The sequence below is a fragment of the Bactrocera tryoni genome, chromosome 4 (assembly GCF_016617805.1).
Source record: "Bactrocera tryoni isolate S06 chromosome 4, CSIRO_BtryS06_freeze2, whole genome shotgun sequence".
NCBI lineage: Eukaryota > Metazoa > Arthropoda > Insecta > Diptera > Tephritidae > Bactrocera > Bactrocera tryoni.
Genome location: NC_052502.1, coordinates 56,720,515 through 56,864,693, shown reverse-complemented (window position 1 = coordinate 56,864,693; position 144,179 = coordinate 56,720,515). Strand labels below are relative to the sequence as shown.

Here is a 144,179-nt window from a genome sequence, read left to right as displayed (position 1 = left end):
ATCTTGTGTATTTTTCGGTTAACGTAAATTTGTGTAATAATCTTGCAAACGTTACGAGATAAAATGGCAAACTTTACTGAGCACACTGACAAACTTTAACAACATGGTCGCCACCGGCTGACAAAATAACGTGATATTGTACTTTAGGTTTTATTTTGAATATGTTAATGCAAATAAATTTTATTGGAAAAAATAACGTATTTAAGGCTGCTTTCTCAATGTCTGGTTACCAGCCTTTCTGTCCAGTTAGCAGAGTTGTCCGCTTAATAGATTGAACTTAATAAACATCAACAAATTGTGGGACCGGCCAATGTGCATGGTTAATGGAAATGTCCGCTTAATAGAGTGTCCATTTAATAAAGTTTTCACAGTATTTTATATTCATGAATTATTTTTACTACCCTATGTATATCCTAAGTTGTTTCGAACAGTAGTTTAGAAGTGCATCGCGGACAAACAACGTTTTATATATAAAGATTACCAGCGTGACGAGCTTTATTGGTTTAGCCATGTCTGATAGAGATCAATAATTAAGACATGTTAGTTTAAAGTAGGGGCTCTCGAAATCGAAGAATGCTTATATCAAACAACTACAACTCTTACAGAGTATGTCGGTAAATTATTGGCTTACTGTCAAATATTACTTACCTTGTGCTCCGGCATGGTTAAAAATTTTCTGTTAATTATTAAAGAGTATATATTTGTTAAAAATAAAATTTTTGTAAGTTGGCAACACCTTTTCGAAGGACTTTCTTCTGAATTTCTATTCTTTCGGACACCTTCGTAGTGCCGACATTATCTTTAAATGATTTGCTTACTTGCACCAAATAACGTACACAAATGCGGCCGACAGACGTTGTAAGCTTTCGGAAAACGCTAGACCGTGGCAAAAAAATAAAGAGTAAACAAGTGCAAAGGAGAAGCGGCGTGCAAAATTATCGCAAATCAATTGCACGTACTGGCAAGTAGTTGGAATGTACAACGATTGGGGGAGAGTGCGGGGTAGAGTTATGAGTTCGAAGCAGTTAGGCAAACGAGCCTTTACAACAATAAGTGTAGCATCTGTTTTCATTTTTACGACGAGCCCAACTTTTTCTTTTATTTTACTATTTTTGTTGTACGCCGTTTTTATCGCTTGCCAAAGCGAAAACACAACAAAAGTGGCAACAAGCAATGTTGCGCCGCGTGAGTAGATGGCTGTGTGCAATGCAAAAATTTTCTTGAGGCTTGTTGTTCATATCGATGGCAAGTGTAGGCACACACCTACAAACGTTTGTTGAATTGAAATCGTGTGGCTGTAGCAAGGCCTTGCCATTTACTGCCACGTTTCATCTTAATTTTTTCGCAATTTAAGTTTCTTATTGCTGTTGTTTTTATTGTTGTTGTAATTTGTTGCTATTGTTGTCGCTCAAGTTACATTGTTTTGCTTTCCCCTGCGCCCATAAAGCAAATTTTATTGAGTTGTCGAATATGGGTTGCAAGCCCATACATACACAAAGACCCACAAGTTGCAGACACAAATGTTGCACGAGTGAGGCAAGTTTTCTGGAAAAACAACGGGTTTATGTACGCGCCTCAACATTTATGTGCGTGTGTGTATGGGGGGCAAGTAAAATTAGCTAGAATGCCAACCTACAGTCAGCAAGGTGCTGTTGCCACTGCCTCAATGTTGCCGCAGTTGTCACTGCTGCCAATGCCTTTGCTCTTGATGATAAAACATTTTACCGTATTTCCCCCGACTCGCCTACCAGCTTGCATACAAGCTAGAGCAAACAAAACTCATCGTTGTTATTGCAAATTCTATTTGCCTCTGCATTTCACTAGCGTACACATGACACCCCTTGCTGCCTCGGCCTTAGATGCCGCGTCTCGCTGCCTTTTTTGCACCCTTACCCCGCTTGCTCCCGCCCTAGTATTTTAGGGTATTGAGTAATCGTTTACAGCTGCTCGAATGCGCAAATAATTTGGGGCAAAACGAGTGTTGTTGCCACAGTTGCAACTACGCTGTAGCTGGCGCCAACAACAACTATGCTAGTGCAATAACAATATTATGGCTATGAAAAAACACTAAAATTTCATTTAGCAGCGGTTATATGTTTGTATGTATTTTAACCCATCTATGTGTGAGTGTGTGTGTGAGACTTTGTGTACTAGCCGTTGCTGTGGCTGGTCACCGTTGTGTTGGCAGCTAGCACAAGAAATCACTACTGACGTAATTGTGAGGAATCAGGAAAACTTTTACAGAGACAGAATCCTCATAAGCAATTTGAGTCACTGCTAACAGAGAAACAAACACAAGAATGCTAGTTAAAGCGAAAGAACGTTTACTACAGGAGCGTTTTAAGTAACTCTGTAACACTTGGATCTATGCATAAAACCTATTTTTTTTATTTTCGGAGACTATGAACGGAGGGCGCCCTGTTGTCTCCTCATGTGGCTTGAACTGTACGCTTGCTAAGTCGCTCTGGCTGTAAGAAAATTGCAAGAGCTTTATAAAACATTTTACTCTCAGAAGAGATCAGCTTACGTTAGCTATTTACAGGATTTCTCCGGAAAGTAATAAGACTGATTTTCTTCCGCCGCGTACTTCGGAGGGTGTGCGCACCGACTGGATTATTAGAGGGCATTCCTAGTTGTCTCCGATCACCTGGAGAATCAAGAAAAAAATTTTCGCGCGACGTGTTTCTGTGAGTGGCGCAAATCGGAAGTGCTCACTGACGGCCAGAAATTGCGGTGAGTTGAAGTGTGTCAAGAAAATTTGAACATGTGTGAAAGTGACTCCCAAATTTTGAATAACGTAATTACAAGTGGCGAGTCATGGACCTTTGAGTATGATTCTGAGACAAGGCCGATGAAAAGCAATAATTTTGGGCCGACAGAGGGAATCCAAACAGCATGCACCTCGGCTCTCAAGGCGATTCCAGGAAATGACTTTCGTGACGCCTTCAATGCTTGGAAATCGCGCTAGCAACGCTGCATCGAAGCAGAAGGAGCCTACATTGTCTTAATTTTGTTATTATTAAAACTGGCGCAGTTCTAGATTTCTCAGGAGACTGATACATGAGTGTCATCAAATTTTCGACCGTAAAACTGCATACTATTCGGTATATGTTAAGAGTCTTCAATATACTCTATTCACATCGGACTTTGTGAAATATGTAGAGGTAGCTTTTAAATCATCCACGTCCATTAAGTACTTGGGTCAGATTGAAATCCATATCCCCATGTCTTCGCCTATCCATTATTAGGCATCCGGTACAAGTCTGTGAGTCCAGCATCTTTTGGATGAGGATAGCCAGCGCTGCTGACACATTTTGTTGCTCTTGCTAAAAAGCTGATGTATGCTCCTTTTCAGTTCTTCGCCGTCGTATTTGAATAGGTCGGCCGGCAATCCATCGATAGGTCGGCCGGCATCATTGTTCTTCAAACGAATAATTGCTATTCAAACTTCTTCATGGTCTGGCAAGGGAACTTCATCGATTGGGGAATCGGGCTTGCCATTTCCTGGTGTTATACTTTTACTGCCGCCATTCAGCAGGCTGGAGAAGTGTTCCATCCATAATTTCAGTATGCTTTGGACATTAGTCAATAGACCATACAGCATGTGCTGTGGTCGATCGTAATGTTGCAAGGTAGGCAGTCTGTTTTCTCTCCACTGCGACATGACACTCCTCTTTCTACCAGGTACTCTTTTGCCTTTTCCAAAAACCAATGGTTTCGTTTGCCGTTGTACGTTCGTTGGTGCTGTCCTACAGTTCCCTTATACCAAGTTGAGTGCTCTCAGAAAGCAGGAGTATAAGTCGGGCAGGGAATCATTCGGCTGTCTGTTGTGGTTTCAGCTTATCGACATTGAACCTTCCTTGTGTTTGTTGACGTGCGTTTTTTGCTGCACAGAGGCGGGTGCGTATCTTCGCTGCAACAAGATAGTGATCCGAGTCAATGCTAGGACGCATTTCTATAGCATTGGATACATATCTTACGTCTATTACAACATGATCGATCTAGTTGATGGCGTTCAAATCGCCAAACACGATCTTGGTATCGTGACGGGGCAGCTCTCAACATTGGTCAAAGCTTCCATCTCTTTCGTCGGGGCGTGGCCGCGAATCAGCGATATGCTGAAGAACTTCGCTTTTATGCAGGTTGTTGCTAGACGTTCATCCATTGGTGGTGGATGCCAGTACTTGGCGATGGAGTCTCGTTCTCACCACGAGGTTCGCTCCTTTATTTGACCACCGTCTGTCGGATTTCTTGGACAAGGGTGATGTCTTACGAGGACATCAACCAGCTGTGCAGAGGGAGCTTCCCAACTAAGACATTCTGGATGTATGTCCTTAAATTGTAAAACGTTAAATCCTTAATATGTTTGCAGGTGTCTTCATCAAAAGGGGGTCTCTCCTCCCATGCTACCCATGGGATACTTGGTCTAGGCCCGGAAGGCGTGAGCTGCTTGGCACTCAGAGTATATAAAGCACTTTTGTCTCTTGGGAAACGAAATATTTTTATAAAATTTTTGTATGCGCTTTGATTTTAGCATTTTTATAACGAGCAATCTGAATATATTTTTTGTTCAGGTTAGAATTTCACTCAGCACGTTCTTCGCCAAGAATTAGCCTTTTTCGTATCCTGAACACAGAAGTCGCCCTTCGTCGTCCGAAATTGGCAGCAATACCCCTGAATACACCCCTGTCTTCGTAATTGCACCACTCCAATCATATTCACTTACGCCGAAATCAAACCCCTGCTGCTTGTCCCAATTTAGACTCATTAGAGTGAAACATTATGAGCTTCCTTACCCACCGCATCCAAGCACTGCTGGCAGTGAAGTAACAAATGTAATAAACGCGAATGCGTCGACTTCAATACAAACAAAGGACGGAGAAGAGATTGCTCCACTCGAAGGTGGCAGCAGCTTGTGTGGGTGTATATGTGTATGTGTGTATGTTTATTGCACACTTGTCTGCTTGCCTGTCGATGAGTTTGTAATGTTTAAAAAGGGATTTATTTTTTGTTGCCGCTCGTAAGCTTCTAATAATTTACTCGTATTTATTGCTTATGCCGTTATGAGGTACGCAGGCTCCACCATGGCCCGACAACCCAGCACAGCTGCCAATTGCCAACTGCTAACATTAGCCAGGATTGGTATTGTTGCTGTTGCTTGCGCTGAGCGAGCTTTATTTTCCTGCTGCTGTTATTGAGGCGGCCCGTTACTACATTACCGTTATATGCCATATGTGCTGTGCGCGTTTTCTTTTGTGCTCTCATACGCACCCATTTGTCTTACGCGGCAATAAGTCGTGTTTCCGCGTTCTCATTATTCCCGCCCCAACCCTCACTCGCTATCATTTTGCTGTCTTTTTAGCTCGCCCTAATGAAATAATTTCACCCACGCAAAGTCCATTGCTCTCGTTGGCTTTAATTTGTAAATAATTACGCACGCATTTTGAACTTCGCCCGGTGATTTGTGAGGGAGTGCAAATGCGCGAAGAAGAATCACCAATTCGCCAAACTCCGGCAAACTTGAATATAGTTTTTGGCAGTTGCTCGCAATATTCTCATAGCTTACGGTGCTGCAACTTTTAAGTGGCAAGGTTGTGTCCTGTCAAAGTTTGCCTTTGGCAGCTGTTTGCTCTTTTTTCGCTAGAATCTAACACCTTTTCTATTTTCCACTCTCCTTTCTTGTTTTTGCAACGAAATTTGTGCGTTTCCTACGTGACAAAAATGTGTCAGTTTTCGCATTACGACTGCAATCGTTGCTGATAAAAAGCACTTCGAAGGTGTTATTTGTGGCACTAAGCACTAGCATAAGTCTCGTGTAAGCTAAGACTGTTATGAAAGCAAATTCATAGTTAAGTTTCTAGCGAATTAAAGTTTAAATCAAATCAAAGTGGTGCTAAAATGGTTTCTGACGTTCATGCAAAATTAAGTTAACAAATATTGTGTAAATTGTCAAACATTTCCATCAGCTGTAGTTTCAGCACACTGGTCTATATAAAGACATAAAATAAAATTCTTTTTCAAATCGAGTACAGTTGGCACTATCAAATCTATTATGAAATTTTCAGCCCCGTGAAACTGAGTCAGAAAAAATGGAGTACCTTTATAAATCTGTTCTAATCAAGCAATTGTGAGCTTCTGGAAGCTAAAAATATGAGAACCCACATTAGTTCTCTTCTTCTCCTTCCAGCTTTAAACAATTGGACGAAAATACCCTCTAGGGGTTACATGGGTTTAGGGGTTTTAAAATCGAATTTTTTTATTGTCTTATTAAACTCAACAACAACTCTATAATATTGTCCTAAATTTTCAAGTTGATTCAAGTAATAGTTTCGGAGATACAGCCTTGAGAACTTTTGCGTTTGAGGCTAGCTAGGCTAAGTGCGCCGTCTTAAACGCGTTTTTCTCGAAACTGAGTTTTTGAAGTCGGTTGGCAAGTTTTCTCGAGAATTACTCAACCGATCATCATGAAATTTTACACAGGTCTTTGAGAAACATTTCTTAAAGACTTGGACGAAGGAATTTTTTTGTTTTCGATTACAACTATTTGAAAATATATTGTGGCGAAATTTTCACTAAAATTTTATTTTTTTTTGTAAAAATGTCTGCCAAAAATCCAATTTTCAGTTGTATTTCCTTCGTCCAAGTTCAAAGTTAAGATTTTAACTTAAGGAATCACCGGAATTTGCGCCGCTAAGGCCGAGTTTAAATTAAATTTTTCCAAAAATTACAAAATTTCATTGTCAATAGTGTATGTTTGTAACAATAAAAAATTCTACAGGGTCCGGCACTCGAATTGTAGCCAACTTCAGGCCGTTCGCGCAGCTGTCGCACTGGAATCAGCTGTTTATAAATTTGCTGAATGACAGTTCGGAGTATTGTTCATAAGTGTACAAAAGCGAACGCAAAAAAACTGATCAGCGATGGAATTCAAACGTAATAGTGTGATTGCTTTATATTTAGCTGGAAAATCACAGCCAGCAATTGTTCGTGAGCTCAAACACCTTAATGTGACTAAAGTTCTTGTTTATCGCATCGGGAAAGTGTTCTGGAGGCTGCTTTGAAGCCGTGGGCAAACAAACATTTCGGTCGCAAACCATGGACGTTTCAACAAGACTCAGTGCCGTCTCACAAAGCGTGAGTGAACCAAGAATGGCTGAAAAACAACGTTCCGAACTTCATTACGACCACACAATGGCTCTCGAAATCACCAGATACGAATCCAATGGATTATTCTCTCTGAGCCGTTTTGGAGAGCAAAGTCTGAAGTAAAAAATACACCAGTCTCGAGATGCTGAAGAAAGCCATGGTCCGTGAGTGTGCCGGCAAGTCACATTCGGGCATCTTGCGATTCGTTTTCTGACCGTCTCAAGGCCATAGTTAAGGCAAAAGGTGGTCATATCGAGCAAAGTGAATTGGTCCTGAATTCATGATTATATTCACACATTTTGTACTTTAAAATAAATAAAAATAATTTTGCAAACCGAATGAATGGCTTTTTAATTGGTTATACTTTGAGTGCCGGACCCTGTAATAAAATATTTCATTTTTTATATGAGAAAAAATTGTTGAAAAAAGGCTGTTTTTACCCGAGGAAAGCCATGTAACCCCTTAATAAAACCGATATCTCGTTAGCATTATTCTCGTTATTCTCGTTATTCGATTTTCCGTTTGACCATAAAATAATGTTTCATATAATAAAAAGAAGTCAACACGAGTATTTAAAATGCATTTTTTTACATTAAACTAGAGGGAATAAAAGCGTTGCACTAAACTTTCGTTCCTTCGCCAACAATTATATTACATTTCTTATCTTCTTATCCTAAAGAGAGGGCTTTTATTCGGAACAGAAAAGCTGAACATCACATTTAATCCACCTAGGTAGAGAACTGATCCATCTGACATAGCACCGAAGCCGGTAACCACTCTAATCCAGCACTGCCGTTGGACCTAAACTAGACTTATCATAATGCTTAGATGTTCCCCTGGACTGCAGAGCCCTTTATATTTATTGCTTTCTAAATTTATCTTTGAGAGCTTATCCTCAGAATACTATATTCATGTAGGTTCTAAAATATAAATATTCGTAGTTTCCCATCGAACATGATACAAAAGAATTGTCATTCAGGCATTTTTGGCGTGAATCTTGTTAAAAACCAGCAAGGTATTAGCACTTATAGTAAACAGATTTGGCACGCATTTCGCTTTCATCTAAATTTGATTGCAATTAGACTTAATATTCAGCCTCCAAACATAGGAGGGTCTCAGTGAGAAACATTGATTATATACCGAAAATACCTACCATAATATTTTTAATTACCTAAATGGTCGCATATATCGTCAGTATTTGAGTTATATTAATAAATTTTTCAAACCTTCGTTTTCTTAACATAAATATTTCTGGTAGACTTAATTCTTATTATGTATTAAATATTTTGTGTATTTCCTATCTACCATTTTGCACATGATGTTTTCAGTTTCGCACGCAGGTAGCTCTTTCCATCAGGTTTTGATTGTCTTTACCATGTTTCAGTCCAGATTGTCGTATAGCCAATGCATGTGATCACGTTTTCGGGTGTTTGCCGTACACCATTCTTGGCAATCTCGTCCACTATTTCAATGCCCTCGATGCCTTTGTTGCTTGGCACCCAGTAGAAGTGAAGGTGCTTGCTTCTGGCAACAATTTCCACTGCTGCCCTGCTTGCGAAGACACTTCTGGCCGATATGCGATACGAGGTTACTGCCTTGATTACTGCTGGCTATCTACGTAGATGTTGATTCTGGATTTGGCTGCAGGTGCATTAGAGGTCAGCTCCGCGGCTTCCCCAAAGCAAAGTCCTCAGCTTGAACTATACTGCAGTGGTCCGACAACTTGAAAGGCTGCCTTATGAATCTTCTTTTCCAGTTCAAAAGTGGGATCATGTAGTTGGTTTTTGCCCAACCGCCATTACCCACCGAGCTATGCCCGAAGGTTCTTTATGTAAATTCTCCTGCAGCCAGTAGTAATCTCGTCGATTTTGCTGCACAGTTTTAAGCTAAGAGGTCTATATATGGCAGGAATAATAACAGTTCAAAAGCCGCCTTTGGAGTTGCTCTTAAAGCTCCCATTATGCTCAGCGCAACGAACTTCTGAACCTTTTCCATTAGTTTTTGGTAGGTGGATTTCCGTACGCATGTCCGCCATACTACTGCACCGTAGAGCAGAATTAGTCTGTGTAGCACCAGTGCATGAGAGAGCGCCAGGTTGTACCGTGGGCATCTGCCTACACGCATATAAAGTATTGCCAGCTTTTCTCACTATTTCTTCAAAGTTGTGCTTCCACAGCAGTTTACTATCAAAGACTACCCCAAGGTACTGGCCGACAGTTATGTCCCATTTACCAAAGTAAACCTTCATAGAGGAATTTTGCGTTTTCTTGTGAACCCAAGCGGTTTTCTCCGGGTTCAGTACCAGATCCGCTTGGGATGCCCAATTCTGAACTGTATTGAGAGTGGTGGTCATAATATTGTTAATGGTCTGTAGACACCTTACCGTTATTTAGAAAGCAATGTCGTCCGAATATGCCACTATCTTAGGGGCCTTGCCGTCCAAGTTCATTAGCAGTTTATTCACCACTAATGTCCATAGAAGCGGAGTACCTCTAAAGACTTTCTTGATCATTTGAGTGTGCTTCCGTACTGGTCTTCTCTTTCTAGAGGCCAAATGGCTTCTGATCCAGCGTTGTATAGCCGGATCGAGAAGTTGTTGAATACTCTAGAAATGTCCAGGAATGCTCCAAGAGCTTATTCCTTATATTCAAGAGCCCTTTAAATATCAGTGTGTGCAGTCTCTACTAATCTGTACTTCGTATATGCGTGTTGCGCCTTGGAATATATATACAATAAGACAGAGTATTGCAATTAGTCATCTACTGCAAGAGCTATACACCGATCTGGCAACTTTTTGATATAATTTTTGTGAAAATATTTGCCTCTCTGCAAAAAAGAGTTCAGTAACAACGAATATATTCACGTCACTAAATTTCTATTCGGCCAGCATTATCTTCAACTCTGAGGATGAGGGATTAGATTCGGAAAATACAAGGTTTTTCTGGAAAGTAATATGACTGAGTCGATTAAAAAAAATTTATTGAACCAATCGTTACAATTCTTTAAAAACTTTCAAAATAGACTCCTTCTGCGTCGATGCAGCGCTGCCAGTGCTATTTCCAAGCATTGAAAGCGTCATGGAAGACATTCTCCGGAATAGCCTTGAGATCCGAGGTGCATGCTGCTTGGACCCCTCTCAAAAAAGAAGGAAGATTTCCTCTTTGTCTCGGGATCATACTAAAAGATCCATGACTCGTCACATGCGTCTGCGTTATTGAAAAATTGGGGTCAATTTCACACATGTTCCAACTTTCTTGGCACACTTTCACTCGCCGCAATTTTTGGTCGTCAGTGAGCACTTTTGGGACCATCTTTGCGAACACCTTGCTCATGTTCAAGTGCTCCGTCACAATGCCATGAACTACAGATTTTGATAAATTTAACATCTGTGCAATTAAACGAATACTTAGTCGATGGTCTGAGTTCAAAACTGTGCGCACACAAGTCACATTGTCGGTGTTTGTCGAAGTCTCAGGTCTCCCAGCACGTTCTTCATCGGCGACCTCTTCCCGGCCCTCCAAAAAGCCTGATGCCCCCGAAACACACCCTTTTTGTTAAAGCAGCATCTGGGTAAGTCGGCTTGATCATATCAAAGGTCTTTGTCGCAGATTTACCGTTTCGTACAGAATTCAATCGCGTACCTTTGCTCTAACAAACGCTGCATTTTCGGTTTGCACCACTCACAGAAACACGTTGCGCGAAATGTTTGTCCTGACTCTCCAGGTGCTCGGAGACAACCGACCAGCCGAGCGTTCGAAACCTCTACCAAATCCACTCGGTGCCCGCACGCTGCGAAGTACAGTCGTGGCGGAAGAAAATCAGTCCTATTACTCTCCGGACAAACCCATTATAGTCATCTTCAGCGAACTCTTTTTGTGTTTTAGATCACATCCAAAGGCTTTTAACGTCATTTAACTACGTTTTGCTTATCCGAGGATGTTTCCACTTCACTTGATTCCGGTTAATAATATTTATTTTCATTTGGCTTGAATTCCATTTCATGCTTTAAACTGAAATTTAATCCACTCAAGCCTAGAGATGCATCTCCTAGGTCAAAAATATCAACATTTGCGCCAATATTGACAAGCGAAAGCCGAATGCAATTCTGAGCTCTAATAGACATGTAAACACGAATGCTGCACTTACACTGCATGCTACACCGCAACGGTCAATGTTGCAACAACATGGCGCGTCATGTTGTTATTACAATACGCTGCGCACATACAACGCTGCTGCCGGCGCAATTTTGCATTGCTATATACCTAAGTGTGCAGCACACATTTGTGGCATGCAACGCGCATTTGGAAAATGCACGAATGGTGACCCAGAGAAGCTAGTATTTAGCTGGAGTGCCACCAAAATATTAAACAGCAGTGAAAGCAATGGCAGCAGCATCAACAGCACCGGCAACAAAACAACAGCGACGGCAATAAAAATACATGACCAGAAACAACAGTTGTGGCGCTGTCCTTAAACACATACAAGTGCATATACCGTACAAACTTACGTTGCGGGTATGTGCCTAGGAAAGTGTAAATGTTGCAAGGCCATGAACGCGAGGCGGTAGGCAGCTTGTTTACGCCAAAGTGCTGTGCGGGTTGCTGAAGACGGCGGGAGTGCGAGTGCAGTGTTGCACCAACAGATTGAGCTGTTCGCCTTGCCACAATGCCGTTACATATACTTTGTGTATGTTCGTGTGTGTGGCGCAGTGAACAATTAAATAACAGCTGCTACCTGTGCACGTTGTTGATAAATATCCCGCAAGTGTGTGTATGTGTAGTTGTTAACATGCCACAGCGGCAATGTGGGCAACCAGTGTGCCGTGACGATAATTCACCCATTTTGCCGGTGGCAACGCTGCCGTTGGCGCAGCTCTCCTGGCGCTGAGCCCACCAAACTTATATTATGTGCGCCGTGGTGTTGCCGTTGCTGCCACACCGAATGGCGCTGATAAAGTAAATTAAATGCAACACACTGCTGAGTGACCCAGGCTCCCTTAACCGCTGCTATTGTTTTAATTTTTTCTTCTTTGCTCATTGGCCATTTGAGTTTTTTGCTTTGGTATACCCGATTTTCTCACTTCTTCCTTCCATGGGCTTTGTACCCAATTCAAAAACAGTTTCGGGTATTCTTGCGTTATGAACGGATTTTATTAAGTTTGCACTGTGTTTTTATATTATTTTAACTTTTTTTTGATGGATTGGTTAAAGGATGATTGTAAAGTAGTTGGGTCTTTGAATTAGTTTTTGCCAATCTGTCCTAATATTATACGTTACCTCTCCTTCATCGGCATGGTCGAGTAAAAGGAATAAGAATTCCTAGATTCAAATTGGATTTCGATTCACCATCTTTTCTGGACCAAAGATGGTTGAACTCGTGGACTGCATATTGCAATTTCAACTTCCGAAGATTGGCTATTGATAAGTTTTTGCGATCAATACTTAGAGAATGTCAGTATAGTTATACGTCGATAGCAATTAAAACAATAATTTCACATCACGTTGCCTCAAAGGACGTCCTTAGCGGCAGGGAGGCTGTATATATAGTGGCTGCTGGAAAGTGGTTGCATATGTACGGGACCACAAGGGCGATCCGGGAAATGAAATAGTAAGTCAAAAGCACCATCCGCTAGACTAGCGAACCAGTTCAGAAAAAATACAAGTCGTTAGAAACGCTACATATTAAATTTCCGAAATGCTGACAGACGAATCAGGGTGAGATAGACTCCCTCAGGGAGCGGAAGGAAAACGCAAGTTTTCTACTCACATGGTTTCGAAAAGACTGCAGGGCGATTGTTGACATAGTCACAGGTCATAACTTCCTGGCAGCTCCTCTGCTTCGGTCTGGCCTTATCTAGGAGCTTCGCTGGATGAAGTACCAGAATTCGATAAGAACACAAAAGGCGTTGAAGTCCATCTGGCTTCACAAAGGACCTGTAGGTCCATTGTATTTCTTCCGTTATGGTGATGTCAGCATTTGCTTTCTCGTGAACATTAAGGAAACGTACACATTTACAAATCGACCGCTCGCCGTTTCAACCATTAGAAAAAATGTTGGCAATTCTCACCTCCATAAACATAGTATCATTCATGAGATTCGTATACCATTGAGTAGGTGTGTTGGTTATAAAAAGTTCGATTTCACTCGAACTTGATATTTTACATCTTTCCTGTTAACACGTTCAGCTTTCGCCGATTACCGGCATTCCGAGGGCACGGCACTTTGCTGTAGATTCCATAGCACTACAAGGTTCGAGCAAATCAAAGGATACAAACCGGAGTGTCGGATGAAGTCTATTAAATAATCGAGTAAACCGACGCAGCGTTCTCCCTGCAGTTGTTGTTGTTCTCGGTAGTACTATTTCTGTGCCTTGTGTACGTTGTCGTTGTTTTTGTTGTATAAATTAAATGATTCCGCAAAACAGGCATTTTCAGCAGGTTTCTCACCTCACCTCGGCCCGCACAGCCGTGACAGTCCTCCGTTCGCTTTGAAATATGCTCGTGTTATTGTTTACTACTCGTTCCATTCACTTTACTCCTCGGTTTTGTTTATTCACACCATGTAATTCGGCTGTTTGTTTTGTTTGTGTTTTCGTTCTTACACCTTATTTGTACAATGGCACTGCCGTGTGCGGCGTTCGGCGCTGCGGTCATGTCTCAACGGTAATTCGTGGTGGCTATTTGTTTGCTCTTTTTCCGCCGCGAACTTCATCGCCCACACTTTCGTCTTTCGCTTTTAAAATGAAAATTTTCCGCATTCATTTAATGCGTGCGGATTTTCCGACACTAAGTGGCCACATTAGGGTAAAGTGTGAAAAAATCTCATTGAGCTTTGCCACACTTTGGCGCTTACACTTGAGGGTTTAATAAATAATTTTGGTTAATCCAGTTCAGCAAACCGCTGGGTGCGGAAGTGTGGATTTAAGACCAGCTCTTACTGTGTTTGCTATTCCCTCTTACTTGCTTGCTTTTGTTTACTGTTTTTGTTGTTTAAAATGCTATGCTCACGAGGGAGCTTACAGCTTTTCAGTTAGCTTTCACCGCTAAGTAGCACTAAATAGGCGAAAGTTGAAGCTAATGAAATTGTTCGGGCGTATTTGATGTGATTTTCGCGCTTACAGTTAATTATCACGTTTACACTTACAAACGTACGAACGAATTCGCTTTTAATTATGCCATTACTGTTATTAGAACGTCCAGTTAGGTTAGGTTAGGGATTCACCTTTATGCAGTTGTAGACCGATCTTTTCTAAAACCGTAAGATTTCTAAAGATTTATGAAAATGTTCACTTTTCGATGAAGATCGATCATTTAAAGTCGATAGAATATTTCGTTTAACCAAAGGAATTTCGCACCTATCTTCTTTGGCACTACAACGTGGGTCGGTCTGGGCTTTGTACACCCAAAGTGCACTAGGAGAATGGAGTCATGTGTAGAAGTTCACGCAAGTCAGGAAAGTTCTCTGATCGCCATTCACTTGGGAGTGGCCAGAAACGATTCTTTTAAATATGACTCAAGCAGCTCACGACTTGCGGTCTTTGACCAAGTTTCCTCTGGGTAGCCTAAGAACATCCGTTCGAAGGCGAGCTAAAGTGAGAAGGCGAAACATCTCCTACATAGGGTTGTGCGCTGGGTTTGGGACCCGCCACATAAAAAGCCCACCCAATGAAAAACTACCAACAGCCTCGGATGAGAAACCCCCCTTTGATGACGACCATGGCAAACGAAATAAGGACAACGATATAAGGGCATGCACCTGGAATATCCGGTCCCTTGATTGGGAAGGTGCCGCTGCCCAGCTGGTTGATGGCCTCGTTACAGTGAAGGCTGACAACACCGTAGTCCAAGAAATGCGATGGACGGGACAAGGACAGAGACGAGTAGGTCCTTGTGACATTTACTACAGTGGCCATATAAAGGAGCGCACGTTTGGTGGTGGATTCGTGGTGGGAGAGAGACTCTGTCGCTGAGTACTATCATTCACTCCGGTGAATGAACGTCTAGCCACAACCCGCATCAAAGCGAGGTTATTCAACATATCGCTGATTTGCTTTCTATGAGCGCTTGGAGCGCGCCTATGAGAGCAGCCCGCCGCGATGTTAAAATCGTGCTTGGTGACTTTAATGCCAGGGTGGGCACTACGGTCGGTAAATTCAGCCCAAACGAAGCATCCTCAAATGGGTTGAGGCTGATTGACTTCGCCGGGGTCCGAAATATGGTTATCTGTAGTACTAGTTCCAACATAAGAAGATTCATCAAGCTACCTGGCTGTCTCCGGATCGAAAAACGGCTAACCAGATCGATCATGTCGTGATAGACGGAAGACACGTCTCCAGTGTTCTAGACGTGCGTACGCTCCGAGACCCTAACATCGACTCGGACCACTATCTTGTTGCAGCCAAGATTCGCACCTGCCTCAGTGCAGCAAAAAACGCACGCCAACATACACAAGGAAGGTTCGACGTCAAGAAGCTGCATTTGCAAACAGAAAAAGAAAGAGGCCGGAATGCGTGAGTACGAAAAGCTTGATAAGCTGGTCGACAGGAATAATGCTCGAAAATTCTGCAAAAAAATGCGGTGGCTTACAGAAGGTTTCAAAACCGGAGAATACTCTTGTAGAACCCCCAAAGGTGGTCTAGTCACCGATGCGTATTGTGTGAAAGATTAAAGCCCACCATCAACAAACTGATTGGACCTTATCAGTGTGGTTTCAGACCTGAAAAATCAACAACCGACCAGATATTCACCATGCGCCAAATCTTGGAAAAGACCTGTGAAAGGAGAATCGACACACACCACCTCTTCATCGATTTCAAAGCTGCTTTCGACAGCACGAAGAGGAGCTGCCTTTATGCCGCGATGTCTGAATTTGGTATCCCCGCAAAACTAATACGGTTGTGTAAACTGACGGTGAGCAACACCAAAAGCCCCGGGAAAGGCCTCTCCGAGTCGTCCGATATCAAACGAGGTTTAAGACAAGGCGACTCCCTATCGTGCGACTTCTTCAACCTGCTTCTGGAGAAAATAGTTCGAGCTGCAGAACTTAATACAACACAAGGTACAATCTTTTATAAGAGTGTACACCTGCTGGCGTATGCCGATGATTTTGATATCATCGGCCTCAACACCCGTGCCGTTAGTTCTGATTTCTCCAGACTGGACAAGGAAGCAAAACAAATGGGTCTGGTAGTGAACGAGGGCAAGACAAAATATTTCCTTTCATCAAACAAACAGTCGTCGCACTCGCGACTTGGCGCTCACGTCACTGTTGACAATCATAACTTTGAAGTTGTATATAGTTTCGTCTATCTTGGAACCAGCGTAAACACCACCAACAATGTCAGCCTAGAAATCCAACGCAGGATAACTCTTGCCAACAGATGCTACTTCGGACTGAATAGGCAATTGAGAAGTAAAGTCCTCTCTCGACGAACAAAAACCAAACTCTATAAGTTACTCATAATTCCCGTCCTGCTATATGGTGCAGAGGCTTGGACGATGACAACACCTGATGAGTCGACGTTTCGAGTTTTCGAGAAAGTTCTGCAAAAGATTTATGGTCCTTTGCGCGTTGGCCACGGCGAATATCGCATTCGATGGAACGACGAGCTGTATGAGATATATGACGACATTGACATAGTTCAGCGAATTAAAAGACAGCGGCTACGGTTGCTAGGTCATGTTGTCCGTATGGACGAAAACACTATCCTAGTTTTTTCCCAATAGTGACGAGGATTTCTATGAAAGTACCATTGCGATATACCTACTAACTAATGAGTATTTTTTAGACATCAAGAAAAAATGAACCAGTAATTGCAGTTTCTAATTCGAGTAAATTCCAAACCAGAGTTTCAATTTTCGATCATTTCTTGCAGCAAATGGAGTCATATGAGGGCAAAAATCGAGTTTTCTTTTCCAAGGCGTCAATCAGCTTCCTTGGCCGTAGGGGATATTGCGGCTTCTTGTTGGAACCGAAGGTCGTCCACATCAACAACTTCCAGTTCAGGCACGAAAAGGTAATTAATCATGGCTCCATAGCGCTCCGACATTACGGCCGGCTTTATTTTTAAAGAAGCAAGAACCAGTGATTCACTTTACCTATAGAACACAGCAAACACTTACTTCTAGAGGATACAATGGCGTCCCAAGAATGGCTTGTGGATTATCATCTCTGCCAATAGGTCAATTTTGTTTTTTAAGAGTACGTTAAGTTAGCCAAAAATAAGCTTCACCACAGCATTACATTTTTTTTTCTAAAATCGGAATCATTGGCCATTTCGTTTTGGGCCCACTCATCGTACTTACGACGCGCTTGATGATCGTTTGATTTCAATTCTTGCATGAGTTGGATTTACAAGCCCGCATACCAGGATTCTTCAGCAAAATATTCTATAAAGTAGTTGGGTACAACTCCAATTGCTGTATTGCGGTAGGACTAATTTGGGTATTCTTGAATACTATGTTCTACAGCAGCAGCTCTGAGAATGCGCATTATCCTTTAGAGTAAACGTGAGACGATACCGATTCTTGGTTGCTCGAATTACCGACTCTGCTGGGCGATTATGCCTGATACCATTGTTTTGAAATAAGACTGTTTGTTATGAAATGGCAAACCAAATTGTGTATAACGCAGGAAACAGCTGTCGAAGACCAACTCAGAAAAAGTTTTGCCTCATTGGAAGCCACACGTCGAGAAAGAACACCCTTATATTCTATAGCGGTCCGATTTCGACGATTACGACAATTGAGCAGCTTCTTATGTATAAAAAAACGTGTTTACATTCTAGTATAAGAAAAATTGATTAACTGAACTGAAGTGTTATCTTTTAGTATACTAAAAATCAAAATTTATACCATATTTAAGTTTTATACGGGAAATTACAAACTGTCATGCGTATTCTGCCATCAACGCATCACTTATGTTTAATCGCCGCTATTTCACCAGCTCAAACTGCAATCCGTCATAAGCACAACTGCATACATTTGAAGCAACAAATTGTTGAAGCAAAGCACACAGCAAAAGTTGCGACAACATGCAAGCGTACATGCAGCCTGAATATCTGTTCGAGTATTCATAAAAACTTTAAAATTACTGTGGCATGCTACGAATATGCGAAACTCCCTCAAGGGTAACCAACCGAACACATTGTTGTGTGTGGCAGGCACGGCAGCACAGTCAAGAGACTGATGTAAAGGCAAGCAGGTACAAACGCACAGAAAAGTGGGAGCATTAAAAATATTTGCAACAAAAATTAGTTGTGTGGCAAGGTGTCAACCACCTGCCATTTGGCATACTGTGTAGCCACTTGACGCGCAGCAACAACAACAAAGCACAGCAAGGCTACACAATAACTAAGCGGCTGCTGAAAAAGCTGAGGAAGCCATGCGGTGAAACGAGGGAGGAGTGGAAGAAGGAGGAAGTGTCGTTTGTTGACAATAAAGGCAATAACAAAAACTAACAATAAAAGTAGTGAATGGCAATAGGGATGCCAAGATGAATGAATAAAACGACGTGCGCGTCCGTAGCGGTGACTTGAAAGGATAACGGTGCAAACTAAAAAATGCGACAATGACAAAAAACACAACACTTTACTAAGCGGGCGGCACAGCAGGGAGTGGTGGGGCGTTGGTTGAGTCAGTGATGTGGTCTTATCAGCATTTCCTGTTGAAAGTTTTCATATTTTCACACTAAGCGCACTAACATACATATCTACACATATCCAAGCCACAGCCACTTCCGTTTCGTTTTTCTGTTCTCGTTTTTTTGCCAAATAACGGCGTACGACGTGGCGTATGCGCAACAATGGCTGCTGCTACAACAGGTTGTCGGGTGAAAGTGTTGTGATTTTTCTTGCCGTTTTGCCGTTTTTGCTGTCACAATTTTTTCGAAATCAACTGGGTGTATGTGAAAAATATTGTTGCTTCTTGTTGCCGCTGGTGTGTGGCGTTGGTATGTGTGATGGCAGCACAATAATAGAGCGGAAATATTTAAACATTTTTCTTGTTGATCTGAATGGCGCAGCGAATGACTCTATCTGTGTTTTTAACGTGCGCTTTCGTGTTATTGCCAGTGATTTTCTGCTGAAGATATTTCGCGAAGTTAAAGACAGTTTTTTGTTGACACAGAAAAAGGTCTGTAAACACAAACTGGTAGAGCGTTTATCAATATTATTTTATAAAATATATTCTTAAACATCAATATAAAGAAAAAGGGTTGCACTGCAATCGTAAAAGTAAAGAAAAACGGGATCGCTCATACATAAAAAATATTAAACTTGAAAGAAAAATTTTGGAGATTTTTTATTTATAACGAAATGATGGATATGTGGAATAAAACATAGAATTACGGTCGTTAGGTCATAATAAAGTTTCTCTTGTCGATTTCTCAACCACCTTTGTTAATTTGGAACTACTGTGTTCTAAATTTATCAAGATAGTCACGGCCAGTGACTTTTTGATGTTTGAAACTACTGCCTCTCGATGGTTTCTATGAGCGTGCTTCGATAATGTTTTATGGGACCATTGTTTGGTGAAGGATACTAGGAAAAACTAGCTTAGCAGCTGGAGCGTGTTCAAAGAACGGTCCTCATCGCCATTGGTTGTGTACTAAGAAAAACCCCAGCAATGATGCTCAATATTATTTTACATGTTTTATTTGTGGACATAACTGGAAGTTTGTTGTTGTTGTAACGGATACTTAATTCCCGTTAGTATGGTAAGGATTAGATAAGTTGTCATCGAGGTCATTCAACGGTAGGCCCAGGAAACGTGCCGTTTCGACGGGGTCGGACCAAAGGGAGAAGGGTGTCAGATGTTCAGGGTTTGCAGAGCATGCAAAGAGATTACTAGGGTCTATAAGTAGGAGTTTAACCTGCTACTACAGTATTCAGAACGAAGCTGCTCTTCTTCTGCAATGGGTGGTGGTTTGAGTACGCCATTTACTGAGAGGGAGTCGGTGAAGGTGTTAATGGCTCCACTGAGAATGGCGGCCAGTGCACGTCTAAAGTTTATTGCGTCCGAAGTATGGTCGGCATTTCTTTGTCTTTTCTCCATGTGCTACCGGCTAGCGACTTGAGGATTTCGTTGAGGTTCTGTCCTTTGGAAATAATCGACTGCAATATTAAGTTCAAGTCTATACTCCTTCGTTCAGTTTGTGAATATGGTAGCTGTGGATTTAGTGGGGGAGAGTGTTAAGTTCCCTATAGCGAGGAAGCGGGAAAGGTCGGAGAGATAGCTATTTACGATCATTTTAAGCCAATCGCGCTGAAAGCTGCTGACCCGCAGAAACATCTTCTGACCATTTCGTGTCGGTATACATATCTGCGCGAGATTTGTTGTCCCGGCGAAGTCGTTAGAAAAAGGGTGGAGCATTTTGATGAATGTTTGGAAGTTAATAGGGAGAGTAGGAAGTGGATTCTTCTGTCGCGTGCACTCTATAAACTTTAATGTCAGGCTGTAACGTCTTCCAAGCGGAAACTTCAAAGCAGCAGTAGATATACTGTTTAATAGTGCAGCTTCCTTCGGAGAAAAAAACACTGCGATAACCAAGCGGCTATACTCGCTTTGATTACGCTGACTGTGCGCTCAAAACTAATCAAGGAGTACATGTCTCCAGCTTGTTAGGGGACACCATTTCCGCATTTTCATCCGATTTGAGGCGAATAAGTTTTCCTCAACACTGTTCATTCAGTAAGCTCAATAACCAAATGTGCTACTGTGAGATCTATCTGCCACACAGTGAATCGTAAGATGTTCTCCGACTGAATTGCTCTTAGAAAAGTCAATCCCATTTTTGCGGATAAATAATTTTTCCAGCAGTATGGCGGCACTTTCTCCTCTATTACCTATAGTTTTTCAAACTGAAATGGAAATATAGCTCGGTAGACATGCTTTTGGCAAACTTAGCGAATTGACGAACCTAAGGTAAACTGTGGGAAACTGGCCATGTCGATCTATGAGGATATGTTAAATTTTAAGAGTTTATGGGTAACACAATGGTTTATGTGAAAGAAATGTCGCGAGCTGATTTGAATAATTTTAGAACACTAAACAATGTAAACTTCGGCTGCTTTGAAGTTAACATAGCTCCTTTCACAAATACACAAGATCCTCTGCAAGCACTAAGTTCCGATCGTATGACAGCTATATGCAATGCTGATTCGATCTAAACAGTTTCTTCAGAGATTGCATTACTTGCTTTAGATAAGAATCCATACCAATTTTCGTTCAATGAAAAAGTTTCCCAACTTTCCCATCGTTCAGTTTATATGGCAAATATAAGATACAGCGGTCCGATTTCGGCGATTACTACTAATTACTTCGCTTCCTTATCCACTCTGGAAAAAGCAGGACTAACGACGCGGTTATTAAGGTCAATGATATCAATGCCTTCGACGTACACCAGCATTTGTGTTCTCTTGTAGAAGAGTGTACCTTCTCTATTCAACTCTTCGACTTAAATTATTTTCTCCAACTGTAGAATGAATAAGTCGCACGATAAGGAGTCGCCTTGTCTGAAACCTCGTTTGGTATCGAACGACTCAGAGAGGTCCTTCCCGATCCTGCCAGACCTTTTGGTATTGCTCAGTTTACACAGCCGTGTTAGTTTTGCGGGATACCAAATTCAGTCATCGCGGCATGAAATTGTGGGGTCTCCCTTTTTGTGGGTTGGAAAGAGTACACTTAAATTCCAATAATTTTACATGCTTTCGTCCGATCATATTCTACAAAGAAGCTTATGCATGCTCCCTTTTAGTTCTTCGCCACAGCTCGGCAGGTAATCGCTAGCTCCATGCTTTCACTGCCATTCAGTAGACTGGAGAAGAGTTCCCTCCATAATTTAAGAATGCTCTAGACATCGGTCACTAGATCATCTCTGGGGGTTCTACAAGAGTATGATCCGGTCTTGAAACTTTCTGTTGGTCATCGCATCTTTTCGTAGAATTTTTGAGCATTACGCTTGTCGGCCAGCTTTTCCAGCTCTTCGTACTGACGCATTTCGGCCTCTTTCTTTTTTTGTCTGCAAATGCGTCTCGCTTCCCTCTTCAACTTTCGGTATGTTACTGATCCTTCCACTTTACAAAATATAAATCAAGCATATGTAAATGATGAAATTAGAATTACAACCTTACGCAAAGAGTGCTTTAAAGATATGTCATTACATTTCCAAAAGTGGACTCGAAACCGAACCATAACTTTTCAAAACCGCTGCTACTGAATATGTGAACCTCAGTGCCTAAAACTGTTTTGGTTTTTACCCAAAATAACGGCGATATCTCTTTATATTACTGAAAATCAGAGAGCGTCTTCCCCTCATAGAAGTGTGGCATTGTATCCAAAATGGACGAAATCGCGCCAATACTGGGGTATTATACCATAATATACCTAACTTCCGGTAAAATTTGTAGCATATCAATCATTAATATACTAAAGCTGAATTCCGAAATTTTGACAAAAGTTAATACAATCAGTTCAAAGCTTTCTCTAGCTTCAATATACGCATTACAGTAACTTCTATCGAACATACGCAACGTATTTTAAGAGTTTCTGAGTTGCCAAAATTAACAGTAATTTAAAAATACCGCATAAAACTAATTAAATTAAAAGTTTTCCCTAACAAAATTAGAAACAATCGCAAAATGGAAACACAATTGATTGAACACCAAAATTGTCCTCGAAATGGCATGTCACATGTGGCACCGTTTTAAACGTAGACGTGCAATAAAACATTTGCTAATGGCTGGACAACAATAACAAGTTTTGCATTTGCGGTTCATGTTCCACCGCGGCCTCTAACCATAATTCGTTGTATTTGAAAGTTTGTTGCACGCTTGAAATTAAAATCACCCCACAATGTAAGTTCACAACGGCAGCGTTTTGAAACTATAACCAGCACAAATGTTGTAACAACAACAACGACTCTCTCTAAAATTGTTACCAAACTCATGCATAGCCGAAATCAGTGGTATGAGCGAGGAATTAGAGCTCAATGTCCTTGGAAAACATACCGCCAGGTTTCATTAATTGAAACGTTCACATGCTTGTGTATATATGTGTGTGTGTGTGGTTACATATTTATTTGACAACTCAAAGTTGCCCATATCACCTCGTGTGAATATGCATTGTTGTTGTTTTCGTTTTGTGCATGTGACAAGATGTGTAAGCGCTTCTCTTTGGCGGATGTAAATCAAATCGTCCGTACCCGTGGAAAATACGCGAAGCAGAGTTGTTTTGGTGGGTACTGGTGATACCCTATGCCGCGACGGGGCTTTGGTGTCACTGCGAACACAAATTGCATTGTCACTGCTAATTAAACATGAAAGCGAATATGACTTTTTGGTGGGCTTCAGGTAAAAGTGAGTTTTTAAAGCAAAGCTTTTGGAGATTTGAAAAGTCCCAAGTAAGTTTAAGTTTCAAAAACAGATTAAGACTCAGCAATCATTATTGTATAATATTTGACAGAATAGACCATGTCCAGCACGCGGTAAAAAAATATAGCAGCCGTAGACGAGGGTGTACACTGAGACTGTGGAGAGTCGATTTGGCGCATTTTACGTCCAGATCTTAAATTGAAAGCGTACAAAACACAGTTTGTGCAAGGATTAAAGCCGTTCGACCTTCCCAAGCGACATCACTTTGCTCCATGAGCAATCCGACGATTTTGAGCAAAATTATTCAGCAATGAGGCTCATTTCTGGCTCAATGGGTATAAAAAGCAGGCAACATTGCTTCATTTGGGACGAAGGGCAACCTGAAGATCTTTGAGAGGCTCCATTTCATCCAGTAAAAACAATGTTTTGATCGATTCATATTTCTTCAAAAATTATGCCGGTGAGAACGTAACTGTCAATGGCGACCGTTATCGCGCCATGAAAATCGAATAATTGATGCCTGAAATTGAAGCTCATGATCTCGGATCTTTTGGATTCAACAAGTCGGCGTCACTGCCCAGTGGATTTGTAAGACTGAATAAAGCGATCGTTGTGCCAAAGATACTTTCTTTGCCCTCCCTGGCGTTAAAGTCGCCAAACACGGTTTTGACATATTGGCGGGGCAACTGCGCTCCAAGCGCTTATAGAATTCATCTTTGGTCATATCTCCTCCTCCCTCCTCCGTCAGAGCGTTGGAGCAAATCAGTAATATGTCGAAGAACTTCGCTTTGATGCGGATTGTGGCTAGACGTTCATCCACCAGGATTAATGCCAATACCTAGCGACGGAGTCTCTCTCCCATCACGAACCCCACACCGAATTTGGACTCCGTTATATGGCGATTGTAGTAAATGCAACAAGGACCTACTCCCCTCAATTCTTGTCCCGTCCATCGCGTTTCTTAGACGGCGGAGATTTCCGCCTTTACTGTAACGAGGACATCAACCAGCTGGGCAGCTGCACCTTCCCAATTAAGGACCGGATATTGCAAGTGCATGCCCTCAAATCATAATCATTAATGCGTTTGCAGGGGTTATCAAAAGGGGGGTCACTTATCCGAGGCTGTTTTTTCCTTTTCATTAGGGCGTTTATTTACGTGGCGGGTCCCAAACCCAGTCTCGGGAGGTTCTCACTTTAGCTCGCATTCAAACGAATGTTCTTGATCTTAGACCGAAAGTCGTGGGCTGCTTGAGCCATATTTAAAAGAATCGTTTCTGGTCACTCCCAAATGAATGGCGATCAGAGAACTTTCCTCACTTACGCGAACTTCTAGACATGGCTCCATCCTCCAGGGGGTTGCCACCTACTAGAAAACTTAAGTCCAATAATTTAATAAAATTAAATATTAAAGTATCGTTTAAAAGCCAAAACCAAGATATTAAAGATTTGAAAGTATTTCTAGAGGATTGCCACATTAAAAGAAAAAAAAAATACTTTCAATAAAAATAAAAAAAAATATGTGAAATCTTAGGATGTACTCTAACTTAAATGGTTTGAGAACGATTTTTGTCAGATATAATTTTGAGAAAGGTTGCCACCTGTCAAAACTTTAACTCAACCAAATTGATTACATAAACAAATTATTAAAAAACTTACGGATTTCATGCCAAAATGAATAAAGAAAACTACTTTACAAATATTTCTGGGTAGGGTTACCACCTCTTCAGTTTTTATTTATTTAATGTACTAAATAAGTAATTGATTAATAGCATACAGCTATGTGAGTGTCAAACTAAACCGGTTTAAGCATAATTTGCGTCGAAGTCAATTTTCAGAAGGATTGCCAAAATTCAAAAAAAATTTATAAAATTAATCTCTCGTTACAAGCTTTGATGGTTGAAAGATATTTAGGAAACTTTTGACAAGCAATCATAAGATCTGATGGGATCATAAATAAGCTTCAACAATTCAAGGTTATTAGCTATATAACTTAAGCTGGAAAAATATATACTTAATATATATAACTCGAGATTTTTCTGAGATCTTGGTATTTTTATTTGCTTACTGCAACACGTAGTACAGTATATCGAGTTGCAACAAATGAGTTATGTACATGTGACCCTATTTTGAGTATATTCGAGTGTGTTGTAAGCAACAAATTTTTCACTTCCCTCCTCTGCCTTTTTCCATAGCATGAAATGCATGAAAGCGCATACGTTTGCTTACTAGAGGACAAATTGCTAGGGCGTATGTGTTCACATGTAAATTGAACATGAGTTTAGAAACAAACTTCATCGTTAGCGCTCAACACCTTCATTCACACCCTTGTGCCACACCTAAAGTTTTACTCCTACAATGCTTACTTCCTTTCCATTGTTTGTCTGTGCCTTTGCCGACTGCTCGGTTTGTTCTCTAACTTTCGCGATATTCTTGAGCAGCTGCGGTAACACTTTTCTCCTGCAAAGACAAATTTAAATGTGAGCAACCGTCCGCGGTGAATGCAGTGCAAAATCCTATAAAGGGATTGGTGGTAAAGGAATTATTAGTAGGAGTATTACTACTTCCTTTGAGTATAAGGAAGCTCAGCAAGTTCCTCGGGTGTGAAAATTCAAATAGTTCTGCAGTTTTTGCGGTGTCGATCTGAAATTTCCAACACATAGTTTTTTGCCAAAAAAACTGCACATTTGTAGCAATGGCCGATATTGGACCACTATAGTATAAAGCTGCCAAACTGAACGATTCGAATTAACTAGAAAACTTTCTCATTGGACAGTATATCTTCAAGACGTAATATCAGATCGGACCACTGCACCAATGACCAAATCAAGTTCTTGTATGGAATATTTTTAAACTGTGAAGCATTTTACTAGAGGGTTAAGTGAGCCAGCTCATATCCTTATATCCACACTCACATATTAAGCTGAAAAGGTGCAACTTCACTTCGCTAGAAGCCCTTCTTCAGTCGTCGTATGCTAATTGCCTCGTTGAGTTTGCCAAACTTTTACTTAACACCAATTTTATTCTTGATGATACCTTCCGGTTACACTCTCCTGCCGCTTCTTCGTTCTCTACTGTTACTACAGGTACATTTCTCAAATATCTAGCTGTTAATCAGTTTAACACTTTCTATTTAAAACGCACATAAATTACATCTCACCGCTTAGTGCTTTTCGATTTTATTTAACTGTCTAAGATATTCTTATTTACATATGTCAACTATTCACCAGCTATACATATGATAGCGCCTAAGCTTAATTAATATTCAATTAAAAACTAGATACTTAGTTAATTTACTTCTTACAGTTTGAAAGTGAGTGATGTCTGAAGGATTTATAACATACCAGGTTGTTCGATAAGTTTTATCGGTTGATATAAAAAACACAATTTTATGATTCAACATACATTTTATTATTCAGTATAATCTCCCTGAGCATTAATGCACTTTCTACAACGATCATCCAATCCGTGGATCCCATCCATGAAGTGAGAATCCGGAAGGTATGCAAAATATGCTTCAACAGCTCTTATGACTTCTTCATTTGATGAAAAACGATTGCCACGCATACATTTTTTGCGTTCTGGAAACAAATGGAAGTTGTTGGGAGCCAAATCTGGTGAATACGGTGGATGCTCCAACAATTCGATATTTTAATTCATGGATTTTAGCCATTGTCAAAATGTTCTTGTGACACGGTGCATTGTCCTGATTGAAAAGGATTTTTTTCTTTTGCAAGCCGGGTCTTTTTTCACGAATTTTTTCCTTCAACTGGTCCAAAAGGTTGTAATAATATTCAGAATTAACTGTTTTACTAAGTAATCCACAAACAAAATTCCTCTCGCATCCCAAAAAACTGTTGCCATAACCTTCTTGGCCGATTTCAAGACACAAACTCGTTTTGAAACCGAACAACAAGGTTCACACCACTCTTTAACCTCTTGTTTTGATTTAGGATCATGCTGCCTCATCCATTGTGATGAATCGACACACAAAATCCACTTTATCATTTCTCAAGTGTGATCCGCATCTCGTCAAGGATTATTTATATAGTTTAAGTTATAAAATCACATCTTACTAATCGGGATTAAGCATGGCTATTATATAACCGTAGGAATACTTATATAAACTCAAAATTGTAACCTTTTCATTTAGAAAATTTTACACACTTTCATTCGTACTCTCATTGCGGGAACCAGAGATAAAGAGATGTTTAACTCCTCTCTCACTGGAAGTGAGAGAGCAATTGCTAAACGTCAAAACCACCTAAACTTTGACAGTTGATCGAGTTCAGGAGGTTTTGACGTTTAGCAATTGGAAACGAGCGATGGCCAGATTGAAATCTTACCAAAAAATATATATACAGAGGGATTTGTTGCATCGTTCAAGACCTCTTATCAAAAATGCAAAACAATGAAAATTAAATAAATTTGTGAAATTTAAAGGTATTTGATGAAATGTTTTGTAATTTGAAACATCATAGTATTATTTTCAATTGAAAATTATTAAAAACTTTTAATGATTGAGAGCTAACAACCTTAAATCCTATTATTGGGTATTGAATAGACAAAAGTCAGTTGTTATAATATTCTTTAAAAAAATTTAAATAGTTTCTCCATATAATAAATAACCACTATTTAGTAATTTATATTCGTACTAAATGTTGGGTATTGGGTTAAAATGCCCAAAAATTGTTATTTTGTTCGATCTGGCCTTAAAGGAAAATGTCATAAAAAACGCTAATTTTGAGGCGCTCTCACACTGGAATAAGTTTAACATCCCCTTGTTCCTGGCGGGAACTGTGCCCTATATGTGCCAATCTGTACTTTATCGCGTTCGTCGTGCAATTGGCCAAATGTTCCAGTTATCCGGGTAGCCATACATATGCTTCAAATATCGCGGACCATGTGACTATTTTCTACTTTTCAACATAAAACAAGTAACTCAAGTAGCTGAAGCAGCTGAAGTGCATTACAAAAAATTATATAAAATATCTATGCATGCACTAGTTGACCATTCGAAACATTGTGTTGGGTCTAATGGAACCTACTTTGAATAAATAATAACATCAAAGTTAGTATAATTGTATTTTATTTCATACCCAAAAAGATAGGTTTTATTTACACACACTTGTATGTAGAAATTCTGAAGAGGAGTCGATTCGTGCAAGTTTTCATAATAAATAAATAAAATATATTTCAATAAAAAGGACATGAAGAAAAAAAACAAGAAAATTTGCATTTCAGAAATATAAATGCCAAATAAATCCCAAATTATTAACAATCCAACCAAAAACTAAATTGCAAAAACCAGATTTTATGAGGAATCGCTATTTTCTTCATTTCTTTCAATTTTCGAAAACTCCTCTTCAATCCCCTCAATTTGACACCAAAGTCATCAAAATCGGTTAAGAATTGCCGAAATTCCGAAAAAATTCCAATCTGATCACCCCAGTCACACGGCGGCGCAAACAAAATTTTTCATTTCACCAAATCGCCGATTTGCACCAGGCGCACAGAATCGCCCAGTAGGTAGCTGCCGCGAAAAATATTTTTTTCCGTAGCCTATCTCAAAGGCGCATTATGAACTGCGTTACCGGCACATGTTTAAGCGAATAACTTCCATAATTCTGCACCAATGTCGACCATTCAAGCACGAAATGAAAGGGCAAGCGTGCAGCGATACAATCAGCTGAAAATAAACATTAACAAATCACATATAGAAGAAATTTTTTGATAAAATACACGCTATTTCAGCATTTATAAAACAAGATGAAACAATCTTTGTGCTACTAATGGATAGAGATACTTTCATATGTGTAGTCTGCAAAATAACCACTGTTGTGTAAGGTTTTATAAGTGCTTCTTTCGCACTGAATTGCAATGTTTACTACAAGGTGAAACAAAGTGCTCTATAAAATCATATTCTCGATGCGATTGCCTTTCGTTTGCCTCCAAAATCATTGAAATCGGTTGCGTTTTACCAAAGTTATAGCGAATCTGCCGACTTGACTGTATTAGTACTGCATCATCCACCATTTCCTGTAGCTCCGTCCGCGCCTTTAAGGTATGCTACAAAAAAGTAACATTTTTTTCCCGCAGCTACCTATTGGCTGGTTATGGTCGCCTGGTAGAATGTGATGTTTGTGAATTTGACGAAAAATGAGGAAACGTGCCCAAAGTAACCAGAAGTGGACCAGAAGTGGTTTTTTCGTAGTTCCGGCAAATCTTAACCGATTTTCATGATTTCGGTGTCAGCCAAATTGACGAGATTGAAGAGGAGTTTTGGAAAATTGTAATAAACGGAGAAAATATCGGTTCTTCGTGATTTCGGCAAATCTTAGCCGATTTTGATGATTATTGTGTCAAATTGGCGGGTTTTGAGAGGAGTTTCGGAAAGTTGGAAGAAATGAAGAAAATGATGATTCTTCGTAATTTCGACAATTCGTAACCGATTTTGTTGATTTTGGTGTCAAATTGACGGGTTTTGAGAGGAGTCTTGGAAACTTGGAAAAAATGAAGAAAATGATGATTCTTTGATGTCAAATTAAAGGGATTTTACAGGAGTTTTGAAAAATTGAATAAATAAAGAAGCATTGTAAAAATAAAATTTTGTGCTTAGAAACATTTAAATAAAATTGACAAACCATATACTACAATAATAGTTCATTTGTGTTATTTTAGGTTATGTTTAGTAACATGTATATGTTTTTCAACTGTTTTAAAGTATTAATTGCAACTAAATATTGAGATGTATATAAGCAATGAATAGTGAAGTGCAGCTTCTCCACATGCGTCTGGATTCGCGTGTAATACTTTTCGGAAATCAGCGTGCTGCATTACTTCTGTATATAAGCGAGTGTGAAGATTTGTGGCCCCGGGCACGTGCACTTTCAAACTGTCAGCGTCAAAGCCTGCGAAGCAACCTAGAATATGTGAAAAAAGTTATCAGTTGTAAAAAAGATATTACATATGCATATACATAAATAAAGCATGTTTGAAATATACTATAATAACTACTGTTTATGAATTAAAAAAATCGTAATCGTCTAGAAGGGTATTATCGATAATTTGGGGGTTCTACCGAAGGGAACACGTTTAGTGCAGGGAACCTGTAATGTGTGCCTGGTGTAATATGTACCTGTTTCTTACGAATTTCACAGCAATTCTTAAGCCCATGAAGTGTGGAATATCGACTTCTGGTGACTGCTAGCAGGTCACCACTTTAGTCTTTCAATTTTAAGAGGTAATCTCGAATTTTCGATTTTTTTATATTATCAAAAAGCAATTATCCAAAAATATTCTTGTAGACATGTCGACTTTTCAATACTCAAATTATTTTCAGAAGATTTGTTGAACCGGCATCCAAAATAGTTAGGATTTTCTCAAAACCTTAAACGCGTTTATCTCGAAACTATCTTTTTCAAAACATTTCTCCCTATTTCACTGGTTTTACTATACCGATTTACCTGAAAATTTTAGAGACATTTTTATAAACTTTCTATCAATATCCCGAAATTTCAATTTCCAAATTTTCTCAGGCTTCTCTTGAAGCCAATTTTACTCCATTAAGGGAGTTCTGCATTGACCGATACAAAAAGTAGTCCGATGGTCAGGTCAAGGCTATATGGTGGATGCATCGAAACATCCCAGCCAAGCTCCCCCATGTTTTTCCGAGTCATCAAAGCTGTTTGTGGTCTAGCGAAGTCCTGAAGGAAGAGGAAGCCCTTTCTGTTGATAAGTTCTTGCCATTTTTTTCGATTGCTTGCCTCAATATCATCAGTAGTGGATGATTCCTTTCCAATCCCATCAAACACTCAGCATAACCTTTCCGGGCTTTGTAACCATTTATTGAGCTTCACCACGCTTGGACCATGATCTTTTTCGCTCATTTTTGTCGTATTTGATCCACTTTTCGTCTCCTGTTTCCATTCGCTTCAGAAATGGTTCGATTTCATTTCGTTTCAGCAAAGAATCGCAGATGTTAATTCGGTCCATTCAATTTTTCACAAACAGTTTATGTGGTACCCAAAGATTGAGCTTCTTTTTGTAGCCAGCCCTTTCTAAATGGTTCAAAACCGTTTGGTAATGAATGTTAAGTTCCTTTGCGATGTCATGGCTGCTTATGTGACGGTCCTGGTCAATCTTTCATCGTCTTTTTCAACGATAGGTAGACCAGAGCGAGGTGCATCCATTGTTGTGCTACACGAACTGTAACAGCATCGTCTCGTTAGTCTCACAAATTTCATTGTTGGCTTCCAGGGCATTCTTCCCTTTTTATACAAAAATTTCAAAATATTTATTCGTTATATATATAATATATAATATTATTTAAATACTTCTTATTTATTTTTCAACTTCCTCGAATTTTATTTTTTTTTTTGTTAAATAACCTTCCCTGACATACTGAAATTATCGAGTGAACACTTCTCCCGCCTGCTGAATGTCAGTGAAAGCATACATAACACCAGGAGATGGTGAACCCGATTCCCAATCGATGAAGATGGCGCAGACGTTCAATTGCCCGACCATGAAGAAGTTTGAATAGCAATTACCCGTTTGAAGTACAACAAAGTGGGGGAGGGCCGATGGATTGCCGGCTGAGCTATTCAATTGCGGCGACGAATAACTGATGAGGAGCATGCATCAACTTCTTTGTACAATATGTTCGGACGAGGATTGGAATTTAAGTGTGCTCTGCCCAATCCATAAAAAGGGAGTCTCCAAAATATGCGCCCTGTGAAAAGAAGATCGACACACACCACTTGTTCGTCGATTTGAAAGTTTCTTTTGACGGCCTTTATGCCGTTATTTCAGAATTTGATATCCTCGCAAAACTAATGCGGCTGTGTGAGCTGACGCTTAGCAATATCAAAAGCTCCATCAGGATCGGGAAGGACCTCTTCGAGCCGTTCGCTACCAAAAGAGGTTTCAGATGAGATTTATCCCTTTATTCAATATATTGATTTTCGTACTTTTGGTTCACCATATTCCGCATATGTTTTCTATTAAAATCTAACGTATCATAAAACAAGTAAGGAAGGTCTAAGTTCGGGTGTCGAACATTTATACTCTTGATATATATAATTGATAATCGAAATTTCATTATCCGTCATTTACATATTTTTTTATTTTGCTGTAAAATTAATTAGATTAGTAGTTCCTGAGATATGGTTTTGGTCCATAAGTGGGCGACGCCACGCCCATATTCAATTTTTAAAAAAAGCCTGGGTACAGCTTCCTTCCGCCATTTCTTCCGTAAAATTTAGTGTTTCTGACGTTTTTTGTTAGTCGGTTAACGCACTTTTAGTGATTTTCCACAAAACCTTTGTGTGGGAGGTGGGCGTGGTTATTATCCGATTTCTTCCATTTTTGAACTGTATATGGAAATGCCTGAAGAAAACGACTATATAGAGTTTGGTTGGCATAGCTATAGTAGTTTCCGAGATACGTACAAAAAACATAGTAGGGGGCGGGGCCACGCCCACTTTTCCAAAGAAATTGCGTCCAAATATGCCCCTCCCTAATGCGATCTTTTGTGCCAAATTTCACTTTAATATCTTTATTTATGGCTTAGCTATGACACTTTAAAGTTTTTCGGTTTTCGCCATTTTGTGGGCGTGGCAGTTGGCCGATTTTACCTAACTTCGAAATTAACCTTCTTATGCAGCCAAGAAATACGTGTACCAAGTTTCATCATGATATCTCAATTTTTACTAAAGTTACAGCTTGCACGGACGGACGGAAGGACAGACGGACGGACGGACAGACGGACGGACAGACGGACAGACAGACATCCGGATTTCAACTCTACTCGTCGCCCTGATCACTTTGGTATATATAACCCTATATCTGACTCTTTTAGTGTTAGGACTTACAAACAACCGTTATGTGAACAAAACTATAATACTCTCCTTAGCAACTTCGTTGCGAGAGTATAAAAATGGCGAAGTTCATTCAAACGTCAAGCAAGGTAACCGCCATTTCAACGTTCACATGCAGAAATTCACCCGCAAACTGCCAATTGCAATACTTTGGCCAATTAATAGAGCTAATAATTAGTAGATAGCTCGCAGACCACATCCGCCTAACAGCATCCACACTGTTATTTGGCACTTTGTGGACAGTTGTAATCAGCGATGAGACGAAGAGTTAGAGTCAGACGATGAAAATTTGTCGAGTAGCCGGAATACGTTGAACAACGTTGTCACACTTATGAAAAATGGTCAGAGTTTTATAAATTTTACTTAGTTTTGGAAGTGTGTGTGAACGGTTATATAAGGTCGGATTGTAAAATCAATCAAATCACATTGCAAATTGCAAAATATTTTTGATGCTGATTACTTGAAAGAAGCAGCTGATTTCACTCATATCGTCACCTAAATGCAAAATAACGTAACATCATTTTTCATAAGTTTACAGGCGAAGGAAAAAAAATACAATAAAAACCAGTCATATTGAAACAAAATTTGAGTTTTGGTTATAAAATGGTTCTTCATTGGTTATGCATTGATTATATATTGGTTATTCATTGGTTATATATTGGTTACATCTCACAGAGAAAGCTCAAAATTTTATGTTACATATAATGTAATATGGTGTAGTGAATTGTAATCAATAAAAAGTTCAATTTATTTTAGGTGACGATATGCAGTATGGTGTGCTATATAGAAAATTGATTTTTCAGTTCTGGCGAACTCTGCGTTTTTGCAAATTTATGTGGTTGCGTATACGCACCGTGTGCCCCAAGCAATTTCATACAAGTATACATATAATACTTACTTTCGTGCATGTATTAAAACTTTTCTTACAACTCTTTTGTAGTGAAATAGATATCACTGGAATCGACCACCGCTTTAGCATTGGGACCTACTTTCGCAGCCATTTTTCAACCACTAAAGCCATCATCAAGCATTTGATGTGAGCAGACCCATCAGCAAGCTAGCATATTTTCCGCACACAAATTTACACACACTCAACCGCGAACGCATATCTACACCAACACATATAAATATTGAAGGTATGATATGTTGCCACCCACTCTTGCCACAACAGCAGCATTACAGCCACAACCACAGCATGAATATACCCAACATACATTCACCTCGAACACCGTATAAGTCCCCCTGCCAAAGGCACACCGTCATTGTCGGCATTCAAACGCATAAGCCACCAAATGCCACCACAGCTTGTAGCAGTTGTCATACCATTTGTCAAAACAGCCGCTTATACTCCTCCTTCATGGCGGCACTGCGCATGTGCTGCTTTGCTGTTCACATTTAAAATTACATTTTTGCTGCCCTATTGCAAATTAGCAGAAAAAATAAAGCCCACCACGTGCTAAGTAAGCTTCTTGCCACGCAACACGTGGTGGAATGTATGAAGCCGCCAAAATCGTCGTCTCCCAAAATATGTTCCACAAATTTCGAACTTCGAAGCGTGTTAGATGCAGCAACGGGGTTTGCGGTACGCAGTACATTCGGCGCTCCAAGTCGAGTATTTTCACTCTCCTCGGGAGCTGTGTACGAGCCGAATGTCCCGCCGAAGTGCTAACCAACACGTCGTGCGGCATTCGAATTGGTCCAGTCATTGCTGCTGGGCCAATGCGAATCGGATTAGGAAGCTGTGACTTTAGTTTCTGTGCAACGCTGCTGTAAATTGGACGCGTGGAAAGACCAATGCGGGCGCGTGTGTCAAGGCTTAGTGGCACTTTGTGAGATTTCATTTAACAATCGTTATGAAAAAATTAAAAAAAGTGATTAACACTGGTGTGCAAAATATTATTATTAAGTAACAACACATTAAATAAATAAATAATTATAAAGCACACACAGATTTGAAAGCGAATACCTAAAATGCTCGTAAGATCGCGAAGTTACTTGCCACATTTTGTCACGCGTGGTTTTGAAAACAAATCTCAAACAGTTTTGGGAAAGCGCAGTGTTCAAAAATTATACACAATGTTGTTGAAATAAATATCGCAAAACAAAATAAATAACACAATTTGATGAAAGTGTTCAACGACGTCAGTGAAAGCAATGAAATAAATTAAAAAAAAAAAACAAAAGTAATAAAATGAAACTTGTTTTGAAAGCTCATGCATTTTACTCCCTTGCGCGGTTGATCTGCTACAATGAAAAGATGACCATCGTTCTGCTGTTGATCATTTCGCTAATCCGAGGTAAATACTGAGTGCTGTAGCTCCCCAAATGAATGAAGATATTTTCCAACTTCAGTTTACGAATAAATATGAGGCAAATAAAATTTTAGTTCAGAACAGGTGATGATGACACTGATGGCTTTTGTCAAGCACAGTCTAGCCTATTACAAATTCAAAACATGCCAATGATACAAATGATTTCATCCTACAAAAGTGACAATAAAATAAAAATAAGTTGAATCCGAACTAACTTTCTTTTAATAACGAATAAAAAAAGTTTGAAAAACATTCTTGTTAATCATAAAATTCATAAAATTTTAGTACTTGTAAACTAAGCTCATTTTAAAAATAGTTGCCGTTATGTTCTTAAACTATAAAGATTAAATCCAACAATAGCTCGTTCAGCAATCGTAGCACTTTTTAAGTATTATAAGTTTTTTTTATATACTAAGTAGTCTTCATGAAGTTTATAACGGGTTCATTTAGAAGTTTCATAGAGCCTCACAAAGTTATAAGTTATTACAAACTCAAAATATAGCGTTTAGGATTGTAGTTGTGTAAACTCATTTTAATATCCAACAACAATGTTTTTAAACAAGTGTAAAAATTTATGATTTTATGATGCGTTATGACAAGTTGCGAATCCCCTAATTAGTTTATTGGTTCTTAAAGTAATAAATAAAGTTATTATGTTGTTTCCAAATACCCTTAAGTACTTAAGTGTTTGATTTTCTTTTCAATTCTGGATTTCAATAAGGTACCTCACATACACTCACACAATCGGTCAAAAGTATAGGCGTCCCAACATTCGGTACCTAGGGACTTGAACATAAGGTGGCATATTTTAAGGGAGTTTTTCGGGCAAAGTTGTGTCCCGTAATATTAATTTCTTCTTGATTTGTGTACTAGAAAGTGAACGAATCAAATGGAATTAAAAATTGGTTATGTGAGAAAAGGCGTGGTTGTAGTCTATTTTTGAACTGTGACGTAGGAGTATGTTAAGTACTAAATGAATTCGAAATCGGTCGGTCGGATACCGAGATATGTCATCTCCCCAGAGGAGAGCAATGCAACGCGCATCTTCCAATTTGCACACGGGTTCCCATAAAACCGCTCCATCTCGAAGGTACAATTTAATGTCTCTGGCGTATTTAGTTAATTTGTTGCGCTTTTAGTAGTTTTGAACAGTACCGTTATATGGGGAGTGAGCGGGGATATATTCCGATTTCATCCATTTTCTGACTGTGTGTAGAAACTACAATAAGATTCGTACTCAGCAATTTTGGTTGTTATAGCTTAAGTGGTTTAAGAGATACTTATGTTCATTAAACTTAATAGAGTGCGGGGCCACGCCCACTTTTAAACATTTTTGGTTAATAGGTACCACTTGCTGCTGCGATACCCTGTGCCAAATTAAAGTTTTATATCTTATTTTAGCGCTTAATTATGGCACCTTTATAAGTTTTCGATTAATGACGTTTTATGGGCGTGTCAGTGGTCCGATTACTTTCCCCTACTAACTGGTAATTTTTTTCCAAGGTACCAAGTTTAATCAAGACATAACAAGTTTCTTCGATCAATTTTTACCGTAATTATTGTGTAAGATATACTATATAATTGAAATTCAGACAGAATCCTTTGCTGATAATAGATTATCTGTGTGTCAAAAAATTGCTTGAATCGGCTAAATACTTTTCTGAATAAAATCAGGTGAAAACTCACCCTAGACCCCATATAACTAACTAGCTTCATGTACAAGAAAGTACTTTTCTGACTTTGAACCTTGCAAGTTGCAGGAGTATGAATATGTCCTTTCCCACTACGACCTTTCCCTTAAAACCGTATGTTTCATTTTAGTGCAAAATGATTCTGCAATATGAAATATCTTCAAGCGAAAGTTAGAGTAAAAATTTGGATAAAATTGAAAAATGTTAAAACAGTGAAGATCTATAATAGGGAATGTGTTAATGTGTGTATTAGAGAAAAGCTAAATTTTTATACTGAAAATATTAAAAAATATTTATAAAATACTTTGGGAACCAGGATCTCAGTACACATGTTCTATTAAATAGAAAGCAATTGTGCGCCACAAGCTTTGAAAGTTGGCCACACAATTTTAAATCCCTAACAGATGATAAACTTATTTGTGATTTGAAAGTTTAGAAGAGTGTCGTGTAAAACGCTTTCTGTAAGCACTAGCTATAAATAAAAACAATGTAAACACTACAGTTTTCGTGTTTAACAAAATTTCATAACTGAATTGGATACCTAACTAAAGTAGAGTAACTGTGCGCCTTCCATCTCTGTTTGAATATACCGATCTATTTGATTTATACTAGTTGGTCGTTCGACTCGCCACTTTCTAAATACTGGTAACTCTACTTAACCATAAAAACTTATAAGCTATGTGAACGGCACATTTTAGTCCTGAATAACAGAATATCATCACAAATTATAATAGTCTTCAAAAGGCCCTCTAAATTATAAACAGAAGTACAATAATATGTATAATTAAAACTTAAATAAGACGTAGTATATTTATTGGCTGAAATTAAACAGATATGTTTACTTGTTTTTCTTTCGATAACTCGATGAAATTGAAACTATTTTTGTAGACTGAAAGTAACTAAATGAACTCAATTAAGCGGAATTCAAAGTAAAACGGGGCTTAAGATGTGGGAAGCCCACTTTTGTCATATGGAAAACGTATATAATTTCGTATATATTGCGTAACTTATTAGAGAGTCATCAAAATTTTAGAGAACCAATATAATTTGCTAGATATTGGTACAATTTTTCGATGACAATAGACTCCTCTGGTTTAGAAACTGCCATCATATTAGTTAAGAAAAATGGATTTCACAGACTAAACCGAAATTGTCTTTGGAACTATAGCTATTAAGTTATACATATGTATAAACGTAAGTAATATATTAACATCTACCATATATACTTATATAGATAGAAAGTCGACTTTTCTTCGAAGCGCATGGACCCGGTTTGGTTAAGATATCTCAAATTATTCTTAAATATCGAATGCAAAAATTAACTGAAATTGTTGAAAACCTATGATAATATTTCTCGTTTTCATTACTTCAATTTGCTTTATTAGAAAAATTGTTATGTAAACAAATTTGTAAGCGCATAACTAATGTTATTGACATTTTTTATACCCCCTTCAGTGTAACTTCAAAGTGATATATATGATTTTCATATATATTTCAATTAATAGTTGGAAGTACTGCATTGATTAATTACAATTACAAGCAAGAAGATACACTGTTGTGAAAAAAGTTTTGGTTTGAATTTAATTAAAATTTCTTACTTATTGACCGATAGATGCGGTTTGAGATCAACCGGAAGTTCGAAAATTTATTAGGGGTTAAGGCAGATATTAGCACAACTCTCCAAATGTTAGTACTAGAGCTCCGAGACTGATGGACATGTTAGGTTAAAAATAAACCGAAGTCACTGGGGTAAAGGCAATTGGTGCTTTAAGGACACTATTTGTGTACAGTTTTATTTATTCATTAATATTTGTTTTGTATACTAGTTAGAAGTGAAAATCTGATAGAATTTAAAGTTGTGTTAAATGGGAAGCAGGCGAGGTTATTGTTTCGCTCAGTGTGTGAATGGTTGGGCAACCTCAAAAACTAAAATTGGTAAGGTAATTAATTAGATATAGGACTTAACCTAAAGACCCATTATCTAAATTTCACACCTGCTCATATAAAGCTGTTCCCATCATTTGGTTTTGAAATTATTTCTTGTGGCGAATTTATTCCGTGAATTATCGCACTTATTGTAGTTTTCAACTTAAATGTTAGACTGAAAGTGGGCGTGGTTATAATCTGCTTTTAGCCATTTTCGCAGTATATGAAGAAGTGCTAAGAAACCTTCTTCTCAGCAATTTTGATTGAGTTAGTCAAGCACAAAGACATGTACCTTGAACACTTAACTTGCGGGTTATGACCACTTAAAAAAATGTAGGCAAAAGGTTTCCCATGTTAGGTACCTTAATTTAGTGCTTATTTATGGATTTTTATAGGTTACTTACATGCATAACTACACATATATATTAACCATATGTCGATTAGTTTTACTTAAAGTGGGATAAATCCACAAATAAAGCTGCCAGAGACATAAAATTTCACCCTCGAAAACGTACGAAAGGATTTTATAAGAAACAGTGTCAAAACGGAACTAAAAGTGCAATTCATATTGCAAACTGTTTATCGAAAATATCGTTCAAAATGTAAGATATATTATAGAGATTCGCAGAGAATCCTCCAAAGTAAGTTAAATCGGATCAAGAATATATATAAAAAGTGTATATGTATATGTATGAATGATCAGCATGTTAAACTGAATCGATTTAGCCATGAAGCCAAGAAAGGACAACTGGAATCCGGAATTAAAATTTCTGAGAAAGCAATCATTTTTCGAATTTTTCGTTGTTAAAAAAAAACTCTAAAAAGTCAAGCTTATTTTGCTGTTTTCCCACATTTTCCTGAAAAATTTGGTTTAAAAAAATGTTTGTATACAAATATTGACTAAACTTCTGAAGCATACCAACTGTCTTTATTCAACCGAAACACGCCTGTACTTCAAATAATTAAACTTAAAAAAATATATATATATAAATATTTTATTTTTATAAAACTTTAATTATTGAATATAAATTCATGGAAAGCGCTCTTATAAATATTTGCATCAAATTCCATAAAAATATTTTCTACAAGGTGGTTCAAATAAAATAAACATCATTAAAGTGTTTACCCAAAATAACTTATTAAAGCAGTTAAAGCAGCAGATTATTGTTGTTGTTATTGTAAAATAGTTAAAATTTGTGAAATTGATACGCAAACACTTGAGCATATTTCACATGCATTGCCAATAAATAAATTCTCGATTATCTGCTTGTGGATTTGCACTTGCGCACGTGTAGGTATGTGCGTGCCTATGTATGAAAGCGTGGGTATGTGAGTGTACGTTGATTATCGCCGATCGGCTGCGCGATGGCGGCTGCGGTTTGACGGCTGCACACGCTGTGGCGACGCCGCAGTTTGCACGTGGCAAGTGGCAAATTGGCGTGCACTTGAAATACACACGCACACACACTCACACCGTAGCATATGTTTGTGTACGCGCGGGTGTGAGACAAATAAACAATGTGCATGCTTATGAAAGCAATGGCACGCACACGCACATATTAATGACGCAGATTATTTTATTGCGGCTTAATTGACTGCCATTTAAAATTTTAATACTTTTGTTTATTTATGGAAGTCAAGCGCTTACAAGCGCACACAAACATACATACACACAAACAAACTTGTAAATGTATTTCTGTGGCTTTGCGGTCGGCGGCAAAACAATTGGCCTGCCCACTGTTCACACATTGTTTTAATTGTTTATAAAAACCGAGTATTTGATTATACTGATTTTTCATAGCAATAAATTTGATATTTAATTATGCCGATTATTTATTTATTTTTTTCGAATTTTTTTATAAATTATGGAAATTTCACAAGCCATTTGTACTGAGGCGTGTATTTTTTCATGGTTAACGCTGTTTACATTGGCGACTATTTATTGCTTTTATATGTTGTTGTTGTCGTTTTGAAACGCAATATGCGGTAACTTAAACAGCGATTAAATATTTAAACTTTCAACAAATAATTGCCAATTTGTTATCGTTAATTACTCCGTTTGAAATTTCTGCATTTAAATTCACGCACCAGATAAACTTTATTTAATACTATATAAATATTGTTGTTGCTATTAATATGCGCTTAAATAATCCTACTTTTGCGATTCAAAGGCGGCAAATACATACTTATGTTGTTGGTGCACTTATATTCATTACTGTTAATTGTTGCAATTCAGAAACTATTACTTTGGGTACTATGTGTATATGTACATATGTACAAAATATCCTCAACTTCTAACTAAGGTTGAACTGTTTCGACCGTTTATAAATCAGATTACACTTCGACCTTGTCAAACCTGAACTTTATGATAACTATTGGGTAGTCGAATCTTCGTATTTCTAATCAAACTTGAACTAATTATACCCTGAACAGGGTATATTAAGTTTGTCACGACGTTTGTAACACCCAGAAAGAAGCGTCGGAGACCCTGTAAAGTATATATATAAATGATCAGTATGTTGAGCTGAGTCGATTTAACCATGTCCGTCTGTCTGTCTGTCCGTCCGTCCGTCTGTAAATATACGAACTAGTCCCTCAGATTTTAAGATATCGTTTTGAAATTTTGCAAACGTCATTGTCTCTTCAAGAAGCTGCTCATTTGTCAGAGCGGCCCATATCCAACCACTATAACATATAGCTGCCATATAAACTGAACGATCGGAATCAAGTTCTTGTATGGAAAACTTTCACATTTGACAATTTAAGTATATTCACCAAATTTGGTATAGATTATTTTCTAAGGCAATAATGTAATCTCCCAAAAAATTGTTCAGATCGGATTACTATAGCATATAGCTTCCATACAAACTGAACACATAGTTACTAAAAGAAATGCACCTGTGAAGGGTATATTAGCTTCGGTGCAGCCGAAGTTAACGTTTTTTCTTGTTTTTTTTTTTTATATTTTTAATTAATTTTCATGAACCAAATAGTACTATTTTGGTCGACCATTCTTTGCCATTTTCCGCTTGAAATATTATTCCATCAATGTAAAACTTGTCTGGTTTCTCGGCGAAAAACTGCGACAAGTAATTTTTTCAAGCTCCTCTTGAAGCTAGCTTTACTCTATTAAGGGAGTTCTGCATTGACCGAAATAAATGATACTCCGATGGTGCAAGGTCAGGGCTATATGGTGGCTGCATCAAAACTTCTCAGCCAAGCTCTCCCAGTTTTTGTCGAGTCATCAAAGATGTGTGTGGTCTAGCGTTGTCCTAATGGAAGACGAAGCCTTTACTATTGATCGGTTGTGGCCGTTTTTTTCGATTGCTTGCTTCAATCTCATCAGTTGTTGATAGCAAAATACAGAATGTATCGTTCGATCAGGCTGGAGCAGCTCATAGTAGATGATACCTTTCCAATCCCACCAAACACTCAGCATAACCTTTCGTGGCGTCAATCCTGGCTTGGCTTGTTGAGCTGCGCCATGCTTGGACCATGGTCTTTTTCACACATTATTGTCGTATTTAATCCACTTTTCGTCTCCTGTTACCATTCGCTTCATTAATGGTTCAATTTCACTTCGTTTCAGCAAAGAATCGCACATGTTAATTCGGTTCATTAAATTTTTCACAGACAATTCGTGGTGTACCCAAACATCGACCTTCGTTTTGTAGCCAGCCTTTTTTAAATGGTTCAAAACCATTTGATGATGAATGTTAAGTTCCTTATGTGTCAGTATTTTCCATAATTTCGTCGACTTTTTCAACGATATGTAGACCAGAGCGAGGTGCATCTTTCACATAGGAATTTCCAGAACTGATACTGATCTCCATACACTACACAAATTTCATTGTTGGCTTGTGTGGCATTCTTACTTTTTTATACAAAAATGTAAAAATACTTTTTTTTTATTATTTCATTTTACTTACAATCTGTCGTGTGGCAATAAACAAATGCTATTATTGTCCCTTAAATACATAAAGGCATTTCAAGTATAAGATTTGTACTATATATCACAATTCACTTAATTTAGTATTATACTATATACTTTACAATTTAATTAATTCAATTAAACTAAAGATCTAAATGTTAAGTCTAAGGGATGTAGCCTTTTCAGTCGGCGAGTATCTTCACTGTTGTCCAGTAGGTTAAAGGCGTGTATGTTGGGGTGGCAGCTTAGGCGATTAAGATATCTTGAACTGAGTTTCTGAATCTCGCTCTTCACCATATTTATATCAAGATCTTTGTGTAAGTTAATATTTTTGATGTACCATGGAGCGTTTGCAATCAACCTGAGTGTTTTCGACTGATATCTTTGAATTAGTTCTACGTCCGATTTACTTGCAGTTCCCCAGATTTGTATTCCATATGCCCAAATCAGTTTTAAAATGCTTTTATATAGAATCACCTTATTTTTGAGACTAAGTTTCGATTTGGGACCCAGTAGCCAGTACATTTTTCTCGTCATGATTTTTAACTGATCTCGTTTAATTTTTATATGTTGCTGCCATGTTAGTCTTCTGTCTAAGTGCATCCCAAGGTACTTAGTGCTAGTGCATTCTGGAATAATTGTTTGATTGGGATTGATGCTGGGGCAATCTCCTGCTTTTATGGTGAAGGTAACATGCGCAGATTTTCTTTCATTTACCATAATGTTCCAATTTCGAAGCCAGGATTCAACTGCGTTCAGTTGCTTTTGAATAGTTTCAGACGCTTCGTTTGCAGAGTAAGCAGATGCAAGAATGGCGGTGTTGTCCGTATATGTGACAACAGTTATATTTTCGTCGTTTATTATTGACACATTGGCAGTGAAGATCGTGTACAGCGTTGGGCCAAGCACGCTGCTTTGCGGAACACCTGCTTTGACTTCGAATATGTCGGAAGTGTCATCATTAATTCTAACGTAAAAATGTCTGCAATGTAGGTATGACCGAAGAAATAGGTAGAATGGAGCTGGTAGTTTCATTTTTATTTTAAATAGCAACCCCTCATGCCAGACTCTATCGAAGGCTTGTTGAATGTCTAAGAAAACTGCCGAACAATACTGCTTCTCTTCGAGACATTTTAGTATGGTTTTGACGATTCTGTGGCACTGTTCAGGGGTTCCATGTAGTTGCCTGAATCCAAATTAATGGTCTGGGATAACGGATAAGGAATCCAAAACTGGCGAATATTTTATTTTAGAGAATATTGTCAGCAAACTTATTGGTCTATAAGAGGTTATTTCGGAATCATTTTAATTTCGGCACACTTCCATTGCGTAGGAAAGTGACTTAGCCTAAAACTACAATTAAAGATTAAAACTAAGAATAGCAGGCATTTCCTTGGTAATTGTTTGATTGTCCATGCATCAATATTATCTGGGCCAGGCGATTTAGAAATTTTCAACTGTGACACTTCTGATTGTACTTCAGTCAGTTTAACCTAATGTATTGGTTCATCCATTTGACATGGATTCTCGTGGCGCTGATGGTCAGTATTGAGAGCAAATGGCTTGAAAGTATTAGCTAGTTGTTTGCCAAAAGCGTCGGCTTTTCTTTTGTCAGATCTACACCAAGAGTTTTTTTCATCTTTTATCGGTACCTGTCGCTTCGAGGGACGTTTCAGGTATTTAGTAGCTTTCCGCAGATTGTATTCATCGTTTTTATTTGGATCAGCATTCTTAAGAAATTCTGCAATAGATTCTTCTTTCAGCTTTGCCAACTTGGATTTTAATTCTTTAATTGCTTTGTTATGCCTGGTTTTGTCAACCGGATTCTGCTATTCTGCCGTATCCTTCTTTTATTCTGTGCCATCTGCGCTACTTCATCTCAATGTGGCACATTGTTGGTAAAGTATGGCTTAGAAGAATTAAGAGGAGAAGCTAACGAAGCGACTTGATGTATTTTTTGGGTGAAGTTTCCCACAGCGTCTAAGTCTCGTTTTGTTGTTATTTCCATGTTTAGGTTACTTGGGACTCCAGCCATGTTTGGAAAAATCGTAGGTTCGACCTTTTAGTTAAAGAACGCTGCTTTCGGGATGTGAGAACAACAGGCATATTCATATTGATAATAAGAGCGGAATGATCTGAGCTCATATCTTCATTATTCGAAATTTCTAGGTGATGTGGGTTTATGCCGGTATAAATTGCGAAGTCAATTAGATCCGGAATTTTGTTGGGATCAGTTGGCCAGTATATGGGTCTGATTTTTTGAGAAACACACTTGTACAGTTCGCGGCCTTTGGGATTCGTAAGGCGTGAACCCCACCATGGATGTTTGGCATTGAAATAGCCTCCGGCTACAAATCTGGGACCCATTTTGTCGAAAAACGATTTAAAAGTTTCTTTGCTTATATTGAATCGAGATCAGATATATAAAGAAGTTATAACAATCGCTCCACTGCCGGTCTGGATTTTTAAAGAAGCTGCTTGAATTGATGGTACTGAAACTGGCTCTAAAACAATGTGTTTTAGTGATGATTTTATAAAAATTGCCGAACCACCGTGTGCTTTACCGCCGGGGTGGTTTGAAGTAATGGGATCGAATCTATTAATTTTAAAATAGGACTTAGCAATAAAGAGGGTTTCTGAAACCAGTAATATATCTACACTGTTAGTTTTTATAAAATATTCAACTCCCAGTCTATGGCTTCTTAGTCCATTGGCATTCCAAACCGCTATTTTTAGACTTAATTGCATAGCTTAGTTAAGAGATTGGTTGTAGTAGAACTAAGTTGTCCTCTTGTTACATCAGCATAGCTAACGTTTTTATGGTGAACTTGTTGTTCGGCATTTGTAAGTTTGACCAAGGAAGGCCTTGCCATATTATTAAGCGAGTCTTTTTTTGACATTAACTCCTGATTAATTATACAATCTTTTTAATTGGCGGTACGATTTTGAAGGCAATGGAAGCATTTCGGTGGAGTTTCTCTATCTTTTGAACAGAAAGACGAGGAATGGTCTAGTGCATACTTGGTATGGCCGAAGTCTTGACAGCGGTGGCATTGTAGCAAATCGTTAAATTTTCTAGATGGCTCAATCCCTACTTCGGCATTGCATAAGCGATTTACGTCAAATTCTTTTTTATTGTTTACTGAAGGTTAAAGATCAACAAAGAATATTGACATTGGCAATTTTGAAATTTTGCTTTTTGCATTCACAATATTTCGTACAGTATGCCCGTTTTTTGCTAAGTCATCGATAGGAGTTAAAAAGTGAATATTTTTTATAACTATTCGATATGGCTTATCTTCTTTCAATTGATATGTATGAAAAGTAATATTATTGGTATTTAAATAGCTAACAAGTTTTCTGTAGCAATCACTCTTTGAAGTCATCACTCTCGCTTGTCCGTCCCTGCCTGCCTTGTAGGTGAAATTTTCTTTACCAATAACAGTGGAAAAACTTTTCGACATTTTATTTATATCACTCTCTTGAGGTAAAAAAATTGGTGGTGGTTTGTGAGAAACTACAGCACTTAACATTGAGTCCTCTTTTTCCTTAGAATTGTGTTTATTACTTTGCACGTCAAAATCTAGCACAGAAAACCGGTTTGAGTTGTTTGACCCTTCACTCATCCTTTGTTGTTTTTTGGTTACTTTGGGAGAGTCAATGCTCACACGCTTTCTTGCTTTAGGTAGGTACGTGGTTTGCCAGACTTCACTGTCCACACACGTCCCGTCGCTGTCAGTGTCATCGATCATTAAATCAATGTGTTCTTTTTGTTTTGTTGTTTTTTTTTCTTCGACTTTAGTTCACACGCGTTCGGATTATTAATATTTACTTGTTTTAGTTAATAAATCCAGAGCTTAGTACGTACGACTGCACTCACTAAGCACCCATTAAGAACTGTATTTCAAAATATAACGAGTTTTTTCATTATTTTCAGTCATTTTTGAACAGCTGTAACTTTTTTCAACTTCCCCGGATTTATTTTTTTTGGTTAAAAAAAGAAATTGTTGGGTAGGTTGTTTAGAACCATTGTACGACATAGAATACTTTAAAAATACAACTATAATTTGAGATGAGTACAGAACAATATAAAGATTTAAACGGGAACGATGAAGTTTTCGATTCTTCACTTATCCTGAGGCAACCATATACTACATATATACACGAACGATTGCAAACTGATCCAGCCTCAGATGTAATACAATTTCTATATATTGAGAATGATAGAATAGAACTACAGCCAAATACGCAATTCATCACAAAAACAAAAACAGGATTACATTTTCGGAAAAACTATTTTTGTTTTGTTGCATTATCGTATAGTATACACTGTAATAAACATTCTCTCAAATTTTTAAATCGAAATTCAAACTATTACGCTCGCTACAGCGTTTTTTGTAGAAAGGGAACAGAGTGTTTTTCTCAGAATGATGTTTTTCAAAACAGTTTCCACTCTCCAAGGAAGAGTGTTGAAGATATCTAGTTCCAATTAGGAGAAAACATTTTTAGCGTCATTCTTTATCGTGCTACTTAAGCTTTTTTTTGAAATCTTCCTACTTTTTTCTGTCGAAAAAAATACCAAGTTCGATACTTTTTTTTCAAACCGTCAGCATTTTGTCAAATTTCAAAAACAAAAAACGATTGCGACTTTCCTTCAGATTAATAATCTTTTTGAAATTTCCGTTTTAGACCAAAATTGCGCCCACATCGTACAGGACATTTTTGTTGTGCCATTTCGACAATTTATTTAACTATTATACACTCAATAAATAACTATATAAAATATAATTAGTAAAAATAATAAGTCTTCGTCGTGAATGTATTTATTTGTAAAAAAACCGGACCGATTAGTTAATTTCAACATTAAAAAAAAATAAGTGACTTTTCAGAGGGTCACACTAAGACGACCCCTTAAGTAAAAGTCTATTCTTGCAAGTAAAAATTAATTGTTTGAATCATAACTGGCGCAACAATCGCGTTACATTATTAGTAGCTACAAACATAGAAGTTGACGTAATTAATTAACAATTAACAGCTGTCCTCAGGCAAATGAAGGTGTTTTAAATCATTCGATACTGTTATTGATAAAACTGGAAACGAAAATTATCTAGATATATCCTGGAATCACATCATATAATTGAGAATTGTTCAACTATTATTATTCTCTGTAATTTCAATTCACTCAATTATGCAACGGTCCACGTTTGGTAATCAAAAAGATTACAGAAAATATTATTATAGCCGCCATTTTGAGACATTTCAATGAAGAAATGGACCTCTTGCCTCTTGCAGATTTAAATTGATTTTGAAATTTGATTGAATTATAATTAAAAAAAAAGTTGCGTGGAGTCCCTACGCGCGGATGAAGTTATACTTCATTTTGTATGAAAGAAAACTAGAACATTTAAATTCATTATGCACATTTTATAAAGCAAAGTCTAAATGAAGGAATTTTGACTCGGAAAGTAGTTCTGTCTCTTCGTTGCGGAAGGGAATATGCAGCGTAACCATCTCTCTTTTGTACTCTTCGAATTGGGTTGTCATATTATAATTTGTATATCTTATATCATGGTGTGTAGTCTATTTCTTGTATTCATTATTGGCGTTGCATTTGTATTGCGCACAAAACTGGGCCAACGTAAAATGAATTTTCTTTTTATTTTTCTTTGCAGTTTTTCAATAATTTTAAATAACTTTCTTAATAAATTTAAGTAAATTTACATGTATTTTCATTTATATTTAATTATCAATAAATTTTTTAAAAATTATTAGCCCTAGTTGTCCATTTTATTTTCTCAAACATTTCAGCCGATTTTTGTATAGAAATTTGACCGGCGTAGAAGCAAAATTCGAAACAATCATACATATATTATGTCGTTTGCATATTTGTCTGTATGTTTGCGAAAGCAAATGTTCTACAAAAGCATATTTCTATACTTAAACAAAATTATTTGAACCATCGTATATTTCTTACATGCATAACCAAACCATACTTAAGATAACGCCACGAAAGTGTCAATAGGTGTGTTGGTGGTAAGCACATAAAAAGTCACAATGGGAACGCAGGTGCGAATCTCGACGGACTTAGTCTTCAATTTTTGCATTTTAACATCGTAATACTATACTAATAAATATTTTTCTTACTAATAGAAATTTAATTTATCACAGCAATATACCTAATATACATATACATACTATTGCTGTGATAAATTTAATTTCTATTAGTAAGAAAAATATTTATTAGTATAGTATACGATGTTAAAAGGCATACATCTTTCTATCCTATCTTGTGAATCTGCACATGCTCATATGAGTGCGCGTTCAGAAATTCAAAGAATTCGCACAAAAAAAAAGAGAGACGAAAGAAATAAAGTCACATAAATTAGTTGAGAATTCGCAAAAATTAAAGACAAACGAAAGAAAAATAATGCGCAAGCATACATAAGCGTACTGTACTTATTGACCGCATTAATTTTGCGTAAAACCTTGGAATTTATTCATTAAAATCACCACTCAGAAGTCGTTTTATCCGTTGTAAGCGAGCGATTTTCGAAGAAACATTATTTCTAATACGCCACAACACAATATTAGAAATGAAGTTCATAAACCTCAAGCTGTCAGATAAAACGATATACCTCGTCATCGCGGGTCGATTTCCAAAAAATTTAAATGAAGACTAGCTACAGAAATGATCCTGTGAAGTATAGCCTTAATTTTTCAACGGCCAACGTAGAGTATTTCAACCAAAATATACGCAAAATAGTTGAAAATTCGCAGAAATGAAAGACAAACGAAAGAAAAAGAAGCATAACTTCAATAATGCACAAGCATGCAAACATACATATGCGCAGCAGCAGCAAGGAAAGAGGTAACAATCGGCGATCCATTGTATATTTCTTTCATGCATAACCAAACCATAATTAGGACAACGCAATACAAGTGTCAATGGTGGTGTTGGTGGTAAGCGCTTGAAAAGTTACGACGAGCACGTAGGTTCGAATCCCAACAGAATTTATTTTTAATTGAATATGTCACCAACCAAAAATTCAAACATTGTTCCACAAAAACAACAACAGCATAAGCATGGCAACATTGTGTTGTTGGTAGAAAAGCCGAGCTGTGCCGAAAGAAACGAACAAACGATCGTCGATTGTCACCACTTCGCTTGCTGCTCGAACACCTTCGCAGACAAGGTTGCGTAGATTCATATTGAGCAAGGTTGCGCAACCTGAATCTATCGCAACATTTTCCGAACTCGTATAAGAAGTATAACTTCAAAAAAAAACAATAATTATTATTGTTAAAAATTAAGAAAGTTCTACCCACTTTCATCAACTGACAACTTTGAAAACCAATAATTTCTTACAAGTTGAATATAAAGTTAATAAAATAAAAAATACAATTTGTGATAATGTATGTTTAAAATTCGGAAATAATCCACGGGGTTATTCTTACACCTGGAATAACGTTTTCGTTTTTATTTATATAAATTTCGCTCATATTATCAGCATTTAAAATCGAACATGAAAATATGTTATAATAATGTTTTCATTTTAAGAAGCTGTTTTCTGCTCGAAAAGTACTTTTGCAGACTTACTCCCTACATAAGTATTCAAGTACCACATATCGTATGAATGACTTTCAATTAGTGTAAATAGGTGACTATTATTTGTTACGTATACGCCTCGACGCCACCTATTCGAAGTTTATGTGCATCCCCATGAAAAGATATTCTATAATTTGTATACGTATACCATATATGTATGTATAAATAGCCAAATCGTATTAAAAATATTGTGGTTGCAGACAGTGGAGTCTTTACACCCTTTTAAGAAGAAGAGCCTAGTTATAATTAAAGGGAAGACAAGAAAATTAAGTATTTTTCGAATGCTCATATGCGTAATTGTGCATTTCTTTTTCGAAAATTCGAAGTTGATCCGGCAAATAGTTTCATAGAAATTTTCTCAGAAATAGCTTGATACTTTCAGGAAAAGAATTTTTGAATATAATTTCGATTGTTTCAGCCACTCTGAAGTTTAATTTCTTTAACAAAAACTTCTTCTTTCAATTTAAAAAAAATCAAAACTTTTACAAATTTTTCAATCATTTCCTGTATTCACATATAGTAATTACATATATACTTTTTTGGTTTTTGGATGAGGAATAGTTTTAAGCAGAATAAAGCTTCTCACCGACAGATAACTTTTTTCGGAGGTCATCCTGTAAATCGGCTACGGAATCAAAGGAATTATACATTTTACAAAATGAATACTGGTTATTATAAAACATATATTTTATTCTGTAAATTAAAATGTCAACTTATTTACATAAAAATACTATATTGAAGAAATTATTTATTGTGAAACAGATTTAATGAGAATCCATATACCCATTATATTTAGCAAATATTGCTAAAACCAAATAATGTGTGGCATTTTATTAACCACGTAAGAGTGTAGAATTGCCGAGATGGTGAAAGAACTGATATACACTACTAGCGTGGCACTGGATATTTGTACAAATGAAAGAGAGGAACGTGAGCGGTGATCCAATCGTTTTCGTTATAACTAAAGTTGAATGTGTGGGATATATGTATATTGTGTGGTGTTATCCCGTGTGATGTGGTCGCGTATGGAGTGATCTTGTGTAATGGTGCCAGTATTGTGTCGGCTAGAGTAGTGTGTATATATGGGGGTGAATTACGCTACGAGGGGAGGGAGGCTTAGCTGATTTGTATCTACACACAAGTATATCTATATGTAGAAGTGTATGTTATCACTTGTTGAAAATACTAGACACCGAAAATTATAGTGATCCTTAATTGTATTGGATTAAATAAAATTATTTCTTGCGTTATTTTAATATTATCCTTATTTTACATGAAATATTTATTTTTTCTGGAAGGTGTTTTCCAATAGAATAATTAGAACTAGTTGGGCATTAATAAATCTCTGACCATATTGTTTTATTTCTTGTATTTGTGTTTGTGTTTCGCATTCCACTGACACTTGAAACTATATAACTAAACACGTGTTGTGTTCTGAAGAACCGAACGTCGCTCAGTGTAAGAAAATATCCCGAGGATCAGTGTAATACAAATTTGTTAATTTTATGGATATGCCCGCTTGCGGTTGCCTAACAACACCACTCGTTGACCTACGTTACTTGTACTGATTTGCAACTCGCTTGCTTATAAATAAACAGCAGGCTGAAACGTTCGATTTAATGAATATAATTATTTTCAGCAAGAAGTCTTTTTTATAAAATATGGTTGATTCTAGAATTTTGATACTACTTTTTATTATTAGAACTTTACTTCCAAATACACTTCATCCTCAGTAATTTCTTCCGGGCGACAGAACCCATTGTACGACTGTATAATGCTTTATATTCTATCCTTTGGCTAAGTACGTACTTGTACTTGTTGTGGTTCTGAAGCGAAACTATTTCCAGTAATACCCTTCGGTTTTTGATTCTTATGACATTAATCATTAATAAGAATCTGTTGCCCTGGTTAAGTCATATGCTAGGCAATAGGCAAGTCATATACCATAGGCAAGGTATAAAAATCACTCACCAGATCACTTTTGGCTCCCCGCAGGGAGACATCCTATCCCCCTTGATGGGGCTACCTTAAACAACGAGGAATTACTTGTCCATGACAGAGAGAAATTCAAAGTTGTCTGCTATGCGGACGATCTCACTGTCCTCTGTTCAGGTTTAATCCGCATATCCCTCTGTATAGAAAATACGTACCCTTGAAATCTGCTGACCGGAGGGCCACGGACTAACTGTTATTCCGGGGAAAACAGAAGCCTGTCTCTTCATAAGCAGCAAGTCCATAAATATTCTAGTGGATAACGAAGCGGCAATTAAAGCCATTCCATACCACAAAGTTACTTTTTGGTAGTGTTGATGGTTGACAGCCCAAATATCTCTTACTTTTAGACAAAAGGGAGCTTAGCAACATTGTGGAGGTCATCAAAAGGCATCTAACCTTAAGGACATATCTTCCGAAAATGGAAAATAATGGAATCGGCAGATTGCAGGCCATTATCTCTGCGAATGCCCTACATTAAGCCGGATGAGAAGGACATATTTCACGGGTCCCAATAATCTAACTTAGGAGACATTGGGCAGCTCGAGTAAAAAATATCAGATCTTTTACCAAATCTACAGAGTTGCTGGATAAAGTTTAAATTGGTTACCTCTTAGAAGCAAAATGGTCCTAATGTTGGCCTAAGTGCGGCCTCCTGCGGCCCGGCGCCTATGCGCCTCCCTTTTCAATCAAACAACCAATATCTTTCAAAGATACAAAAAATTCCATATAAAAAATGGATTTTGATCGATTGTTTTGTATGGAATTATGGTTCGATCTGAACAATTAAAGAGATTGTACCGTGGCTTTTGCCAAAAATCTCTTGGACATTTCTCGTCAAATAAAAAAGTTTTTCTTACAAGGATTTGAATTTGATCTCTAAGTTTGTAAAGTTCCGACATATATGTAGCTACTTGGGGAGAAAAGGACGTGAGCAAAATGGCAGAACAACATCTCAAAAATTGAGAATTTAGTTCGCGAATATACAAACAGATGGACAGGCCGATGGACATATACAGTCTAATAGAATAATAGAATACCACTATAGAAACGAAAGAAATCGAAATTTGGGGACTGCAAATGTTCGTAGAGAGTTTTGTTATTATTCTCCACTAGAAATGTATTTTTTATCGTGCTCTAAATTTCACGCTTCAATAACTTTAACAAACAAGATAATTTTGACGAAATATTTATAACACGGGACACGCGTCTGGTCCCCTTCGTAATGAACTTCTAATTTTCAAAATCGGTGATTTTGCGAAATTTTCATGGACCACTTGACGTGGCTTTGACCCATAACTAATCCGCAAGGCATATCAACAAAACTTTCAACATTTATTCATTAACACACAAAGCAGTAGTAAAATTTTACTTGCGTCGAGTTAAAGTTCTTAAATACTGAGCCGCTATTTGGCTATTTGAATTAATTAAAAGTGCTAAGCAAATATATTTTAATAGCGAGTGCGCCAACATTTTAAAGGCTCATTAAATCTAGCGGCACTAATTTCGCACATTCACTCGCCAATAACAATGCGCCTCAACGCAAACTGCCACCACATCATAAAATAAACTGGGCTCATTAAAAATTTAACTGCCCTATGCGGTAAACGGGATTTTTTCGCACACAATTTTATTTTTCTTTTAATTTTTTTTTTTTAATTTTTTTATTTTATTCTGCGGTCTTTCCTCAGCAAGGTGGGCAGAAAGAGCTGTTGACTGCATTCGAAGCGTGCAGGCGTTAATACTTAATTACAAAACAGCAATATGTTGCGAATCTCAGTTGAGTCAATACCTGGGCCTTAAGGAGATAAGACATTGACAATCTTTATCAAGCACGTCGAATAAATAGTAAATAACAGCAGCAGCGTAACATCACTTTTCATAGGTTTACGATGTAATAGAAACCACTCATATTGAAAAAAAAATTTGAGTTTTGGTTATAAAGTGGTTATAAAATGGTTATATAGTGGTTGCATATTGGTTACATCTTGGTTATATCTGACAGCTGAAGGTGACAATTTTATGTACAACATATGTATAAGACTATGAGTTTAGATTTAGTATAGATTTATTTAATACGTTACGTCACCAAGCGATTAATGGTTAGCAACAGACCAGCATTGCATACTTTTGTGCGCAATGCGGGATTGTCTAGCACATATACACGTACACATTGTTAACTGCACTTACTCATTTGTAGGCATATTTGCATTTTTTCAGGCGACAACCCGCCGACAAAGCCCATAGTGGATATGTGGTCGCTAAATCTGCGCGATCCGCTAACAACGCTTAACAGCCGTCAGCATAACTGTGCAATTATATGTGTGTATATAAGTGTGTGCGTGCAACTGAATCCACACAGCAATTATAAATGCACGAATACTTTTCGAAAAGCTTTTAATGGCGTCCTTAAACTTGCAAATAAATATTGCTAAATTTACGGCTATTGAGTATTTTTGTATGTTTGTAGCGCCGTTATGTATTTTCAATTCAATTTCTATACAATTTGGCACTCAATTTGGAAAAAAATGAACACATTTATCAATAATTTATACAAACACAGTCACAAACAATTAATCTATTAATCGAATTTACAACAAAAGTTCCAAATTGACGCTTAATTATGTAAACTACATAATCATTTAGACATAATTAATTTCACACACACATACATATGAAGAAATTTGTTTGAAATTATCAGAGCTTAATTATTAGTGATAATATTTGTCATAATTGAAAATTATTGAATTCAAACACTTTTCACACACACACGCACACAAACACAAATTTCCGTTAGATCTGCAATTATGTGTCCAAATTTGTTTTAAATACTGCGTCCGCTGCTAAACATGCATTTGTGCGAATTCCCATTTGAATGGTGGCCTAATGAATGTCGAGCCGGTGCCAAACGCGGCAGCATTTATTCGACCGCTTAATTTATCTAGTCGCGCTTTTGTTGTTGCTTTATTGCGCATTTCAAAGCAAGTATTTGCTGCTTTTAATCATTTTGTTGAAATATTTACTGTTTTTTTTAAATAATAACGTTTTCCCAAGTGTAGCGGCATATTAAATAATGTGAGTGAAAAATATAATTTCACAAAATAATTTGTTTGCATTTCAATTATGACCCCGTTGGTATTAGTTTTTCCGGTCATAACTTGTGGTCGTAAAACCAATTTATTGACTAGTTGAAAAACTAGTGTCACATGAATCACAAACTAAACTAGTCAGTCGTCTGTCTTTTCTCTATACAAATAACTTGTGATTTTAGACGCTGATAATGAGAGATGGCAGTTGTTAGACTTCGTTCAGAAAACGATTTACAAGAAGTAAAAAGTTAGCGTTGGCCCCTTCTACCTATAATATTATTATCTTGTTATACCTTTCACAGATTTCTGTAGCATAGAAGACTAAAAAAATCTTCACCTTGATATTAATCCGTCAGTTTTAATGGCAGCTTTTTATTGAAGCGAAACTTCTTAGGCGACTTCGGAAAAGGGTGAACGATTAACGCAACTCGGAAGGAGAAGAGCAAGAGAGAAAGATAGAGTGCGAGAGAGAGAGAGAATGAGAGTAAAGCAGAGAACTTAAAGCACAGAGAAGGTGCAGGTTCGACATGTCCTGTCCTGACATTTACGAAATACACCCAACTCTTTTTTTACACGGATTTGAAGTTACACGGTTGAGAAAATTTTTTTTTTTGTAAAAATTTTTAATTTAGCACGGTTTTAAAATCGGTTTTCAATATCACTTAATTGGGAAATCCTCTTATTCGATAACTCTTACCTACACATTTTGTTCGCATGATATTTACATTGCTGAAATGGATATCTCCAGCGATGATACCGACTAGTTCGTCGCTTGTTATCAAATATCAGAAGCATCTCAAGTCAATATGGCAGCCGAATTGGCGAAGCCCAAATGTAGTAAATTTTACAACAAAAACGATTTCATTTATAAACGCAGGCGCAAATTCCACAAGCGACCTCGCTTCACTCATAAAAACAGAGGCCGTAACATCTCCCCGAGCATGCCTTTGCCAACAAGCGTCTTTTCGCGACGATGGCAAAAGCTAAAAATCATAAATTGAACAACTTTCTGGTGTTTGTTTTAAAAAAGATTCAATGTCAATTCTAAAATATTATTTTAAGTTCTCTACTTAAAGCATAGAGAAGGTGCAAATTGAATTCTGTATGATGTTGTATGTGAATTTAAGAAAGTGTTGGGCACTCCTCCATATTTTATTTCCCTCTCGCTAGTTTTCTTTCATACAAAATGATATGCATTTCTTGGATATCACTAAGAAGTTTCACTTCTTCCGTGCGTAGGGACTCCAGGCACCAGTTTTTTTTAAGTATTCCGTTCTGAAAAATATGCTCGAACATTGTAGCGCTGCCTTGGTCAATAAATAATCAGTGTTAAATTTTGTGGATATATCTTATCAAATAAATTTAATTTTGCAGGTTTAATCTATAGTGGCTTGATATCGCCGGTTCCTATAAATGCGCAGATTTTTGAGAATATTAGTAATTAAATTCCCGGGTAAATGATATTTCAAACAAGAAAAAACGTTAACTTCGGCTGCACCGAAGCTAATATACCCTTCACAAGTGCATTTGTTTTAGTAACTATGTGTGCAGTTTGTATGGAAGCTATATGTTATAGTAATCCAATCTGAACAATTTTTTCGGAGATTACATTGTTGCCCTAGAAAATAATATATACTAAATTTCGTCAATATATCTTGTCATATGTGAAAGTTGTCCACACAAGAACTTGATTCCGATCGTTCAGTTTGTATGGCAGCTATATGCTATAGTTAACCGATCTGATCAATTTCTTCGGAGATTACATTGCTTTAGAAAATAATATATACCAAATATAGATGACAAGTTTCCGTACATTTCCTCAGAAAAATCAACCATTAAGTTTTGATGTGATAAGTTTTGACGTGGTGAAAAGAATACAAAAGGCAGCGAATAAAGTGGACGTCCAAAATAAGGTTGTTACCAACGAAAACTTCAAAAAGCCCACAAATAGATTTGGAAGACCGTAAAGTGAAGTTGTTCGAGATAGTAGGTACTCTAAAGATATCAACTGAACGTGAACATCATATGTATAATTCATGAATATTTGAGTATGAGAAAACTGTGTGCTAAGTGAGTGCTGCCCAAGCTCACTTTTGACCAAAAACAAGGACGAATTGATGATTCGGAGCAGTGTTTGGAGATGTTCAAGCATAATAAATACGAATTTTTTCGTCGATATGTGACAATGGTTGACACATGGCTCAATCATTTCACTCCAAAGTTTAATCTACACTCATCTGTGTTGACTGCACACTATGAACCCGCACCAAACCGTGCAAAAACGCAACAGTTGGCTCTCAAAGTTATGACGTCTATAATTTGGGATGCGCATGAAAAAGAAATGCGACTATTACAAAGCATTATAGAATCGTTTAAAGGACGAATTCGCTGAAAAACGGCGGCATTTGAAGAAAAAGAAAGTGCTATTTCACCAAGACAATGCGCCGTGCCACAAGTCAGTGACAAAGATTAAAAACACCCATGAATTGGAATTCGAATTGCTTCTGTATGCAACGTATTCCCAGGATCTGGATCCTAGCGACTTTTGCTCGTTTTCTGATCTCAAAAGAATGCTCAAACATTTGTTTTTTGAGAGTTAGACTAGTGCTATGATGGTAAACGCGAATTATATTAAGAAGGTAAAAATCATGAAAAGTGTAAAATGACTACAAATAATAAAATTCAAAAAGTCGCTGCCTTTTAGGATTAATTTTTGCCGCATCTGTCAGACCAGAATTTCGTATTACTGTCGACTAATGTTATCGGAGTGAAATTAATTTGGAATAATTTGTTGGTTATTGGTATTATAATCATGACTTTTTCAAATAGATAAAATCCTTGAGCAAAAAATACTAAGATGTTGTTCATAACTTTAAAATTCTTAATTTGTTCTCCCAAGTATATGTCGTCTCGCTCAAAATAATCCCTCTTGGCTCCAATATACTTGTATCTACAGTTTTTCCAATCCTTGAAACACTTGTTACAGTCAATTTCCGGAATAGCCTCAATGCAAAAACCAAGAGTTGTTGGCCTGCAATTCCGGCATTTTTTACCGAATAGCTTAGCGCAACCTACCTATAACACTATTTGGACGGTCGGAAGAAATTCAGAGCACACCACACTTCAATTATTGAAGAAAACTGTCAATATAAACTGGATTTGACTTGACATGTTTTTTTCGGCAAAGATCGCAAGCATAGATCCAAGACTCATCGCCAATAAAAATACATTTCGAGAACCCCTGCTAGTTGGAAAGCATTGCTGTATGTACACCTATAAAATGGCACAATTAATAAAAGGAGTGTACAGAGTTTGTTCGGAAAGTAATAGGACTGAGTCGATTTAAAAAAATTTATTCAACCAATCCTTACAGTTCTACAAAAACTTTCAAAATATGCTCCATCTGCGTCCGTGTAGCGCTGCCAACTCCGGCATAGTCTTGAGAGCCGAAGTGCTGCTTGGATCCCCTCTCCACTCGGAAGATTGCCTCTTTGTCTCGGGATCATACTCAAAGATTCATGACTCGCCACCTGTGATTACGTTATTCAAAAATTGAGGTTCACTTTCACACATGTGCAAATTTTCTTGACACACTTCCACTCGCCGCAATTTCTGGTCGTCAGTAAGCACTTTTGGGACCATCTTCGCGCACACCTTGCGCATGTTCAAGTGCTCCGTCGACGGTCTGAGTTCAAAACTTTGCGTCACATTGTCGGTGTTTGTCGAAGTCGCAGGTCTCCCAGCACGGTCTTCATCAGCGACCTCCTCCCATGCCCTCCAAAAAGGCCTGGTGCCACCGAAACACACCACTTCTTGCTAAAGCAACATCTGGCTAAGGCTGCTTGATTATATCAAACTTCTCTGTCACAGATTTACCCATTTTCACACAGAATTTTATCGCACACCTCTGCTCTAACGAACGTTCGTTAGCTAGGAACGCCCTCTACCAAATCCAGTCGGTGCGCGAGTTAAGAACGTATTCCTTGAGTTGAAACAATAGATATGCACTATCACTACAACAAACCAACATTAAAACAAACTTACGCTTTAATACCACAACAAAGAAAATGTATCTAATAGCCCTGACAGACGGCAGCGTTAATCCGGATTAACTGCGCACTTAGTCAGATCCAAATTTGTAGGTGACAGACGGCAGCTATGCGAGTTTGAAACTCTCATAAACAGCTCATTGTCCTTTTTATAATATTTTCAATGAAAATTGATAGAAGATAAACATTACGGTTGTTAGCCGACCAATTTTTACCAAACCATTTTTTATTACAAAAGCATATCAACACATTATTTTTAAAACCGTATCATAACATAGAAGTTTTATTGATATTATGTTGAGAATTTGATAAACAGCTGTCAGGGTTGCTTGTATTTCATTCACAATAGATAAAAATCGCCCATTTCTAACAATGTTGCCAACGAAAATCTCACAAACTCCCTAAAATTTTGAGAGTTATTTTTGGATTCAGCAACGGAGTTAGCTGTGGTAACTCCTGAATTAATCCCGAAAAATGCAATTAATCTGGTTTAACGCTGCCGTCTGTCAATGCTATAAGCAAACAATATACACATATGTAAACAAACTCAAACAAATAATATGATGTACATCTGTATCCAAACAAACTATCAATTAGTAATAAGGAAACATATTAGTTAGTACAAATAGAAGTAAGAACCGTGTAATAAGTCAGCCTTAAGAATATTAATAAAGAGTAGACATTTCGGTGCAGCTCAAAATACATTCTTTTGACTCAAACCAATACATATGCAGATTATGGACTATTAACGAACGAGAAACAGCACAGATAAGAAATTCTGATAACTAAATTTAGCGACAGAAAGAAGTTTAACAATTTAAGCTAAACTACTAACCACTTTACAATTTGAAAAATAAAACACGTTTGTAGTTTTCAAAAAACCAAAGCTGCTTTGGAAACGACGCACGGCAACTCTTTCAAAACTTCCTGCAACGAAACAAACTGCTGAGCACGCCAAAACAGGAAGTGCTTGAAAAGTTAAAGAAAATCTAAAGCAAAAACGAAATATTTTACGCAAATTGAAAATTACACAGAAATTAATTGTGTGTCGTTTGTTGGAAAAAAAGAAATGCCAAATTGAATGAAATTTGTATGCGCGCCACAAATGGCAAACGGCGAACGCCAAATGGCGAATGGTGTAAACCGAATGTTGCACGACTGTCTAACGGCTGCAAGCAAGCATTACCATAAGGATTTCGGGCGCGAATAATTTGTACCGAGGGGTGGCAGCAGCTGCGCTTGATGTCTTCCGGCGGTTCAACGCGCACGATAGTCAATAGTAATGTGGGCAATAGCTCCCTATCTCTTTCGCCTCTTTCGCCTTGTATATACATATATGTATTTATGTGTGTGTGCCAAAATTTAAATTATATTGTCGTACAATTCTCTAACTCTTGCCACGGTATCTACACTTTCAAAGACTTCTGTTCGCGCCGAAAGTCATTTCCCACAGTTGCTGTCTGCCGCCGCAATCTACAAATGACTTCGCAGTTTCGCTATCTTAAGTCCACGCTGTTGCTTAGAATGAAAAAATAGAATGAGAAATCAAGTGCACTCTACTCATTTACGCAAATTATTGCCGACAAGCATTTTGGCGCAGTATTTATGGTGCTCTTGAAGACATCTTCATTTATGCTTATAGACTCTTCGTGTGATGTGATTCAACTTGTATCAAATTTAGTGTCCTTCACGAAACCTTCACACTTCCAGTTCTTAGTAGCTTTGCTGGTCGAGCTCACTCACTCACCTTTGCCAATTTTTCCATTATCACATATCATTGCGGATTTGCACGGCGCACCCACTCCAGCCTCTAATCCGCAGCTCGCAATCACCAGTCCATATACAGCTGCGCCTCGCTGGTGCCGCAAAATTCATCTCATCTGATATTTATCGCCATAAAAAGGTGTCATGCAGATTTGTATCTCCAACTTACTTATGACCTTACCAAACAAACCACCACCTCCACCTCCAGCTATCACCCAGCGCACTGTTCTTCCTTTTCTTGTACTTCTTATGACCAATTCTACTGCCGACTGCTGTGTCTTATTTTGTTTTTTTATTAACTAACATAACAGTGCAATGCCTTGTTTTAACCTCGTCGTTTGCTGCCTACTTCTTTCGCTCGCAGATAAATTTCATTTTCCAAATCCCACTTGTCATTCTGTGATTTAAAGTTTGATCCGCTCTTCCCCTACACGCTGTGTTGTTTTTGTAAGTCGTATTTGTATACGGCTTGTTATGTTTCTTTGTTTGTGGTATTTCGAGTTTGATTCCGCATTGGTAATTTGCCCTTCGACATTTTTCATTTGCCCAAAAAATTGACATTGGCCTTAAGCAGGCAATGAAAAGCCCAAATGTGCTCAGGATTTGTAATTCTTGAAATGTTCTTTGGACTTTAGCAAGAAAATTGAAAGATATTCGTTAATATTATTTCAACTGCGTAATGTTTTTGAGGTGATGTCAATATGGAAAGATGTTGGCTTATGAAGTACAAAGCCCCAGATCCTTATTTACTCATTTTAACTTTGAAATATCCTATCTTAAGGAAAGCCAAATTAGAGAATTTAGTCTTGAAATCTCAGCCTAGTAAAAAACGCGCAGTTACACCTAGTTCTAAGGCGACTTTCACTACGATTTAAATTATAGATAATAATAATATAGATAAATGCATTTTTTAAGTCGAGTTGATCTTAAGGTGGTCATGGCTTTCCTCGGGTAAAAAACAGACTTTTTTAAAGAATTTTTTTCTCATATAAGAAATTAAATATTTTATTAGAATTTTTTATTGTTATAAACATACACTATTACCAAAACAGTTCTGAAATTTTTGAAAAAAATATTTTAAACTCGTCCATTGTGACGTCATTTCCGATGGCCCCTCGGAAAAAAACGTAGAACATGGACAAAGGAAAAAAAACTAAAAATTGGATTTTTGCCAGGCATTTTTACAAAATAATTAAAATTTCAATGAAAATTTCAGGACAATTTTTGTTTCAAATAGTTGTAATCAAAAAAAAATCCTACAAATCGTAAAGTCTTTAAGAATTGTAATTCAAAGGCCTGTGTAAAATTTCATAAATAACTGATAGTGGCGATAGTTGCTTTATGGAAACTCATTTATTTGATTAGATAGCTTCAAGATATTTGGCTTGACTTATCGTCAAAGATGGCGCTATATTCACCGAAGAAATTATTCAGATCAAAATCAAGATAAATATCTTCTTAAAATCCGTTTTCTTTATTAGATAGAAGAATTATAGTGGTTATTCGACGACGCATCTAGGCTTTTAAGAGCCCATTGCGAAATCATAGGGACTAAAATAGTACCTTTCACTTCATTATTTCCTCTCTGAACCGCTGCAGCACAGATGAAGCTCATCAGCACTGAAGTATACAATGTATTCGTGATCTGAACCGACATCAGCCAGAAAAGCCTGGAACTGTCTCTGGTTAAGCCCTCTTGCGCGTATAAAATTAACTGTCTGCACCTTTTTATCCATCACGTGTTTCAGGCCTATACAACTGGGATGTCCAAAGACTATGATGGCGGGCCAGATGGTGGCCCGGGGGCCGTATGTTGGACAGGCCTGCTCTAAGGCTACCAAGATCTTTATCGCTTTACTATCTGTAGATATGGATATATTTCTAGTTGTGAGCACACTATTTGTCAGAACAAGAAGACTTCCTTTAATTAGAGTGATCTCCGCTTGAAAAATACTGTAGTGACCTGGTAGTTAGAAGGCGATTCTGGTATCTTATTTCTATACAAAGACACATCCTACCCCTCTATTATCTACTTTGGAACCATTTTATTTATTAAGCGACCATACTTCAATTTGAAGATTATTTTTAAGAGGAAATGTTGTCCATTGCTTGCAAGCCGTTGGCCGGTTATATTTTCAGATTTAGTTACACATATAATCCCAGTGAAGGGTATTATAGCTTCGAAGCCGAAGTTAATATTTTGAATTGTTCCATTTTTTTTAATATTAATTTAATATCGGTCAATGTATGAGATAACTATACAATTGAAATTTAAAGATAATCCTATCCAGACAATAGTATTTCTGTGTATCAAAATAGGTTGAATCGGGTCAATAATTCCCTGAGGCCCCATATATCTATTATAAAGTTTTCGAACTTCCGGATGACTTTATACTTCATATATCGCCCACAATTTGTCCTACCAGAAATTTCGAACATCCGGTTGGCTTTACTCCATTGGTGACTGATTGTGAGGTACTTTAGGAAACCCAGGGAATATTTCTTATGTGGCATGTTAATAGTATTGGGTATTGACGAAAATAATAAAATCGGGTTGATACTTAATATAAAGTTTTGCCAGTTCCAAGAAGAATTTCCTGGTATTTGGCCTTTGAAAGTTGCAAAAACATCTTCGGTTACACCCAAACTTTGTCCTTCCTTAATTGTTCTAACTGCCGTAAGTCTTTCAATATATTGTCCGTTAAATTGAAACCGCCTTTCTTAAAATTTTAAACAATAGCATTAGACTCTAAAGTTTCAGCTACTCAAATTATTTTTACCAATGTAACCAGGAACCTCGACGACTTACGTTATTTCTCTTCAGCTACGATTTAATCGTTAAAAGTAATGTGAATAGACAAAAAAATAGTTCGCAAAAACCCGAACATGTTAACTTTCACCACCATCTCATATAAATTCAGATTATTACACCGAAAACCCCTGTGGGTCATTGCCAGCAGATGAGAACCCGCCGAAATAAAAAGCTGATGCCGGCTAGTATTTATGGCAAAAAGTTGGCAGTCGCAGTTATACAAATAGTTCGCATACCCAAAACACAAACACATACAAACTGACACATTCACATGCGCACATGTGTTAACTTGAAGACATAAATAATTGAGTGAATCAACGAAATCAACACAATCAACGAGGCGGCACTTCATTTGCAAATGCTGCCGGCGAATGAAGCAAAAACTCCGATAGAAAATAGAGTCGAAAGCACAGTCGAATATTTTCCCACTTTTTTGCTGAAATGCTTTTCATTGCCGCGGCGGAGAGGAGTGCAAAAACGCAGAGAAAAATAGCAAAGAATTATAGAAATTCGCAAAAGCAACTAAAAAAACTTTAAAATGTAGAGAAAAAAATATAGCAAAAAGTATATGAAAACGAACAAAAAGCAGTGATGATATGCGAATCGATTTCATTGGCAACGCATGAATAAAATATATGCACAGACAACTTTCGCTGGCGCTTCCACCGGCTGCCGCTCGCCTGCCGCACGAAGTTCAATATTTAAATATTTATAGAACTTCATGCAAGTTTACATTCGGCAAAACTGAAAAGCGCTGCTACCAAAGCAGGAAACAAGCGAAAAAAATCACTTCTTCGGTAAGCAAATGTTGAACTCAAATACGCAGCTGATGGCGGAAAAAGTTAAGAATGCAGAAAGGAGTAGCGTAAAGTGTTTAAAATTGTCGGCGTTTATAAGCAATTGTTATGCGAAATAAACATACATACCTACATATGTAAGTATGCGTAAGTGCTGAGAGGCGAGCAGCTAGAAGGTTTTGGTAAAATAGTGCAAAAACGCGCTGAATCGACACAATTGACCAAGAATATGATTTATTGTAAATTCGTGTGCGTCTTAAGTGCAAACGCCGACAACGCAGAAGAGTAGCAGTCTGTGCCGACGTCTCATGCACCGAAACCGACTGTAATGTTACAGCGATTGAGTGAGACTTTGGAGTTGGTAGTGGCAGTTTCGAAACTTAATGGGCGCCACGAATGAAATAAAGATGTCTATATTTGTAGTCCGCTTGCAAAGTAAAGGCATTTGTAGTTAAACACTTAGACAATAACGAAATTACTTAACATGGCGATACAACAACGATGGCCTCCTATTAATTTTTCACTATAATTATTGTAGTGCTTTGAACTTTGAACAATTTCCTTTCGACGACCATTCTCTTGAAGTAGGGAACAGAAAATTCACTGCTGTTCCGAAACGTCGTACAGTACACCCCAAAGACGCTATGCTACTGTGGAGCAGAGTATCCAGGAATACCCTAATGAGTCCAACCGCCATCGCGCCGAACAGTTGGAACTGCAATCAACCACACCACTTTATGGAGGATTTTGCGGAAGAGTTTAAATTTGCGGGCTTACAGTGAGCATCAAGCGCTTTGCACGTTCGCTGAAATGGTCCCCAAACGAGGTGGCCACCAATCCCGATTTTCACAAAAAAGTTTCCTTCAGCAATGAAGCTCTCATTTGGTTATATTTGGGTATCTAAACGGGGTTTGAATAATAAATAATAGCCCTTGGCCGGATAAAATCTGGGTCAATTCCGATACGTAGAACTGGCTGTTGTGGGAATTAAGTGATCATAAACCACAAGCCATTGTTGAGATGTCGTTACACCCTAAAAAAGTCACTGTTTAGTATGCTCTGCGGGGACATAATATGTGGGACAGTGGCAGTCATGAATAATGACTGATTTTATATCTGAATTGGAGGATGTTGATGTGACCGTCATTTTTTTTTAACGAGACGCCAAAAGCTGTACAAATTTGTGGAAAATTTGGCGTTTCGGCTGGAACTATTTGAGCTAGCCGCGGCGGTCACTATCCCGAAGTCATTCTTGAAACGAAAGGCAAACCCCTATATTCATAATTAAGCTAAATTCTTGACCATAACATTATATAATATGCGGTTTATTACTTGTTTAAAACTACATGTCTAAAACAAACGCTCTTTGTAATGTTTGTTAAGTATAAATGTATTGTATGTAATGATAATTATCCCTACATAATGGTTTTCTTCGTCGCCTCCCCGATGAACAAAGACCAAACTCTATAAATCCCGTGGAGGCATGTATAATGACTTTACCTGATGAGCCGGGCTCAGATTTATGGTCCTTTCCATATTGGCAATGGCGAGTACCGCATTCGATGCAACGATGAGCTGTAGGAGATATAGGAAGACATTGACATAGTGCAGCGAATCAAGAGACAGCGGCTAGGTCATGTCGTCCGAATGGATGAAAATACTACAGCTTTGAAGCTAGGAAGCAGAAGAAGAGAACAACCTTCACTCTCTTGGAGTGATCAGGCGGAGAAGAACTTCACTGCACTTGGTATCTCGATTTGGCACCAAATAGCGAAAAGAAGAATCGACTGACGCGCTCTTATTAAGGGGTTACATGACATTTTTTTATTTGCTTATTAAATTCTACACCTATTTACCTCTAGAATATTTTCCTAAATTTTCAAGTTGATCCGAGTAATAGTTTTGGAGATACAGCATTGAGAACCTATGCTCTCTGTGTTTGTGAAGTCGGTTGGCAAGATTTCTCGAGAACTACTTAATTGATCTTCATGAAATTTTACACAGGCATTCTTAAAAATATGGACGAAGGATTTTTTTTTCGATTACAACTTCTTCTTCTTAATTGGCGTAGATTACAACTATTTGAAATAAAATGTCGCGAAATTTTCACTGAAATTTTATTTTTTTTGTAAAAATTCTAATAAAATATTTCATTTTTTATATGAGAAAAAAATTTCTGAAAAACGCTGTTTATGACGCATGGAAACCCATGTAACCCCTAAACTCGGCATAACCGCGTAAGCGATTTCTACGCCAGTAAAGAAGAAGAAGAATATTCTCCGCCTCTAGTAATATCTGTGAACATTCTCTCAAAGTTATGTACTCCTTTCTATTGTAGAATATTTCCCAGTCATGGCAGTTGTTACCAGTTTTCACTCGATTTTCAAGGAATGATTATTTGCAAAAGCTCATATTTCGCGGTCCTCTTTATATACTATACTAGTTATGCTGATTTTCCTTTCATTATAGCCTTTATTAACTCCTTATTGTCGTTCATTCTTCCCAAATCTTCACTACTTTTGACTCTATCTGTCCAAGGAATTCCTAGGATTCTTCTCAAGAGACATAGCTCGAGAGACTGTAGATAATATAAAAACGTCTATTCAGCTGAGGCCCAGACGTGAAGGAAAGCCGAAATCAGCTAGTTGAATAGCAATTATGTATGTATATTGCAGCTAGTAGCTAAAAACATTAAAAGTTAAGAAAAGTGTTTACGAAACTGATTCTTATATCCCAATCCCACCTAAACCCTGATGACAGTGCGGATTTTACATTTTTTTTGTGTGTTCTGAGTACTTAAATATATGGTGAATTTAAAAGAGGAATTCTCTATTTTTACTCAAAAACTTTTTACGACTTTTCTTTAAACCTGAAAGTGTCTTGAAAATAACGAAAAGAGAATTTTTTGTAAGAATTACTCAACGAATTTCCGGAAATTATTAATGACTTTAAGCGTTCACGAACGTGAGTATGCATTTACATATGTACATAAATATGCACTTTCGTGTGTGTGTATGAAAGCGATGATCGGCATATGCTGGTGTGCGTAAGTGACCGTCAACAAGTTCGTGAATGGGCAATGCATTTCAAGGATCTGGTCGGTGCGGCCACTGTCATGCGGATGGAGAGAAATTACAAACGGATTGGAGGCCGTGGCCGCCGGCTGGCAGCAGCTGCTGTAGTTGTAGCAGCAGAGGCAGCAACGAATGCCAAGTGCGAGCAAAAATAAACGCAAATGCATTTATTTATTTCATGCCAAGCCATAGTGCATATGAGTGTGTGTGTATGTGTATGTGTGAAAGTGAATATTAAAATGAATATGGTCAGATGTGAGAATCTTTTTGTATGCACGCCCGAATGTTTGTGGCTACAATTAATATTGCCGACATGTTTTTCGTGTTGCTCATGTCTGTATTAACAGATGTCGGCAATTTTATATGTATGTGTATATATATATATGGTATGTGCCTATGCATCTGGAGCATACATATCAATGTGCATTGACTTCGGTTTTGATACTCCAATTTCGCTTACAATCTACAAAATTTCACTAACTGATTGAGTTCTTAAATTTTATTGTACCTTTTTTATTAAATATTTAATTCGTAAAAAGTACTTTCGTGCTTAATAAATCTACTATTATTTAAGAGAAAATTTCAGAAATAAATCATTCTCATCCCCATCGTGAGAAATTTTTAACAAAATAAACGCTGGCTCGTATTTTTGACGAATGACTATGACTGAGTAACTAAGGGTCTAGTTCATTTATATATAGACAGGCAGACATGGCTGAATCGACTAAGCTCGTCATGCTGATCATTTATATATGATGCTTCTTCCTGGGTGTTACGGGTGTTGCCTTATATATTTCGTAATTTGGCAAACCTAGTGTTGCAATCTGGCAACCCACAATTTTATCGTAAAGTTTGGCACTTTTCACATAAGTGCTCAGAACGTTTTGACATACGAACGCTATTTGTGATGTGTTGTTTACAGTGACTTAAAATATTCATCTCAGCCAGAAAATGGAAATTGATCGCGGTAATTTTCGCTCTCAATTTATACAATTTACGTCGTGACTTAAATCAATTTTTGGCGATGAAGCTCCATCAATGAGCAATGTTTATCGATGGAAAAATGAATACTATATTTACATTCGAGGTCGCAGATCACTCACGATCTGTAATGGGGTATAGACATGCTTTAGGGTAAAGAGTTTCAGTCACAGGCCTAAACTTAATTCTGTTGAAATTTTGACCTGGAAACGTGAGTAACTCTTGTGAAATATGCGGTAGCCAATCCGTGATAGTCAGTGGTCACGGCTAAAAGAGAGGACGTTTCACCGTAGTCAGTCCGAAATTATTTGTTTAAGGGTTCGCTGAATAATAATTGCAGCGCCTCGCTAAAAATATGTATAAAACTCTATACTACTCGCCTAGCGAGGTTGCGCGAAACTATAAAACAATAGCCTCGGGTGATGACCCCACTTTTGATGACGGCCACAGCAAACGTAATTAAAGGCATGTACCTGGAATGTCCGGTTAAATTGGGAATGTGCCGATTCCCAGCTGATTGATGTCTTCGTAAAGTAATAGCTGATGCACCACAGCCCAATAAATGAGATGGACGGGGCAAATGACATAAATTCGGTATGTGATTCGTGGTAGGAGAAAGAATATGTCGTCGAGTGTTGGCATTCATTCCGGTGGATGAGCGTCTCGCCACAATCCACATCAGTGCAAAATTTTTCAACATAATACTGATTTGCCTTCACGTTCCGATGAAGGACAATATGATCAAAGATCTCTTTTATGAGTAGCTGGAGCGTACTTTTGTAAACTGCCACTCCCACGATGTAAAAAGTGTGCTTGGCGACATATTTAAACACCAGGGTAGGCAAAGAATAATGTTGAGATAGATGAACGATCTATCTGCAGTATCCTTGACGTGCGCACGCCTTTCAACAAACACAGGGGATGTTCGACGTCGAGAAGCTACTATCAAAACCGGCAGCGAAACGGTTTTCTACTCGACCTGCCATTCTACTCGGTAGGCATTTCAAGCTCCTTACGTACAGCTACAAGCGAAACCATTGATTTTCGTAAAGACAGAAAGAACAGCTGGTACGACAGCTTTCGTTGATTGGTCGAGAAAAATATAAAAAATGCGATAGCAATTCTTCAAAATACAACTGAAAACCCATATATGTTTTGTTTTATAACGCCGAAATATAAAAATCCACAAGCGTACGAACTTCGTGGCAGACTTAGTATACCCTGTTTAGGATATAAACAGCCTCTTATTTAAAGCAATTACTTCCAAAAACTACGCTATCCTCCTCTGTATATCCTCAGTAAAACTTCTTAACAGAAAAATTATGGACTCCTCTTACAAATGTAAACGCATAAACAATAACTAATACGCCACTTCTACATAATTAATGTTTTTTGGTAACTCATACGCCCGGTTGGCGAAACCTTATTTTAAATGCGGCTTGCAATATTTTCGCAATTAATTTAGCTCCGCTTGAATTGTGTAAACATGCATGCAGAAAGCGTGTGCAAACACCAACAATTTGAATATTTGTTGTTTGTGGCCATGTTTGCATTGTTTGGCCTGCTGACGTCATTCGTCAACACCATTCCTGTGCGCTTCGCATCATTCAAACGCACTTCCTTTGCCACACGCTTCCGCTACTGAATTACTTGAGGTATGTTTCTTGTTATTGCTGCTTGGCACTCCATTGTTTAGTTTGCTTGTTATGGCTGCGTCGCTTGCCGCAACCCTGCACACCGCCCTGCCAACTGACCTCTCGTCCTTTTTACCCCAGCAACACTGAGGTTGAGACTTGTTTGTCAATCTGTTTATCCACTTGCCATAATCCGTAGCTCAACACTTGTGGCATTTTCAGCAGGAGTTGTAGTCGCAATTGCTACTTGCAACGTCTGTCGCAGCATAACTTGCAACAAACTTAAATGCATATATTTGTTCATACATACATACATAATGACACAAATTGCATGCGAATGTGCGCGTAGCTTTGCGGTCTCTGTGTTGCAGTTGAGTAAATGATGTGAGGTCGTCGCTGCTGACACGAGCTGTTGCAACATCGCTCAAGCATCGCTTTCTCCGCTGCAGCTCGAGCAATTTGTGCCATTTTATTGACGGCTACTGTTTATTTACTTAGCAGTTGTCGGCAGTAATAAGGATTTGCAAGTGCACGAGGCAGTGCAGAGTGCGTTTAGAGGAAAAGTAAAATTCACTTACCTTAACTGTAGTTTTGATCTTATTTTCCGGGGTTTTTATTTTCATAATAAACTCAGTTCGGTTTAGTTTTTATCACTTATGTGCTTCAATTTTTTTTTGATACAAACAAGAAAAAACGTTAACTTCGGCTGCACCGAAGCTTATATACCCTTCACAGGAGCATTTCTTTTAGTAACTATGCGTTCAGTTTATATGGAAGCTATATGCTATAGTAATCCGATCTGAATAATTTTTTCGGAGATTACATTATTACCTTAAGCAGTAATCCATGTCAAATTTCGTGAAGATACCACGTCAAATGCGAAAGCTTTCCATACAAGAACTTGACTCCGACCGTTCGGTTAGTATGGCAGCTATATGCTATAGTCAACCGTTCTAAACAATTCCTTCGGAGACTACATTGTTGCCTTAGCAAATAATCTATACAAAATTTCGTGTAAAGATCTTGTCAAATGTGAAAGTATTCCATACACGAACTGGATTCCGATCGTTCAGTTTGTATTGCAGCTATATGTTATAGTGGTCCGATATCGGCAGTTCCGACAAATTAGCAGCTTCTTGAAGAGAAAGTGACGTTTGCAAAATTTCAAAACGATATCTTAAAAACTGAGGGACTAGTTCGTATATATACAGACAGACAGACGGACAGACAGACAGACAGACAGACAGACGGACATGGCTAAATCGACTCAGCTCAACACACTGATCATTTATATATATACTTTATTGGGTCTCCGACGCTTCCTTCTGGGTGTTACAAACTTAATATACCTTGTTCGGGGTATAAAAATAAACCAAACGATTATCCTTCCAACCGGCACGAAGAATGCATCCGTCACAGTAACTTGTAGCCTGAACTGCTTCGTTTTCATTTAGTGGAAGTCATCAGTAAGCAATTATATACAGAGAAAACACAGATCGAATTATTGAACAAGATATACTCGAAGACGAAATTTGTATATTAAGGGCCCCAGAGAGGGAGGTTCCGAAATCCTCTCTCATTTCGACTACATCTCTGATAACTTAGATCACTGCGTCGCGGAACCTACTTCTAGTGGCATCTTCTACGGGCATATACGTTTGCGGGATGTGTGGATGGGCAGAGTCCTTGGAGAAGAGTCTTGGGAAGCTTTTTCACCTCTCGATAGAAGCTCTAAAGGAAGTTTGGTGGGAGATAGCTCTCAATCAACTCTTGTTTTAGACTACGAGTGTATTTCAAGGAGAAGTGGCAGCCACCATGGTAGCAACAGATGTACCTCTAGAGCGGCTTCTTTAAGTGAGTTATGCGTTAACTCCTAACAACATTCGTTTTGTTTTACGTGAGTATTTGTTGAAGTTAGTCAAGGAGGCATGAACTCACTAGCAGTATCACCAAGCTACTTCCTTATTAAACTTGTTTTGGTGCCTCGCCACTGCATAATCACCGGAGACTGTAATGATGAGTCTTCAAGAAAAAGCATCCTTTTCCAAATCTCGTCATGATGAGAACGAGCTGATGTTCCTCTGTCTTCGTGCATTCTGATCTGTGGGTCTCACGCGTGCTCAGCAAACGACGGTGGGCAATCCGAAGGTGGCCGGGAGGTGAAAACATTTCGACTCTTTCTCCTTAACTACCCAGCTTTCACCAGACTAAGTTTCAGGCATATCGGTTGCCATACTTTTTACGAACCCGGAGAATTGGCTGGAATTAATATTAGTCGGCTTAATTAATTTCTAGTAGGCGTTAGGCTTTCTGATTCATACCTAGGAGTTCTGTGCAATACAACGGACGGGGTTATGTCTTTGGCTATGCAAGGAGGATTATTTATGGCCTGAAGCAAAAACTATTATATTTATCTAACCTAACCGTACTTTGAAATTGTTTTGTGTAAGCAAAATATAACTTTCCATATCGAGTAAGAAATGTCAGATACTGATCGAGACAAGATAGGGGACAAACGATTATTTTACATATGGCTCAAGCAACTCTCGACTTCCGGTCTTTGGCGAAGTATTCTATGGTTAGCCAAAGAACATCCATTTGAAGCTGAGCTAAAGTGAGAAGACGAACCATCCCTTCCAAGGGTTATGTGCTGGGGATAATTTCGTCCATCTTGGAGCCAGCAGTACAAGTCACTCATCATCGCCGTCCTGCTATATGGTGCAGAAGAATGGACGATGACAACGTCGTGCGACTACGCTGGCTAGGTCATGTCGTCCGAATGGATGAAAAGATTTCAGCTATGAAAAATATTCGACGCAGTACCCGCAGTGAGAAGCACAGAAAGATGAAGACCCCACTCCGTTGGAGGACCTGGACCTGGCTTCGCTTGGAAGCTTCAATTGGTGCCACCTTGCTTTCGTATACGCTTGTAAAGAAGAAAAAGGTTTCGAGCACGAAGGTGTTTTAGAGAGTTATACCATTGTCTTTAACTATGATTTGAATTTGTTAAAATTTGTCTCAAGTCTCCTCCTCTTATTGTGGACAACATCGCATTTTTATCCAATAAATGGAGTATTCTGCACATTTTAGATCGCTTCCCAAAAGCTTATGGAATTTCAAGAGAAGATTGATTGGGACATTTTTTTTTTCAAAGATCCAACTTTGGTCTTTTTAAAAAAAGAGGAAAAGGTAGATTATGACAATGCTTTTCGAAATATGCACAGTTTTGAACATTGAAGGCATATATTTCGTTTTTGGAGGCAAACTTCGAAAAGCGAAGAAAATACTTTTTTATTTATGACTCGAAGAAAGTGTGTTTGGTCTAATACCGAGCCGTGTGTTGTACGGTGTAATCTAAAACGGTATTCAATAACAATTCATTAAATATAAGAATGAAATAAGTATATAAGATGCCCTGATGCATTCCATATTTACATGCGTATAGGTAATTATGAATTTAATGTTCTTAATATGTATTTTGCTTGTTTTCAGAAACTCTCACTTTTCAACCAGAATTTGTGGAAAGCATATCAAATGTGTCAGTTGCTGTCGGCCGAGATGCCACCTTCACATGCCACGTACGGCATTTAGGCGGTTATAGAGTAAGTAATTGACCAACATTGTATATTTATATACTTAAGCTATAATATACCTTTACTAACATTATAATATAAATATTCAATAATTTTGCTAACTCTACTATAACATGAAACGAAAGTTATAGAATTATTGAATTAACCAAAATTTATTCTTCTTTTATCTTGTGAAAACTTAAATTCCTTCGGCTATAAATTTATAAATCCATTTGAGCTGTACATCTATCATATAGTACATTTCAATTCATTTACCAAATGAATTTTTGACTTTATTTCATGGTCTGTTGTACTCTCTATCTATCTGCTCCTTTTCGATACCGTCACATCACTTCTGATCTACCTGTGGCCATCACAACCGTTATTAAACAACTACAATCGCTGCCGACTGCTAATATTGCACACTTTGCCGCTATTTTCGCTGTCATTTCGACTATCAATGCTGTTGCCGGCGCTAACTGACGGCACTTGTCGCCGCGACACCACTATCAGGTTGGCTGGCTAAAAGCGGATACAAAAGCCATTCAGGCGATACACGAGAATGTCATCACACACAATCCACGTGTCAGTGTTAGTCACTTGGATCAGAATACATGGAATTTACATATAAAAGCAGTGTCGGAAGAGGATCGCGGTGGCTATATGTGTCAGCTGAATACGGATCCAATGAAAAGTCAGGTGAGTGTGTGCAAGTGCTAAGAATGAAATGAAAATCGAATGCAATTAAATTTTGTTAGAAACAGTTGGCATGACATGGGAATTTAAAGTTCAGTATTTGCTTAAAAGAAATGGTAAATTGATTAAAGTTTTATGATTAGAAAAAAGTCTATTAAAGTCTTCCCATTAGCGTACTGTTCTTTTCACCGCACAAGGAATTGGTACTTTTTACCTTCTTTGGTGCTCTACTCTTTAATATAAATTACCAGATATACATATATCAGAAACATGACTAGTTCATACTATTACCAAGGTGCTCCATCTTGTAGAAAAATATATATACTCTGCTCTCTCTACTTTTGTCAATATATGGAAGAAATACTTATTTTACAACGTTTGGTAGTCCTTTGCGTTCGTCGCCTATAGTCTCCCAAATAATCGAGTTCGTTTTTGAATACACTCAAGTACGAACTTGGACAGAAGCGACCGACTGCCTTAGTTATGAGGCGCCGGGTACTTAAAACAGGTAAAGATACTTTTTTCAATACAAAAGAGTCCATTCGACGCTTTTCAAGATCTTATATTGAAAACGTACAAAACACAGCTTGTGCAAGAACTGAACCTGCTCGACCTTCTCAAGCGACATCTCTTCACACCATTAGTTCTTGTAAAAGTTCCAAGAAAATCCGACGTTTTCGAGACAAATTTTGTTCACCGATGAGGACCATTTCTAGCTCAATGGGTATGTAAATAAGCAAAATTGCCGTATTTGGGAGAAGGAGCAAAATGAATGCTATTTTATTCAAAAGAAACAACAGTTAGGTGTGGTTTGTAGGCCGGTATAATCATCGGTCCACATTTTTTCAAAATTGTTGCCAGTGAGAAGGTAACCGTCATGGCACAAGTTATCGCGCCATGATAACCCACTATTTGATGTCTGAAATTGAAGCTTCTGATCTCAGCGACATTTGGTTTCAACAAGATGGCGCCAACTCCCACACATCGCATCAATCAATGGTACCACACCGTTAGACTCTGTCCTGATGGGATATGTAAAGTCCAAAGTCTATGCGGGCAATCCCACTTCGATTTAGGTTTGCTAGTTACCAGTCGAAAAGCTCGAATGGATCATCGAAAATTAGATTCAACGGATGAATCATCTGCGACGTAGCCGCCACCATCATTTGAAGGGTTAATTTTCAAAAATAATTAGCAAAGAATGCTCTTTCGAATGATAATAAACATCCGTCATTAAATTTGAAGTTTCTCTGCTGTTCTTTAAAAATGTAAGAAATCTCGAAATGGATCACCCCTTATCGCTAAAGAAAAACTGAACGTTAAAGAACGTTATAGACGAGCCAGGTTCTGGACGACCATCAAGCTCTACCGAAGTCTAAAAAATTCAAAGTTTTGTTGCTTGAAAATTATCGATTTACAATTAAAGACGTAACGAATATTATTTCGTTCAGCTCAGACCGTTTAAAAGAATATTTCGCGTCTCAATCGCGTCAAGTCTTAGTTGTTTCCCCAATCACAATAATGTACTATGTACGTCGTACGGCATTGGTTCTGCGTAATTATTTTGCCAAAAGCTTCACTCATATCAGTCCAAAACCACCTTATTCGCCTGATTTGGCTTCTTACGACTTCTGACTATTCAAAAAATACAAAAGACAGTTTGCGTGGAGGCCATTTTGATACGATTCAGGAGATAAAAACGCATGTAAGGGTATGGAATTGCTTTAAAATAATAAATAACAATGAATCTACATTTTATAAACAAATTCACTTTACCGTTTGACCAGAGTAGTACCAATGCAGTTGCGTATCTATTTGTTATATACTAATATATTTTCTCCATAATAGTCATGTTCTTCTTCTTTACTGGCGTAGGCACCGCTTAAGCGATTATAGTCGAGTTAACAATTTCCAATTGGAAATTCCAAGCGAAGCCAGATCCTTCTCCACCTAGTCGGAGTGGCGGTCTTCTTCTTCCTCTGCTTCCCCCGGCGGGTACTGAGTCGAATACTTTCAGTGTGAACTGTTTTTGTCCACTCGAAAGACATCTTTTAATCCACTGAACTATATCAATGTCGTCGTATATCTCATACAGCTCATCGTTCCATCAAATGCGATATTCGCCGTGTCCAACGCGAGGACCATAAATCTTGCGCAGAATCTTTTTTTCGAAAGCTCGTAACGTCGACTCATCAGATAGTCTTGTTACACCTACGTTTTTATTCCACAAAGTTTATAACTCTCAGAAAAGCATCAGAGAGATTGTGTATATACATACATAAATGTGTCTGTATGCTCATATAGTATGTATATGTGAACAAGTCACTCAGTTCTTAAGATATTGTTTTGCACTTTTTATCATTTGTTAGAACCGCTGACATCAAACTAGTATATGATATAGCTAGTATACAAACTAATCGACCAAACTCCAGGTCTTATATGGACTTTTTTTTAACAACATATCAGCATAAAATTTGGCACAGATTATTGGCCACACTAAAAGATTTGATTTGATGATATAAGAAACGCAACTGAGAAAGGCATCTGCGCTGCTGTTTTTTTTTTTGTTATAACGTAAACTATTTTTAATATTTTATTGTAGGTAATAAACCTTAAAACATTGGTCGACTTATGTACGTAAATTTAATGAAATACCATATCGTCCATTTCATGAAGCTACCAATAGGTCAACGTTTGGTGACAATAGTAAAAGATCGCCAGAAATATAGTATGTGGTTGGAAGGGTTCAAAACAGCTGATGCATTTGAGCTTGACCTGCTTGGTTGGACCTAATTTACAAAATAGTTGAAATGAAATGTGCTCACAACAATTCTTTAAGTTTCAAGTTATCTGGAGATTCTACTAAACTGTTTCTCCCTAGTATAAAAATCCCTCTAGATAAATATTAATAAGAAAAGTGTGTAAGAGGCGTGGTTCTAATTTCGTGGATTTGGAGAGTCCGATTTTCATTTTTTTAATTTTTTTGAAAAAGATATAAAAGATTACAAACGCCAAAACTCAAGTACGTCCCATTAAAATAAGTGCTGATAGTTGGACAAAAGATAATTCAAAAGGGGTGTTAAGTATTTTCGGATTATCTTGCCAAAATACTCTCCATATATGAAACACACGTAGATTATCCTACTGTTTTCAGTCAAAAAAGCGAAGACTTTTCAAGTTGCACAAACAGTTAGCTAACTGGAGAAAGCAAAAATCTTAAAAAGAAAACCTCCCTTGGTTACGACGTGATTACTGCCGAGGTTCTTTTTTCATCTTTAATACTTCTTTATATTTTATTCACACATGACTTGTCACTACACTGCAATTATGCAACAGCCACATTTGCTGAGGTTACCGCGTTGCTTGCTGTTGGTAGCAGTGAACACGAGTCCACTAATAATCTGCAAAAAGCTGTAAATAAAGGCCTAAAATGGGAATAGAAATGCCAGAAAAAAAATAAGGGAAGCTAAGTCATGGTCATTTTCATAGACCGTATATTACACTGTACTTTAACTCCGCGAAATACTTACACTTGACACTAAGCTCGGTAGAAACTTCATGTAAAAATTAAACGGAAGGAGCTAGACATGCGACTCAAAAATATTAATTGGTTAATTGGTAACAAAGTAGTGTTATCCATCGAAAATAAGTTACTTATCTACAAACAAATTCTCAAACCGATAAGGAGCTATGGTGCACTATATATTGACGCAAATTATATGAAATTCATCCAATAATTTTAAAGCAAATTACCAATACTAATTGTCAAAGCGCCTTGGAATTGGTATTGATCTAGGTGTAAACTTGCAGAATATTAGTTGCATTCATTGCTTACTTTTCAGTGGCATCCGCTAAAGTTAGTCGTGTTTTTATTTACTTGACAATTTTTGTTTAGTGAAACAGTGATCAAAGAATTTGCAAGTGGATTCTTGGCCAAAATTAAAACTGTACGATGCCCCAGACATGGCTACGTGTGATTCGTTCCAATTTCCAAAAATAAGGATTTCCAAAACAAAGAAATAAACATAAAAATCACTGAAAGAGCTATAGGCTAAATCAAAAATTGAGTCTGAGAAGGTTTTCGACGGAAGAAACGGGGAATATTTTCAAAGCAACTACATTAATGTATAAAATTTAATATTTTTTTTTGCAAAAAAACGAAAATTCCCGTTATTTTTTGAACACACCTCATATGCATTTTTCAACAATTTTTAACTGCTTACTTACAAATATCATTTCATAATTTGTATAATTTTCATATGCTTACACGTCCCTACATACCTACATGGCGTATGAGTAATATTCAGTGCCCCTAATACCCATAAAATATCGCTCATACGCCACTTAGATATCCATAATTTAAACATTTTTACTTTGTAGCAGCAAGAAAAAGTTTGATTTTCTACCAAAGCAATTTGCAAAGTGTCGAACTCTGTGTGTACACACCGCAAACACAATAAACCAATATTGTCATGCAGCTGAATATTGCGGTGGCATCGAACTGAAAACCTTTAAATGCACAAGAAAGACCAACTTAACAGACGAACACACTTTAGTGTGCTCACACACGACTGAGTGCGCAGTAAACACCAACACACACACATACACACACAAATAAGGCGAATAAGCAAACAAATACTAAAACAATGAGTATTATAGAGCTTGTGGTTGCTGGTTGGGGTTAAGTAGGAATAATGTTTGCAAGCAAAGACAAACGCACGCCCGGCGCTTGCCACACACCCCTGTCAGCGCCGGCCACAGCAGTGCCAACCTGCCCAACCAGGCAGCGCACACTTCAATGTCCAACCAAGTGAAGTTTATGGCGCCAATAAAATGTATTTCATGCTTCCTTAATTTTTATTTCACTTCTTCGTCGGCGCTTTCACCGCGAGTGGCTCGCTTGCTTCGCTGCTACGAAATGTGGCATGTGAATTTTCGTATTTTCACATTTTTGTGGCTGGACATGAGGCGAAAATACACGACTGAATGGATTCCTTTAGGTGTTTGTATTTTCTTTTATTTCTGTTTTGTATTTTTTTTAATGATATTGTAGATATACACAAAGGAATATTTGCTGGCAAAATGGATGAGGTTGTTGCCAGTAAAAATTCCCACAAACTATTGTAAAATATTGCCACAACAAATAGACTAGAATAGTTTCTCATAGTTACAGATAAATAAGTAGGTAGTTGGTTGCGCTAGGCAAGTGTATACTAAGCTCTGTCAATACTTGGCGACTGTGCGCCACAATAAAGTAGCCGGCCTCTACCTTTTTGCCAGCTGTCAACATTTGCCCATTTTACCTTGTGTCGCTCGTAAATTCCTGCTCTACATGCCCGTTTATGTGTTCTTCGCTCATTTGTTGCTGCTTATTTATGTATTCATAAGTTGTTGTTGCTGTTTTTGTTGGCTGCCTTTGCTGTTTATTAAAAGGTGATTTTTATGCGCACATCAAGGTGTTCGGCGTGTGAGATTTTTTATAACCATTGCTCTGCGGTAGTTTGACAGTTCTGGCAGGAAGTTAGCGTCCAGACACGAAAGTCGGACGTGGCGGCGCTGATGACAGCTTTGATTATAATAAAACTACAAATGCACGGAATTCACTTAGCGCAATCAAGTTAATTGAGATTAAAGCACACATATAGGTAACAGTAAATGTGTTTGTGCCTGTTGAGTAGATTTCTGAGATTTTTGTTTAAGATCAACATGAAGTCTACAATTGTAGTCTTCAGCATATGTGTTGTTGCCAGCCAATTCACTAGACATATAAGTAAAGACAGAGTTGTGGAAAAGGAATCAGACTCAAGAAAAAATTCGTTCAAAAATTACCTTTCAAAATTCAATTAAATATGTTCATGTATGGTTGTATATAATATATTGGGTAGTCGAAAAGTCTTTTCGTATTTTGCCAATAGATGTCGTTGCAGTCGTATATCTCCAGTGCTACAAATCGTATTGTGTCATACCATATAGTGTTGGAAAGGTGAGATTCTAAGCTTCATTTAACCAAAATTAAATTCGGGGAAGATGAAAAAAAGTTACAGCTGTTCAAAAATGAATGAAAATAATAAAGAAATTCGCTACATCTTCTTCATTTTCGCTATCTTTGCTGAAATAAAATGAAATCGAACCATTTCTGTAGCGAGACAAAAAGTTCATCAAATACGACAATAATGTGCGGCAAAGAGCGTGGTTCAACCATGGTGAAGCTCATCAAATGGTCGCAAAGCCAAGATTGACGCCTCGAAAGGTTATGCTGAGTGTTTGGTGAGATTCGAAAGGAATCATCCACTATGAACTACATTTTACTGTCAACAACTGATGATATTGAAGCAAGCAATCGGCCAGAACTGATTAACAGAAAGGGTTTCGTCTTCCATCAGAACAACGCTACACACATCTTTGATGACTCGGCAAAAACTAGGAAAGCTTGGCAAGGAAGTCTTGAGGCATCCACCATATAGCCATATAGATCTTGCACCGTCGGACTATATTAGTTTCGGTCAGTACAGAACTCCCTTAATGTAGTAAAGTTGGCTTCAAGAGAAGCCTGTGAAAATTACTTGTCGCAATAATAAGAAATAAACACCAAATTCTCAGAAAAGGGCATGGTAACCTATACTTGGACTACCAATAACTTTGAGGGAAGTGTCTGAATATCTCAAAGATGTGATTTCGTTCGGTAAGTTTTTGTCTCAATCGATTTACGATTCTCAAAAGCAACAGATGAATCTGATCTGGAACGAGAGCAGCAACATAAGTTTAACGTTGATGGCATCTTTCTACTTAAGTAGGGTATACTAAATTTTTTCACGGAGCTTTTTATACTCAGAAGGAAACAACGGGTACCCTGTAAAATATATATGTATATACATACAAAGGATCAGCATGACGAGCTGAGTCTGTTTAGCGATGTCTGCCTGTCCGTTTGTTTGTATATACGCGAACTAGTCCTTTAGTTGTTGCCTTATCGATCCGGTAAATCGAAAATTCATCTTCTCAAAAGAGGCCCCTCTATGGCTTCGTCCACAATCAAAATTTTCGGTGAGACAAATCCAGGTGTCGTTCACGAAAGGCAATTGTATCCCAAAAATTGAGCATTTGCTGACGATTGTGGTATGACGGCATCATTTTTCCCGTAATGAGGCAAGAAATGTCTTTATCATGAATAGTGAGCATTACAAAACGATTTTGACCGACTTTTTTTCCGGACTTTGTTTCCAATTTTTTCAGCAAGACGGTGCGTCGGCTTAAGTTTTTTCGCCAATATCTTGTGATTAAACGCCACTCAATTATTTTCTCTGGGGCTATATTAGATCAAAGGATCACGCCAATCAACCAGCAGCGTTCGAGGAGCAACGAAGCGCACTAAAGCCATAATTTGTATTATTATTGTTTTTCAATGTTATTGACATTAGTTCAAAATAAAATTTATAAAGGTGCACTACAGTTATCTAGCTAACACTAACCTTTTTAAAAACTTTAAATTCTGGTATTTTTGACTAAAACTTTGTCAAAAATTATTATTTTAGTCATAGTCGGTCTAGTAATAACGAATTTTCAGAAATATGCATCTCATCAATAAAACTAACTATTTTTCATTATATCCATAATTAAAAAAAAAAAATTACTATGAATTCTCTCTTTATAGATTGGTTTTCTTGATGTCGTAATACCACCAGACTTTGTTGCGGAAGATACCTCTTCTGATGTGATCGTACCAGAAGGCAGTTCGGTCAAATTAACATGTCGGTGAGTGTATTAGAAAATATTCACCAAAAATAAAACTAAACAAACTAGTAAGGTTAGATAAAAAAAAACATAAATTTTCTTTAGCAATTTTTCATAAAAAGTTAAATTTAGGTACCGGGGTGTAAATATTCGGTACCTAGGGGTTTGTACAGTTTTTTTGGATGTTAAAAATTTTTGGTTATAAATTGCCACACACTAAACGCATTACTCGTGCCAAGTTTTATCCCGTTATATTAATTGCTTCTTGATTTGTGTACTGGAAACTGAACAAATCAAGTGAAGTTTAAAATTGTGCTATATGGGAAGTGGGCGTGGTTGTTGTCTAATTTCGTCCAATTTCACAACATGACATAAGAATATAATAAGAATGCCATGTACTAAATTTTCGAAATCGGTTGGTCGGGTCCCGAGATATGGAATTTTACTAAAAAGTGGGAGGTGCCACACCCATCATCCAATTTTCACACCGCCTACCGTAAAGCTCTCTCATACCGTCTCGTTGGTAAAATTTAATGTCTCTGGCGTATTTATGTAGTTATTGATTTATCGGGATTTTAGTAACGAGTGAACGAGGAGGATTTCATCTATGTATTTCCAAACTGTCGGTTGAAGTTCTTATAATAATTGTAAAAAAAATATATAAAAAAAATCCCACAAATTTCCCTTTTTACTGAGATACTCTGTACCAAATTACTGCTTTATATCTTAATTTTTGTTTAGTTATTGCACTTTACATGTTTTCGGTTAATGGCGATTTGTGGGCGTGGCAGTGGTCCAATTACGCCCATCTACGTACTAGACATTTTTTTGTACTAAGGAACCCACAACTCAATTTTTACTCAAGTTACAGCTTGCACGGAAGGACGGACAGACTAACAGTCAACCGGATTTCAATTTTTCTGTCATCCTGATCCCTTATATATACGTATCCGACAAAACTATGTATACCCCAGCACATTTTATATTGTTCTTTGAATATTTTTTTCAAAAGATCAACAATTCAAAAATTGCACATACGGTAAGTGCACACTGTAAGTTGACAAATAATAACGGTATGATATTTACCGTTAGCTTTTATTTTGCTTGCAGAATGTGCACTTGTTGATGATCAGTTGAACTTTGCAGGCGCCAAAATTATGTATACCGTGGCAATATTTGTGCGTAGTGCTTCTTTGCGTAAATAGTTTTTGCAAATATTTAGAAACAAACTCGACAAAAGTAAAATTTCATCATTTTATACTCCATAAAAGTGTTTGGGTAAATAATATAAAGATTTTATTTAGTGAAATGCCAAGATCTGCAGACAAAAGCTTTGACCTGCGAAAATTGATTGTTCATGATCATTTAGATAGAATGGGATACGGAAAAATTGCAAACAAATATTCTAAAAGCAAGGCCACAATCCAAAAAGTGATAAAAAATTACCAAACAAATGGTGGGCTAGAGAGTGCTCCAAGATCAGGCCGCACCAGAGTAACTACAGTGCGCGAAGAGACAAAAATAGTGAGAGAAGTGAAAAAAGATCCGACTATATCAGCCCGATTTATTAAGCAGAGCCTTCAAATAGATGTTTCCGAGCGAACAATTCAACGAAGAGTTCGAGAGGACGGGTATTCCAGCCACTACAAGATTAAAAAACCGTTCATCAGCAAGAAAAATTTAAAGGCACGATTGGAGTTTGCAAAAAAGTATTACAAACTGCCACCAAATTTTTGGAAAAAAGTAATTTGGAGTGATGAAAGCAAATTTGAATTTAAAAATACTAAAGGACGGCAAAAAGTTTGGCAAAAGAGCGACGAGAAGTTTCAGAGTAAATGCATTCAAAGCAACATAAAGTTTGGAGGCGGAAATGTATTGGTTTGGGGTTGTTTTAGCTACAGTGGTCTCTCAAATCTCGTAATGATCGAAGGTAAAATGACGGGAGAGTCTTATGTTCAAATGCTAAGTACCAATATGGAGCCAGCTACGCAAAAAATGGGCATACAGGATAACTTCGTATACCAGCAGGACAACGACCCCAAGCATACAAGTCGGGTTGCAAAAGAATACTTCGAACAAAAATCGATAGAACTCCTACCATGGCCTGCCCAAAGCCCCGACTTAAACCCCATTGAGCACTTATGGCATTATTTGGATGACAAGCTTGACCGATCTTCTTGCCGCTCAAATAAACGCGATATTTTTAATAAATTGAAAGACTCCTGGGAAAATATACCCAAATCACTCCTTCAAAACTTGGTTGACAGCATGCCTCGACGTCTATTGGCAGTAATTAATGCTAAGGGTGGCAACACTAAATATTGAAGCTCTAGTGTGAAGATAACCTCAAAATTTATTCGGGTATACATACTTTTGTCGTTCCTAAGAATTTCTCTTTTTCAGATTACCGCGTATTCTGCAGTCACTAGCACTAAAATGCAGAAAATTTATTTAATTTTTTGTATATAGTATACTCATAAGCAAAAACAAAAACCATGCAAAAAAACAAACTTCACTTTTCAAAAGATATGATAATTTTCTTTTCAACTTTCAAGGGGTATACATAGTTTTGTCGGATACTGTATATATGTATATAACCCTACATCTATCTCGATTAGTTTTAGGTGATATACATACATACATACAACCGTTAGGTGAATAAAACTATAATACTCTGTGGCAACTGGTTGTAGTTGTTGTACTATATGTAGTATATGAGAGTTATTGGGGTAGTACTGACTAGATTTTATCTTTTTTCCCAATACCACCTACTTTGAGCAAAAGTCAACTATAGATACTGGGGTCCAAATATTCGGCACCTAGCGGCTTGAACAGTTTTTGTTGGATTTGAACATTTTTTCGTGGTAAAATTGCATACTTTACAGGAACTATTAGTGCTAAATTTTATCCCGTTATATTAATTACTGCTTGATTTGTGTGCTGCAAAGTGAAATAATCAAATGGAATTTAAAATTGTGTTATATGGGAAGTGGTCGTAGTTGTAGTCCGATTTCGTGCATTTTCACATTATGACATAGGAATATGAGAGGAATGTCACGTTCCAAATTTTGTCGAAATTGCTTGGTCGCGTCCCAAGATATGGGATTCCTGCAAAAAGCGGGCAGTGCCACCCCCTTAGTCCAATTTTCACACTTGCCGTAAAGCCTTATCGGAGGTAAAATTTTATGTCTCTGATGTATTTAGTTACTGATTTATTGCGCTTGAAGTAATTTTAAAAAGTACAGTTATATGGAGAATGAACGGAGTTACCTTCCGATTTCATCCATTTTCACACTCGCCTTGAGAGCGGAGGTGCCTTCTGCTTGGATCCCTTCTGTCGTCTCCAAGTACTTGCCTTTCATCGGCATTTTCAGGCAAGGAAACAAAAAAAGTTTTTGGGGCCACATCTTGGCTGTAGGGCGGCTGTGGAAGCGTTAGGATGAAGGTCTTGGTTAGGTAGCTGTTCAGAAGAAGGCGGTGTGAGCTGGGGCGTAGTCGTGGTACAACTTCCAATCGGCTCCCAATTCCAAATGACATTTCGTTTGAGTCTCTTGAGAACTTCCATGTAAAACTGGGCGTTAATGTCGAAAAAGACAATGAGCATCGTTTTCACTTTGGATTTGCTCATTCCTCAGCGACCTCTTCCCGACCCTCCAAAAAAGCATGGTGCCACCGAAACACATCACTTCTTGCTAAAGAAACATCTAGGTAAGCCTGCTTGATCATATCAAACATCTCTGTCGCAGATTTACCGAATTTTATACAGAATTTAGCCGCGCACCTCTGCTTTAACGAACGCTGCATTTTCGGCTGGTACCACTCACAGAAACACGTCGCGCGAAAATATTTGCCCTGATTCTCCAGGTGCTCGGTACACCCTTTACCGAATCCAGTCACTTTCGGTTCGAAGTACAGTCGCGGTGGAAGAAAATCAGTCATATTACTTTCCGGACAAACCACGTAAGTGGGTTTCGTCGATAATTTTATCCGATAAAAAATTTTTAAATTATATTAAACTTTCGGTATAATAACGTAATTCCGATATCAAAAAGTATTCAAAATGTTTTTAATACTGAGTATGATTGAGTATATATGAGAAAATACAGTGTAAATTGAAATTTCCAGAACGTAAGCGAGGGAACCATTGTTGTGCTACACGAACTGATACAACATCGTCTCTGTAAATTTCACAAATTTCATTGGTGGCTTGCGTGGCATTCTTACCTTTCTTATACCAAAACTTCAAAATATTGCGAATTTCTTCATTATTTTCACTCATTTTTCAACAGATGTAACTTTTTTTCAACTTCCCTGAATTAATTTTTTTTTTTGGTTAAATTAAGCGTAAATTTTCACATTTTCACCTCTACAACACTATATGGTATGAGACAATATTATTTGTACCTCTGGAGATATACGACTGCAACGACATGTATTAACAAAATACGAAAAGACTTTTTCGACTACGCAATATTGAATGTAGCTACATATCTGAGAGTCAAAACCCAACATATCCATACACGCAAACTAATTTCGTTTTTATTTTATGCTGTTTAACCTGCTTTAGCATAGTGCGCTCATTAAAATCTACTAAAATCCTCAAAGCCACCAGCGGTTACAACAAAAACTGTGCACACAGCGCTGGAAACTGGCTCAAAGTCATTTGTGATAATTTTTGGCCAATAAAAAATTACTTTTGCCCAACAGTAATAAAACCACAACAAATAATTCAACAAAATCTTGCCGCCCCAAAGGTTAGGGAGTGTGTGTCCGCCACCGCCATTAAGTAATAATGTCAACAAATTAAGCGACACTTCATTCTTCTTGATTTAGTGGACAGAACTTTGCCATTTCGCTGGCCGCCACACTTGCTCCTACACCCCAGTTGCACAGAGTCGAGCATACAGTTACTAAATGTACCACAAAGTAGCAAAATTTCTACCACATTTGCCACAATAATGAATGGCTAAGTGTTGCAGCGAAGTAGAGCGAACGCAACAAAGGAACGTAGACACATGTAAGGATATCGGGCATTGCAGCGGTGTGCGGAGGACTCAAAGTATTTGGTCAGCTTGTATTTGCTGCTTACTTTGTTGGTGATTTATTGACCCAAAGAACACACATACACACACATATGTAAGTATGTGTACATAGAAGCAAAAAGGTTGCAGCGGGTCATAAGGCGAGTGAGTTTCACTTAATATTTAACTTAAGTACATTGCTAAATTTCCACTTTGTTGGAGTTCGAAAATTTTCGCAAAATATGTTTTATCTTTTATTCAATTTTTGCAACAGCCAGTCTCGTCTTGTTAGACATTGAACTTAAATGGAATGCTAAATAATTTCCGACCGACAAATGAATTAATTAATGCACTGCACTTTATGATGCTGCCACTGCCGAACTTTTCGTCGAAAGTTTTCAACACTGCTGCAGCGTTTTTATTATTATTTATTTTTGTTGCTTTGCCTCAGTTTGTTAGCCTGTTTTCGCTTACTAGCCGGCAGCAAGTTGTTCACACTTATGTTTAAACGCCCAAAAGTATGCAAACATGCTTTGAAAGTCTAAGCCAGTCACTGACACTGTGTAAATGGACCTAACCGAGTTGGCTGCAGTTCAGCCAGCGCCATTGTTTACACTTCTGCAGCTGCCGGCTTTTGTTCGGTAGACATTTGCCTGCAAGTAATGCAATCATCAAAAGTGTTGCATACATTACGGGTGCGCGCTAAACAAAGCCAGTGTCTCGGTGAGAGCTAGAGTAGACGCTCTCATACCGCTAGCTCATTTTTCTGGGAGTTTCAGTTTTTATTTACATATAATATTGTGTGTGTGTGCTATTGCTTGGGGGTCTAAAGAAATTTAAGTTCTCTGGCAATGACATCTGCTTTTGTGCGATAAGAAACAATAAAAAGTGTGTAGAATTTAAAAATTATAGTGGTGACCTTTTTAATGCGACTTTAAGTGCAAGTTTCACTATTTTTTTTTTTTAATTTTAGTTTTTCATAGGTAACTAATAGAACTCAGTGTGGTAAACTGAGAAACTGATTCATATTTAATGTTGAAATAATTATTAAATCTCAGAGGCTGCTAAGTATTAAAATTAAGCTGTTTGAGGCTTCCTACTATTCGTCAAAAACATGTGAATTGAAAGTGAGTTGTCATATACATATAACTATTTCTTCTAACGATACTGACAACAAACGACGTCATATCTTTTCCTCGGTCTTTTGACATTTTTCTTCAGTAAGTTTGCCATTTCATCATGGAAAGATATACGATCCAACAACGAGTCGAAATTATTACAATTTACCACCGAAATTCGGAGGCAGTGACCTCAACTTTAACAACGCTACGTCATAATCGTCCTGTCAGATCAATTGAGCGTCTAGTAGAAAGATTTGATTCAGAGGCACAGTACAAAATGTTCCCGTGCCAATGATACAAAGAAGTGCATGTAGTGAAAAGAATATTGCTACAGCTGGCGCATCAATTGAGGAAGACCCAATGACGTCGCTATGGCGAATTTTGCGAAAAGATCTTGACCTAAATACATTCTTACAAGATCAAATTGACGCAAGAACTGAAGTCGCTTGACCACCTGAATTGTTGTATATTCGTGAATTAGGGGGAGCAACAGCTTGAAAATGGTTCGGATTTTGATGATCAATGATAACCTAATATTTTTGGCCCGAATTGGTTGGCATGGACTTGGACAATATGTGGTTCCAACAGTACAGCACCACAAGCCACACGCGAATATCTCACTCGATTTATTAAAAACCAAGAAGAAGAAGAACGTGTTATCTCACGAAATGAATACGTCAAGTCGATGGTCTATGCCAACAAGGCAGCGACGACTGATGAGCTACAAATATCAAACGTAAAATTGCAGCAGAATCGGCCGATAAGGGAAATCCCTTATACAATGATTTTTTCAAGCTTGCTTTTTTTTGACTGTAGTCAGAAATCAGCTTTTTGCATAAAAAAATTATCAGTAGAGTGTGGGTATAGTTTAGTTAAAACTGTTATTAAGCCGATGCCTTACGTGTAACGAGATGAGCAACCGTACCATATTTGGGTTGTGTTTCCATAAACCCCAGTTTATAAGGCTAAGTATTCACATCATTGGGGAAAAAAGAGTGTGCGTTACTATAAAAGTGACCGTTATAGCAGATATAAGTTTGTATATGTATAATCTTCCTGGACCTATTTGTTAAGTCTTTAGTTTCGTCTTGCCAAATCCGCTTTGCTATCTTGCATTTGATTGTAGGTGTCTACCTATTCTAAGTTATTTGTTAAAATTTTGCATTGAGCTCCTTCTATATCCTTCTTAGCAATCACGATTTTATCTCTGCCTTGAATTTATATAGAAAGTCAAAGCACACATCTCTGTTTTTTCGTTACCGAAAATGTTCCAGTTACCGAAACTCAACTTATGGGCAAGTGTAGTTGATATGCCAGTGAACTTCCAACTGTCCCACTCATGGAACTAATCTTTAGCGACGACAAGCCTATTAATGCCGCCTAGCTCTGCCTGTGCGAATTCCGTATCTTCCCGTAGTTGTTCAGTAGAACTCCACAGGCCTTCTTTATGTATATTACTTCCGATTGTAGAGATATCAAGATCCACAGAGTTTACTCCCTATATCGCAGTCCTGTTGGTATAGATTGAGGATATATCCTTCTCCCGTACTAAAACTCTTCTGCATTATCATCTAGACAGTATTCTGACTGGGAAGAAACAATTGAAGTATAACCTTGGGAGGATATTGTCTCATTTATTTACTTTGTTTTGAGCTGATTCACAATTTAGCTATGTTTAAAACTTTTCCTGCTCCAACCACCAATATCCTTAAGCAAATGGTGCTACTTTCAGTATGAAAACGTATATGTTAGTTGTTGCAGGAGCTTATTAAGCGCATTATTTGCAGATGACTTAATCACTTCGGTAACTCTGTATTCCTTTAAATTTCTGTTACTCTTTGGGTAAGAGTTGGTCTAACGACGGCCATGTACATTCAGATATATCATTTATCCGGTGTTTAGGCCCCAGTTCTTTCTGAATATCTCAAAGAGATGATACTACCCATCAGGGGGGCAATCCTTTTATGGTGTATATTAGAGTAGTTTCACTGTTTACTAGCGTTTCCATAATTTTGTTAGTATAAATATGTAGGTATGGTGGAAAACATTCTAGACGATAGATCTAAAATTTTACTCTTACTACTACATTTCAATAATGGTAGGTTTTTTTGATAATAAAAATATTTCTAATATTTTTACTATTCCAAATGTCACTTATTTAATAAATCATTCTGCCAATATAAGTAAGCTTTTTATGACTGAATGATATTAATAAATCTGCTTAAAGAATACCACGAATATATAATATATGTATAACCTTTCTCCCTTAACTTAAACGATTTCAAATGAAATGTATGTCTTCAAATCTTACTATATATTTTAGTCATAGAGTAAATTGGTTTAATAATCATATCTAACTTCCATTTAGCAAAAGTTATATTAAAATGATTCTCAAATAAGATATATGTCATAAGATATATGTCATGAACTCTACCGAAGAGCCCAAATTTTTTATTGAGGATATATCAAAAACGTCAACTAAAAGTTTGGAATTTATTACATTACATATAAGGTTTAAATCGTGGTCTAAACCAATTCCATTCATAATACTAAGCGCTAAACCATATAGTTCATAAGACAGCTTCTCGACTTAAATTCACGAACATATCACATATTTTGAATAACTTAAGTGATTTAAAGAGATGTGAAAAATCGAAAAATAATATATTATTTAGGGTATATAGGGGAAGTCTGGGCTGATTGCACAAACTTTCGACATTGCTTAGGACACTTATGCTAACGATTTTTCCAGTCCGCGAAACAATTTTTATAAGCACTTTTTGACCTTCGGCTCCTTCCGCGAATTTTGTTTTACCTCTTCGATCGACGGATAACGAGTTCCACGGAACGGCAATTTCAGTTTGGGGAACAAGAAAACATCACACGAAACCAAATCTGGTGAATACGCTGGTTAATCGATTGTATTCATTGCGTTTTTGATTTTAAATTCGATCACAATCGTGACTCGATGCGATGGTACACTTCTGAAATTTTTCTTCCACAATTCCGGCCGTGTTCGGCCGCTGTTACGGTCAAATAGAACTCCTAATTGACCGCCTGTCCCTCAGGAACAAATTCATGATGCACCAAACCACGAATATTGAAAAAAAAAACAATGAGAATCGCCTTGATTTTTCAGCGGCTTTGGCGTGGTTTTTTTGGTTTCGGCTCTTGTTACCCCCTCCAATCCGATAATTGTTGACTTGTTTGTATGTGTAACTCATAAGCCCATGTTTCATCGGCAGTTACAATGCTCTCCATGAATGTAGGATCGGAATTCGTACGATCAAGCATGTCTAAAGAAACCAGTTTACGGTACACTTTTTGAAAAAAAATTCAGCTCTATAGGAACGAGTCAAGCAAGAGAGCGTTTCATACCCAAAATATCCACCAAAATCATTGGAATGGACTCGCGAGAGTTATCGAGCCTCTTGCCATCTCTCTAACACTTGACTTACGATTTCGCGGTCGAAGGTCGTTCAGAACGATCTCTCGACCGTCTTTGAAGACTTTGTACCACTCGTAGATTTTGTGTCACCAAAAGTCTTTTCCAATATTCGTGACGATTTCGTACCCTAAATTTGTGGAAATACAAAATTGGAGACAAATTATTTTTTCAAGAATTTTCTTGAAACTACTTAGGTGTACCGACTTAAGCAGCTGCTGTAAGCAAATTAGTTGACGGATCGCGCTCATATTGGCACAGTAATTAAAAACAGTCATTCCGGGGAATTTAAATTACAATTTCCTGGTACTCTTTTGTCACAATGTATTTCAACCGCCCCCCTCTATCCCTCTCCACGACTTCAGATCGCCGGTAAATAATTTCCATTTCATTTTTGTTACTCTATCTTTCATTTCCAGTCGGTTTCGTGCCGCTATGTATGAATTTCTTTAAATTTGTACCATATAGAAACATTTTCTAACATCACGTTTGTGATCAGAAATACCTGGTTTCAAATAGGACGAAAAAGGTGTAAAGAGAGCGAATTCGATTTCTTATATATAATTATTCTATATATTTATATATTTTGAAGCTAATTATGTAATTTCTTTACTACCAATTCGATAAACTCTAGATCAAATACTAACATTCCTTCCAAAATTCAAAATAAACATATATAATTTGTAAAAAAGGAATTATCGCAGCATTATCAAAATTTTATTTATAAAATTATAAATAATAATATGATTTACATTTAGGGCACGCGGCTATCCGGAACCAATCGTGACATGGCGCCGGGAGGACGGCAACGAAATCGTGCTCAAAGACAATATCGGCACAAAGACGATGGGTGAGCAAATATTGAATACAAATTTCTTAAAACTAGCACTAAAAAAAAACTCAACATTATCTATTTCCTAAATCTCTTTATTTCTGCTTTGTCTCGCACACAGTGTCTTCATTTCGCGGCGAAGTGCTGAAGCTGACGAAAATCTCACGCAACGAAATGGGCTCATACCTCTGCATTGCATCAAACGGTGTACCGCCGTCGGTTTCAAAGCGCATCTCGCTCAATATACATTGTAAGTACATAGGCAACAGCCAGCATGGTTGCATTCGAATATAGCATATACATAAGTACACACGGTAAATTTGCATAAAAAGGTGCCGGTGAGTGTTTGTTGGAGAGTGTGTCCCACCGGTTTGCCTAAAATAAAAGAGTACATTGTCGGTTGTCAGCGCAGCTGCTCATTAATTACCGCAGTCTCATGTTGCAACAGCTCCCCAACCCCAACTCTTATTGTTCATTGACTTCAAAAAGGTACTCTGTCGGCTAGTTTACCACACAAACCACCCATCATTGTGCAAAGCCCTTTTTTTTGCGTTTTTTGCACTTCGGCAACTTATCACCGAGCTGCAGCTCGTCGGCGCACAAGTGGCTCTTTTTGGCAAGTTCCCTTTTGGTGGCAGTCAAAAGTATGAATACAAAGGTCTACCTGCAGCTTAACGGACTATGCCCACAACGACCAACTGACCAGCACAATCTCCATTATGGCTCACACGTGAAGCGCCTGCGGCTTTAGCCTGCAGCATGTACTTATTACCTGTCTTCTCGCCAATTTCGTTCGTTTTACTTTCGAAACCACTGTTTTGTCTTTATTTATTTGGGCACTTTTTGTACCTTTTGCCATTCCTTAAAACGTGTGTTATCCCGTATTTAGTCATCACTACAAACTTCACTTTGTCAAACAGAAAGGTGGAAGGGTGTTTTAGAAACCCTTTCGTTCCACCCGTTCTACGTGTAACCTCATTCTTCTTTACCACCTTTACTCCTTGCTTTCTTATATGTTTTTTGTTCGTTCATTTTCTGTTGGCCATTGGCTTAAGTTTTTTGTCAAAATGTCGCCAGCACGTGCTCTATTCAGTGCGCTCAACTGCATCCACCAACAGTTCACTCAATCAAGTGGCATGCAGCAGCAGCGCAATTTTCTCGTCATCTTGTGTGGATCCACGAACGTTTCTCAGTTTGCGACACAACACGAATCACTGCAGCTATAAAGCTGGCATGTGGAGCAAATGTGACTAAACGACGTGCTTCACTTAACTAGGGATTTTCTTTTGTATATTTTTTATGACGTGGACTGTGTGCGCACTTCATTTGTTTGAGTTCATAAATATGTTTTGGCGTATTTATGCGCGTCTAAGATACCTGGGATACTAGCAAAATTCCATCTAGTACAGTATAAAGAAAGAAGCATTCCATACCTTAGAAATAAATATTCGCTGTATTTGCAATATTTGGTCATTAGATTAGTTCATTTAATGACGGAGAAATTTTCGAATCAGCTGGATATAGAAAGATGTATACGGACCTTGTATGTATAAGAAAATCATACTAACTTTATATCGAGTCAGGGACAGAGTCCGTTGTGATTTACTTGAGTACCTACCTACGAAGGCCTAACCTCACGGTGCTTTCTATTTCTAGAAGCACGTAGATCAATACAATGCGTTGATCAGCGCCCCAAAGCATAAATGCATTCAGCACTCAAACCTTGGAGAACCAAAGTATGAATGCATTCTGCACTTATACCTTAGTTCCAATTGGTTCGGGTGGAACGGGATATCCTATCCGCCTTGGTCCGGCCGACCTAAAACCTCTGCCGTACTCTGGGTTCGGCACCCGGCCGCAATGCATTGGACTAAATGCCCTGCCTGCATTTAGGTCAAACCACAGCCACCACGAATCTCCACAAAGGGCCAAACCCAATGAGCAGATTGGAGTAAACTCCAAAGGCAGACTGCTCCCCGTGGTACCAGCTTATAGTCTCTGGTGAGACTTTGTAGCTTTTGCTACTACTAGTTGAGCTCCCGAAATCCCAAACTCAATGACTGGTGACATTTGTCGCTTGAACAACAAATGCCTTGATATTAGGAATTAATAAAAAGAGTATAATATCATTTCAAGCTAATATTATAGCACTATTTCTGACTTTGACCATGCTGACATTTAAAACAATACCTGCTATGTCAGACACAGTGCATGTGGATTTTAGTCGCCTCTTACGACAGGCATGCCTCCACGCAGGGGCACCCTACCCGCAGGGGAAAGAGTCAGGGGCAGTTAGAAATCGATTTCATACAATTTTAGGATATTATACCAGTGATACCGTGGGATAAGCCTCCTTCTTCGCGAAAGATCCTCCGAGCCGTTTTGTACCAAGCGAGTTAGTTCTGCTTTCTCCAGACTAGATAAAGAAGCGAAGCAAAAGGGTTTGGTAGTGAAAGAGAGCAAGAGGAAATATCTCCTATCATCTAACGAACAGACATTTCTGGAAAGTCTGGTTCTGTTTATTTAAGTGGGCTGGTAGTAAGTACGACAAGTACATACCTTCATTAGCGGCTGCTGTCATGACTTCAGTTTATCAGTAGAATTCGACTCGTCGGCCACGGATTTTTTAAAATAAAAAATAGCAAAATTTGTCAGTAGTTGATTCTTGTTTTCAGAAAGAAAATCAGACAGTAAAATAAAAAAAAACTTGTTGTTGTATATGGTCAGTAATTTCCTTAACGGCCATCGTTAAAACTTTGTTTAACGTTTTTCAATATGGTCGCACATCGACTTTTGGTGAGTCTCTTCCCGCTTGAAGGTGGGCGAGATAACTGATGATCATCTACTGGATATTGAGCCTGAAAAATTAATTAGACGATTTAACCATGTGACAAGAAGGAACAGTGGAAAGAGTGAACTTCACTAGCCGAACCTGTCACAAAGAAAGTGAAAACTGTCCTATCTGTCCAAACTGTGATGACCACGTTTTCTGAGATTCACAAAGTATGATCTACAAAAATAACTTGTACAGAACTCTACTATGGCGAATTAATTGGTTGAATTAGAGAAAAACCGGACTAGACTACGAATTGCTACCCTATCCACCATTTGGAGGTAATTTGACACTATGCAACATCTTATTGTTTCAAACGTGAACTCGTCGAACGGAAAGTTGATTCAAGAGGTTATCCTCAGCCACGAAGAACTGCTTTCAGCATCGCTGAGTCAAGATAGCGAGCTAACAGGAGATGTTTATGAAAAAAATTGTAATTTTTCCAAATTTTTCAATATTTAGGAGTTAATTTATTGATTGCCTTCTTCTGTAATATTCATTTTGATTTAGGATTTGGTAATAAATATACCACGTTTAGTCTAGCTGATAACCCGCGTTTTCAGAGATGCTGTACAGTGCGTATCAACGACGTTATTGCTGCTTGGAGCAGAAAACCGAGGAAGACCCGAGTAAGTTCATCTGCCATCCCGCGCAAATATTGTACTAAGATCCAGATTTTGCAGAATATTCGTTACAAAATTCAACTCGTGCAGGAATTGAAGCCGAAGGACCATCACGCGCATCCTACATTCGAAACCGGTACCAATCCCGAATGACAGACAAATCTTGTTCAACTATGAAGCTCATTTTTCGTTTAATGGGTACGTTTGTAAACAAAATCCTCAGAAAGTCTCTGCGGTTAGACGAAATCAATCTTTAAGATGAAGCCGATCATAATGTTACAGTCAACGGGGAACGCTATAGGGATATGATTAATGACTTTTTCCTGCCGGAATTGAAGGATATTGATGTAGAATACCTTTGGTTGCAACGACGCTACGCGCCATATTAAAGGGAACATTTAGGGAGTGATTATCTCGCGATGTGGGTCTGTGATGTGGCCTCCAAGATCGTGCGACTTAACCGATGTGCTATTTTTGAGAGACTATGTGAAGTTGATTGCTTACACATACATATAAGTTACAGACGATTAAGGCTCTGGAAGCGAAAATTCGCTAGTTATTGCTGTAATACGGTTCAATTGCTGCAAAAAGTGGTCGAAAGTTTGGCCCTTTATCTGGAATTTATTCGAGCAAATTGCGACGGTGCCTTGCCCGGAACCTTTATCAAAACATAATGAAAAACCCTTATATTTATAACAAAGCTAAATTCATTAAATTAAGGGATGATCCATTTCGAGGTTCTCTACTTAAAAAAAAGCACAGAAACTTCAAATTTAAATTATCATTCGAAAGAACATTGTTTGGCATTTATTTTTTTACGTATCAGAGTTCAGTTTTCGATGACTCGTTCGAGCATTTTGGACTGATAACTGGCAAATGACACAGGTGATGTCTTGCTCCAATGCCTCACTGAAGCAGGATTGCCTGAATAGACTTTCGACTTTACATATCCCCACATGAAAACGTCTAACGGCGGGATATCACATGATCTTGGTGGTCTATCAACCGACCCAAAACGTGAAACTATCTACACACTGAAGTGTTTTTCCAATAAAACTATTGATTGATGCGATGTGTGGGAACTGGCGCCGTCTTGTTGAAATAAAATGTCGCCGAGTTTTAATTTCAGACATCAGCCCACAAACCACAAACCACAAAACACCAAACAATTTTTTTTTTCTGAATGAAATTGCAGCTCTTAAATCTCTTCATACTCATAGATACAGACATGAGCCTCATCGCTCAATAAAATTTGGCTCGAAAACGTCGGATCTGGTTGGAACTTTTCAAGAGCCCATTGAGTGAAGCGATGTCGCTTGGGAGGGTCGAGTGGCTTCATTTCTTTCACAAGCTGTATTTTGTATGCTTTCCATTAAGATCTCGACGAGTTGTTCTATACGTCGGTCCTAGTTGCTGCAAACAGCGCCCAGTCGACTCTTCACGGTCTTCGTGTACACTCTCAGCTACGGCTGCTATATTTTCTTCAATGCGTGCTGGTCGTGGTCTATTCGGTCGAATATTATTCAATAATGAATGCTCCGTTTCAAGATGGGTGATGGTGTTCCGAATAGTACGCTCAGTAGGTACATAAGTTGAGCGAACGCGTCAAACACATTCTTCACAGTTCGTTAATTTTTCGTTGATTTTCGTAATAAAGTTGAGCGATTTGTAAGTAGGCGTAAGTTTTGCACGCTGAAATGCCATTTATTTATTTTTTTTTGTAAAAGGATAACGTTAGCACTTTGTTTTCGAAACCCCTAGCTATTTTCACTTTTTCCCGTTGATTTCACTTCTTGGACTCACTAACACAATTCTTGTGAGTAGGTTATACTTAAAGGAGGGCTAAAAATAACCGTTACAATTTGCATTGTGCTTTCGCCATTGCTCCAAAGGACTTTCGCTTGCGCCAGTGTGGCGTTGCCAAGATTTGCATGCAAATAAGACTGATTAATTGCCGCATGCGAGCATGTAATGCATTTCCGGCTGCCATTAATGCCCACACAATGCAAATGTACATGTGAGCTTACCACATACACAAACTTGTGAAGCACGAATATAAATTAAGAAATATGTAAATATTTTAGGTGTGTTTTTTTTTTGCCTTAACCATACACACTTACAACCGGCCAACTTGCAAGCTGTTCTGCAACATTTTGTGGCATTTATTTTACTTTGTAAAGAAATTCTCCGAGCGCAGGTGTATAATGCATTTCCGTCTAGGCATTTTGTAAAGGAAATAATTAAGAGAATTTTCTTGCAAAACCACAATGCTACATGCAATTTGCCGCATTAAATTTGTTTCAAAAATCTTCTCCCACACGCTGTGCTCGAAGTAAGCTGCCCTACAAATGATAAATGCCAACGCAAAGCTTTGGCTTAGACATCCGATTTACTAACACAGTCATCGGCTTTGCAGGATGTTTCAACGTAAACAGCAACAATACACATACACGTATGTATGTGTGTTTATAAACGCTCACTGTGAGCGAATGTCACGCAAATCATGAAAAATCACGTAGCAAGTGGAAGTAAAAATACGTTTCACATTCATTATGTCGGTTACTATTTGACATTTCATCAATGTGCAAAAACCTAACTGTTCATACAGTTTGCACAGCATTGTACATATCTACATATGTGCATATGTATTTGAGAGCTAACTGCAGTAAAAACTGGAAAAGCTGTATAAGAAAAATTAATACTAAGCACCATCTCCAAACTGGTGCATATAGTGGTTGACCAGAAACACGACTTCTGTTACAATAAAACTTGTCTCGTTAACTTTAAGGGGTAGCAAGATTAGTTCGTGTAAAACAAAGCTTATTCTAGTGATTTTTATGAATCGGTTAAAATCTAGCCTCTTCTTGACAGATCACGCGTGGATCGTGTCAAACTGTCATGTTATGTTTGTTAAGTATATTATGTAAAGTCTAAAGTTCATGCAGACAATCCCTCTTGGATTCAGGCTTTGAATCAAAACATCACGCTGTAATTCACCACTTACTAATCGAAAAGCTCAAATGAATTATCGAAAATTGAAAACATGTTAAACAAGTAAGGAAGGGCTAAGTGCTAGTTTTATTCTTACAACTTGCAAAAGTCAAAGCCAGGGAAATACTTTAAGGTGTAACATGTCAACCAGAGGATTGAAATTTAAGCAATTTTATATGTACATATGGATACTATATTTAACTCATACACCGACATATTCGATGTAAATTTTGTTGTTGAAACCAAAATCATTATACATATGTAGTATATAGGAATTAGGGTAGTATCGACCCGATTTTAAATGTTCCCTGGGTTTCATAAAGTACCTCACATACAATCACCAATCATATGGAGCAAAGTCAGCCGGATGTTCGAAAATTCTGATATTTGTTAAATGGGAGCTAGGTCAAGTTTTCGCCCAAGTTTATCTATTTTAAACACAAAGATACTCTGTTATGATCAAAGCACACTCTCCATCATATTCTCATATTCATTGAGATAACTCACATGTTGGCCGAAATATGTGGTACAAAGTTACCCGGAAGTTCGAAAATCTTTATATTAGGAGGATGGAAACTCAGAGTAGAATTGACCCGATTGAATCCATTGGTACGCCACAGACATTTTACTATCAGGAAAACGTTTTCCGCAAATTTCAATTATTAACTCACACATTAACTTATATTTTCTGTTAAATGTCGACTATAGGTCCTGGGGTAAGCAGTATTGGTTGAATTTGCGCAATTTATGGTTATAAGGTGGCATACTCTAAAGACATTCTTATTTTTGCAAAGTTTTATCTAGTTATATTAAATCCTCTTTGATTTGTACATTGGAAAGTGAAAGAATCAAATGGAATTTAAAATTGTGCTAAATGGGATAGCCCACAGGTGCCCAGTCCTATAGCTTAATTAAGTGCTCTGTTATGGCACTTTACATGTTTTCGGTTATTGTCGTTTTTTGGACGTGACAATGGTCCGAATACGCCCATCTACAAACTTCGCCTTACTTTTTTGCCAAAGAACCCATATACCAAGTTTCATTTAGTCAAGTTGTAGCTTGCATGGACGGAAGGATGGACGGATGGACAGACAGATAGACAGTCGCCCGGATTTCAACTCGTCTCGTCATCTTTATCATTTATAAATACAGTGGCGGATTCAGAGGAGGGAAATGGGTGAAATTTTTACCCACCCCTCAAGGGCTAAAGGTCTTATTAATATTTTTACTACTCTGAAAAAATATAAAGTAACAGAAATTTAATCCAACAATTTTTCATTTTATTTCAAAAACAAAATTAAAGACTGCCTCCATTTGTGAATATAATAAATAATGCTAAGATATCTCTGAAGTTACAAAGTGTTACAAACAACGTCAACGTCCGGTGTGTTTTACGTCGGCACCTGCTGACGACAGCCTTACTCTACGGCGCTCAAAAGCACAGCGGATCAAATCAATGCGTTGATCAGCGCCCTGAGAATGCAAAGAATTTTCAGTACCAATTGGCAGTGTGGAATGGACGCACTAACCACCTTGGTAAGACAAACAACGTCTAGTCAGATCCGGCTTGATAGAGAACTTGAAACAGATGCTGCATTCAGCTCCATCCGCGACACATATTTTCGATTGATACATTCTCCGCGGTTTAGAGAAATATGGGATAGATTTTAACTGAGTTTGCTGCTTCCAGAAAAAGTATATGCTTTGAAAACCAAAGAAATGGAAAATCTTATTGACTGCTTGATAGATAGATTCAAAAAATTTGATCCGCACCTGATATATATATAATTTACCTAACGTAGGTTTTGGTAATACATACTCAACAACTATTATTCTCTATAGCAACATGTTGCAAGAGTATAAAAATACGACAATGCCAACAGTTGCTCTGGAACAAAAAAACATTTGTTTGTATGCCCAAATGGTTGAAAAGGTATTTTTCTGTTTGACTCACAATAGTCAGACAAAACGTCTTTGAAATTTATCATAGTCAGCTAACTCAATGTTGCAAGAACTAGTCTTGAAAGTTTAAAACTCACATAAATAAATAATAAAAAATCCGCAAAATCAGCGATTGTTGAACTATTGTAAGCAATTACTACGCACCAACAGATGCAAAGAAGATCGCAAGAGATCCTACTCAATATGTTTTATTTTATCAAATCTTTGTCTCTTTAACTCTAATACTGAGTTCAAAGAGAATGACATCAAAAACATAAATAATTACAAGAAAACAAGAAAATATGCTATCTTCAGCCGCACCGAAGCTATAATACCCTTCAGAGGTGGATTTCATAGAGAAGCTCGTGAAGATATCTCGTCAAGTAAAAAAGGTTTCCTCGTATTTGATCGGCCAGTTTGTATAACAGCTAAATACAGTAATGATTTAGTGATCCGATATCGGTCAGATCAATGTCTAAAAACTGTTATTTAGAAACATCGTGATGTACCTCAATCCTTTATTCACATACTTCTTCATAAAGCACGATAACAGCAACTAACTCTACCGGACAATCAATAGCCTTCTAACAATTGTGCAGCAATAAAATGACGCAACGCGCAAAATGCGACCATGAAATATGCCCAAATACTCACACATGCACCTGACTAATCCGTATTTTACTTTCTACTCATGAAATTTTTTGACGCAAGTAAATGTGTGTATACATAAACATATGTATGTATGTATGTTTGTATGAAAGTAAGCCACATACTACTCACTATCCTGATTAATGTTGCAACACTCCAACCGGCAATGAGCTACACTCAGTAAACACTTCGCCCTACACACGCGCTCACATACGCACACATGCCGAGTTAGAGTAGACATAATGCTCTATGTTGGCCAGCATTCGATATTGTCAACGTTTGCCAGTGCGGTAATCACTGGTCCAGTCCAGTCTGTGCCTAATACATACCTAAATACCCTCTATGTCTCACATCGTTTCCATCAACGGCACAAGCGGCGCAGCAGCTTCATCAATGTCCCGCATCCATCAGCAAAACTCACACACAGACAGTAGGTTGGTTGTGTTGCAGTTTAATTTTTGCCAACGCCGCTCACGTTCGAGCCGACTCCACCCCTCACACCGCCAAGTGTTGTCACCAAGGTTATACTTGTATGGACATACTTAACGCGACTTTTATTTGTAATCAACTTAGCTGGCAGGTAGGCACGACCGTTGCCTTAATAGACATGCATGTATGCGACTCTATGCGTGTTGCAGTTAGGGCTCACCGCCACGGACTGATCTATGGCTTCTTCCCTGCCGCCTCATACATTTCAATACGATTTTGGTCAACGGCAAATGTTGAATTTCGCATTTCCACGGCATTAGTTCGAGTGACCATGAAAATGTGTCAGTCTGCGGCATAGAATTTGTGGCTCTTTTAAATTTCTCCAAATTTTGCTTGCGCTTAGTTTGCCAACGCTGTGTGTCATTATACTGATATGAGCTTGTGTTTCTATTTCCATGTTTTGCAATGAATTCAGACCGCAGACTCTTTCACATTTATCACTATATTTTGTAAAGAATTGAGAGACAAGAATTGCTTATTATCATTGTGTAAATAAATATCCTTTATTACATATGTTTGTGGTACAACACTGACACTTGCGAAGAGTGCTGTTTATGAGACTATTCAAAACTGAGGTTGAAGAAAGATTTGGTTATCACTTTGAACATTGTTAAATAATGAAGCTATAGTCTCTAATGTAAAATAAAATATAAACTCTAATAAAGCGAGTTTCTCAGTACCAAAAAATGTTGACAATGTGAAGTAAAAGTTCAGTGGATTCGGATCGGACCTTCCCCTAGCTCTAATATACCCAATACTTATAGTGATTTTCGACCATTTACTCGACTTATGGCGAATATGTGTATATCCAATCTCCGCCTACAAGATTAAATCGTTATAGTCCAGTCATTTAAGCTTAAATTAGGTAAGAATCTCGGAATTCGATACACCCATTTATATGTCTGTAAATACTTGTATATTGACACCCTAAAGTTGTCTCAAAACCTACATATGGTAGGGTATACCTACTATAATGAGCTTACTATAATGACTGGACTATTAGTGGTGCAGGAGTGTAGAGAACGGTCGTGCAGTCTATCGCAACGTAACCAAGTGCACCTTATCTGGGTGCCCGGTCACAAAGGTGTAGCCGGGAATGAACTTTCCGATAAGCTCGCCCGCTACGCAGCAATCACCAACACGGCAGGACCTGTACCTTTTATTGCGCTCAATCCGCATACCATAAAGGATCTGTTCCGCAAGGATGAAGGAGTGGACAATCAGGGGTATTTACAACAAATCCAAGGCATGTGCTATGTCAAGTTGCTAATGGGTGGTTACAACCTTAAAAGGTTTAAATATGGCATCAACCTCCCAAGGGATAAACTCAGGCTACTTGTCTCATTCTACACTGGCCACTGTAAACTCAAGAAGCATTTACATAATATGGGCCTAGCTTGTTGTGCAAACTGTCGTTTCTGCGACAAGGAGCCTGAAACTTGGAGCACCTGCTGATTGACTGGACTCCTTTTCTCAAATATAGATATAATACCTAGTAATATATTGGAGCTTATCAATATGCTGGGGTTAGGTGGGTTATAGTGACATAGCAGATGACACAATAGACCTTTGGTCGCGGCGCAGTTGTCATCTATTTTTCTTATCTTATCTTATCTTATCTTATCTTATCTTATCTTATCTTAACTTATCTTATCTTATATATGGGTCCGTCAATCGATTTTGATAAATCAGTGGTTTTTATTTCCCAAGTGGGATCGCTTTTCGTTCTTCAAATGTTCCAATACCGTTATATAAATATTTGTGGTTTTTAAGCCAACAGGTGCTACTTCGGACTGAGTAGGCAATTGTTCTCTCGACGAACAAAAACCAAACTCAATCAGTCGCTCATAATTCCCGTCCTGCTATATGGTGCAGTGGCATGGACGATGACAACAAGTGATGAGTCGACGTTATGAGTTTACGAGAGAAAAGTTCTGCGAAAGATTTATGGTCCTTTGCGCTTTGGGCTCGGCGAATATCGCATTCGATGGAACGATGAGCTGTTTAAGTTATATGACAACATTGACATAATTCAGCGAATTAAAAGACAGCGGCTACGCTGGCTAGGTCATGTTGTCCGAATGGACGAAAACACTCCAGCTCTGAAAGTATTCGACGCAGTACCCGCCGGGGAGAGGAAGAGGAAGACCTCCACTCCGTTGGAAGGACCAGGTGAAGAAGGACCTCGCTTCGCTTGGAATATCCAATTGGAACCACGTAGCGAAAAGAAGAAACGACTGGAGCGCTGTTGTTAACTCGGCTATAATCGCGTAAACGGTGTCTAAGCAAATAAAGAAGAAGCGGAATGTTTAGCCACTTTGCCGGACAAACGTGGAACGTAATGATGTAGCCAAATTCATCCGTTTTAACATATCGATGTCGAAACTCAGAGCCATTACACTTCTACAGCTACAACGATGTGTTCAACATGTTGCTTTGATATTTTTGTCCTCGTTCGAACAGTTCAATTTGGACGCACACTGCACCGCCTGTCCCGGATTCATTTTTTGATATCAGTAAAATTCTATTATTATTCTTAATTTTATCCCATAATTCGTTTTCGAAAAGTTTGCTGAAAATATCGAAACTTGTGTCTGTTAAAATGCCATGTCTAACGAAAAAATCGTACGACAGCTACAAAATAGTACAACTCCCTTTTGCGAAATGGATCTAAGAGTCAGTCCACCAGATAATTAAGAACTCGTTTATTTTTAGGTCAAGCATAAGGGTTATACGATTATATTCTTGGTCATCGATTATAGCGTTGATGAGTTAAAAGTAAGCTGAAAAGAGAATTTCGGCCAATCGTTTGATTGACATTAAATTCCGCCTCTTGTACTAATTCTAGCATCTTGTACTAGTGTTATTTGAAAGATATTTAAAGCTTAGAAGCTGATAGTAGTTCTGAAGAATGCCATTATAAAGACCTGACCTTTTTGCTTTTTTATGGTTTTGGTCGATTTTTGCTGATTATAATTATATATAATATTGAAAAGTGATCGACGGTTTGCAAAAGTTTTTGGGAGCTTGCCTTACCACGAAAACAAAAATTTTAGTGGCACAAAGCATTCGGCGAAAGTCGTTAATGCTGCCATCAGAGAAATAGCAGAAGATCCCAAGGTATCTCGTAGATCGACTCAACATATTTTAGTTAATGTTTAAGTTATACGAGTAAATCGTGTGAATGCTAAATTCGCTCCAAAGAATCAAACATTTTTTTTGTTGCAAAAATGATGTCGAATAGAGGTCGCAAAAGAGATGCTGGACAAAATAACTGAGGTCCCTACATTTAGCAAACTCATTACTACTGGTAACGAGACATGAGTTTATGAATGCAAACAAACTGTCCAACAATCCAGCGAATGGAAAAAATTAACCGAAACCAAAAAAACACAAAACGGATGGAGTCATGTATAGAATTTTACACAAGTGAGGAAAGTTCTCTGACCGCCATTCGCTTGGGAGTAGCCAGAAATGAATCTTTTACATATGGCTCAAGCAGATCAAGACTTCCGTTCTTAGATCAAGTATCCTCTGCTAAAGTAAGAAGGCGAAACATCCCTTCCTCATTGTTGAGCGCTGGGTTTCGGACCCGTCACGTAAAAATCTCTACTAATGAAAAGGAAACAACAGCCTCGGATAAGTATCCCCGCTAAAACGGCTGCGAAAACTGATACCAAACGCTTCATCAGGATCGGGAAGGACCTCTCCAAGAAGTTCGATACCAAACGACGTTTCAGACAAAGCGATTCCTTATTGTGCGACTTCTTCAATCCACTCCTGGAGAAAATAATTCGAGCTGCAGCAATAAATAGAGAAGATACTATCTTCGTACAGCTGCTGGCGTACGCCGATAACATCGATATCATTGGCCATAACAACTGCGACGTTAGTTCTGCTTTCTACAGACTGGAAAAGAAAGCGAAGCAAATATGTTTGGTAATGAACGAGGACAAGACGAAATATCTCCTGCCCAAACAAACTGTCGTCTCGCGACTTGGCGCTCTCGTCACAGATGATATTGATAACTTCAAAGTCGAAGATAATTTCATCAATCTTGAAACCATCATTAACACCAACAATATTGTCAGCCTCGGAATTCAACGCAGAATAGCTCCAACAGGTGCTACTTCGGCCTGAGTAGGCAATTGAGAAGTAAAGTCTTCTCTCGACGAACAAAGACCAAACTCTATAAGTTACTCATTATTCCCGTCCTGCTACGTTACGAGTTTTTGAGACAAAGTTTCTGCAGAAGGTTTATGGTTCGTTTCGCATTAGCAACCGCGAATGCCGCATTCGATGGAACGGTGAGCTGTAAGAGATATACGACGGCATTCACATAGTTCAGCAAATTAAGAGACAGCGGCTACGTTGCCTAGGTCATGTCATCCGAATGGATGAAAGTACTCCAGCTCTGGGAGCTCTCGACGCAGTACCCGTTGGGGTAGCAGAGGAGGATGAAGTCCTCCCCTCCGTAGAAAAGGTTAGGTGGAAAAGGACCTGGCTTCACCTGGAATTTCCCATTGGCGCCAAACAGCGAAAAGGAAGAACGCCTCGCGCTGTCGCAAACTCACTCAACTACGTCAATAAAAAAGAAGATGTCACAATTCATTCGCCAAACTCATCACTACTGGTGACGAGACGTAAGTTTATTATTATGACGTCCAAACTATACAACAATCTAGTGAATGGAAAAAATTAGCCGAAACCGAAAAACAAAAAATCGCTAAAGGGACTGAAGTCACTAAGGGCCATCCCAGCCCAGGCTTATAAAGGTGTATGGTAAATTGATTTAAGCCTTGACATGTTTGTATTAGTTCAGGAGCCTATTTTGAAGGCGATTATACAGATTTGTATTAAAATACGTGAAAGTGCAGTTTCATTTTGTCAGTCCGTGCCAAAGTTATATCAGATGGTACGTTATTATTGTATTTTTTTCAAATTTTTGGAAAAAGTTTAGAACTACTTTGCATGTCTTTTGCAGTGTTGGTCACATTTGATCAAATGATTCAAACTTTAAACTGACTCTCTCAGATTCCTTGAAATATGCGCTTCATCCCAACCAATCTCTTGTTAATGATCGAGTATGGCTTGGATTCAGAAAAAATAGTATATATTCAATATTCAGACATGAGTTCGTGCTGCATAATCTTGCAGTGGAACAACAGGCGAAGCATTCTATCCAAGCTTAAAATTTAAATTAAACATAATTTTTAATAAATCTATTTTATTTGTTAAATTGCGTTTGCCGCATATGGCTCACCCTGCATTTAGTGTCAAGCCAACCGCAAATATTTATGCTTTCACGCCTACTAAACTTTTGCAGTATTTTCTTTTGAATGCGTGTGTTAATTTGATTTAAAATTTTTACACTTTTGAATTAAGAGCATTTCCTTTTCATCAAGGTTGCAAAGCAGAAAGTTATACACGACATGCAACACTGTTGGCTGCTTTGTTTCTACTAACAATGAAGGCATGGAATTTCTTGTGAATGTATGTCAACATATTTGTAATATTCTGAAAACTACCGAAGCAAATCCAATTTTAAATTTAAAATAGCTTTTGAGAATTGCTGCCTTTGGAATTTCAATTAAATCGACTTCAATAGATTATCACCTAATAGCATATATGCACGTGTGTATGTATATATGTTGCAAGTTGCATGTATTATCTGTACACCTTTGGAGACACGTTTCGCCTGCTGCAATATCGTCAACTGCCACTTTTCAGCCGCAAGTGGCACGCATTCTTGTGCGAAAATCAATTAAAATCTCAAAATCTGCAAATCAATGTGAAAATGCACACACACATTAACACACACACAAACAGCAGCATACATACATACAGCAGCATACGTACGCGTACAAAACTTGTCCAAAAATTGAGACATCTACACAAAAGCTCAGCACTAATAGCTGAAGTGCCCATGCATGCTTGTATATGCACAAGTTTCACATTAATTGTGTATACTCATGTTGCATGCAGCATATGCACATGCATGTATATCTGTGTTGGTTTGCAATCAACTGTCATTTTGACTTTGCCCTGGCGAGTGTGGCTGACCACAATTTCGAAAGTTTTTATCTCTCCTCCTAATCTCCTTGCATGGCCTTAGTATTGTTGCAATTTTTTTCTTGTTGCTAGCACAAAAAATTATATTGCAATGCCTTTGTACTCTCGCAACATGTTGCATGGGGTATAAATGTTGTTATTTAGATCAAATTTATCTTTATGTAGATCAAAACATTTCAAGACGAGTCGAATGGGTTCACTAATGTGGAAAATTTCGCCAAAATTTAGAAGCTGAAGGTTAATAACATGTTTCCTGACAAACTCTCGAAACCGTTTATAAAATTTGGTAAAGGGATTCACGCAACAGCACCGACCACGGATTAGTTTATAAGATCTACGTGGTTCATATAATGAATTTTGATAGCATAGAAAATATTTTCAGAGTACTTCTTTTTCCTCAAAAGCACAATTCTGCTCTCTATTTGAGGGAAGATGTTGTACGGTCTGAAGAACCAAACTTTAATGATTACAATCACTAATATTTTCACCTTTTTGATACAAGCCAGAAAAGAAGAAGAACAGCCGTTAGGTTATTGAATAGGTATATAAAAATATGTATAAGTGGATGCCGGAAGTAAATACTCTTTGCTCAAAGCACTGTATACTCAAAAATCATCCGAACGGGCTCGCTAGAGATGTCGAGCTCATTTACCATGTCTCTACCACTTGCCTGACGGTTTTCAAGCAACTTATCATTCACTTTTTTAATATTTTCATCACTTGAAGTGATCAAAGGTCGTCCTGAGCGAAGCAACTACTTGTTTCTCTGGACCGTCTTTGAAGGCTTTGTACCATGCGTAGGCTTGTGTTTTTGATAAAACTGAATCACTATAAGCCTTTTCCAACATTCGCAACGATTCGGCACTCGAATTTCGGTAAGAAATACAAAATTTGTGACAAATTCTTTCTAATATTTTTATCCATTGTAAAAACCGCAACGCACTAAGGAATTGTACCGACTTAAGCAGCTGCTGTAAACAAACTAGTTGACAGATCAATCTTATAATTGTGGTAAAAATTTAATTACAATTTTCGGGTGATTTTTTGTCATAATGTATTTATTCATGTTCCAACATGGAAACAAAATTTATAATTAAATAAATATTTGACTAACCTGAGTTTGTGGTATATACCAAGGAGTGTTACTTGCTAAAGATATTCTGGAAAACTGTTATACTGCCTAGAGCATCAGTCATATTTAGTTTTAAACCTGAAAGAAAAAACACCTAGATGAAATTTGACGAGTTTTAATAAATTATATGATACGAGTATATGGCATAAGAATATTACAATGGTCGCTTTTGAAAGCAAGTGAAAAGAATACTTAACTTGATCAAAATTTAAGAGTATTTAACAATACTTGCAGCAATCTAACTATCGAAACCTACAATGTTTGTATACAAAATTTTGAAAACAAAAAACAATGGTCGAGGATTAAAAATGTTGAGGCTTCCAGCCAAATTTAAAATATTTCTAAATAATTATAATTCTGCTTCCGCCGTTTTTTATGCTTGGCTTATACATATTTTGAGCAAAGTTGGCGACGTTTTGTATATCCTTAACATTTTTCAAGACTCCATTTATAATAAAAGGATATTAAGTTTGTCGCGAAGTGATATATATAGAATAGATATATAATATCTATTCATATAGAGATGTACAACGTAAAGAGCTGAGACGATATATATGTCTATGATTCGTTCCAAGGAATCGGATTTTTTTGCACAAACGATGTCGTTGTAGAGGTTACAAAAGAGATGCTTGCCAACATAGCTGAGGACCCTACGTTCCTAAAATGCATCATTATAGATAACGAGACATGTGTTTACGAATATGACATCGGAACTGTACAAATAGTTTTCCTCAAATGAACAGACGTCGATGAAACCAAAAGCCTCTGAAGGCCGTCACAGCCGAGTCTTATAAAACTGTATAGTAAATTGAGTTAGACCTTGACATGTTTGTATTGGTGCAGGAGCCCATTTTGAAGGCGCTTAAACATATTTGAGTCGATTTAGCCATATAAATCTGTCTACATGTACAAAGTTTTCCAATAAGAGTGATATGATTTCATTAAAAAAAAAGCAAACTAATTGTTGGAGAAATTCAAATGTTTTTTATTTAGTATAAAGCACAATCGATATAATCAATATCGAATTAAGTTCTGAAAAAAAATGAATCAAATGGCCTCCACGACATCTTTTGCAGGAACGCATTTAATGAATCCAATTTTCGAGTACTTTTTCCACTAAATCAAGTAGATTGTCATGAATAGCATTATTATTAGTATTGACTTCTTAAGCTTGGAGAGAGTCTGGTTTATTGCTAAAGACCAATGACTTCAAATATCCTCATAAAAAGTGGTCTAATGGTGTCTTCAAATAACCCCAAGACCAAGAATGAACACAAGCACAACTTCTTGAAGGACGTTCAATGTCACAATTTTTTTAAATAATGGAATCTCCAAACATTTCTCGCAATAATTCGGTTGTTGGACGTGCTGTGTGGCACGTAGCTCCATTTTGTTGAAACCAGCTGCTGTCAAGATCAATTTCTTTACATTGCGGTCATGAAAAGTTGGTTACCTTCGATCTATCCATTGACAGTAACGACATCGTCAGCCGCGTTTCGAAGAAGAACGGATCGATGACTCCTTCTTCTTCTTGACACCGTTTAGGCGGTTATAGCCGAGTTTACAACAGCGTGCCAGTCATTCCTCCTTTTCGTTGCATAGATGATTTCATCAAACCAAATCATTTCATCATCCAAATCCTTTCTCAAAATCCGCAGGGTTGTGGTTTGAGAATGGTTTGTGCGGTGTTCAGCCTCACTTGCCTGAACGGAATCAATATTTTCTTTACTTCTAGCAGTTATTTGTCTTAATGGCACTAGAGAATTGGGTAAAGAATATGTCCTCTCGAGATTTTCAACAATTCGACGAATAACGAGCACAGGTGGACGATTAATACGACTATAAATGGCAAAAAAAAAAGTTGCAGATTTTGCAAACGCCCTGTTCTCCCCCAGAAGCTGCTCATTTGTTGGAACCGCCGATATCGGATCACTATAGCATGTACGTATCTTCCATATAAACTGACCCCTCGAAATCCAGTTTTTGTATGGAAAGCTTTTTTATTTGACAATAGATATTCACAAAATTTGTAACGGGTTAGTATATAAGGCAGTGATGGAATTTTTGCTCGTTGTGGATTTTGAAAAATTCTTACGGTGATTCAGTTTTATTAAAAACACAAGCTTACGAGGGACATAAAGCTTTCAAAGGCGGTCGAGAGATCGTTAAGACATGCCTCGTTCTGGACGACTTCTTCAACTGATGAAAATATTAAAAACGTGAAGGATATGGTGCTTGAAAATCGTCAGGCAAGAGTTAGAGAAAGGGCAAGAGAGCTCGACATTTGTCACGAGTCCGTACGAATGATTTTGGTGGATATTTTGGGTATGAAACGCGTTCTTTTCGATATTCGTGGTTTGCTGATTCATGGATTTGTTCCGGAAGAACAGACGGCCAATAAGGAGTATTATTTGCCCGTATTGAAAACTTTCGCTTGAATACATTCGCATTTACATAGTAAACCTTCGAATTTCGTATAACGGAACTTTCTTATAGGCCTCGATCTTTTTTGATCATTGTTCTAACAAGAAAGCAATTATGAAACAAATTGAAACAATTTTCATATTTTTCATAATGTTGATTATTTTATATAAAGATTTATTTAACGCAAGAAATATGATTTTTTTGATTCCAACAAAGAAAACTGAAGTATGTATGAAATTTCCAAGAACTCACATTTATGCAAAAACTCTGAGTTCTTTTACAAAGTCCATCAACATATATTGAACATATATATGAAGAGTATAAAAGCTACAGTTGCTCATGTATGAACATATTTGTTGTGATAAGCTTCGTATGCTGTCTGAATGGTCTTTGCAGATTCTTCTTCTGCGAATTTCATGCAACTTTCAACTCGCTTTGATTGCTGTTGCTTATTGAACGGCCCACCACACATCACTTTACTATCCAACGCCTTTGCTTAGAAACACACCCGTGCACATACATAAATTTATAGCTATGTGTGAGTGCACCTACACATATGTGCAATACTGTGGCCATTCTTCATTGGAATAATAACAAAATGTCACTCGCTTCGGTTGCTCTGTGGTTTCTGCTTCACTACAGCATTTCACAACAAAATATTTTCCAAATTGCATTGACTTCAATACCTTTTGAACTGAACTCGAACTCGAGCTCAAATTGATGAACTGATTTTTAATGTTTTTCTTGCTTTTGTTGTTATTTGTTACTATTTGTTCTTGATTTTAGCATTTGTATAAGTGTATCAGTTTGCTAGCATACCAGACCATTGCTGATTTGCCCTTTCAACACAGGTTTGTTGTTGTTGCAATTGCTAAAATGTCCAACAAAACCACACAATTCGGCAGTTCGGTAGATGCAGAGCGCCGCAATCGATTTAGATACAAAAAGTGCTGCCTTCACTCACTTCACCACCGCTCCGACTATTTGCATGTGAGTTAGTTAGCAACTTTAAATGTTGTCTCTGGTCACTTCGTGATTTGCCTAGAAGCACGTAAAGTTTTCCTAATCAATAGGTGTTGCATGTTGCACCATTGAATGTTGATTTACAGCGCAGCAGCATGAGGCAAGCATGCTTCGTTCTAGCACCTTTTGGGCGAGGAAAAGCAAAACGTATTGAAAATGCTGAAACTTTTGTATGATTGATTGGGCTACTTAAAGAGAATCGTATCTGCAACTTAGATCATGTTTGAAGTGTAGCAATCTTTTGATAATTTAAACAAATTGTTTAATTTTGAAAATACTCTGACCTCTAGCTCCACCTAACGAATTTACAAGAGTATTGTAGTAGTTTCTCCGAGTTCGAAGCAAGCATTAAAAGATATTGATCTATTCAAATCAATGCCGTTCTCATTCGAGTGATTCCCAGACCATGAATATTTGAGTACAAGATTGCAGCTTTTTGAAAATGAAACTCCCTTTAAACACGCTTTCATTCAACTAATGTATTTTTATCTACGCCAAAAATGTAATGGACCATAGGCGCAAGTAAAACTTCGGCTGATCCCACTTGCCTCTTTTTGAAATAGCTGACATATGAATGGATCTGTTTTATTATGCATTTGAATAATGAATTCCTTTAGAATAAAATCAAATCAACTCTGTTTATGGTTTCGTTCGCTAGTAATGGCTTCGGAACATCGTTTCTGTTTATGTTTCTTATTTATCTGAATGCTACAGAAATACATGTTTACATCTTAAATCTTATCACTGATTTCGTTAAATCATATATGACAGATTTCCGTAATCACATTTTAGGAACTTTTTTTTAACTGTATACTTATAAATCGTATTGAAATAGATATCTTGTTTTAAACCCCGTGCTTATTCCTTATATTCATATGGGTTCATGGTACTATGGCTTTTAAATTTGTTAATATGAAGATCAACAGACTTGAATCAGCGAGGCTGTGTTGCAGGACAAAGTAATACGCATAGTAACTGTGAAGCAGATGTTTTTTCCAGAGCAAACACAACCTAACAATTAGACTCCGAAAAATAGGGAACTTATAAGCTTCTAACTAATAATATTAATTTGACAAACATGTTATACAATGATATAGCTGAGTCTCTATGGAGTCAATCCCTAACTTGCTCAGCCAGCACACAAACTTGGGATGAATGGAACATGAACCACACATGTCGTCTAATAAAATCATAATGAATGACATAAAAACTGTAGGAGCGCTAACAGCCCACAGTCTAATTGGAAAATATGCCAGCAGACTGTGAACACCACACAATGACCAGAAGAAATACCAGCCTATAGAACATTTTCTATGCGAATGCAAAACGTTGTATAGGAAAATAATTGGAACTATCAGTCGAAAAATTATAAATTACAATAAGTAAGCACTAAAATAGGATATAGAACTGTAATTTGGCATGGAGGACTGCATATGTGGGCAAAAAATTTTGAAAAAGTAGGCGCGGCCTGTACTCACATTGAATCAATAACTAAATACCCCAGAGACGATTAACGTGGCCGCGCCCACTTTTAGGTGAAATCTCATATCTCGGGACCTGCCCTACTGATTGCAAACGAATTTGGTTCAAACCATTCTTCCGACATGCCTATATAACAAACTAGGCGAAATCGGACTACAACCACGTTCACTTCCCAAGTAACACAATTTTAAATTCCATTTGATTCGTTCAGCTTCCGGTACATACAATTAATATAAAGGGATAAAACTTTACACGAATAATGCTGTTAGAGTATGCCACTTTGTGATCAAAAATTGCCCTAATCCAACCAACTAGTTACCGAATATGTGGACCCCAGTATCTATAGTTGACTTTTGACCGAAACCCACGAGTGGAAGGCAACAAAGTGACGAGGAAAAACTACAACGAGCAGCACTAAAAGTGCACAGTCGCCCAAGAAAACCCTGGTCAAGCGCACATCAGAATCGAGGCCAGTTAGATTTTGATTATGGAGTACTGAAAACCAAAGGGCTGGTGAGGGCAGTATTCTATCACCACAGTAGGTAGGAGTGACATCTTAAAACCCTGGCAGGTCGTCATCTACGTTCAATGCACGTCGCCATAATTTTGCCGTACAGGTTCAGTTGAGACGAGCTCCTGATAAGTGCCCGAACCTGGCTCTGAACATAAGCTCCCATAAGAACTTGTGTTGTATGTTTGCATAAATAACTACGGGGTTCATAAAAGGCAACTGTTACAACGTGCGGAGAAGCGGAGACCCATTAGAACCCAACAACAACAAAACCCCCGCAGAAGGAACAACAGACAGAACATTAAAACGAAATGAAATGACCAAGACGAGGAATACAGGACCGTCTTCCGTAGATACACAAGCACCACCAACAATACAAAGAGAAGGAAAGAGCACCCCAGTTGTTACCACAGAAAGACCTCTAAAATTAACATCGAAACATAAATATATTCTTCAAATGAGACGGGCAGAAGAGGAATCCTTAGAAAAATGCAAGAGTATCGTGCAAATTATGAAGACGGCGATGGCAAACAAAAGAACGCCAGCATAGACGTTAAGGACAGAGCGATACAGCTAGTTGAACTCTTCGACGTAATCAAGTGTTACCGTAGAAACTGACTCGTCGCAGAAAACGAGAAAATACGGGGACATTTTAGCAAACACGTCACGACCCCAGAGGCGAGCGCGACAAGTCCGATGAAGCCTCGAGAAACAGTGAGACCACAAAACGAAAAGAACGGCCAGTGGCAAAGAGTTATGTCTAAAAGAACAAAGAAGGGAAGAACATAGATGCAAGTCAGAGAGTATATAGTAAGCCGAACGACAAGCAGTGACCATTAAAATAGCAGAAGGCAATAGCTTTGTCTTAGTTAGTTAGTTAATATCGATAAAAAGAACAAGGTTTGTCAGCTGTATTTTCTTTCGATTGTTCTGTCACAAAAGTAACACAAATTTAATGTAAAAGCACCGAAGCAGCCCAGCAAGTCACCGAAACTCCAAGACATTAAATGAAAAATAACACATAGATACCGTACAATTCTTAAGAATTTAGGTACACATAACTTTCGGTTAGAATTGTCAATCGAGCCTTAAAAAACTCATGGAAACCTTAGCAGAAATCTCTGGTAGTGCTGTTGGGTAATTAACCGGTTATTTAACTGATAGCTCATTCCAATGAGATTTCATAATCAAGTTTTGGACACAACTGGGATTATCTACTAGGTCTTTAGTACTTAAGGCAAAACAAATAGAATTTTTCCAAAGGACTATAAACAAGCTGGTTCTCAAGATCCCAATAAATACATATATGGTATTCCAAGAAATTCGAACACATTTTGATTTAGATTGATTCCAGCAAGGAAGGCAATCCAAGCTGGTTAATTTTGAGATAATTTTTTGGATAATTTTTTGATTTGTATTACTTTTGCTCTAACTTTCTTCAGAAGGTCGTTGTTATTTACATTAGAAAATTGAACAAAATTGACGGTTGAGGAAGTCTTACGTTAAAATATGAGCAAAACTCTAAATCAACAGATTATAGCAACAATACGAGTAAACGGAAATTTTCCACATTAAGTATTCATGGAATGGTATTTATCATAGCGTTGCCAAAATTTAGAAAAAATAGACTCACTAAATGCTCTATGCTCCATGACATAGTCAAATGTGACACACTTTTAAAACGATCGTTGGTAGCCATTACTCACAGAGAATTTTTTCTCTACACAAACCACAAATTTATCCTCAAAGGCGACATACTTTGTGAGCACATAAATATGTTAGTTGCTCACATGAATTCATTTGCCAAACTCAAGCGCCAAACTTTAAAAATTACCATAAAATTACAGCAGTCAAGTACCCCTTAATTGACCTAACCACATATGTTGCTCGTACCAACACTAACAACATCACCAACACCACTACCATCACCACCAGCACCGGTACCGGCAGCAACATGAAAATACACCAACTACATGCACATTGTAGGTAATTTGCTACTGCTGCTGCTGCCCCACCACCACCACATAGACTAACACTTTGTTGGCATTCTTTTTGATTTATGGTCTTTGTCTTTGCAGTTCATCCTGTCATTCAAGTACCGAATCAATTAGTTGGCGCACCGCTTGGCACTGATGTGCAGATCGAGTGTCACGTCGAGGCCTCACCAAAATCAATTAACTACTGGATTAAGGACACTGGTAAGTTTGTTAGAACACTCTACTGTAATAAATGTATGTGTGTGCGTGTGCGTTTGTATGGGAATGTAGTGTGGCTTACTGGATATGCTGTGTGTGGCATTTGGCTACTAGGCTGCTGGCACACACAGTGGGTAATGGTGAGTCATTATTTTTGCATTTTATAGACATTTCGTACACATGCTGCCCTTACATAATGACACTGCCACATGCATGCATACAAATGTGCCTATGTCGGTACGCACATTAGTACTGGCCCAATTAAACAGTTAATGGCTATAAAGTCAACTATTGAACCGAGCTAAGGTCAAATAACAAACGAGTGTTGAACTGACCAAGGGTCATATAGGCAGTTGGCTGAACGATTCCGAATATAGTGTTGGTATGAGTTTTGCGGCAACGGTTACCTCTGTAGGTATATAACTGTAAAATGTAGTAAAAGTTCATTTGAGTTCATAACTGAGTACCGATTTTAGTGTATATTCAATAATAATTATCATTAGCAAGTACCTTTCGTCTACGCAACACTCTAAACATTTATACAAATGGCACGAAAATGGAGGATGCCGTTGGTGCGTGGATATACTGTCTAGAGTTAGTCATAAGGCAGCCTTTTAAGTTGCCGGACTACTGCAGTATATTTCAAGCTGAGGTCTTTGCTATTGCGGAACATGCGGAGCTGACCTCTAATGCACCTGCAGGCAATTCCAGAGACGACGTCTACATAGACAGCCAAGCAACAATCAAGGCAGTAACCTCGTATCGCATATCGGCCAGAAGTGTCTTGGGAAGCAGGGCAGCAGTGGAAAGTGTTGTCAGATGTCAGAAACTTCACTTCTACTGGGTGCCAGGTCACAACAACAACAAGGGCAAAGAAATAGTGGACGCGATTACCAAGAATGGTGTACGGCTAACACTCGAAAATGATATAAACAATGGGTAGCTCATGCCTTGTTTATAGAAGCATGGTCAAGAAAATGAAAACCCGATGCAGCGAGCTACGTGGATCCAAAACTACAAAAGTCATGTGCGAAACTGTAGACCGGAAGGTCTCAAAACTCCTCGGCACTCGATAAAGGAGACTGTAGGAACATGATAGGAATAATAACTGATCACTGTCTGGTGGCGACACTCGCTCGCAGAATGTGGCTGACAGATCATATCTTGTGCACTTGTCTAGCATCACATTCTAAAGGATGACTGCTCTTTAGAGACCTATGTACATAGTAACTCAACTCCATCTGGTATCGCAAAGGGTCAAAACTAGTCTATGCGTGGCTCATGGACCTACCTGACTAACTAACCCTTAACCTAACCCAACCTTACTTAACCTTTCGCTTAATAAAATTTCATTCATTTTTATAGAAATAAAATTTTTCAGTATAACCCAGAGTCATCTATTGGAAGAATTTCAAGTAATATCGTAATATAGTAATTTGAATAATTTTTTAATTACAAGTCTTCAATTGTTTTACTAATCAATAATTTTACCTTCCAAGGTCCACTTCTATTATTTATTGGTTGGTTTTAGCTAAGTTTTTTCCCCACTATTTCATAAATAATATATAAGAAAATTATTGCTAGTTAGTTCGAAATTTGAGGGGTTAAAGACAAGCTTCTGTTATGCTAAAGGGCTTTCAGGTTTTAGCCCTTATATATCGATCTTAAGCTTAGTTCACTGAAGTACCACCGTCAAGATAGAAATACAGAGCAATTCCATCTCGTCATCTTTTAACAAATTTCGGAACTTGCATCCGCATCCGGGAGGGAAAACATTTATTTTATAGATACGTTGATTGGACACTGCTCGGTTATATACCTCTTACGCCTTGTTGAGGACGGGAGCTTACTAAATCTCTCTCTATTTATGATACTACGATCCAGAAGGGCCTTAAACCGCACTTCGCTAATTGTTGACCATCGCTTACCAAGCTCCCACAGAAGTTGATCAGACCACAAGATGACTGCGGAACACTAACTGGTCGCCAGTTTATTAGTAAAACTCTTTGAATCACGATGTAAATTGACTATTACAAGGAGAGTTCCAAAGTAAAAAGGACTTTAAAAAAGCAGTAAAAATGGTTTTTTCGACAAAATCAATTTATTTTTTTCCAAATAGTCTCCTTCTGCTTCAATACAGTTTTTTGCACGGTCCAAAAGCATGTCAAACGAGTGTTTTAGCTCGATGGCCGGTATGGCCGCCAGTATGCTAGTGCAAGCCTTTTGAATGGCCTCTACGTCTGCATTATGGTTTCCTTTCAGAGCAAATGCATTTTTCCGAAAAGGAAGTAGTCGCACGATACCATATCAGGTGAATACGGGGAGTGATTAATGGTTAAAATGGTATTTTTGGTCAAATAATCGGTCACAAGCGTCGATCGATGAGGCGAATTCTGAGCAATTTTTGGTCGTCAGTCAATTTGTGCGGAAAAAACTGTGCACACACCTTTCGTAAGTCCAAATGTGCGGTCAACATGCAATAAATCGATGGTTTGGAGATGTTCAATTCCATTTACATGAATTTCAATAATGATTTCGGCTGATTTTTGGTGAAATCACGCACAGTTTCGATGGAATTTCCGGTGATCACGGATTTTGATTGGCCCACATGTTGAGCGTCATTTATGTCCTCACGAATACTTTGAAAACGTTGAAACCACCCGTGCACTCTGCTACAGGATAGGCTTCATCGGCATAAACTTGTTACATCAATTGAAACGTTTCGGTAAAAGTTTTACTCATTTTAAAACCAAATTTGATGTTGGCTCTTTGTTCGAAGCTCATTTTCGCACCGATAACACAAACATACTGACATTTAAAACGCAATAACTTCATTTCCAATCGATGAAATGTCATAAAATTCTTACTGGACAATCGATAAAGATAGCAGATTCTGTCGCCACCAGGAGGCGCTAGATTCAAAAAGTCCTGTTTACTTTGGAAAGCACCTTGTATAACAACTCATACTAATATATTTTTAGTCTCATTGACTTTACGCCATCTCTCTGCACCACTATCGAATATTATCTCCAAAATTCTATTCACGATTTCTAAACTAAAGTGAGATGAATGAAATCATTTTGCTTTGGAAGACATGATGTATAACTTTTAACTCAACATATACAAATTAATGTTTGTATATAACCAACTACAATATTTATATACAAATTAATGCTTTTCTAATGAAAACTAAATAGAATGAAGGCAGCAGCAAGAAAACAAGCAAATGTTACAACATTGACAAAGTGTTTCATATAAATACTTCTCCACACGATGGGACGTCTTCCAAGTAGAGTACTTACTGTTGTTATTGTTTAAACGAGTAAGACATGTTATTACAAGTAAATAATGTTTATTTATTTTATTTAACAATGTGTTGCTAAATTTAGTACGCACGTACGTATATCACATATAATATTGTCTACTTAGAATCCAATATTTTCATTGGTGGAATTGGGAAAGTGGATGTGAGGTTCTATTGTTGGAAATTTAATTAAATTTTGAATAGGAATTAAAATATAAGCACTTAAAAAATGTTATTTGATAGTTTTAAGACGATATTAATTACGAATAATTTTGTCGCTTATAACATGGCTGGAGTTTATTTTGTGCTCTATCTGGAAAAGTCTATAAGTTATCTGATGAAATAGAAGAAGCACCAACCGAATGGCTTGTGAGTTCCTTACATATCTGAAATTGCTGATTCACGTTAATGACGAGTTATTTGCCGTTAGAAAAAATATTCTAAAATGCATATTCAGGAATATATTGCAATTTAAGGGGATATACCAGTGTGACGCATAAAAAATTAGGCGATATTCGTGAACTCTTTTAAGAGAAAGTACGCAATTGAATATTTCGAACTTCTTTGAACGTAATAAAGTATATTTTCAGCTATATATTAAGATTTTTTTTTTTACCAGAATGTTGAAAAATAACGGAGTTATGGGCTGTCTTCGGAGGTACCAAAAAAAATAGTGCCCCAACTGCTGGCATGATTCCGGCCGAATGAGTAGCTGAAACAAAAAAATTTGAAAAGTTTATTAAACTTAAAGAAATTGCCTATACAATGACATATCTTTGAAAAATATCAAAAATTAACAAAATGGCGTAATTTTGGAAAAAATTTGTTTTTTAGGTAAAAAATTGACGTTTTTTTAACGCCAAATTGACAATTTTCAACCAATCAAAAAGATCGCGGGTCATTGTATAGTAAATTTATTCAATTTTTCGTTGAGTTATGACGCCTGCAATTTTGAAAAATGTTGTTTGCACCTGCGAGCGGTCGTTTTTAGAACGCTGCCATCCAAAAACTATTCAAGATACGATCTTCCCGATTTCACAGGATATTAATGGAAATATAAGCAATCGAAAAAGCAAATAAAAAAATTTTTTTTTGAAAGTGTCGCACTGGTATAGCCCCTTAAGAAGGCCTTCAGGAACATACGTATAATTGACTATAATACTAATGAATCACCGAGTCAACCCATAGCAAAAGCTTGTTAATTAAGCTTGTGAAATTAAGTTTAATCAGCTTAAAATTTGGAGTGGTTTTGACAGATCAATCAAATTGAAATAACAACTGTAATAATAACAATTATTGGCAGATTTATATTTATGATATACTAGCTGTATCCTGCGCATGTTGCAACACCATCAACTAAAATAAATTTGTAGAAAAGACATTACACAAATGTTCAATTCTTTTGAGAAATTTTATTAAATTTTTCTTGTGTCGAAAATTGGTCGTATGAACTCAGAAACCTTCTTTGCCTCATGCATAACAACTTTTATATAGATCATTCCATGATCAATTGAATAGTTTATGATTCTATAAAAGACATACAGACAAATATTCAAACAGAAATGATATAAACTGGAAATATTTTTGAAAACATATCACTTTTAGACATAAGAAAACATGATAGCATTCATTTGAAATTGTTATTTAAATTTAATTTATTCAATATAATGTATTTTTCAAGTTGGTAGGACTGTCCTTAATTACTATGCCAAATATGAGCACGATCTGTCCACCAGTTTGTTTACAGCAGCTGCTTCAGTCAGTACACCTCGGTATTGCGTGGCAATTTTTACAATGGGTTAGAATATTGAACAAAGAATTTGTCTCAAAATTTGTATTTCTAACCAAATTTCGTGTGCGAGATCGTTGTGAATGTTGGGAAAGGCTTACAGTGACAATCGTTAGAGAGATGGCAAGAGAGCTCGACATCTCTCACAAGTCCGTTCGAATGATTTTGGTGGATATTTTGGGTATCGAACACGTTCTTGTGTATTTTATAATAATTTTTTTAATGAATTTATTGACTGTTTGCCAATAGGGTTTGAGTGCATTAGAAATAGCATCCGTATTATGACCGTTTCTCATGACTTTCTATTCAAATTGATCATTTGACTCCTTTCCGGATTCGTTCCTCGAACTTACGCTCATAGCTTTCTCGAATCATATAGGACCCATAAATTAAGGTTAAGTTATGGCGGAGGTAACACACTTAAACTGTTATATACAGTCCTTTGTTGTCAGTTGGACATTAACTATCAACAAAGTGAATAAGATATGCGGTGTTTTAGCTTTCTTCTGGCAACAGGGGGATAATCGAGAAGGAAGTGTTGAGATGTTTCAACTTCATTTTCTTCCAAACACCTGATGGAGAAGACATTCGATAATATGTTCAATCTTACTGCTCCTCTCCGTTCTCATTCCGTAGTTCTTGAGCCTAGCAATCTCATCAGCCTTAATGTTTTCTACAATATCGCTGTGGCCAGACACCCAAACCGGTCTTGAGCGCACAGTCAGCGATCACAAGGCAAATATTGCTACTCTACTATCGGATAGGTACCGCTCTAAAGGTGGCTGCGCTGACCAGTAGATTTTATGAAAGCTATCTGCGCTTGAAAGGCGTTTCCACGAGTGTAATCATTTATATCGCCTTCATAGAGCCAAAAAACGTCGGACATCCTTTAAAATATATATATAAATGATCAGCGTAATAAATCATTGTGTGTACAGCTGTGAGAGTATTCGAAGCAGTACCCGCCGGGAAAAGCAGAAGAAGAGAAAGACCTCCACATCTTTGGAAAGACCAGTTGGAGAGGGACCTAGCTACACTTGGAATATCCAATCAGCGCCAAACAATGAAAAGGAAGAACAACTGGAGCGCTGTTGTAAACGCCAATAAAGAAGAAGAACGAATGAATCTCTCATAATAATTTGACAGTATTCTCAGCCTAATTCAGCCGAAAGACTGTTTATATTTTTACAATAGTAAAATGTAATACTTTAGTCCAGCAAAACGAAGTATTACACACACCTTTACAAAACTCCACTTTTTTCATAGCCAGATCAGACGAGCAAATCTTCTTGACTTACCACTGTTGCTAATACTCCTTAAGCACTCGTTAATCCCCAACTACGATTTGCTCGAGACTTTTTTACAAATACTTGGTAACCAAATTACATGCAAAGTACTGTTATTTTGATAAGCAGGCTTAAATTGTAAATGAGTTTTTATATGTAAAACAAATGAAACCAAGAACAAGGTTATTAATTTGCCTTTCTCATCAACAGGTGAAATGATTGTGTCCTCGCTAAAGTATCATGTACAGGAATCCTCTAAATCCCTTTACGAAACGAAGATGACAATGATTGTGCGTAAATTCCAAAAAGATGACGTCGGCTCTTACCGCTGCATAGCGAAGAACTCGCTTGGTGAGGTGGACAGCAGCATAAGACTTTATGGTGAGTTTAAAATACACATTACTCGTTGTTTTTACGCGCTGCCTGTGAGCATTAACAGTTAGTTTCTCAACATGTAGCGCAGCTTTATTGGCTTTTTATTATTATTATTTCATTTCTTTGCACTTTTTGCCTGTGTCTTCAGCTTTATTTCAATTAGGTTGAGCAATTTGCTGCCAACACTGATGGCCATAAAAAGGAGCGCGATAGCTGGACCGAGACTGAGATCTCGGTTTAACATGTGCGCAGCTTTATTTACTTTCCTTAACGCGTTGTTTTTTTTTTTTTTGTTTTTTTGTTTTGCATTGCTCTATCATTTCGTAGCATTTATTTACACTTTTATTTTATATACATATTTTGTCTCACCGCAGAAATACCCGGTCCGAATCGTAAAAACCCAGCTGGCAAGCACGGCATTGGCGGCAACAACGACGCGGACACCAATGACGTACTGAAAATGAAACAAGTCAAAGTCACATATCAGCCAGACGACGAGGACCTGTACGGCTCAGCCGAGGATTTCGATGACAGCGAATTGCCCTTGCCCCCATTAACGCCGAACATCTATTACGCCAACGGACAGAAACAGCCGACACATAGACCGGCCATGTCCGGCGCTGGCATGGGCGGTGGCAGTGGTGCCCCAATTGGTGGTGGCAATGGTGGTGGTGGTGCCTCTGATGGTCGCCATCATCACCACAACTCAGCTGGCGGCGCTGGTGGCATAGGTGGTAGTGTCGGCGGCATAGGCAATCTGGACTTCGGTAACTTGGGCGCCAGCAGTGGCGGCCTCAGCATTGCTAGCGGTTTCGCGGTAACTCTTTTTGGTGGCATAACGCGCGAGCCTACATTTCAACGCGGCGCTACTGACACATTTGGCGGCAGCGGCGCAACGCATGTACACAACACTACGGACAATAAGGAGCTGACAGCGCCCACCACAGCTACACAACATGGGTGCTTGGCGTCACTTTGGTCATGGGTGTGGTGGTGGTGGCAAGAGCAGCTGGACACCAGCTATTACTTTTGGCGTGGCCAGTGGCAGCAAGCGTTGCTTGCCTTGCTCGTTCCCAGTTTAATCACTTCGTTCTGCTGGCATTTATTATAATACGCGGTTGTCGTTAAATGCCAATGCGTGGCTCCAGCGCGGCGTGCCGGTGCACCAGCAAAATCGCGCGACAGCGCTAACCATGCAGAGGAGATGGGCAACGCGGCGCGCGTTGTGTGCGACGCAGAAGTGCGACAATGCTCGGCGGATGCTGTCAATGTGTCGAAAATGTCGAAGTCGGATGTGGCGTCTCCTGTTGCGGTTACCAGTTGAATTTTACATTGCGTTGTGTTGCGTTCAAACTGAATTTAGGGACAGGTTAGTATGAAAATATAAAATATAAAAATCTAAAAAAAACTTAAATTGAATGAAATCAAATAATGAGAGACATACATACATATATTCACAAAAAATCCTAAAACGCATTACTATAAAATACTAGTCTAATTGAAAATTGAAATTTACGAAACAAAAAAAGGAGGAACAGAGTCAGTTAATAACCGATTTTTCATTCGCTATATCAAATACTATTGTGAAATTGAGAAAGCCACAAAAATGTTAAGCTGTTAAATAAGTTATCTAGAAATTGAAGTTGGCAAAAGCTAAATGTTATAAAGGCGAAAAATAAGAAAAGGTTATATAATAAAATAGGATTTTGTACATACCAGTTTATATATATACTAGTTTATATACATACATACTAGTTTATATTACATATGTGTAACCATTGACTATAGTTGGAGTTATATAACTCTCACTATAATTATTTAAGCTAGTGAGTAAGGAAAACAATCATGTAATGATTAAGCTAATCGGAGAAAAGTATATAGTAAATTTTTAGGTTTGTAAATATTAGTATCGATGTAAAATAAGTGTAGTGTTAATTTATATATATATTATCATTTACTTGCTTGGTATAATTTTTTGGCTTAAAAATCCCAATTACAAGTCATAGTCATGTAACTGAATTTAGATTTGGTTAGGTGGTTAGATTAGGTTATACTGGCCTGCTTTCGCGCCTTTTATAGACCTACTGGTTCTTTATGATGTCAGATGGAGGTTCAGCTCCTTACAAGCTGAAGTTTATGCCGTGCAGTATGTCAACGCTTTTGCGAAGCTTAAGAGAGACTTGCGAAGCTTTTAGATATCTAAGCCGAGTTCTAGATAAGAGCTGTTTTAGCGTCTTTCTCCTTCCTACTACCTGACAATTTCTACTTTTATCGTCGTTATTTATGCCAAACCGGCTCGCATACAATGTTAATAGGTTGTGACAAGCCAATAGGCTAACAACTGTTCTTCAATCCTTTCAAGACGCGTCCAGCAGGGTTCTGGAATTGTTAGGATCCTGATGACCTTATGTGATATAGGGGAGGACACAATAAACCGTAGGTCGCAGTGCAAAACCTCAATTTTTATTATCCATCTATCTAAAACAATACACATGAAGTTTCCAAAATGGCTGACCGCAGAATCAGAATGATGGTTTATTGTGTCCTCCCCTATATCACATATGGATCCAGCATCCTGAACAATTCCAGAACCCTGCTGGACGCGACTGCGGTGATGTGATCCCTGTCCACGTAGATGGAACCTGGGGCCTTTAGTTTCGCCAAATTGCTAAGCAATCTAGAATCAATTGTTCTGAGGTTTCCTGTTCCATGTTGCAGAACCGGCAGTTGCGCAAGATTATGCCGATGTTGGACAAGTGCTTCCTGAGCCTGCAGTTCGCTATATAGAGCGCGACAAGTTTGCGAGGTTGAACCCTCAAAGAAGCAGCTTGGCATGGCGCATTCTTGCTGATAATGAAATTATCTTTCCACTCTCTCCTCCGACCTCACTGTATGCATAGTTTTATCCCCATCATCCTGGGCGCTGCCGCTGAGCGGACTAGTTCGTCGTTTTTAGTGACATACATATTTCCTGTACAGGTTTGGTAGCTAGACGGATCTATTTCGTTTCCCGAAATTTCTTTGTGTCCTGAAACATAATATTATACTACCTTCCTGGTTTTATTTTATCTTATTTTTTAGTTAAATCAGCCGCTTTCCTGACTGCAAAGACTTCCGCCTAGAAAATACTGCAATATTCCGGTAGCTTGAAGGATCGCTTTAGACCCAGCTTTGAATAATAGATTCCGGCTCTCACTCCATTAGCCATTTTCGATCCGACTGTATAGATGTTATAAGTTCCGCTACCGTGTCGCATGCTCCTTCGTCATCCACACTTTTTTTATTAAGACTTACCTAATCTCTCAAATAAAACGTGAGTGTATGACTTGAACAACAAAATTGTGTGCAATTCTGAAAGAAAACAGGTACCCAGTAATAGTTGTTGGCAACAACTGATTGGGCCAATCAGAAAGCCACCTAATAGAAAAATATAATAATTTATTGGGGAGAACATTTATCATATTTACTTTTACTTAGACACTGTTGTTAGCAGAGAAACAAAGCTTAACAGGTGTTTTCTGAATTGTTCAGCATTTCGTAGCATGTTCAGTAAGTTAATTTAGTATTATGTTAATTTAATGTTAATCCTCTTGAATAAATCGTGATGAAATTTAATTTTCATACCGAATTTCTATTGCAAATTTTTTTGAGTTTTTATTATAATATCCTTAATACGTCAGCACTTACCTTCACCAAATTGTACCTGGACTGCCAAAACAAAAAATTAAAAAAAATATTTGTCAATGTGAAAAAATAGAGAATCAATAAATTTTCTGCCCTCAAATCCGGTCGTTAAGTAGTACCCCCATTGACCGTTTGACCCTGTGAAGCGTATTCATGATAAACTACACCACTGTAATCACAGAAAGCCTTCACTTTTCTCCGACTTGGCCGTAGATTTTCGGTTTCAGCTTATGTTTTGAGTGCCATTCGCTAGATGGTTGGACAGTTTCGACGTCATATTCGCAAGCTCACGTTTCGTTCCCAGATTAAATTTACGCTCCGAATTGAGAACACTCACATTATAGTGATAGTTTAGTGTCGATTAGAGATTTCAGAAGTGAAAAGTACTAGAAATATTAAGATGATATTGGATGCTAAAGTGATGAACCTGGGTTACAGTATCAAAAGAATTTCAATACGCTTTCTTCACGGGTGATACAAAAAATAGGCCACAGTTTCGGTGATCACCTCTTCATTCGACGAAAATTCCTCAGCGAGCATACCTTGAGACCTGAGAACTGGAAAAAGTCGCTGGGTGCAAAATCTGGGGAATTGGATCGTGATTCTTCAAAACACTTATGCAGTATTCCAACGATTCGTAGCCGAAATTTTATTGGAAACATAAAACTTCAAGCAAATACTTTAGTCAATAGTTCAGTTTCGAAAATCAATAGTCTTGAAATTTTATTAGTTTGCCTTATGGTAGTGCAAGCTATTTAATTCTACGGAGTCGGAGTATGTGTTTATGAAATTATGAAATCTGCTTGATAACCATTAAGTTAATATCAGAAAATTAAAAAAAAAATTCCTCGATATTTTTATAACGAAATTACGGACTTGTACGAAAGACCGGATTTTTTTTTTCACTGGGCACAAGAAGCCAGTGAATTTTTACATTCACGGAATTCGTTAACCTTATCTAAGGATTAAACCACTAGTCGAATTAGACCATAAAAATATCGCTCTGAGAACATATTGTATTTGCATTTTTCCACTTGCTTTGATGTATTTCCGGGATTAATGTTAAAATGAAGAAATCAAAAGGAAGTTGTGGTTACATTCTTTAATTTAAACCTGGTCGAGACCAATGTTGCTTGGCTAGGCCTAGGCTAGTTAACATACATTTGTATGGAAATACGTGTTGTATTTACGCTCATATATGTTCAATATAGATACATTTTTGAAATTTCTTACCTCTCGATTTGGTTGAAATCAAATTGACTGCCTTGATCACGCTTGGCGTGGCAATAGCGTTCACAAAAAAAGTAACATTTTGAGAAAAATTACATTTTTTTTAACCTTTTAAAACGCTCTAGCGGCTAAAGTATTTGACCTAGACTAGGTAATTTAAAGATCTTTCAGGAAATGTATAATTCGCCCCCAAGGCCGCACCGGGGGCGTGGCAATAGGCGAAAATGGGTTTTCACAATGTCCCCCCTTTTGTTTCACTACATTTGGGGGGGGGGGGAGTATCAAAACCATTTTGCGAGTTAGTTCACCCCTGGGGCTTTCAGGAAAACCCTCAAGCTCCCCTCTATCCCTACCAGGGGCGTGGCAATAGCGTTCACAAAAAATGTAACATTTTGAGAAAAATTACATTTTTCTTAACCTTTAAAACGCTCTAGCGGCTAAAGTATTTGACCTAGATAAACATGCAAACCAATTTGGACTTGTAACGAACATGAAAACAGATAAATCAACCGTGCGAAGTGATAGAAACATACCAAAGTTCATATATTTTCATACAAAATATATGGGGTCTAGCCAAGCACCATTGGTGCACTAAGGTGTAATATTATAACATCCTTTTTTCGTCCTTTTCGATACGATATCCTTGAATTTTTTTGTCTGAATTCTATAGACAATAAAATTCTAGGAAGCTAGGTATTTTTAGAACTGGAAAAACCTCCAAAACGATCGATTTTTAATGAAAGTTCTGGTACTTATGCAGGTCTGAAAAAACTAAAATTATACTTCTCGCTATTTAGCAAACTCAAAAAACCCCCCGAAGAAGCCGTTTTGAGTCAATTGAAGACATTAAACGTGAATCGCTACGCGCATTGAAGGCTATTCCGAAAATTGACTTTGATAATTATTTCGAGGATTGGAAAAGCGTTGGAACAAGTGAATTGTGGCCAAGGGGGATTACTGGCGAAAGGGAATTTTAAGAATTTAATTTAAGAATTTTAAAATTATGAACAAAGTCTTACTATTTGTTGCTCATAGCTATTTGGGAAAAAATAATTTGTGCGAAAAAAAAGTTTACTAATTTTACTATATATGTTTGTGGTTTTTTCCACGAATAAGTAGCCACATTCTTTTCCGAAACAAAGTGCAACCCCACTTATTTGTTGGCGTGTCAAAACGCACAATAAAAAATGAACACAAAGCCAATTGATGAGGGATCGCAATTTCGAATCAATGGCTGGGGTTAGAAGGTAAAAATAATTCAAATGAAATTAATGAAAGTTAGTGACAGACACACAGGAAATTTCGCTTTTTTCCTATTAAAAATATTTTTAGATTTCTGTAGCTTTTTTGTGTTGTTTTTGGTTTTTTGTGTTTCATTTCTCTTTTAATTTTTAGCATGAAATGTATCTTTCGAACTTTGATTAATAATCATTTTTGTTTGCGCCTTGCCGGTTTGGCGTTTGGCGTTTTTGTTACTGTTGAAATGGGTTAATGAGGTTATACGATTGTTATTAACGCCTGAGCGCAGAAATGTATCATTTGTTTGCTGAATTTGTAATTTGTATCCTTGCACCTTTTCTCTGTGTTCTCAGCCACTTCATCAAATAAAAACTTTTCGATTATACAGACTTTTTTAATTTTTTTAATTCGTTGTCAATTATAGAGAATTCTTTTTTTATGTAAATTAGTTTATTTTTTTATATTTTGTGTAATTTTTTGGTGACCCTTGATTGCTGAAATTTATTTAAAGTTTTTGACTGTTTGTCTTTCCACCCTACAGACCTTTATTATATACCTTGCAGTAATTAAAAACTAAAGTCAATTTTTTACCCACCAATTGCAACTTTATTGAGCAACTTTTTGTGTTTTGCAACCAAGAAGAATATATTCGAGTAACTTTTAGTAAGTAATTTAAATTACTTCGACAGTTGTTGCCAGGCTCCTCCTCCTCCTGCCTGCCTTGTTGCCAAAGCGCTGCCACGAGCAAAGCGCAAGTAAGCGCAGCTGTCAAAAATACGACGAAATGTCAAAAAATTTATAATTTATGCAAATTAAATGTTGCGCACTAATACTATGACATGCAATGCGTTTACACACATGCAGACAGAAACACATACATATGTATATGCGGATATGTGGCTTAATTCGCGTATATATGCAAATACTTATTTACTACTGTGTGGAGCACACTTGTCATTCAACTTGACATTTCAATGCACAACAACTTTACCCGCACACTTACGCACAGTTGTGCCGCCACAGAACTCCATAACACTTCATATAGACCCACATACGCACAAAGATTTGTAATCGTGTATGTTCCAGTGTATTGTGCGCCACCATTTACGGCAAGACTGCCAGTCGCTCAAGTTGCGCATTTTTCATGCAACATGACAACATGCTGAAGGATACTCTAAGTAAGTAAGATCTACATAAGACTGTGCGCTGCAAATGTTTTTACTCAAGCGTGTGGCACAACAAGCGGTGCTGATAAAACTTCTTCCTTGCACAACCAAAAAGGTTAAAAACTTAAGGATGCACTTCATCATATTCTCACGAAAACAACAACAATAACAGCAACAATTATAAGGGTAAGAACGCAAATGGTAGGGGAACAACACACTCAGTGGCTATGCTGACAGCACAAATGCAAATAAATACAAGTTGTGTAACCGTGGTCAGAATTATTTGAAGAAATGCTTGGAAAGTATCTTAAGCTTTAGGATATTATATTATGAATAATAATTTCTTTGAATTTTAGCCAAATCTATACTTTATGAAGCACCAAAATAATCATGTCGAGGAGTTTACACTTCATTTTTGGAGGTTCTTTTAGGCTGCTCAACACTTGGAGAGATATAAGCCCCATATATACAAAAAATAGTAACATATTACGGGTTCTAACGCTGGAGCTCTGCCGACTTTCGCTGACTTCTATAGAATTATAGCTAGCAATGTATAGCTATATTATCTCCGACTTGTTAAACAAGCTTCCCACCGCTGAGCACCATCTTGCAATATATCTATCAAGAGATCGATGTTTCTAGGATAAAAAACTTAATCGAAATTTTATTTAAAACTACAAATGATTTATAGTAAAAACTTCAAAATTATCGACTTGAACTGCTCAACACGTAGCTCACTTGGTTCTCACTGGCTTTCAGCAATAACATGATGTCTCTACTTGTTTATCTTTCTCTCTTAATTTTTGTTTATCAGATAACAAATAAGAGGGAATTGGTAAAAAGACGAAGTTAGTCGTTTTTGCCAAAACATTAATGTTACTGATCAATCTTACTCAAAAAAGTAAGGAAGAGGCAACTTGCAAGAATCAAAGCCAGGGAAATACTTTAACATGTAAAACGTCAATCACGTACTCATACACTGATAGACACATAAGGTTGGTTAGAAAAACGAAAATCATTATATATAATATATTGGAGTTCGGATAGTATCGTTTTGATTTTAGCTATTTTCACATGCTATAACATGCTACATACTAAAAAACCAATCATGTAGAGTAAACTCAGTAGGATGTTCGAAAATCATGATATTAGTTATGTACATATACATATAGGGGGTAGGTCAAGTTTTCGCTCAAATGTATCTATTTTAGGCACAAATATATACATATATACATATAAAGGTAATTCATAAATATTTTTCTTATTATTTTACAATTTTTATATAACTAAAATATTATTTAATTTATATTTATTTTTTAATTAGTTTAAAATTATTATTTATTTTATATTTTTTTTATCCAAATTAGAACATTTTTTAAATTACGGTTCATTTATTATGAAGCTAATAATGCATATCTATTTATCAATCATGAAATGCATACAAGTTCTGTAGTACTCTGTTAAGAAATACTATGTATATAACATTGAATGTAAACTCTCCATGTTAATTACAGAATAAATTGAATGTTGATAACAGAAACAAGGAACAAGAGAAGTATGTAACTGCGCAAATGATGTACACATTTCAGAATTTACGCTCGACTGTGCACAAGAGTACAGAGGAACTAGACGCAATGAAGAAAGAAATTGGAAGAGGCATTCAAAGATATTCAGTGTTAAAAATTACTACGCCAACTGTTGGCAGGATCTTGATTGTTACAGTGGCAATTAAATCCTTTAAAATGTATACATGCTTTAGAAAGCTTATAAATACACATATGCATATATGTATATTTACATACAATGTATGTATGTATATTAAAGATAAAAATTCAGCTTTAATTTAAAATAGATGTGCACACATGTAAAAAAACAATTATTTTAATATTTTATAAGCACTTACCGCACTTAATTTTACTTCGTTTCGCATTTTCTGCAATAGATTGGTACACTTCCCTACTCTAAACTCTTTGCCATACTTCTAACACTCTACTTACATTAACACAACATAATTAACATTAACATATGTGATTAACATTATCATAACAATTTATGCACAACCACTGGCAGAGCTCTGCTGGCGTTGATGCTCAGCGCTCGGCCTTTGTATTCACTAATTTTCGCTTTCACTATTACTACAGAAATAACAACGCCCGACTACTTTTTTACTTTAAAACGATTAAATTGCCGAATGTCAACCTAATTCTACCAAAAACTCCTTAATTGCAGCTTTAATTCCTAACTAATTTCACTTTTCACCGTGCTGCTCTTACACGAACGCGGTATAAGGAAACGAATGTTCGAAATGGCGGATATTAAAAACGAGTGGCCTCTGTAGATAATGTAGTAGATCGCCTAGTAGTTTTACAGGGTTCACCAATTTTTTTGAAGTACAGAGATATTTGTTTTAAAATTATATGCCGAAACTTTGAATCTTATAAAAATACTGCCTTTTAAATTGGTCTGTGTTGAGTATATTGTTTTAAACTGAATTAATTATATCCTTCTGTGCATTGGCTGCAAACATTAGTGGATGTCATGATCATGAACGTGACCAATAGATGGCGCAGATACTTGAAATTTGAAATTATATAATGCACAGATGTTATAATATTTGCTTATTAGGAGCGAAACATTCAAAATTGGATTATACATATTTTGCTGACAAAAAATTATTTTTAACTATTTAATTACATTTTTAAATACATAAACTTTTATTTGACACTTTAAAAGATGTATCTATTTCTATTAGGTAGTGAGCCGGTAATTTAACTGATAAGTGGTTTGAGAGCATTCTTCTTCTTCAAGAAAAAGACATTTATTGGTAAACAAAAATTTCGGTTAGAATTGGAAATTTGGCCTAAGTAAGTTTAGTCTTTAATAGAAGTATCTGGAAGCGATATTGGTCAGTTAACAGTTAATTTAGCAACTAGCTGGTTCGTGGTGATCCTTCTTCAATCTGATTGATATATTGGACAGTATATCAGCTATCAAGCTGGAAAATTCATAAAAAAAACGAGTTGCTATATGCTTCATCGATCACATACTGGTATACAAGAGTTTCGGTTGGAAATAGAAATTCGGTTTTAGAAAACTCCTAAAAACATTAAGAGAAATAACCGATAGCGTTCATGGGTAACTAACCGTTAATTTAACTGATAGCTGATTTGTGATGATGTTTCGTTAATGAGTCTACCAACAGAGGGTGACTTTTCATAGAGTGTAGTGCCGTTTGCATATTGAACGGTATCTAGCCATTATACAGGAAAGATCATAAGTGTGATTGCTATTAGCTTCATTAAATCTAAATGACTAGCCAAGCGTACGAAAACCACTTAAAAATTGTATTTATTTAACACATCCATATTTTTAGAAGAACTTTGAAAACTTATGCTATCCTGTGCTAGTTACTTCAGACGTCGCTTTCGTGTTTAACAGCTGGTTGTCATTGGTCGTTCTTAATTTCCGATGCCATTTCAAATATATGTACATTTCCTAGTTTCTCGCTTGCGTCGGTAGAACTCGCTGCAGCTCGGTGAAAAGTGCAATTATTTTAGTTATTAAAGCTGCAATTTACAGAGTTTTTAGTAAAATTAAGTTAGCGCAGTTCGGGATTTTAATCGCTTAAATGTGAAAAGTGTGATCGGGCGTTATTAGTTGTACATTATATGTGTATATAGTGATTTGAGGCAGTAGGAGCAATCGACGGACTGGCGGAATATGAATATAAAATGTGTTTAGATGTAGTTAGGGACACCAATTTGAGGAGGACAGTAAGCTAATGAATTAATATTATTTTGGGAATTTCAAAAAGTGTTTACTTTTCTATTTACAATTTGTATGCATTTCTATGCTTGTTCGTCTCAACGCATAAGTGTGACGTCACGAAATTGTTGCACAATGTATTTGTTTTTGTAAGAATTGTCAAGAGCTAAACCGAAAAAAACTAACTGTAAACTAGTGTCGTAATCTTGTATTCTATCATTCTTGCTACAAAGGGAAAAAAATGTAAACAAACAAATTTTTTTTAAAGCAATGAATCTAATTTCATCTGTACATCGACTTAACAAATGAAAAAATGCATCCATTATTTCTATTATATGGAAAATATTAAAAAAAAACCGTCTTTTTATTTCAAAATACTATATGACAATCTTTTCTTTTGATAAATATTAAGCGATGTGAATTCTTGAATGACAATAACAGCTGTTTTTTGATCTTTCTAACGGCAGTGAGAACACTGTTGGGTTAGGAAATGCTTAATTATAATCTAATCTTTTAAATTTTCGGTCTGAACATGGTATAATATCAGCAATTGCTTTCTCCTATATCCGCCGCCATTGTTTATAGGTTCGTTTAGCTAAGCGTTCGCTTAGTTTGCGATTACATGGGGCAACTTTAGTTGCTAATTCTCGGGCGATTCTCTTTTACTGTCGCCCATTACCTTCACACGAGCAACTTGTGTTGCGCAACTCTGCGCAACTTAGTTTTTTTCTCATTCTCTTTCACTTTACTTTAACCCATTGTCTACTCTTTACTTTAACCCATTGTCGCTTCTTTTTCCTTATAGGTATTTGGGCCACTCTATCACATATATTAATCAGCTCTGTCATTTAAGAAATACATTTTATTTATTAAAACAAAGATATATCACCCTTTTCACTATCGTCTGAATCAATTTGTATGGCTTCCTCCATACATTTCACAATATCTTTAATTAATTCGATTTTTTCGTCATACTCCATTTTCTAAAATATTTATATTATATTATGTATATTTGTATACATATGTATTTGCAAATTACTTACCAAAAGTTGAAATTAAATTGTTTAAATATATTCAAAATATTAATTTCAAAAAAAGATACGCAAATGCAACTATGTACTACGAAAGAAAGAACACGAATGCCGAAAAACGTCGCAGCGAACTGTTACGAATAAGAACACAAAGCGAGTTGCTGAACACTGGAAACTCGACGCGATTCTCCTCTCCTCGTCGCCCCCTCGCCTATAAACTAAGAGTTGCCGCAACAAAAGTTGCCGTGTGTAATAAGGCTCTTAGATGGAAATTGCATTAGTAGATAGTATGCAGCATATTCTCTCTGAGAGCGTCTGCACATTTTTAAAGCTGCGCAGTCATATTGTTGCTGTTACTATTAACATTATTAACATTTTCTGCTATTTTCATTTTCTGTCTCTGTTGATTACCATTTTCCGTTAGACTATTGTGCTTAGCCAGAGAATGTAAACATTTAGCTTAGCATTGTCCATTAACACTTCTGGCAATGGGACTATTTGCTTACAGGACAAAATAGTAGTGACCATGATATTAGGAAACTAAACAAAAAAAAAAAAAAGCAATTAAAAATAAATAAAACTTTAAATTAAAAAAATTAATAAAACAAGATGAAAAATATATAGTGTTTTATATACAACAAGTAAGGAAGGGCTAAGTCCGGGTGCAACCGATTACTTTTTGATTTTTGACTTACAGACATACTATTGTCAGAAAAGATTATCCCTAACTTTCAATTATATGTATATCTCACCCATTGACCGATATTTTCGATCAAAAGTCAACTATAAGTACTGAGTTTCAAATACTCTGTACCTAGGGGCTTGAACAGTTTTTGTTGGATTTGAAACATTTTTGGTCATAAGGTGGTATACACTAGGGGCATTTTTCGTGCAAAGTTTTATCCGGTCATTTTAATTGCTTCTTGATTTGTGTATTGGAAAGTGAAAAAATTAAGTGGAATTTAAAGTTGTGATATATGGGAAGTAGGCGTGGTTGTAGTCCGATTTCGTTCATTTTTGCACTTTGTTATATAAATATCAAAGGAATGTCACACACCTAATTTGGTTGAAGTCTAAGAGGGGTTTTTGGCAAGGAATACGTTTACCAAGTTTCAATAAGATATCTCTCTGACTGATAGATTATTTACTGATACTTTGAACCACCACTTATTTCTTACTCAGTACTTTACTCGACGCTACATTGAAATTTTAACGCTATAAAAGTGGCTTGGCAGCACTTAATATCTTATATCTTTTAAATTGTAGTAACGTTTTTCGAAATTGTATAAGAAAAATAAAGTTCTCAGACAAGCATTTTATATTTTCACAACTCTATCTCTCTAAATGTATCCCCCATACATATCCCCTCAGTTAGGAAATTAACTCACAGCATGAAACTAATTATTTTGTAATGATAATAATACACTCTCATAGATATACTATACAAACATGTGTATGTATGTATATGCTTAAATATTTAACTAAATGATAAATATCCTGAGTGCAACTCGTATGAAGCGAAGTGACTGTGGGGGACTGTCGGTTCAAGTTACGAATGAAGTGCTGCTAATCTACTCAAACGAAACTTTATTCTCTTAATCAACTGCGCGCAGTGTCTGTATATTTCTTGTTGTTTTGTGAATAACTTACTCTTTTTGAACCGCCCTTGTTGTTTTTGGTGCAATTTAGGTCGACTGCAGACTTTAAATACAACTCTAATGAGTTTATTTCTACACATATCCAAAGTGAGGGAAACGAAATTTGTCTCGAAACTCGCAAAAATTAAAATTTTCAATTATTAATAGAGTATAATTATTGACAGAGAGAGAAAAATTGAAAATTGAGCATTCTTCAAAGAAAAATGTAAGCGGTGAACCATTATCCCGCTGGGTATCAATAGTAATCTTCAGACTTATTCCAACCCTTCGCGGAGTTTCAAGTAAGTTGTGCACCAGTTTTGCATACTTCTCGTGTTCCGAGGCATGTTGCTTACTTCATGAACTGCTTTCGAAAATATATTATTAAAAGTTAGTTAATTTTCTTCGAGCCGAACAAGCCGAACTAACCGCGGGGTTATTGAGACAGATATCCACTATTTTAGAGTTTTATTTTCTCTTTTCGATTCTTGTCTGAAAACTCCCTTATGGTAAGAAAAAATACTTTATCTTATCTTTACCTTGCTTGGTATTGAAAAGCTCAGAGAGGTCCTTCTTGATCCTCATGGAGCTTTTGGTGTTTCTCAACGTTACAAAGTTCAGATATAGTCGCATAGAGGCAGTTCCCTTACGTGCAGTCGAAGGCGGCTTTAAAATCGACAAAGAGGTGATGTGTATTGAAATACTTTATCTTATCTTTACCTTGCTTGGTATTGAAAAGCTCAGAGAGGTCCTTCTTGATCCTCATGGAGCTTTTGGTGTTTCTCAACGTTACAAAGTTCAGATATAGTCGCATAGAGGCAGTTCCCTTACGTGCAGTCGAAGGCGGCTTTAAAATCGACAAAGAGGTGATGTGTATTGATCTTCCAATATTTGGTGCATGGTGAAAATCTGGTTAATAGTCGATTTTTTAGGCCTAAAGTCACGCTGATAATTTGTTAACGGTGGACTTCCGTATTTTACACACCAAGCTCGATAAGACCTTATATGCGATATTGAGGAGGCTTTATCCCACGACAATTATTTCATATTTTGAAAAATATTGAAGGTAGGTTTCCGAGCACCGAAGACAATAGTACCTGTGTCTATATTTGAGTAGGCCAACGTTCTTTATAAATGGGTTTATAATCGGGGTATCGCAATAAAAATATCCCAATTTTCTTGTGTGCAACATACACACTTTGGTATAAACATCAATCCTTTTATCTTAGAGTCTTATCTTCTTAAACACGCTAAAGAAACTGCGAAACATGAAACTCAAAATTTATTAAAATTTAAAATTTTTCCGAAGTTTTTTTAAGTTGGTTATAAAAAGACAGAGAAGCAAAAACGAAATCCAAAAGTAGCATAAAATAATTAGGGCAATGAATACAGCGGAATTACAACTACACTAAAAATTATAAAAGAAAACAAAAACTTAATGCCTTGAACCTATAAATTTCGGCAAGGAAACAAAATAAATTACAACTACAAAAACAAGATAATACTCTTAAAACTCCACTAATAACAGCAGCGTCAACGAAGTTGTAATGCTGCCGTACACATGTGTACTTACACACGTAAAAAGCAAACTTACCATATGCATGTAGTGGCACTACATCCTCACCGAAAACACCAAATTGACGACACACGCCCACAAAAATTTCGAACAAAGCATAGCATAAGTAAAACAACCAACAAGATGCCGCATAATGATGATGAAAAGGCAACGCTGATAATGATGCTGATGACAGTGAAGTCCATGTCCATGGAAGAACGTATGCAGCTTCCACAGCAGAAGCATAAAACAAGTAACGAAGAAATATGTTGAACAATAGACAAAATTACCCAAAAATATTCACAAATCAAGATATGCCTGCATAGGTGTTTGTATGTGTGTCAATATGTACTTGGCGACTCATTCAAACTGCGACCGATAACAAGTACAAATTACAAATTACTATAGTACAACAAAAAACGTATAGTGCATAAAAGCAACAACAACTACAACGTTACAAGTGTTTTCAATTACAACATGGCCGTTGTTGCGCCGCAAAGTGTGCTTCGCTGTTTTACATACACAGGCACATATGTTTAGCAAACGAGTTTCTCACAAGCTCCGCAATATACGCCTTCCGACGGTATGCGAGCACGTGCCGCATGTGTAAGGATTTGCTACCGCTTCCTTTTCGCTTTTTAGCACTCCTTTCAAAGACGACTTGCTTATTTCTGCGACAAACTTCTTGAGGCTAGAATTTCGAGTTCTCCAATTGAAGATAGAGCAGAATGCCGACTCTAATTTGTTTATATTTTCAGAAAATGCAAAGACTTCTGAGCTTTTTCAAATCAATTTAAAAAAATTTAGAATTGGGATATTATTTTTATTGTGCAAATTAAATATGTTCCAAGCCGGAAGTTCTATTAATTGATAAAATATTTCCACCGCATTGCTTTTCATGCAAGGGTTGTTCTTATAAGAAGTGGTACTTTGTGAGTCTCTACCCTGCCACGGCCATTAATTAGCACCATTAGTCCTATCTGCTGCCTCTTTAGATTTTTAAGTGTGATTTTCCCAGGCCAGTTGGCGTGTGCTTATATAGACCTTGAAATCTTAACTATTGAACTATTATTATCAAGTTAGTCTTACTTTAGTGGGGTTACTTCAATGTTAATGAAAAACTGAGGCGATAATGAGGAGTGTTCTCTAATATACATATGAGATGAGTTCAATTAGGCAAGGTTACATTAATCTGTTAGGTCAATAAGCCACGCGTAGACCAGTTTTGATCCTTTGCGATTCCAGTTGGAGTTCAGTTAATAGTTACATGAGGAGTAGTCATCCTTTACGATGCCTGAGATTCTGTGGCCTCATTATCGATACCTTCTCCAGTATATCATACCGTGGGGACTCCAGATGCTTACAGCATAGTCTTATCACAAGGTGCGTTGCTCTAGAAATTTGTTGCAGTCTTCTCGATCTATCAACCCCATTCTGCGGGCGTGTATCGCCACCGGACAGTGACTAATTAGTATTCCCATCAAGTTCCTACAGTCTCTTCTATCGAGTGTCAATAGGAATTTTGTGTACTTCTAAGTTACGGCCTTGATTACCTAAAGATGCATTAGAGGCTAGCTCCGCGGTTATCCATATTCAGAATGTTTTGACATACGACCGCAATTTGTTTTGTTTACAGTAACTTAAAATATTAATTTCGGCCAAAAAATGAAATTAAATCGGAAACATTTTTGCTCGATTTTTTTATACAACTTTCGATATGCAGTGAAATCTTTCAGCCTTACTTCCTGCCTTTCTGTCCGGTTAATAGACCTTTCCACTTAATAGAGTGTCTTTAATGAATCCAATGCTGCTAATGTTTTTGTTCTCGAATCACGCAATATAGAGGCAATCGCCGTTAAAGTCTCATATAATTTTTATATACCATTTAGCTTGGCCGATTTAGCGATGCCCGGCTGTTCTTTTTTATAGTAGGGGGAAGCACCGAAAGTAGGAGTGCGCAGCTTTAATAAACTAAACCTAACATACTCCCAACTCAGGACTCTCCCATGGAAATATCAGATAAGGTATTACTTCGTGGAGTGACATGATATTTCACGTCTCCTCTATAGCACGGACGGACTGACGTCTATTCTGCTGTAATTGTCTTAATGTAGTTATGATGGAAGTTGCCGCTTTGCGAACAGCTGTCCACTTATCAGAGAACTGAAACATAAGTGCAATCAAATTTTCCAACGTTAAACTACCAACTAATGCAGTTTCTAACTTTTCCCTAATGTTTAGAAACCGCGGACAATGGAAAAAGACGTGTTCAGAGTTTGCTATGAACTCCGTACACAGCGAACAATACGGACTGATGTCATTTTGAAATTTGTTTAGATAGCCTCTGAAGCATCCATTCCCGCTTAATATTTGCGCCAGGTAGAAATCCAGGTCCATCAGATCAGATATAAGTTTGTGGGTCCACTATCCTTGGGTTGAAGTTTTCCAAGCTTTGCTGTCATATAATTATGCTCTTCTTTCTTTCCTCGTGAACTCGTCTCCCTGGATGTCTATGGGCGTCATACTAGCTAGTACTTCAGCTGCTTCGCTGGGTATAGTTCGTAAAGCACTTGTTACTCTTATTGCTCTGAGTCTATGCACCGCATTTATTGGGCTGGCATACGTTTAATGTAAGGTATTGTATATCTTATTTGCTTTATTTGATGTGTACACCAAGTGCTCTATGAGTATCAGTTTGGAGTCCAATATTACCCCTAAATACTTTAACTGTGGCTGTGTATTAATCGCGCACTCTGCTATAGAGAGAGTTTTGCACAATTTTCCTGGTGCTTATTAGCAATAATTCTGTTTTGTGTTCAGCCAGTTCCAAACTCATGGAGAAAACCATTGGCGCAGACCATTTATGCATTCGTTACAATTATTTTAGAGGTCATCAAGTTGTTCAGCTACTGCTACCACTGTAAGGTCGTCCGCGAATGCGACCATGTCCGGCTGTCTGTACGGCAGTCTGTGTATTCCCAAACTAGTTCCTCAGTTTCTGAGATATCCACCTGAAATTTTGCAAACATCATTTTCTTCTCAAGAGACTCCTTAATTATCGAAATCGCCGATATCAGACCACTATAGGATACAGTTTCCATAAGCTGTATGGATAACTTATTTATTTGAAACGATGTATTTCCGAAGTTTGACGTAAATTATTCAAATCAGCGCTAATATCTCCAAAGAAATTGTTCAGACTGAACAATAGCATATAGCTGCCATACAAACTGACCGATCAAAATCAAGATACGATTCTTTTATGCTATAAAATTACAACTTTCTTTGCAGGCGACTGAATACTTTTTTTCAGAAAAAATATTATTTTTAAAGTTACGTACTTTTAAAGAACGTGGGTTAAGCTATCTATCAAATGACCTAACTTGTATGAATAGTTATTTATACACTCTGTGTTGCTCATAAGTGGTGTACCATATGAAGAGAGTATATTTGATGCATAACTTTAACGGCGTATAACTTTTGAAGGAATGCTTGTATGAAGAAAATCTTTAAGACCGTTTTTGTACAGCGAAAAATTTTTTTTCGAATATAATTTTTTCAAAGTTGTTAATTAATTTTCATTTTGGAGTAAAAACCTTATTAAAAAGCCTAAAAAATCACATGTAAATATATCGAAAAGAAAAGTAATTTCAATTGAAAATAAGCAGTTTTTTCAGAGGAAGAATTGAAAATTCATTATACTTATTTGCAGAAAGGTTAATTTGGTTAAAATCAGACACCCCAATGCGTATTATGGTCGTCAAAAAAGTCTTTTCGTATTTCTAATCATACTTCAAGTTATTTTTTTTTATATCTATATACATATGTATGTATAAATAAAAATGAATCGCCAAACTGTATGTACGCTCATAACTTTCATACGACTGAACCAAACTTGATAATTTTTTTAAATGTTCGTTGAGGTTCAAGGATGGTTTTTACGGGGAGAAAAATTCGAATAATTGCCGGACAACCCCTAAAAACAGCCCTTTTCTTTTTCCCATACAAACGAATGAATGCTTGTTTGTTAGTAACGCTAAGAGAACGGCTGAACCAATCTTGATGAAATTTTCAGAGGTTGTTCGTTGTGGATCAAGGAAGGTTTAGAAATAAAAATACCTTATACTTTTCATGAAGAAAAGTCGGAAAATTGGATAATTCCAAAAAGTACAATTTTTTTTTCAATTTTTGTTTGTTTTGTTTTTCAATATTTTGATTTGCAAATTATTTGAATCGTTCAATTTCGGTCGCTTGATTTTTTATTCAGGCTATTCAAAAGAAAAAT

At 37.4% G+C, this 144,179-nt stretch overlaps 1 protein-coding gene and 1 pseudogene across 1 annotated transcript; one reads left to right on the top strand and one right to left on the bottom strand.

The window, feature by feature from the left end:
• The first annotated feature begins 35,611 nt into the window (after positions 1–35,611).
• On the top strand, positions 35,612–126,229 carry LOC120775304 (lachesin). The gene is made up of 9 exons (XM_040105438.1): positions 35,612–35,690; positions 74,544–74,653; positions 75,137–75,322; positions 82,971–83,071; positions 93,396–93,487; positions 93,591–93,719; positions 117,717–117,836; positions 124,423–124,593; positions 124,962–126,229. The coding sequence occupies exons 1-9, from the start codon at positions 35,651–35,653 to the stop codon at positions 125,696–125,698; spliced, it is 1,686 nt and encodes a 561-aa protein (XP_039961372.1). The 5' UTR covers positions 35,612–35,650; the 3' UTR covers positions 125,699–126,229.
• LOC120776211 lies at positions 49,762–49,964 on the bottom strand (annotated as a pseudogene).
• Positions 126,230–144,179: the final 17,950 nt, after the last annotated feature.

Coding starts and splice junctions, on each gene's coding strand:
- LOC120775304 (XM_040105438.1), top strand. CDS start 35,651: ATGACCATCGTTCTGCTGTTGATCATTTCGCTAATCCGAG. Junction 35,691..74,543: donor GATCATTTCGCTAATCCGAG/GTAAATACTGAG, acceptor GCTTGTTTTCAG/AAACTCTCACTTTTCAACCA. Junction 124,594..124,961: donor CAGCAGCATAAGACTTTATG/GTGAGTTTAAAA, acceptor GTCTCACCGCAG/AAATACCCGGTCCGAATCGT.